Source organism: Rhinolophus sinicus, linkage group LG07 (assembly GCF_036562045.2).
Source record: "Rhinolophus sinicus isolate RSC01 linkage group LG07, ASM3656204v1, whole genome shotgun sequence".
NCBI classification, from domain to species: Eukaryota; Metazoa; Chordata; class Mammalia; order Chiroptera; family Rhinolophidae; genus Rhinolophus; species Rhinolophus sinicus.
Genome location: NC_133757.1, coordinates 81,081,264 through 81,204,932, shown reverse-complemented (window position 1 = coordinate 81,204,932; position 123,669 = coordinate 81,081,264). Strand labels below are relative to the sequence as shown.

The 123,669-nt window shown below is 52.1% G+C and overlaps 14 protein-coding genes and 1 pseudogene across 17 annotated transcripts; 8 read left to right on the top strand and 7 right to left on the bottom strand.

Annotated features, from left to right (window-relative positions):
- Positions 1-8,263: 8,263 nt before the first annotated feature.
- On the top strand, positions 8,264-10,437 carry GADD45GIP1 (GADD45G interacting protein 1). Its single transcript, XM_019746209.2, has 2 exons — positions 8,264-8,635; positions 10,076-10,437. Exons 1-2 carry the CDS (start codon positions 8,286-8,288, stop codon positions 10,392-10,394), a joined length of 669 nt encoding a protein of 222 aa, XP_019601768.1. The 5' UTR covers positions 8,264-8,285; the 3' UTR covers positions 10,395-10,437.
- Positions 10,438-10,950: 513 nt separating this feature from the next.
- On the bottom strand, positions 10,951-17,555 carry RAD23A (RAD23 homolog A, nucleotide excision repair protein). Its single transcript, XM_019746207.2, has 9 exons — positions 17,369-17,555; positions 15,854-16,015; positions 15,507-15,688; positions 15,315-15,370; positions 15,061-15,188; positions 14,709-14,787; positions 14,450-14,583; positions 11,812-11,976; positions 10,951-11,737 (listed from the first exon to the last, which is right to left on the bottom strand). Exons 1-9 carry the CDS (start codon positions 17,438-17,440, stop codon positions 11,624-11,626), a joined length of 1,092 nt encoding a protein of 363 aa, XP_019601766.1. The 5' UTR covers positions 17,441-17,555; the 3' UTR covers positions 10,951-11,623.
- A 1,627-nt stretch (positions 17,556-19,182) lies between these two features.
- CALR (calreticulin) lies at positions 19,183-23,015 on the bottom strand. The gene is made up of 9 exons (XM_019746206.2): positions 22,839-23,015; positions 22,377-22,478; positions 21,986-22,189; positions 21,468-21,562; positions 21,170-21,379; positions 20,974-21,087; positions 20,744-20,887; positions 20,055-20,147; positions 19,183-19,960 (listed from the first exon to the last, which is right to left on the bottom strand). Exons 1-9 carry the CDS (start codon positions 22,927-22,929, stop codon positions 19,757-19,759), a joined length of 1,257 nt encoding a protein of 418 aa, XP_019601765.1. The 5' UTR covers positions 22,930-23,015; the 3' UTR covers positions 19,183-19,756.
- A 2,954-nt stretch (positions 23,016-25,969) lies between these two features.
- On the top strand, positions 25,970-33,432 carry FARSA (phenylalanyl-tRNA synthetase subunit alpha). Its single transcript, XM_019746205.2, has 13 exons — positions 25,970-26,164; positions 28,126-28,263; positions 28,352-28,450; positions 28,519-28,637; positions 29,534-29,626; positions 29,716-29,844; positions 29,921-30,036; positions 31,413-31,497; positions 31,587-31,686; positions 31,781-31,949; positions 32,030-32,107; positions 32,265-32,379; positions 33,039-33,432. The coding sequence occupies exons 1-13, from the start codon at positions 26,018-26,020 to the stop codon at positions 33,163-33,165; spliced, it is 1,515 nt and encodes a 504-aa protein (XP_019601764.1). The 5' UTR covers positions 25,970-26,017; the 3' UTR covers positions 33,166-33,432.
- Positions 33,433-36,585: 3,153 nt separating this feature from the next.
- SYCE2 (synaptonemal complex central element protein 2) lies at positions 36,586-49,964 on the top strand. The gene is made up of 5 exons (XM_019746224.2): positions 36,586-36,710; positions 37,324-37,439; positions 47,295-47,505; positions 48,412-48,600; positions 49,663-49,964. The coding sequence occupies exons 1-5, from the start codon at positions 36,696-36,698 to the stop codon at positions 49,708-49,710; spliced, it is 579 nt and encodes a 192-aa protein (XP_019601783.1). The 5' UTR covers positions 36,586-36,695; the 3' UTR covers positions 49,711-49,964.
- On the bottom strand, positions 49,048-55,075 carry GCDH (glutaryl-CoA dehydrogenase). Its single transcript, XM_019746223.2, has 12 exons — positions 54,939-55,075; positions 54,721-54,850; positions 54,596-54,631; positions 54,179-54,322; positions 53,995-54,057; positions 53,549-53,719; positions 52,686-52,815; positions 52,390-52,606; positions 51,812-51,915; positions 51,429-51,554; positions 50,946-51,106; positions 49,048-49,577 (listed from the first exon to the last, which is right to left on the bottom strand). Exons 2-12 carry the CDS (start codon positions 54,809-54,811, stop codon positions 49,504-49,506), a joined length of 1,317 nt encoding a protein of 438 aa, XP_019601782.1. The 5' UTR covers positions 54,812-54,850; positions 54,939-55,075; the 3' UTR covers positions 49,048-49,503.
- KLF1 (KLF transcription factor 1) lies at positions 55,059-62,926 on the top strand. Its single transcript, XM_019746197.2, has 5 exons — positions 55,059-55,367; positions 58,608-58,755; positions 59,466-59,672; positions 60,303-61,128; positions 62,261-62,926. The coding sequence occupies exons 3-5, from the start codon at positions 59,586-59,588 to the stop codon at positions 62,434-62,436; spliced, it is 1,089 nt and encodes a 362-aa protein (XP_019601756.1). The 5' UTR covers positions 55,059-55,367; positions 58,608-58,755; positions 59,466-59,585; the 3' UTR covers positions 62,437-62,926.
- Positions 62,927-63,565: 639 nt separating this feature from the next.
- DNASE2 (deoxyribonuclease 2, lysosomal) lies at positions 63,566-66,072 on the top strand. The gene is given in 7 exon segments (XM_019746196.2): positions 63,566-63,890; positions 64,013-64,190; positions 64,289-64,361; positions 64,661-64,825; positions 64,916-65,113; positions 65,517-65,866; positions 65,868-66,072. Coding segments are annotated over 7 exon segments (1,095 nt in total). The 5' UTR covers positions 63,566-63,795; the 3' UTR covers positions 65,904-66,072.
- Positions 66,073-66,314: 242 nt separating this feature from the next.
- Positions 66,315-93,958, bottom strand: MAST1 (microtubule associated serine/threonine kinase 1). 4 transcript variants are annotated; one of them, XM_019746194.2, is made up of 27 exons: positions 93,804-93,958; positions 90,153-90,184; positions 88,100-88,188; positions 87,579-87,654; positions 85,553-85,631; positions 83,577-83,737; positions 83,353-83,428; positions 82,973-83,182; positions 80,189-80,290; positions 79,959-80,091; positions 79,811-79,878; positions 76,743-76,828; positions 76,445-76,653; positions 73,554-73,692; positions 73,310-73,442; positions 73,008-73,173; positions 72,807-72,908; positions 72,515-72,637; positions 71,921-72,030; positions 71,016-71,194; positions 70,689-70,939; positions 70,136-70,342; positions 69,750-69,979; positions 69,318-69,440; positions 69,078-69,214; positions 67,762-67,949; positions 66,315-67,664 (listed from the first exon to the last, which is right to left on the bottom strand). In XM_019746194.2, the coding sequence occupies exons 1-27, from the start codon at positions 93,840-93,842 to the stop codon at positions 66,397-66,399; spliced, it is 4,716 nt and encodes a 1,571-aa protein (XP_019601753.2). In that variant the 5' UTR covers positions 93,843-93,958; the 3' UTR covers positions 66,315-66,396. The 4 variants fall into 4 exon arrangements, with proteins under 4 accessions (XP_019601753.2, XP_074194151.1, XP_019601752.2 ...); XM_074338050.1 differs by having other exon boundaries at positions 90,153-90,181; positions 93,804-93,955; XM_019746193.2 differs by lacking the exons at positions 90,153-90,184; positions 93,804-93,958 and adding an exon at positions 89,822-90,038 and having other exon boundaries at positions 70,689-70,936.
- Positions 93,959-97,209: 3,251 nt separating this feature from the next.
- RTBDN (retbindin) lies at positions 97,210-100,088 on the top strand. The gene is made up of 5 exons (XM_019746202.2): positions 97,210-97,592; positions 98,146-98,212; positions 98,336-98,446; positions 98,966-99,062; positions 99,636-100,088. Exons 1-5 carry the CDS (start codon positions 97,424-97,426, stop codon positions 99,861-99,863), a joined length of 672 nt encoding a protein of 223 aa, XP_019601761.2. The 5' UTR covers positions 97,210-97,423; the 3' UTR covers positions 99,864-100,088.
- A 2,500-nt stretch (positions 100,089-102,588) lies between these two features.
- Positions 102,589-104,367, top strand: LOC109454913 (phosphoserine aminotransferase; annotated as a pseudogene).
- A 4,520-nt stretch (positions 104,368-108,887) lies between these two features.
- Positions 108,888-112,886, bottom strand: RNASEH2A (ribonuclease H2 subunit A). Its single transcript, XM_019746201.2, has 8 exons — positions 112,754-112,886; positions 112,472-112,543; positions 112,219-112,345; positions 112,018-112,105; positions 110,530-110,667; positions 110,342-110,429; positions 109,222-109,345; positions 108,888-109,100 (listed from the first exon to the last, which is right to left on the bottom strand). The coding sequence occupies exons 1-8, from the start codon at positions 112,878-112,880 to the stop codon at positions 108,962-108,964; spliced, it is 903 nt and encodes a 300-aa protein (XP_019601760.1). The 5' UTR covers positions 112,881-112,886; the 3' UTR covers positions 108,888-108,961.
- Positions 112,887-113,015: 129 nt separating this feature from the next.
- Positions 113,016-115,354, bottom strand: THSD8 (thrombospondin type 1 domain containing 8). The gene is made up of 3 exons (XM_074338052.1): positions 115,204-115,354; positions 113,941-114,177; positions 113,016-113,155 (listed from the first exon to the last, which is right to left on the bottom strand). The coding sequence occupies exons 1-2, from the start codon at positions 115,352-115,354 to the stop codon at positions 113,978-113,980; spliced, it is 351 nt and encodes a 116-aa protein (XP_074194153.1). The 3' UTR covers positions 113,016-113,155; positions 113,941-113,977.
- Positions 115,355-115,645: 291 nt separating this feature from the next.
- On the top strand, positions 115,646-118,381 carry PRDX2 (peroxiredoxin 2). The gene is made up of 6 exons (XM_019746203.2): positions 115,646-115,668; positions 116,131-116,242; positions 116,339-116,492; positions 117,095-117,217; positions 117,359-117,489; positions 118,058-118,381. Exons 2-6 carry the CDS (start codon positions 116,140-116,142, stop codon positions 118,141-118,143), a joined length of 597 nt encoding a protein of 198 aa, XP_019601762.1. The 5' UTR covers positions 115,646-115,668; positions 116,131-116,139; the 3' UTR covers positions 118,144-118,381.
- A 2,110-nt stretch (positions 118,382-120,491) lies between these two features.
- Positions 120,492-122,320, bottom strand: JUNB (JunB proto-oncogene, AP-1 transcription factor subunit). The gene has a single exon (XM_019746198.2). It carries the CDS (start codon positions 122,024-122,026, stop codon positions 120,983-120,985), a length of 1,044 nt encoding a protein of 347 aa, XP_019601757.1. The 5' UTR covers positions 122,027-122,320; the 3' UTR covers positions 120,492-120,982.
- Between the last annotated feature and the right edge of the window lie 1,349 nt (positions 122,321-123,669).

Genomic DNA, 123,669 nt, shown 5'->3' with positions numbered 1-123,669 from the left:
CTTGGTCCCCCAGCTCCTGCCCCCACAGTCTGTTCCCCCCACAGCAGCCAGAGGGCGCCTGTGAACACCTGAGTCCCTGCATGTCCCCCTCCACCTCACCCGGGGTAACAGCCAAATTTCTCACTGCGGCCCACCAGGACTTGCACTGTCTATTCCCATCACCTCCCCACCCTAGTTGCGCCCCACTCTCCCCTCCTCCAGCCACACGGGCCGCCTCGCTGTTTCCCCGACTCAACAAGCATAATCCCATAATACTGCACAGCTGTACAGGGCTGCGTAAGCTCTTATAGTTTCAACATGGAAAGATACCCAAGAAAAATGAAGTTAAAACATTTGCAGAACAGTGTGTCTATTATGCCCTGACCTGTTGGGAGAGGGGGATAAGAATTTACAGCTACTGTTTACTTGTATATGCATATTGAAAAGTACAGCAGGATTTTCCTGTTGGGGAGGGGCATGGAAATGGGTGGATGAGATGGCAGGGGCTTCACTTTAGAGTTTAAAAATTGTTTTAACCATGCAAAAAGAAACTTCAGAAAAGGAAAAAGCACAAATTAGAGCAATTTATACCTTTGTCCTGCTCCTTGCTTTTTTTAAATGAACTATTTTGGGCATTCAAATAAGTGTAGATAAAAAATATACCCCACCACCACTGTACTCATTACCCCAATTAAGAAATCAAAGATTACAGACATGAGAGAAACTTGCTTTTTACTTGTCCCTAACCCCTGAATTTGCCAATTATAACCCCCATGGCTGCATTCATAGTTTTACTACATATACGATGAGGTGTGATTAAAAAAATATGGTGAATGTTTAAATTTTTTAAATTTGTTATAGTAAAAGACAGATTGCCATTAATTCCCCTCAAAATACTCCCCCTGGCTTCAAACACACTTATCCCATAGTTCTCGCCATTTTCTGAAGCAGTTCTGGAAGTCCTCTTTCGTGTCTTTTTTTTTTTTTTAACTTTTATTTATTTAAGTGTGTTTTTCCAGGACCCATCAACTCCAAGTCAAGTAATTGTTTCAACCTAGTTGTGGAGGGAGCAGCTCACAGTGGCCCATGTGGGGATCGAACCAGCAACCTTGTTGTTAAGAGCACCATGCTCTAACCAACTGAGCTAACCGGCAGCCCCTCGAGAGTGTCTTTAATTGTGCTGTTGTGTTTGTCTCGATGTCCTGAATCGATTCAAAATGTTTGCCTTTCATGGTCATTTTGACTTTGGGGAAGAGCCAGAAGTCGCATGGTGCCACATCCAGTGAATAAGGTGGATGAGGATACACCGTATGTTTTTATTTGACAGAAATTGCCGTGCCAGAAGCGATGTGTGACACGGAGCCTTTTTGTTGTGATCAAAACATACGGTGAATGCTGCTTCCGAGTGCCATCCAACGGATAAGCAGAGATCTTCAATACAGGAAGTGGCACGTGGAACCTTAGTGACAGTGTGTGACAAGTTTCAACATGTTCGGTGCAGTCAGTTTGGTGTGAGCTACGTTTGAGAGGTGTGTTTTAAAGTGTGCCCTAAGTCATCCTCCATCATGACAACACTCTGTGTCACACTTCATTTCTGGTATACGGCAATTTCTGTCAAATAAAAACATTATGGTGTGTCCTCATCCACCTTATTCACTGGATCTGGCACTGTGTGACTTCTGGCTCTTCCCCAAAGTCAAAATGACCATGAAAGGTAAAAGTTTTGAATCCATTCAGGACATCGAGGCAGCCACGACAGTGCCACTACAGACACTCATGAAAGAGGACTTCCAGAACTGCTTCAGAAAGTGGCAAGAACGATGGGTAAGTGTGTTCAAAGCAAGGGGGAATATTTTGAGGGGGATTAATGGCAATGTGTCTTTTACTGTAATAAATTTTTATTTGAGCATTCACTGTATTGTTTGATCACACCTTGTATATCCATTCAGAAACGATATATAACATTGGTTTGTGTATTTTAAACTTAATATCATGGTATCATAATGTATAGATACTTTTAACTTTCATTTGTCCTCCACTTTGCAGTCCCTTCTTTTCACTGCTGAAGAATATTCCACTGCACATACATACCCCAAAGTTATTTCTCCATTATCCAAATTTTAATGATCACATTCCTACAAAGAACATTTTGGAATGTGTCTCTTTCACACCTGGCTTTTTGCACTTACTCCATCTGGCAGTTTGTTCCGTATCAGTGGTTCACATTCCTGGCTGCACATTTCTAAGTAGGGAATTGATGGCCAGACCTCGCTCCAGATAAATTGTGCTGGAATCTTTGGAGATGGGCCCCAGGCACTGGTGTTTTTAAAAAGCACCCCAGGGCTGCTGTGAACTCCTGGTCTGTATTGTTATATACAGCAGTAGGTCTCACAGGTCGGCCTGTATCAGTGTTATCTAAAGGGCTTCCACACAGAAGACCCCACCAGTAGAGAATCTGATTCTGTGATGGAGCCTGAGAACCTGCATTTCTAACAAGTTCCCAGGTGATGTTGATGCTGCTGGCCTGGGGACCACACTTTGAGAACGAACTATGAAAGTGCTTTTATTCTTTTTAACACCTGTATAGTATTCCGTCCTATGGATATTCAGGCATTTCTTTAATAAGTCCTCTATTCTTGGACATCTAGGTTATTTTCCACCTTTTGTTATAAGAAAAAAAAATCCCTAAATGGAATATGATTCAGCTATTAAAATAATAAAGTACCATATTAATTTGCTAGGGCTGCCATAATAAAGTACCCCAGACTGGGGGGGGCTTTAACAACAGAAATTTATTGTCTCACGATTCTGGAGGCTGGAAGTCCAAGATCAAGGTGTCAGAAAGGTTGGTTTCTTCTGAGGCCTCTCTCCTTGGCTTGTAGATGGCTGTCTTCTCCTTTGTGTGTGTCTGTGTCCAAATTTCCTCTTTTCCCTAATTACCTCATTTTAACTTAATTACTTCTTTAAAGACCCTATTTCTAAATATGGTCCTATTCTGAGGTACTGAGGATTACCACTTTAATACATGAATTCTGGGGGGACACAACTCAGGCTATAACAAGTACTGATACATGTTACAATATGAATGAACCTCAAAAACATGCTAAGTAAAAGAATCTAGACACAAACAGTCACATATTATATGACTCCATTTTTATGAGATGTCCAGAATAGGCAAATCCATAGAGATGGAAAGTAGATTAGTGGTTGCCAGGGGGTAAAGGGAGAGGGGAACTGGAGTGACTGCTAATGGGTACCGAGTTTCCTTTTTGGGGTGATGAAAATGCTCTAGAATTAGATAGAGGTAGGTGGTGGTTGCACTACACTGTGAATGTACTAAACGTTACTGAATTTTTCACATTAAAATGATTTAATTATATTGTTGAGTGAATTTTACCTCAATTTAAGGCCTGCCCTCAGAAGGCCTCTCCCATGACCATTTGGTACTCAGTGTGGCAGAGCCATGGCCAACAGCTGAAACTCAACCCAGGATGGTTTGACATCAGAGTGCCTACTCTTAACCTCCAGGCTGGTGTTTCTCAGGGTGGTTTCCAAATTTGCTAGTCTGGGAGAAAACTACAGTTCAGAAGTCCCACATCTAACTGCCCATCTGCCCCATTCCGGGTACTTTCTTCCTCTTTTACTTCCATGATAATTACTGGTGTGTCCCACCCACAAGACTGTGAGCTGTTCCAGGTCAGAGACCATCTCTACTTTATTTCCTGTATCTTCCAAGATCCAAGAAGTAGAAGAGGGATCCTCCGAGTTAAACCTGAATGACAAGAAAAAGCCCGCCATGTAAAAGATCCTAGGAGAAAGTTCTAGGCATGGTAACAGCAAAGCTCTAGGCATGGTAACATGCAAAGGCCCTGAGGATAGTGCAGGTGGGGTACCATACGGCCACCTGGCCCCTTCTACCTCCTAATGGGTCTTTCTATTTCTACAGGTTGACCCACTCGGTGTCTTTTCTGTTCAGCAGCTAGAGGAGAATAAATCATATCCGTCATTTCTCTGCTCAAGCCTTCCAATGGCTCACCACTGCTCTTGGAATCAAACTGGAACCCCTCACCATGGCCTATAATGCCTGCATGGCTGGCCCCTGCCTAACACTCTTCACTTCACTTCCTCCCTCAATCCGCTTCATTCACTGTATCTCAACCACACAGGCCATCTGTTCCTCAGCAAACCCTGGGGAAAAATTGTGATTTGAGCAGCCCAGAAAAACTTCCTCATGGGCACACACACAGACAGGGAGGCTCACTACAGCATCATTTCTGCAATCGAAAAAGAATTGGAAACAAATGTCCATCAAAACAGCCTGACAGAAGAATTATAGTTTATTCATACCGTGGGCAATATTGAGCAGTATTTTTCAAACTTTTTTTTTTTACCACTAAGCTCAGTAAGAAATATTTTATTTACAGGCCTTGACAGAGAGACCTTGACAATACTTTGATTGACCCCTCCCCTTGAACCCAGACAACCTTTGTGACTGGCTTGATAACAGAATACAACAGAAATGATGTCATCTGACTTCTAAGACTCAAGTCATAAAAATGTCTGCACTTTAGCTTAGCCTTGCTCACTTGGGACCCAGCTGCCATGTTGTGAGGAAGTTTAAATTGGCCCACATGGAGAGACCACTGTGTAGATAAATATTCCAGCTGATAGCCCAGCCAGCGTCAATCACGAGACATGAATGAATGAAGATATCTTCTGATGATTCTGGCGGCCAGGTGTCAAGTCGCTCAACTTTGAATTCTTCCCAGTTGGGGCTACAGATAGCATGGAATAGAGACAAGCTATCTCTGTTGTTTCCTGCCCAAATTCCTGACACACACAATCGTGAGCATAATAAAAATGGTTGTTTAGGGGAGGTTTGTTAGCATACAATTGCAACTGGAGTATTAGTATATACATACAGGTACATGTGATAGAAACAAAAGTTTTACCAAATAATACCCATACTACATGTGACACGATCATTTTTATTTTATTTTTTCCATTAAAAATTACTGCTGCACCCATGTTCATAACAGCATTATTCACAATAGCCAAAAGGTGGAAGCAACCCAAGTGTCCATCAATGGATAAATGGATAATTAAAATGTGGTGAATACATATGATGGGATATTATTCACTCTTAAAAAGGAAGGACATTCTGACACATACTACAATGTGGATAAACCTTAAGGACATTACGCTGAGTGAAATAAGCCAGCCACAAAAGGACAAATACTGTATGATTTCACTTACATGAGGTCCTTAGAGGAGTCAAATTCAGAGGCAGAAAGTAGAAAGGTGGGTGGCAGGGGCTGGGAAAGGGGAGAATGGGGAGTTAGTGTTAATGGGGACAGAGTTTCTGTTTTGTAAGATGACAAAAGTTCTGGAGATGGATGGTGGTGATGGCTGCACAACTATGTGGATGTACTTAATGCCACTGAACAATATGCTTAAAATGGTTTTAATGGTAAATTTTATGTGTATTTTGTCACAATTTTCAAAAATAATTTTTTAATTAATTTTTTTTATGAATCATTCTCCCCTAATTGTAAACCTGGAAATAAATGTTGGTTGTAACCCACTTCATTGATTTCCTGAATCAATAATGGGCCCCATGACTCACAATGTGAAAAAAGCAGCTATACAGCATGTACAATACATCTACAGGGATCCACGTGGAAACATCTAGAAAGCATGAGGTTAAGGGAGAATAACTGCAAACTAACATGTTCAGGATACCATTTATGTAACCTGTTTAAAAATATATATTGTACATTGTTTCCACAGACTCCAGATAACTAGTGAATGCATAAAGGCTGGTCCTGGAATAATAAACTAATTTCAAAATAAGTGTTACTCCTGAGGTCAGGGAGGGAAAGAGATGGCATTTGTAGATGGAGGTCTTACTGTCATTGGAGGCTGTGATAGTAGGGGTCAAGTTTTATAAAAAGGAATTCTTTTAAAAAGATCTGAAGCAATCAAACCAAAGTGTTAATATTTATTAAACCTGAATGATGACATAAGTGACTGTACTCTTTTGTCCTTGACAAATAATTTATTAACACTGTAAATAAGAATGTACAAAGCAACTCTCTAGGATACATAAGAAACTAAAACAAGTTAGAGGGGTGCTCAGACAGGGAAGGGGAGGATGAGAGACAGGTGGGAGTAAGACTGTTCACTGCAATCCTTTTTGTTGCTTGTATTTTCATTTTTAAATCGTGAAATACAATAAATCTACAGGAAAGTGCACAACCCACACAAATATGCAGTTATTAACAGCTTAAATAATTATAACTCAGATATCACGGTAGCCCCGATCAAGAAATAACATGGAATATATAGTCCATTTAGAGAAAAGCAAACAGAACAGGTTGCCCAGCTCAGTGACCTGCTACAGAGCGAACTCCCTCCCCCAATGTGACCACCACCGACATGTCCCCTCATCCCCACCATCCTGACTTCTAAAATGAAAAGAAAAAGTTTGGTCCTGTCTCTTTTGTTGCCTCCAATGTCTGTGAGACTCATCCATGTTGCTGTGAGCAGCTGTAATTTCTGCTCTTGCATGCTTGTGTGGTATTCTATCAGCTGAAACATCAAAATTTAGGTATCCTTTCTACTGTGTGGATGGACTTGAGCGAGTTGTTTCCAGCTTGGGATTGATATATATGATATATACATTACCGCTATGAACCATTTACATCCTTATACAGGCCTCCTGGCTCATTGAGCAAACTGCAATTTCTTTCTTTCCTCTCTCTCCTTTAGTGATAAAATATAAATAACATCACATTTACCATTTTAAATGTACTGTTCGAGCCAGCTGGTGGCTCAGGTGGTTGAAGCACCGCCATGCTCCTAACGCCGAGGTCAGCCATTCGATTCCCACATGGGCCAGTGAGCTGCGCCCTCTACAGCTAAGAGTGTGAACAACAGCTCTCCCTGGAGCTGGGCTGCCCTGAGCAGCCGGAGGCCAGTGTGAGTGGCCGGCAGCCATCGTGAGCGGCCGGCAGCCCAGCCAGCGAGAGCTGTCCTGAGCTTCTGTGAGCGGCCAACTGATGACCGCCCACCAACTGCCTCAGCCGGGGGGAGTGTAGGACACAGCTCCCTGGCCCATGCATAATACCAGCACGGGCCAGGGAGCTGTGTCCTACACAATTAGACTGAGAAACAACGGCTTGAATTGGAGTGGGGTGGGGGTGGGGGGGCAAGCGGAAGAAAGGGAGAAAAATAAAATAAATGTACTGTTTAGTGGCATTAAGCAAATTCATTCACAATTTTGTGCAACCATCACCACCCTCCAGCTCCAGAATTTTTTCATCATCCCAAACTGAAACTGTCCCCATTAAATATGAACTCCCCCATCCCCTTCCTCCAGCCCCTGGCACCCACCATTTTACTTTCTGTCTAAGAATTTGACTCTTCTAGGGACCTCCTGCAAATGGAATCATACAATATATTTCCTTTTGTGACTGGCTTATTTCACTAAGCATGTCTTCCAGGTTCATCCATGTGGTAGCATGAGTCAGAATTTTCCTTCCTCTTTAAACAAGGCTAAAATCCTTTCTTAAAAATAGTGTTTTAATTTCTGCACCATGATCAAATATTTTAAACATTTAAAAATATAAAACATTAAGTTAAAAAGCATAGTGTAACTAAATATTTACAATAAAATTTAAAATATCTGTACATAAATATCTTATTGCATACACAGTAAATAAATGTCTTAAGTAGATATTTAAATATTTAAAATAAACGTCTAAGTAAGGTTTTAAGTAATTACTTTAAATCAAAGTTTTAAGATATTAGAAATTACAGTAACATTAAAATCATGAAATACCTGAGAATTTTTAAAAAAAGATTAGAAATCAAGTTAAAGAGCATAAAATAAATATGCAATGTAATGAACAATATTTAAATGTTCAAAATAAAATTTAAGTATTTTAACGATCATTTTAGATTTCAAACATTTAAATTAAAATACATAATATGTAGATTGAATTTAAAATCGAAATATTTTAAATATCCAAATAATTGTTTAAAATAGTTTAAATTTAATATAAAAATCAAATGCTATTTAAATATATAAAGTTAAAATGCCATTTTAATAAATAACTGCTAAAATAAAATTTAAAGTTGTATTTGAAGATGTGTAAAAAATATATTACGACCCTCTTCTTACCCCTGCCCAGAACTGAGAGGCAACAGGGACACGCCTCATCCCGCCGGCCCCCCGTGGGAACTCCAGTACAGGCAGGGCCGTGGCCAGCCCGACTTGCCCGCGAGGACCCCGCACAGGCAAGATGGCAGCGCCCGTGGGGCAGGTTCGCAGCCTACTCGGGCTGGTGGCGACCCTGGGCCCAGGCTCCCGCGGCTACCGGGCACCGCCGCCCCCGCGCCGCTCGCCGGGGCCCTGGTGGCCGGACCCGGATGACCCACTGACCCCGCGCTGGCAGCTGAAGCCGCGATACGCGGCCAAGCAGTTCGCGCGGCACGGCGCCGCCTCCGGGGTGGCCGCCGGGTCGCTGTGGCCGTCCCCGGAACAGCTGCGCGAGCTGGAGGCCGAGGAGCGCGAATGGCACCCGAGCCTGGCGGCCATGCAGGAGTCATTGCGGGTGCAGCATATGGCCGAGGAACAGAAGCGTCAGGCCAGGTGCGTGCAGTCGGGCAGGCGCTGAGTTGTAGGTCGCGCCCTCCGCAGCCGGGTGGATGAACTGTAACCCGACGGTGCTTACTCCATCCAGCGTTTAAGGGCGGGGTGGGGGCGGGGGTGCATGCTATAGATTTACGTGCATGCACACCTAGTTGCAAAACATACTTCTGAGTTCATTTAGCCATTCAATGGCAAAACTTTACTGAGCGCCTACTGTGTGCAAGGCCTTGTACCAGGTACTGAGGACAAAGCAGGGACCAAAACAGGTCATTTCAGGTGGCGACAGAGAACCATTAGGAAGATGAAATTTGGTGAAGAGTACATGCCAGAGAGTGGCTCTGGTTTGGGACTTAACACGTTGCGTACTGCGGGGTTTAAATCCCTCGTGAAGATTCTTGTGATCCCTACGCAACGTGTTAAACTTGATGTTTAAGCAGAGACCTGAGTGACCAGCCAGCCACGAGATCTTATGGAGAGTGTTCTGGGTGGAGGGAACAGCTGGTGCAAAGGCCCTGAGGTATGAACCTGCTTTAAGTAACAGCCAGGACATCATTGTGATTAAGGAAGAGTGGAAAGTGATGGGGTCTGGAATTAAGGATAGAGGTCAGACCCAGAAGCAGGTCTAAAACATTAGCCTTGACAGAAATATGGAGGCAACACTGCGGGTATCAGGATGGTGTTACTTTCTGGAGGGAGGGGCTAGCCAAAGCAGGCAAGTTGGGGGAGCAGACCAAGTGTGTTCCTGGTGTTTAATATTCCTGTCCTCACAACAGTTCTAAAGAAGAGAGGGTCAAAGCCACCAGTCTGGAGTCACCCTGGCATTGAACAGTAGAGCTGGGATGTGAACCCGTCTTCCATCGCTGCCCCATCCCGGCTGGATAACCCTGTTATGTGACCTTAGTTCTTCCAGCTTCACCTTTCTAATCCTTAGATTAGAATCAGATTAGAATCTAATCCTTAGATTAGAATATGGGGCTGTAACTGGCACCTGCAAACTCACTCACAGGATTGGAGGGAAAAGGTCCATTTCTTGCCTTCACTCTTGTGCCTAGAATTGGGCCTGGTTGGTATACAGGTGCTTGGTAATGTCTATAGGATGGAGTGAGCTGTGGGAATGGCCCGGCATGGTGTGCAGCACTCAGAGGGCTCAGTAGACAGTTCAGTGAAATGTTGGGTTGATTTGGGGTCTGCTCCTGGGAGTTATTGGGGCTTGGCTGTCATGCTCAAGGTCGTATGTTCGTTCATCTCTCTTGCCTGTTTCTTCACTTGTCAAGGACTTCCTGACAGTGAATGGCCAAGATAAGTCTTCCCAGTTTGTCATCTCCTGGGAAGAGTTGGGAGGCAAGACGTGGGCAAAGGCTTGAGGGTGGCATGTGGGTAAATAGGTATTGCTCTGGCTGGGTATCATTGTCCTCACGGCCCACCCTCCTTCCCCTGCAGGGAGCAGCTCATTGCAGAATGCATGGCCAAGATGCCACAGATGATTGAGAACTGGCGGCGGCAGCAGCAGGAGCGCAGGGAGAAGGAGCAGGCAGACAAGGAGCGGCGGGCCCGGCTGCAGGCTGAGGCCCAGGAGCGCCTGGGCTACCACGTGGACCCGAGGAGTGCCCGCTTTCAGGAACTGCTGCAGGACCTGGAGAAGCAGCAGCGCAAGCGCCTCAAGGAGGAGAAACAAAGACAGAAGAAGGAGGCGCGAGCTGCCGCAATGGCTGCTGCTGCAGCCCAGGACCCAGCAGCCTCTGTGCCACCCAGCTCCTAAACTTTGTTCTTTCTCAATAAAACCTGCTGTCGGCCATCTCCCACCCCAGAGAGCTCTGCTCTCAACTGAGTCTTCTCTCAATGTGTCCCTCCCTGGTTCCTTCCGCAAGACCTGGGACCAGGGAATCCCCCACCCTTCCCTGCTCACTTGAGGACTCTAGGCCATGCTGACTAACTGGGGCTTCAGGGTCAGAGAATCAGGGAGGAGTGGGGTACAATGGGGAAATAATGGAGCAGATGGCAGATGAGAAGAAGGCTTCTGTTTACCAACATTAATCTCCAGTAATTAGCCAATTACCAGGGGGGAAGCATAGCCAAAACAGACCAGTGATGATGGTGGGGGCAGGGAAAAACAGCCCTTCCAAGGCCAAGCTGGAGCTGGGACCCACTGCCTGGAATGAGACAGCTTCTGAAGGGGCAGGATACACTGGGAACCCCAACGTGCAGAGGCTGACAGATACCTCTGCCTCTTGGTATTCCCAAATCGCCTGTGCCCAACTAGCCCCCAGAGCCAGACGAGCTAGAGTGGGAAGCCCCAGCAGGCACCGACCACAGGACAGGCTTTTAAAACTTTATTCACTTCAAAACCTTTATCAGAGACACGGTTCTGTTCTGGGGGGGGGGTGGGGGTGGCCTTGACCTCCAGAGCAGCTCTGATGTTACCCTTTCCCCAGGCAGGACAAACCTGGCTGCCTCCTCAGTGAAGGGATACAGGCTGGAGGCCAAGGCCAGACTGGAGGGGACCATGGACCTCTGAGTGCTCACCCCAGATGGGAAGATTTGGGCCACTCCAATGGAGGATCAAAGTTTGGGGCTCCAGGTTCCCCTCACCCCAAAAGAGGGTAGGCGGGGGGTGGGAGGGAGGTCTCGGGCTCTTCAGGGGATGGGGAAGCAAGCAGCCGCCTCTCCATCTGGCTGCAGGGAGCTGGGACAGAAGCCAAGAGGGGCCCATCTGTTGCCTCCATTTCTGCCAGCTCCTTGGAGCAGGCTGGGCTGGGCCGGGGGGTTCGGGGGACAGCTGTCTGGCCTAGGTCTTCTCAGGCCAAGATGGGAATGGGGGCCATTTCAGGAGAATACGAAGTTAGGGTGTTGTTGTTTTTTTAGGTTTTTGATTTTTTTCCACTTCTTAAATAAACATGAATATATATATATATATATATTTTTTCTTTTATAAAACTTTTGTGGAGTTGGGAGTAGGGTGGGAGCGGTGAGCAGCCTGGCCTCCCGGCATCACTCGTCATCAAAGTTCTGACTCAGGAGGAAGTTGGCAGCCAAGTTTTCGTTTTTTTCACAGGCAAAGTAGGCCTGGATCACTAGGCTCTCTGGGAAGCCCAGGGCCTTCAACTGTGGGAAGATGAGCAGGTATGAGCAGAGGGTGGGGGCCTGCCCACCAGTCACCCTTCAGCCAGTCCTCTTACCCTCTCTATAGCTTCTTTCTCCTGTGGAGTCACTTGGATGTAGTTCATCTGTGGGGCCTCCTCACCTATGGCGCCCACCTCACCCTCCACATCTGAGATGTCCGCCAGCTCCCCAGGGGGCTCGTTTAGCATCTGGATGAACTGCTCCTGGTGCCGGCTGATTTGCTGTGGGAAACAGAGCAAGGGACAGTGACCCACAGACCTTATGCCCCCTCCCCAGATGCCTATCACAGTCCTCACTTTTTCATCCACTCAGCAAATACTGCGGGTGCCAAAAAAATGTATACAAGAGGACACTTTGGGGCCGGCCTGGTGGCTCAGGCGGTTAGAGCTCCGTGCTCCTAACTCCGAAGGCTGCCGGTTCGATTCCCACATGGGCCAGTGGGCTCTCAACCACAAGGTTGCCAGTTCAATTCCTCGAGTCCCGCAAGGGATGGTGGCTCTGCCCCCTGCAACTAAGATTGAACACGGCACCTTGAGCTGAGCTGCCTCCTGGATGGCTCAGTTGTTGGTTGGAGCGTGGGCTCTCAACCACAAGGTTGCCAGTTCAATTCTTCGACTCCTGCAAGGGATGGTGGGCAGCGCCCCCTGCAACTAAAATTGAACACAGCACCTTGAGCTGAGCTGCCTCCCGGATGGCTGAGTTGGTTGGAGCATGTCCTCTCAACCACAAGGTTGCCGTTAGACTCCCGCAAGGGATGGTGGGCTGTGCCCCCTGCAACTAGCAACGGCAACTGGACCTGGAGCTGAGCTGCGCCCTCCACAACTAAGACTGAAAGAACAACAACTTGAAGCTGAACAGAACCCTCCACAACTAAGATTGAAAGGACAATTTGACCATTGTTCCCCAATAAAGTCCTGTTCCCCTTCCCCAATAAAATCTTAAAAAAAAAAAGTTTAATAAAAAAAAAAAAAAAAGAGGACACTTTGGTCAATGTTGCTCAAGCAGTAGTTCGCCGTCATCAGAAGTGTCTGGACGCTGATGGTAACCACTTTGAGCATCTCTTGTAATTGCAGAAGTCACACGTGACTTGGATTCATATTTTGTTACCAGTATATGTTGAGTATTACAATTTTAATAGTTCTTTTCCTTTCTTAAAATGTATATACATGTTTTTGGCACCCTCTGTATTTAGCGGGTGCCCATTCTGGCTAAATAGCAACACAGTATTGGACACAGGGCCTGTCCTGGTGTAGCTGAGGTTCCAGGGTGAGGAGACAGGCCGTCAACAAATAAATGGACAATTATTTACAATGTAAATACTGGTCCTAGCATATAGTAGAACATACATTGGGCTAGGAAAGACCCTCTAGGCCAGGTGGAAAGAAGTTTCCTCCAATCAGAGCAAATAGCAAGCGTGAGACCCAGGGGTAGGGATACTTTTGGCAAATTCCAAAAACAAGATCCTTGGGGCAAACCCACGTAAACAAGAGAAGAGGGCAGAAACAGAAAATGAGATCAGAGAGGAAGGCAGGGAGCAGGTCTGCTCTCTTCTAGTGCAACAGGACATCACAGTAGTCATGGGTAACTGTGTCCTTTTAAAAACGTTAACTCATATGTCTTCTAATACCTATGATCAGGGTTCTAACACAACCCAGTCTACTTTTATGTATGTCTGACAATTTTCCCATCAATGAAAAAAATACTTTTTCAGGATTCTGGCTCCTGGTGGAGAATGGACAATAGGAACGGTGCAGAAGCCGAGGCCTGCAGTGGCTACTACGCAACCAGGTGGGAGATTAGGTATCAACCATGGAGATGAAGTGCAGGGCTGGGTTAAGATGTTCTGGAAGTAGAGCAGACATGACAGGTGATGGACGACCCCAGCAGGTCTCCAGGGGAGGGTCTGTTCTGAAACCTTAGATGCCTGAACAGCACTTTCATGGAGGCGTCAAGTCAGCCATAGAACAGCATGGCATCCAGAGGTCTAGGCTAGTTACATACATTTGGGGGTCACCACAGATTGAAGGCCCCCAGGATGATACGTGGGAGGACTGAGTGCAGATAAAGAACAGAGGTACATAGCCTGGGCCGCCAACATCTGGAGGGGGTGAGCAGGAGCCAGCACAAGGGCCTGAGAAGTGGAGAGAAGCAGCAGGCGACGGGTCCTGAGCCTGGAGAGGCAGGTCACGGAGGACCCAGAGGACCCCTCTCACAACCAGCGGCCACTGCCCCTCGGCCTAGGAACCTTCAAGGGCAGGATGGGGTCTTGCTGAACATGATGGACCCAGAGCCAGCTGGAGCACAGCAGTCCTGGGCAGTGCCATGCAACCCTGTGGACATTTATGAAGCACCAGCTATATGTGGAGCCAAGCCAGTCAGAGCCACAAGATCCAGAGGGCAGAGCACAGGACCCAGAGGCTGGCGGCACATACTGCACCAGATGTTTGGCTGCTCCAAGCCTCTGGTGTTTTCTTCCATGGGGGTGATGACAACAATACCCACCCCACACAGGGTGGTTACATGAAACGGTATAGGTCATCAGGTCACAAGGAGCAGCACCGGGCTGTCACACTTTCCTAGTATAGAGGAACTCCTACATACGGCGCCGGGCCAAGCTTGCTCTTTGGAGCTGTGGTTCCCACAGGGGATGGGAGGTGGTGCCTACACTGGTTCCCTCTGCCCCCAGGACCACACCTGCAGAAGCTGCGGGTTCTCCTGGCCCAGCTGCTGGAGCAGGGCAGGCAGCAGTGCCGGGTTCTGCTGAATCACCTGTCGCATGTTCTGGAACTGGGGCTGGTCCCGCAGGAACTCCAGGGGGTTCTCTCCCACTGGCAGGTGGAAGGCATATGGTTAGACCCCAGGCTGGGCTCCCAGAAGCATGGGGTTTGGGTGGGAGAGAAGTCAGATGCCTTGACAGCAGACACCCCACATGCACACATCCCGACTCACTCACCTGCTTCTGTAGCTGGCTGCTCGGACACCTGGCTCTCCTGGACAGAGCCGTGTTCTGGCTCGGGGCTCCCAGGAATTCCCTGTCAGGACTCCTATTTAGTTCTAATGCACAGACCACCTGCTGCCTCCCTCCTGCACATTCAGCCCTGGCAGGAGACAGGTGAGGCCTTGGCCCCGCCCTCCACAGGCCCAACCCTCTGCTCACGTCCAGCCTCCTGCAGGGAGGTTTTCCTGGCTCGAACCATGACCCAAAGGCTTTTGGGGGCAGGTTTTACCTCCCTGACCACCTATCAGAGTGCTGAAGCCCACGTATTCCCTGGAAGCCTCCCTTGGAGGCAGCAGCCCCACCTCACCGTGAGTAGATACTCCACGGCTCGGTGGGGGTTGTTGTAGCTGGCTCTCAGGGCGGCCACGACCCGTTCCCGCTCATAGCCCATGGACATGATCTCTGTCAGCATCGTCTCATACTCGGAGCCCGTCACTGTGGAGGGAGCAGCAAGGCCTGGGTCACCCACAAGAGGGAAGGGCAGCTCCCAGGCCCTCCCGAACCCACACAAGGCCCGGCTGGGGCACCCAGTCACTTCTGCCACGGGGACCACCCACCCACCTAACGTGGAGGCTGCGTCTTCCTCTCGCCCGCTGCTACCTGAAGAAGGAACAGAGCTGCAAATTCAAGAGAGAGAAATCGGACCCTGGCTTCTGGCGGCTTGCCCTCCCCCCGGGTGTGTGGAACCGCATATGTGGGCACTGCAATGTGCTGGAATAGGGCCCACAATGAGGTTGCTGCTCCTTGCCTTACCCTGACACAGACTCTGGGGACGTCGTGGGGACTGATTCCTCCGATGGACTCTTGTCCTCTCTGGCTGTAGGTGAGGGATGGGACATGCCTGAGGCAGGGGCTGGCGGGAAGGATGTGGAGGATTCTGGGGCAGCAGTGGGTGATGCCTCTGGAGGTACTGACGTGCCTGGGCTGGTTTTGGCCTGTGACACCCAGAAAAAGGGAACAGGCATCAGTATCCCTATCATGCCCCAACATCCCGCCACTTCCTAGCCCCGCCCTGTTCACGACTAATCTCTCCAGGGCACACAAGCTCATCAACTTCCCAGCTAATCAACATACCCTCCCAACCAGCACACTTCACCCACCTTCGTCACCATGACAACCACAAAGTTCTTCTCATCTATGCGATAGTCCCTGATGGGGACGTCATCGCTCAGGATCTTGCCAGCATAGATGAGTTTCTGTCCAGCCACCGGGAAGGCATCACGTCCCTTCTCAGCTTCTATCTTCTCCTTTAGCACCTTCACCTGGAGGGAGGGGTACAGTCATTGCAAACCACAAGATTCTCTCTTCCCTTCTAGTTTGGTGATTGAGGGGAGAGGCTGCAAGCCCTGATGATGGAGAGACGAAGCTTCGGTCAAGCATGCTTGGTATGAGTTCATTTGATCATCCCAACATTCAACTGAGTATTTACTGAACACTTTTAATGTGCCAGATGGTGTTTCAGGCACTAAAGAAACCGCAGGGGACAAAACCAAAACTCTACTCTCATGGAGGTGACGCTCAAGTGGGAAGACAAAAAAACAAGTATATATTTCAGGTAGTGTAAAGTACAATGAAAAATAAAATAAAAGGGAGATGGGCGAGTTCCTCGTTCCACACTGCAGACAGGGGTCAGTTTTTACTGAAAACATCTAAGTTGACAGAGACGTCATAAATGTATATGCATCACACTTTTAAAGTCTCATAATTCTATGAGATAGATACCATTAGCCTCATTTCATATTTAAGAAAACGGAGGCACAGAAAGGTCCAGTAACTTCCCCAAACTCAAATAGTTGAACAGGTCAAAAAACCTGAGTGTTTTTTTTTCTACAAAAAGTGGATGTCAATGTCTCCCTCACGGAGTATTGTGCAAAAAGTATCAAATACATAGTTAAGTCGCTCACTAACGCTGGTTAGGTCCTAAGTTTCCTTTCAGCTAAAAAGGCAGAATGTTTGGGCTCTAACATGAGGAAGAACCGAATTTGAGTCCTCCGAATACTCACTGTGTTTGTGGCAAAGTTCCTTAATCCTAGGTTTCTACATCTGTAAAGTGGGGAGTCAGAGTCCCCAAATGACAAGTCTGTTTTGCAGATTTAGTAAGATAACACTAAAATGCCCAACGACTAGCAAAGAACAAACGGCCAACAAACACGGACCACTGAAACTCAGACCGTTTATTATCAGTATCACCGTTGTTGCAGTCATGAGTCCGCATCTCTAGGCCATTACTCCCAGATTCGGCCACCAACGTCCCGAGGAGACAGACGTCTGCAAAGCTGGGAACTCAGAGATCCCCGTCCGGGAGAGCGCAACCCAACCGAGAATCTGAACCTGTGGCTCCTGCGCCCCGCAAAGGCGCTGACATTGGAGTCGGGGCCTGGCAGGCGTCCCGGGATGGGGCCTCGTCCGAAGACCGCCCGTGAGCACCACCAGAGCCGCCAGGGACTAGGCCGGAGACCATCGTGGCGGGGATGGGAGGCGGTGGTTCCGGAATGTCAGGCAGGTTGGGAGAGCGCTATTCCCCCTGCCCCTCCCACCGGGATCTCGGCCCCCCCGCCCCCATCCCACCCCGCGGCACCAGTCACTCCGCCCCCGGGCTCCAGCCTGGCTCGCACCGTCTCGTCAGGCTCCATGCGGATCTTAAAGGTCTGCTGCTGCAGCGTTTTGAGCGTGATGGTGACGGCCATGGCGGGGCCCGAGCGACGGGGCAGCCCCAGGATCTTCACACAACATGCAACTCACGCCGCCGCCATCTTAGCGCCCAGCCGCGCCGCGCGCCGACAGCTTCCGGGGCAGGAGCTGCGCGCGCCGACTACTAGACTGCGTGACCTGCGCACCTCCCTCCCACCCACAACCTGGCTTTCGTGGGCATGCGCACAAGAATGCCCTCGGACCAGACGCAGAGTAAGGTCGGCTCCGGGGAAGGGGAGGGTGAATATCTCTGTGCGCGTACACTCATCACGTGATTTCCTGTCAGTGACGCCATACCCGTTTGCGGTGACGTCATACGGCCATAAAATGGCTCCGAAGTCCCCTTTCACGCCCTCATGCGTTTAATTTCATGACGTAGAACAAAAATTTTTGTGTACTTGTTATAGATATTTGTGTTTCTCTATAAAGTCTTTGTTCACGTTCCAAATGAGTTTTATTCTGGTCCACCACCCTGACAGGAACCTCATCAAGGCCCTGAGAGTGACAATTACTCAGGACTGGAAAAGATACTTGGAAGGTCACAAAAAATAAATTAAAATTCTGAAAAAAAGAGAGAAAAAAACATTTGGCTGTGGAAGCTGGAACACGGGCCATTTTGTGGACTCATTCATTCATTCCTGAACTGGGTTTTTTGGAATGATCCCTGCAGTTCAAGTTCTTGGGTCTCCCACCTCTGTGCTGCTCCCTCCCCAACCACTTGGTTCACTCCACTATACCCAGTCCGACCCCAAAAGTATTTAAGATGTTAACTTTCAAGGCCTCCTTACACTGAATACATAATTCTCTCCATAAGCTTGCCCTGGATACACCAATCCTGGAGGCTTCCCAGAGGGTTGGAGCTGGGCCACAGGACCCAGGATGGAAGCTTGAAGGGAGCCCATCCAAAAAACAGACTTCCCAAGCCTGGCACCAAGCAGGCAGTCACATCTCTGGCACACCCAACTATAACCAGGTCCTGCTGCTTCTTTCTTTACTGTGTGCCAAGCCTAGAAGCTTCCACCAGGGTAGGCCAGGCCCAATTGAACTTACCTTTCCTGCAACAAGGTCATTAGCTGCAGACCACCTACTAGACTTCAGTGGCAGCTTTATGGACCCCAAGAGTGGGCCTAGGCCAGCCTCAGCAGCCCAGACCTTCCTCTGCCACTATCTCAGCCTCTGCACCCTCCCTTGGGGTCACCTCTCCCTTCAAGAGGTTCAAATCCCAACTTGGCCACTGAAGTCCATGGGTAAGCTATATACACCTCTGAACCTATTTCCTTGATTATAAGTACACAAGGAATAGCTTTTACCACTGGCTGGCATTAAGGTTTAAAAATTATCCAATTGTTCTACGTAGTCTTGCTCCATAATAGGTGTAGAAGTACATACGATTCAGTATAAAATAGTATGAGATGGTGTCTAAGATGTAGGTTTAAATCCCTGCTCCACCTATGACTAAATTCTGGACCTGTCTTCTCATCATACTGAACTTGTATTAGAACCAAAACTCACCAGTTTGGTGCAAGGACTCAATGAGTTGATACACGGAGTATTTGTAATGGTACTTAGTTCATCTCCCACTGCTTTGTGAGGGTAACTAGGGCCTCTGTAACCTTATGGGACACCCAGCCAACACGTTAGTGGCTGAAAAATAAGCCTTACTCAAATGTCACCCCCTAAAAAAAGGGCCACTTTTGGTTCCCTGATGTCCATCCTCCCCCAGAAGGAGACACAGGAAGAAGACACAAAACTTAATTTAATAGAAATTTTGTTTGTAGTTCTTACATTCTGTATGAGCTGAGTTGGAACCCACTGCCCCACCCAGAAGTGGCCCAGTTCTGGAGGCAGGGAGAAAGGGAGGAAGTAGGGGGGGGGGTGGAGCTCGGGCCCTAGAAGCCCCATTCTTCCTCAGTGCTGGGGGTCTGGGACACCACGCTCTTTTCCTGTCCCACTCTGGGATTCAGGAAGGTGAATAGATGGAATCTTGAACCTGGGGCTTCTCCTCCACACCTCCTCATGCCCCCAGGTTGGAGGGGACTAAGGGATATGGGGAGAAAAGAGACAGAGGAAGGCGAAGGGTCAAGAAAGCTGAGGGCCAGAGGTGAGGGCTGAAGGAGAATCAGACAAAAACACCAGTTCAAAAAACAAATAACAAAAACAGGGAGAACAAAACCAAAATCCACCCCAAATCCGAACCCGCCTGGAAAAAAAAGGAAAGTTCTCCAGTCTCATAGAGACATTATTTGGCGCAGCCGGCTCTGCGGCAGGAGCGCTCAGGCCTCAGTTCAGCCCTGGAAGCGGCGGTGTGGCCCCTACAGCTCATCCTTGGACTGGCCAGCGGCAGCATCCTCCTCCTCTTCCTCTTCCTCCTTATCATCCTCTTCCTCCTCCTCGTCTTCCTTGTCGTCCTCGTCATCCTTGTCTGCCTCCTCCTCCTCCTTGCGCTTCTTGTCCTCCTCCTCCTCCTTCAGCCTCTGCTCCTCGTCCTGCTTGTCCTTCATTTGCTTTTCTGCCGCCTGCACACAGACCACACACTCAGAGCCTGGCCCCCATCTGCCAGCCCTGCCTGCCCCCCCCCCCCCCCCGCCCAGGACTGGACCCAGGTCCCACCTTTGTGACACCCCACGTCTCATTGCCGAACTCTTCAGCATATGCCTCGTCGTTGGTGATGAGGAAGTTGTCAAAGATGGTGCCAGACTTCACCTGGGAAGGGGAGGATGGATGAAGGGGTGGTCAGAGGGAACACTCCATGGTCCTGCCCTTCAGTTCCATAACCACTACACAATGCCGCAGCCTCACTTCACAGTTAAAAAACAGGCTGAGTTCAAACCCCAGCTCTGCTATTTCCCACCTACATGACGTTGAGCTGGTGACTTCTCTCTACCTCAGTTTCTTTATCTGTATAATGGGATCTCATCCTCTTGTTCAAATCTTTTTCCAGCACCTACTATTGGCAGATACTGTTCTTAGGACAGAAGGTTATTAGTGAATGAAACACAAAAATTTGGTCCCCATGCAGCTAATATTATAAGGGACTATCTAACTACCTTATAGGTTGTTGGGGGCAGTTAATGAGTTGGCTCACATAAAGGTTCCTGGGGAAGTGCCTAGCATAGTATGTAGAACCTCAAACAAGATGCTGTGAGAACGCCATAGAAACAGACCAAGAAATTCTTCAAAAAGGACAATTTTGGGGTCAGACCTACCTAGGGTTGAATCCTATCCCTGTCCCTTTCCTTCTGGGTGACCTTAAGCACTTGAGGTCCCCTAGGGATCCTCCTGTTCCCTCCATGTCTCACCTGCCAGAGGTCTAGGCCCAGCACAGCAAAGTTTTCATAGGCATAGATATTGCTATCAGGAGAATACTCAGGGTTGTCGATCTCTGGGTGGATCCAAGTGCCCTTGTAATCTGGGTTGTCAATCTGCCGGGGCTTCCACTCACCCTGCAGAAGAAGGGAACTGGAGGTGAGCAGAGGTCAGCATGCTCCCCACTGTGTACCCCCATCCTGCTCGGGAGCCCCAGGCCCACCTTGTATTCTGGGTTCTGAATCACCGGTGGTTCCCACTCTCCGTCCATCTCTTCATCCCAGTCCTCGGGCTTCTTAGCATCAGGGTCAGGGATGTGCTCAGGCTTGTCCCAATCCTGAGGGTACACGAGGAGATCAGGGTCAGCCCAGCTCTCCGCCATCTCCTCCATGGTGGGGAGCCCCTGCCCAAGCACCAACCTCAGGTTTGGAGTCTGTGGGGTCATCAATCTTGGCCCGCTCATCCCAGTCTTCAGGCTTGGAAGCATCAGGATCCTTTATCTTCTTAGGTGGCAAGAAGTCCCAATCGTCTTCCAGGGAGCCTGACTCCACCTGGCTGTTGTCAATCTTCACCTCGTAGGTATTATCCGGCCGAACGATCAGTGTATACAGGTGTGTGAATTCATCATCCTGAAGAGGGCGGGAAGTAAGTGGCCCCACCCACCAGGCTGGCCTCTGAGCCTCCCCAGGCAGCCATTTGTCACCACCCCAGGCACACCTTGCAACGGATATCCTTATTGATTAGCACATTCTTGCCCTTGTAGTTGAAGATGACATGAACCTTCTTGGTGCCCGGGCCACAGATGTCAGGGCCTAGGTGAGAAGCAGGTCCAGTTAAGGGCCAAACCCTGCCCACCACAGCCAGGCCCCCCACCATTCTTCACAAAAGGAAAACCTCTTAAACAGGTCTGTAAAGACTCAAGAGACAGGACTCAGACCCTGACTGTCTCTAAGGGCAGGGAGGTGGAGCCTTGAAAAAAAAAATTCATTCTCTAGAATACAGTACCCTCACTTGTAAAATTGGAAAATGCCTATGTAAGATCACACAAATTAACAGACTTAGACCAATAACAATGCAATAAATTGCTGCTGTGATTATCCCCTCACCTTACCCTTCAAAGAAAAGCCTATGTGTTTCCTATGCTTTCAAGACCACCTTTCACGGGATACAAGGAACCTATGGGATCTGTCTCCCTCTAACTAATCAGAGGTCAGCACCAGGGTGGGGCCCCTCACCAAACATAATGTTGTATTCAGAGTCTCCGTGCATGTCTGTCTGGTCCAAACTATCTGGAAATAGCTTCACATAGCCGCCCCCACAGTCGATGTTCTGCTCGTGTTTCACGGTGAACTGCACCACCAATGTCTGGTCCTTGTTGCTGAAGGGCTCAAATCTGGTCGACAGGGCGTAAAAGCGGGCATCCTGGCTCGTCTGCAGCCCTAGCAGGGGATGGTAGTGAGGTCACAGCTGGCCCCAACCCCCAGGGAACCCTAAGAATCAAAGATACAGACGACTCTCCCCACTTCCTCCGCCTGCCCTGCTCCTGGGGATGCCCAGGCTGTGCAGTGCCTAGTACTTCCTCCAGGAAGTCCTCCTGGATCTGATGACCTATACCCAGGCTCTTACCTTTATCTTTGTCCAGATCACCGTAGAACTTGCCGGCATTGAGGACGAATTTGCCAAAATCCGTTTTGTGTTTGGATTCAATCCAGCGGTTGGTCCACCCGTCTACGGGATCAGAGGGGAGGTCAGCGCGGCTTTGCTGATTCCGCCCAACACCACCACCAAATATCTGCCAGGAGCCACAAACTGCTGCAGGCAAAGAGATCTCCCTCCCTCTTGAGTGCCCCCATCCCAACCACTAGTTTGACACCTCCAGTGGCTTAAAAGATTCTCAGGCGAATCCTAACTCCCGACGCGGGAGGCCACTGCGCCCTCCACGTTCTCCAGGGACACGGAAAGAAGGATAGTCTGCGTCTCTTGTCCCCGGGGACCACCGTGTTGGTCCTCAGAGCAATAATTACAGGCCACAACGCAGATCTGGGCTGGGGGGCCGGTCGCATCGTCGGGGCGGCCTCGAGGCGTTACCTCCGTCTAGAAACTGCTCCTTTAAGTAGACAACGGGTTCGGCGGCAGCCAGGCCGAGAAGGCAGAGCAGCAGCGGCACAGGTAGCAGCATGGCGGGCCGAGGGGGCGGCAGAGCGCGGGCCCTTTAAGTCGTTCGTCGGACAGCACCTCTGCAGCAGGGACGGACGCTAGCTCTGGCCGCGCGGTTTTATACCCGACCGCCCCTCAAACCAACCTGGCCCTGCCTCTTGGCCCGCCCTCCACACATTTTCATTGGTCAGTGGCCACGTTTCTGCCTTCCCATTGGGCCCTCTTCGGCTCAGCATGTTCGGCTGTGCCTCGGAACACTGGGTTCCCAGATGGCCGATTTCTATTGGACGCACCGCTCGCCAATGAGGGTCGACCACGCGTTGTGGGGGACGCCCACCGGTGGGGTAGGGGCCTCCAACTCCTCAGATCAGGTCATGTGACCACTCTTCGGCCCAACCCCGCCCTCGCGCGCGTGCATTTTTCTGGATTTGGGCATTTAAAGAACCCGCGCGAGCGCAGGTGTCACTGCGCTGGACTAGGACCCTACCCCAACCTCGCCTTCTCTCATCCTCTCCGCGGGGTGTGGTGGGCAGGGTTTTCCTAGTCACTCTACCCTGCATTTGGGGAATTCTCACTACGACGCGCTGTTTCTCTCTTAGCCTTCTCCCCCCCGCCCCCGCAGGCTAAGGCTGAGGGCACCAGAGCCCAGGGGCTGGGTCCCTGGAGCTTCACTTCACCCCGGCGCCACAGCCGTGCAGTCCAGCGGAGAGAGTGCTAGCTCTCTCTTCTGTGCGGTCCCTAGTGTCTGGTAGCCTGGTGGACTGCTGCTGTATGAGCTGGGGCAAGTCACTTAGACTCTGAAGTCACAGGAGTTCCTGGGAGGCCAGGAGGAGCGACCCAGGGCAGCTGCTGCTCAGCAGAAATGCTTTCAAAGTTTTTTAAGGATGGCCTGGGACAGACGGAAGAAAACCCAGAAGGCTCAAAGATGTGACTATAGGATTTGACTCCTAGGGAGGGATAGGGTTGTTCCTTAGTTGCAGCCTCTCCTTTACCCTCCACCCCCATCCAGAAAATGAAAGGGGTCGCTGCCTTGTGGTCTCCCACAAACGGACTGGCTTTTGCAATTAAACGGCTAAACACTGAGAGGGCAGGGGGTTCCGTTAAACGGGAGGGAAAAAAAGAGACAGATGGTGGGGAAGATAAGGTCCAAGGGAGAGGGGTAGGACCCCTGAGTCTAGAGGCTTCTTCTGAAGCCAGAAACCGTTTGACTGACAGTGTGGGACACCAGCTCCCTGCCTCAAGTCTGCAGGAAAGAGGAAGGAGGGCTGGGGTTTTCCCAAACTGAGCAAACAAGCCCTAGACCTGGGAACTTAGGAGTGGCCTGCCGAAAGGGGGAAGGGAAGGAATCCTGACAAAAGACTGAGGAGGTGGTACTTCCACACTAGTGATGAGAACTCAGAAAAGGGAAGCAGGAGGAGTCTTGGAGAAGTTGGGATTCTGACCCTTGCCCCAGGCAGTATCCGGTATGGCCCAACCTGGCCCCCCTTATGAGGAGCCCCCAATCTAGGATGATCACTTCAGGCCTGTCACTGACGCTCCTGCCTTCCCTCCCTTCAACCAAGTGTCATTGACACATGGGTTTGGTGCTTCCTGCCTGAGGGTAGACTCTATGCTTGTCTTGTTCACTTTACCATCCCCTGGTGTCTCAAGCAGCACCTGGCAAATAACAGGCTTAAAACCTATTTGATCAGTGACAGAAGGAAGGACTCTTGAGGAAATTAAACAAAAATGAGGAAAGTGAAGGAACAAAAGGGATTTTGAGGAATGCATTCTGAAATTTTTTTTATCAGGACTTCACTGTAGGGTCAGGATTAGGGGATATTAGTAACCTCATTTTCTAGGCTCAAATAACAATTGTAATGGTTAAATGAGTAAATGCATACTGCTTAGAATAGTGCCTGACACACAATCCACATGCAATTTAGTATTAAATACTGCATACACGCATGGGCATTATTTCACTTAATTCTCACAATAACCTGGGCTCATATTATCTACATGCAGATGAGGAAACTGAAGCATGGGAAGATTAAGAGATTTGGCTGAGTGACATAAATGGCAGATCTGGGATTAGAATGTACTTCTGCTATCTAATGTAGTCTCCACTGACCCCATGTTACTATTGCCCATTTGAATTTCAAGGCTTACTATGAAAAAAAGGGTAAAATATTTCATTAGTAATTTTATATCAAATGTCTAACTGATAAATGGATGTATCAGAATTGGTAAGTTCTTCAAATTAATTTCACCCATTTTGTTTTTAATGTTGCTGCTAGAAAAATTTAAACTACATTAATGTCTCACATTATACGAGTATATATCTGTATGCCACCGTTGCTTTAGACCATGCATTATTGCCCTGACATTGATCTCAAAGCATGGGTAGGAGGTTGGGTGGGATCTGGGGTGTTTATAATTTCTGACTGCATCACCACCAGCTTCTTGTACAACCATAGGCAAATTCTGAGCCTTAGTTTCCACATTTGTTACATGGGGATTATACCAGTATCTACATCATAAAGTTTTGGGGAAAATGAAACAACACACCTGCAGTACTTAACACTGGACTGGGCACACGGGTTAATGTTCATACAGGTTAGATGCTACCTGGACTGTAACTATTATTAGGAGAGTCCCTTTCCTATCTATAAATAGGGATGGTCCCTATCCAACCTCCCTTTGAAAATTTAAAAGTAGCTGATATCAGTAGAATGACTATCTCTGGAGCCCACCACCCACAGCCCTTTCATAGGGTAAGAGAGAATCCCAGAAGGGTTAAGGGCTCCAAAGCCCAGAGGGGAGAAGTCCAAGGTCATACAGCCCGCTGCAGCTGGGGCTGGATGAAACTTAAAAAAAACGCCGTAATTCTATCCTTGAGGTCTTCAATTTGACTTCTCACGTCAAACAGACACCACTAGCCCAGCCAAGGTAGAGGTAAGGACTGAGTCCCTTCCACCCTTTGAGGCCAATTGACACACTCAAGATGGCGAAGCCCTGAGCCCTGAAACACAGACCACCACATTCAAGATGGCGGGACACGCTTCGGCGCCGGTTCCGGTTCCGGTGGCTCTAGCCCCGGCCGGTACACGCGGAGCGCGCTGGGAGTAGCTATGGCGGACGGTCCGGTGGCAGAGGCATTGCTGCGGCGCCTGGAGGCGGCGGATGGCGGCCTGGACAGCGCGGAACTGGCGGCCGAGCTGGGTGTGGAGCACCAGGCCCTGGTGGGCACCGTGAAGAGCCTGCAGGCGTTGGGCGAGGTGAGCCGAACCCGTGATGCCTGGCCTCCTGGCTTTGGCACCTGCAGTTCCCGTGTCAGGAGGGCCCTGACTCCAGGCCATACTGCCTCAGGCCTGGGTAGGGTTAACTGTATGTGTTCATTTCGGGGTGTGCAGGTGGGGAATCAGGAACGAGTGAGGGCCCTGGGCGCACAGACGTTCCTCCTGCAGGAAACGTCTGTTAAGGGCATGATTAACGTGGTGGTGGTTACGATGGTGGACAAAGTAGACGCGGTCGCCACTCTCACGGAGATTGCGGTCTGATAGGGGAGATAACTCAAGTGACCAGAGTGATGGAGGAAGCACAGGGAACCCAGAGGTGACAGCTGACCCAGCCATGGGGGTGAGGGAGAGTGCCCCAGAGGAGGTGACAGCTGAGTCGGATCTCTGCACTGAGGAGGAAAACCATAGCGCTTTAGGGATCCATTGGGAGTTGGGGTTCAGGTAGTGAGAAAGACCGCAGAGCCAGAATTTGCAAGGCCTTCTAGATCCCTCACAGGGATACTGGGGAGCCATGGCAGGAGCTGGAGCTAGTCAGATATGTGTGCTGCTTACATGACTTTTGGAAAGAACTGGCAGGGGGAGGATTGGAGATGAGGAACAAGGGCAGAAGCTGGCACATCCCCAAACTATAGGGCATGGTGTCTGGCTGTACGTAGGCAGCTAGAATGGAGAGGTGATTCAGGAGAGGGTATGAAATGAGATTCATGGCAAGGCAGGGGGAACACAGATGAAGCCCCGCCTTCTGACTTGGATAAGTGAAGCATGATGGAGCCACAGGAGGAGGATGCTGACGGGCCTGTGGGCCAACCAGGAGGCCAGATCCAGGAGGCAAAGACCCAGAACACAGATCTGGGCTGTTCATTCATGAAGCTCGTGTTCTGTGTCCCACTCTGTTCTCAGCTTTACTTATGATTCATTTCTTACCATAACCCTAGAATGATGGCAGTGTTATTCCTATTTGGCAGATGTGACCACTCCTGAGTACTTGGTCAGTGTCACTAGAAAGGACAGGCAAACTTGGATTTGAAATTAGGCGCTCATGGACAGCAACAACAACAAAAGAAATTAGGTGTCGGGCTGCAGAGCCCAAGGTTGTCAGTGAGGGAAAGGGATTGAAGCTATGGTGTGTGGGGTGACAGTATCTTGATCAATGTGAAATTGACGTTTGTGTAGGTCACAGAGGGTTAAATAATGGCTACTTAATGTGGTTCAGCCTAATGATGATGACAATAATAGTAGTAGTTAGAATTTACATAGTTTTTGCTGCACGTTAAGTACCATACATCCTTTCCCATGTGTTAATCCAGTTACTTCTCAAAACAACTCTCCGAGGTAGACCCTACCACACTCTGCTCTCATGGATAGGAAAACTTGATCAAGGACGTTAAGCATGAGGTCACGACGTGAGTGAGGAGTGGAGCAGAGCTGGGAATTAGAACGAACGGGGGAACTAGGACCTGTGGGCCCCACCTAGCCTTGCCCCTGTCTGCGTGACCTGAACCTGTCCTCATCGGGGAGCCTCAGGTTTCCTTGTGTAATGTGGCCCTTTGGGGCACTTCTCTGACACTTCGGACCCTGAGATGCAAATGCATAAACGTGGAGATGTCAATCCACCTGAGACCTTAAGTAAATCTTCCCCAAGTTAAAAAAAAATATCTTTCCTAGGTTCAAAAGTGATAGAAAGAATGTGTTCTCTGCCAGGTAACATCTTTAGTACTTTAATTCAGCTTGGGAGTTAGAACCATATTTATTGTTATCCCTGAGTCTAGCAAGGAAACTCAACAAGAGGAGCTCACTCAGCTCTGGAAGTGGTGCAGCTGGGATGTAAAGCTAGCTAGCTAGCTTCAGTGGTTGTGCTTTATGTTGGCCCTAGTGCTGCTGCGGCAAGGGTGTGCCTGGCTCTGAACCCTGTCCTCTCCTATGTCCTCTTTTCCCTGCAGATCATCGAGGCTGAGCTCCGCTCCACCAAGCGCTGGGAGCTTACGGTTGAGGGCGAGGAGATTGCCCGGGAAGGCAGCCATGAGGCCCGGGTGTTTCATAGCGTCCCCCCAGAGGGCCTGGCCCAAAGCGAGCTCATGGTAGGGGTTGGGAGGCGGACAGTTCCTAGGGAAGTGCTGGGGTGAAGGCAGTCCTCATGCCCCCCTCACTGCAGCCTTGTTTTCCCAGCGACTGCCCAGCGGCAAGGTGGGCTTCAGCAAGGCCATGTCCAACAAGTGGATCCGCGTGGACAAGAGCACTGCTGATGGGCCCCGGGTGTTCCGAATGGTGAGTCCCTGCGGGTAGGTGGGTGAGCCCCTGGTCCTCACGGTCCCTCATGCCCATCATTATAATAGGTGGACAGCGTGGAGGATGAGGTGCAGCGGCGGCTCCAGCTGGTCCGGGGCGGACAGGCCGAGAAGCTGGGTGAGAAGGAAAGGAGTGAGCTCAAGAAGAGGAAACTGCTGACGGAAGTGTGAGTGGCTGCCACTCCCAGGCTCACACCCATGTCACCTGTGTGGCGCTGGGATAGGGGGAGGGAAGGGAGAGCCACTCTCCCCACCTGGGCCTCAGTGCTCTCAGTTGTCTCCCAGCTTCCCTTCACACTGGTTTTCAAGCACACAGGCCAGACTCATGCCACCTCAGGGCTTTGGCACATGCTGTGCCTTCTGTCAAGAATGATCTTTCTACTGATCTTCAAGGCAGGCCCTGGCATCCAACCTCTGCTCATGTGTTGCCCTAGCTTTTCTCCCTGTGAGTTCCACAAAAGCCGTTCACTCCTAGTCTCTGTCTCTTGCTCCCCGTTTATTTCCTTCACAGCCCTAAGTACTGTCTAAAATTGATTGAACGCTGGGACCTGGACAGGCTGGGTTCTCTGCTCACAGGGCTGATGTCCCCTTTGAGTAGACACCGACTGGACGCAGGCTGCCTGATCCAAGTTCTGGCTGTGCCATTTACCAGCTCTGATCTTCCTGGGCCTCAGTTTTTCATCTATAAAATGGCCCCCCTTTCACAAGATTGTGGGGCAACTTCAGCGGAACAGAGCCTGGCACAGATGACATTTACCTAAACTTTACCTATTAGTTAAAACAAATAACAAAACTTTACCTATTATTACTTCCAGCTGTATGCTTAGTGCCTTGAACAGGCCCTGGCACATGGTAGGCTTTCAATAAGTGTTGAATGAATAACTGAATGAACACAGGACGTAGGTAGGAGGCAAATAAAAGGATTTCAGGTGACAGTAAATGTCAGGAAGGAAATAAAGCAATGTGACTTTGTGGGTGGCATTGGGGCAGCATCAGAGGGGAGATCAAGGGAAGCCTCTTAGAGGAGGTAACAGTGGTGTCCCCTCCCCTCCTCTGGCCACAGGACCCTGAAGACCTACTGGGTGAGCAAAGGCAGTGCCTTCAGCACCAGCATCTCTAAGCAGGAGGCGGAGCTGAGCCCAGAGATGATCTCCAGGTAGGGGTGGCCCCAGGGTCGGGGGTGAGGGTGGGGGTGGGGGTGGGCAGCCCCCACCAGGCCCATGTACTCTGCGTCCCCACCCACAGCGGCTCCTGGCGGGACCGGCCCTTCAAGCCCTACAATTTCTCGGCCCACGGCATCCTCCCTGACAGCGGCCACCTGCACCCCCTGCTCAAGGTCCGCACCCAGTTCCGGCAGATCTTCCTGGAGATGGGGTGAGCATGGGACCAGGGTTGGGGCCAGGCCAGCCACTGAGCACAGGCAGGACAATCAGGCCAAGTCTCCCACCAGGTTCACCGAGATGCCCACTGACAACTTCATTGAGAGCTCCTTCTGGAACTTCGATGCGCTCTTCCAGCCCCAGCAGCACCCAGCACGCGACCAGCATGACACCTTCTTCCTGAGAGGTAGGTGGGCCCCGCTGTGCCCTCAGAGGTACCAGGCACAGGCAGAACCTTTCGGTTGGTGTATCATTTCACAGAATAAAATCCATTGTCTTCAGCATGGCCAACAAGACCCCTGTGAGCTAATCACATCAACCTCTCTAATGTCCTCCGTCCACCTGCCCTCCTGCCCACCTTAGGGGCTTTGCCTGTGCTGTGCCTTCTGCCGAGAACTATCTTCTCCCACATCATCATGGTGGGCTCCAACATGCATGTGTCACCTCAGAGAGGCCACCCTGATATGCCTTTTTCCCCTTGAGTTTTAAAAGCCTCTCACCCTGTCTTCAACCTTGGTTCCCATTTCTCTTTTTTTCTTGCACTTCTTAGTACTGTCTGAAATGGAGTGGTTTTCCACAATGGTTGTCTCCCCTGCCAGTAGGCAGGCAGGTGACGCCATTAGGTGCCCATTACCTGGCTGTGAGCAACAGCATTATTGCCACCGTCATTGCTGTGGTTGTGGCACCCCAAACTTCTGAAGCACTCACTATGCACTAGTCGCTGTTCTAATCTTCCTGCCAACTATAGGAAGTCGCACTGTTAGCCCCTTTTACAAGTGAAGAAATGGGCTCAGAGAGAAAACAAGGTTTGCCCAAGGTCACACAGCTTGTAAATGGTGGAGCCCGGATTCGATGTCAGGCTTTTCAAGCACCCCAAAATTGTGTCTCTGGAAGGGCATCTTAAGAATTTACACATTCGTGCAACAAATGTTCGCTGAGGCCCTCCTATGTGCCAAGATCTCTGTTAAACACCTGGGTCACAGCCATAAACTAGACAGAAGTCCTTGCCTGGTGAGACCTGCATCCTGGTGGTGTAGCCGTGTATGAATTCCTGGGTACGCTGTAAGTGCTGTAATGCCAGGTGGTGGTAAATGCAATGGGAAAATCTGCTGTGGTGGGGAGGGGCCGTCAATTTAAAGTAAAATCTTTGCTTAAATCAAGACTGAAGGAGGTGAGGGAGGAAGCTATATCTGTGGAAGGGAAGTACAAGGCAGAAGGAATGGCCAGTGCAAAGGCCCTGAGGCTGAAACATGCTTGGTGTGCTCACAGGTCAGTTGGGAGGCGTGTGACTAGAGGGAGTAATGAGTTAGCAGTGAGAGGGATGAGAGCCGGGAGTTGACCAGGAATCACAGAGAGGACTTCGACTTTGGCTCTTTCTCCCAGTGAGATGGGAACTATGGAAGGTTCCATGCAGAGAGGGTTGTGACTGAGTTAGGTGTTCCCAGGTGCCCTATGGCTGTGATGGGCGAGAGCGGGAGCTACACCTGTCACTATTTGTCCTCTGTGCAGTGGCTGTTTGAGAAATGCTCCTTGACTAACCAGATGATGCTCTGTCCTGTCCAGATCCTGCCGAGGCTCTACAGCTCCCCATGGACTACGTCCATCGGGTCAAGCGGACGCACTCCCAGGGTGGCTACGGCTCGCAGGGGTGAGGCAGGACCAGGACTTTGGGGTGTCAGAGGGAAGGAGGTTGGGGCCCCGAGGGCATCAGCATGGACTTCGGATTTCCTCCTGAAGGTACAAATACAATTGGAAGTTGGATGAGGCCCGGAAAAATTTGCTTCGGACACATACCACAGCGGCCAGTGCCCGTGCCCTCCATCGCCTGGCCCAGAAGGTACAGCTAGGCCTGGCAGTGCGGGGGACAGGGAGGGGACTGTTATACTGACCTTCTGACCCATGCCCTGGCTTTGCCTGTCTATCACTCCCAGAAGCCCTTCACACCAGCCAAGTACTTCTCCATTGACCGTGTGTTCCGAAATGAGACCCTGGACGCCACACACCTGGCCGAGTTCCACCAGATCGAGGGTGTTGTAGCTGACCACGGCCTCACCCTGGGCCACCTCATGGGTGTCCTGCGGGAGTTCTTCACCAAGCTCGGTGAGCAGGCAGGCCGGGGCAGGCAGAGTTGGTGGGGCCTCGGCAGTATACTTGGGTCACCAGCCTTATCCTGCACCCAGGTATCACCCAGTTGCGCTTCAAGCCGGCCTACAACCCCTACACAGAGCCCAGTATGGAGGTGTTCAGCTACCACCAAGGTCAGGATGGGACCCAGTGCTGGGGTAGGAAGGGAGGTCTCAGGCTACCCTCTCTCAGCCAGGGTCCCGTTACTACCAAACCCACACCCCGCCTCCTGAGCTCACTGCCAGGCCCAGTATTACCCACATAAGCCACCCCATCCTTCTGCCCCCACAGGTTTGAAGAAGTGGGTGGAGGTTGGGAACTCCGGGCTCTTCCGCCCTGAAATGCTGCTGCCCATGGGGCTCCCCGAGAATGTGTCGGTCATTGCTTGGGGCCTCTCGCTGGAGCGGTGAGTGTCCAAACCACTTAGGGTGTCTGGCTACCTCATTCAGGTGACTTGCCAGGCGTGCAGACCTTTAGCACCATCCATCCATTCATTCATTGACAAACTTTAGTGAGCACCTGCTGTGGATTCTGTCCTATACTGTGAATAAACAGCACACATCCCTGCCTCCACAAAGCTGGCGTCCTAGTGGAGTGAGAACAATAAGGATTCAACAAGTAATACCTAGAGTGTGTCTGAGCGCAGTACCTGTTATAGAGAAAACTCAGCAGGGAGGGCTAAGGAGAGGAGGAGGTCAGGGAAGGGCTCAGAGGAGGTGACACTTTGCTCATTCACCTGAGCAAAGATGAGGTGAATGAAGGAGTAAGCTGAGAAGGTTTCTGGGGAAGGGAGTGCCAGGCAGAGGGAACTGCCAGTGCAAAGGGCCTGAGGCTGGAGTGTGCCTGCTGTGTTTGGAGTGAGGAGGCCATTATGGCTGGAGAGAGGGAGGGAGTGAGGGGGGAGATGTGGGTGGGGAGGCAATAGGACAGAGCATGCAGGGCCTTGTGGGCCATGGGGAGGACTTGGGCTTCTACTCTGTGGAAGGTGGGAGCCCTCAGAGAAGTTTTGACAGAGCAGAGCAGGACCTGACTTAGTGTTAAACTGTGTCGCCTCTCTTCCTCAAGTCCTACGATGATCAAGTACGGCATCAACAATATCCGGGAGCTGGTAGGCCACAAGGTGAACCTGCAGATGGTGTATGACAGCCCCCTGTGCCGCCTGGATGCCGGAGGGGACTTCCTGAAGACATAGGAGATCACGTGACATGGGCCGCCATGGACAGGCTACTCGCCCCGAGCCCCTGCTGCCCAACCCCTTTGCATACCTGGCCAGTGAACCCCTTGTATTTATGAGGCCTCTGTGAGGCCATCCTCCTGACCCTAGTATCTTCCGACCCACCCCAGAGTCCCAGGGTCAGGAGAGCAGGTAGCACAGTTCGTTCTGATACCTACCTATGAGGGTGGGCCCTGGGGAGCCCTGCACGTGGCTACTCGCTAATAAAGTGGGCAGTTGCCCTCATCTGGTGCCTTTCCTTAGAGGTGGAGGGGTCTTGTCGGCTTTCCCCAGGTCAGAATGCTACTGGATAGGGAACCTGGTGCTAGTGTGAAGGGTCATGGGTTGGGGGTCTTGGATTATTGGGCCTCCTGGCCAGCCTCAGCCAGATCCCCTCCCCTCCTCCAAGGACGATGAGCTCTGTCGAGCATTTACTGATCACCTACTGGTGCCAGGCCCTCTTCCAAATGAATGAAACAGACCCCTGCCCCTCTGGGAGGGACATTTTGGAGGGCAAGCAAGCTAAGCTTTTAAAAGCTGCCCCCCCCCAAAAAAAAGACTTTTTAGACCATTTTTAGGTTTACAGCAAAATTGAATGGAAGGTGGAGATTTCTCACATGACCCCTGCCCCCACCACACAGCACAGCCTCCCCCTATCAACATCCCCACTCGAGTGGTGCATTTGTTAGACTGATGAACCTACGCTGACACATCACCCATGGTCCTTAGATTACACGATGGTTAACTGTGTTGTACATCCTATGGGTTTGGACAAATGGATGATGACATCATTATGGTATCACACAGAGTATTTTCACTGCCCTGAAAGTCATCTTCAGGTATTACACCTGTTCATCCCGCCACACCCTCCCCAAACGCTGCTCTTTAAAAAAATTCTTGTAAGGATTTCAGATAAGCCCAGAATAGAGAGATGAACAAGATTAGGCTCCAGGAGACCAGCACTCCTGTTAAACAGTGGTTGGGATCTCACATTTGAGCTTCATTGCCCGTATGTTTCTGTGGAAGTATTTTAAAGCAAATTCCAGCTGCCATTGCCACTCGCCCATGTCTTAAGGGGTAGTGCATTTTTGGAAATGTAGACACTGGCACATCCAGCAAAGCTGACAGCTGAGGCCATGGGCTTCACTGGACCCAGGGCCCTGTGGGCACCAATCTCCCATGGGCACTTCAGTCATATTTTTTTCCCCCCCTGCCTTTCTTCTGCTTCCTCTCCCCACTCCTGGCTCAATCTGTTGTTTCTCAGACTAGTTGTGTAGGACACAGCTCCCTGGCCCATGCTGGTATTATGAGCCTTGCATTCCCCACCGGGCTGAGGCAACCGGTCACCAATGGTCGGTGGGCCGCTCACAGCAGCTCACGCTGGCTGCCAGCCGCTCACGGACTCATGGCAGCACACGGTAGCCCACAGCCCCGTGGCAGTTCACACCAACCTCTGGCTGCTCACTGCAGCCCAGCTCCAGTGACAGCTGTTATTCACAATCTTAGCTGTAGAGGGCGCAGCTCACTGGACCATGTGGGAATCCAACTGGTGACCTGGGCGTTAGGAGCATGGTGCTCCTACCACCTGAGTTACTGGGCCGCCCCCAGTCAAATCTTTATTTCAAGTAATTCAGTCATGCAGAAAAATCCTGATTCATGCAACAAATGCACACTTCCTAAGTGCCAGCGCTCACTGTTCATAAAATGAAGTGTCCTCATGGGCAAAGTGGACTTAGGTTCATACCGTCTGGAGCAGACATGGGGATGACACATGGGAAACATGATAAAGAAATGGAGGGGGTAAAGGCTTTACTGAAAAACAAAGGCAGCTGAGTAGGGTGGAGAATATAAAATAAAGCATAATTCAACAAACACCTGGGAATCCACCCCACGCCCTGTTCGGTAGAATCTAAACATTAACTAGAGCACTTGCTTTGGATCTTTTTAGGTCTAAGTGACCAATGGGTTTGAAGACCCTGTGGGCTTATCCTAGTTCCTTTCGCCCCCACCCTGCTGAGGTTATTATCCCTTCCTGAATTTGGCATTCATCATTCTCATGTTTTAACATTTTTACTACTTGTATGTATGATTTTCACAAGACATTTCATTTTTCGCATTTTTAAAAGTTATACAAATGGTACGCCATAAAAATCATCCTGCATCTTGTGTGTTGCTCTTATTTTGGTTCTGTATGCTTATGTTTGTGAGTGCGTGCTGGACAATAAGCCTTTGAGATTTTTCTTGGTAGATAATCCTCCAACCTTCAAATCTGATGCTATAGGAAGATGTATTTTGTTTTAACTTGTGGCTTTGCCACAAAATACTAACGTAGTTACTATTTATTAAACTCTTGGTATGTTCCAGAGGTTTTATCCCTGAAACCCTTACAATAGCCTGCTGTTTCAGATCCTATCACCTTGGTAGTAGATGAAGATGGGTTTTGAGAGTGAGTGGCAATTTTACAATCATCGTTGCAGGTAAGAGATAGAGCCCAGGATCAAATCCATATTGTCCAGAATATAGGTGTCCAGATGTGTGCCCTAGTGTGTGTGGCCCAGGACACAGCCCCTCACGGAAGGGCTGAGCAATGTGAACAGATTCCCACTGCCCCTCCACATGAACACTGTGACAGGTGTCCCAAAGAGAGCTCCCTCCACCTCCTCCCCAGTCGATGGGAATTAAATCCCAACCCTTCACCCAAACCCCCACCCTAACCTCTGCCCAACCACTGCCTCCCCCAATCCCTGCTCTCCCCAACAGACCTCCTGGCTGCTTTTCAAACACACTGAGTTTGCTCCTACCTCAGGGCCTTTGCACACATCTATTCAAATCTTTTGCCTATTTTTTAATTGGGTTGTGTGTTTTATTGACCTGCGAGAGTTCTTTGTAGATGCTGGTACAAGTTCTTAGATTTATATTGTGCAAATATTTTCTCCTTGTCTGTGGCTCCTAGTGTGCCAACAATAATGTTACTATTAAGGTGGTATTATTACCATTATTATTAAGGGATATTGGTCCAACTCTGTAAGGGCCAGACCTCACCATGCTTTCAAAGAGCTTCTAGTTTTGGAGCGCACAGGTAACTGGTTCAAGGAGGTAATTGCATAAACTTTTTCACTGGAAGCGATAAATAGTAATCAGGGAATAGCAAGGGTCAGAATCTTTTATTGGAAAGATTTCTTGAGGCAGAGCAGATGAACTGAAACGTGATGACAGCTCACGGTCCACTGGCTTGCGGATACCCACGTTGCGCCCGGGAAATTTATATAGCCTACCACGCGTGCGCAGAGACCACCCCCGCTCTACCTTCATTCCCCCCCCCCACAACCAAGCCCGCTGCGCGCGCAGCCCCAGGACAACCCAACCGCCGCTAACGCTAACGGTCGACCCCGCCCCGCTGCGCGCGCATATACCCAAAAAGAGGCGGGGCCAGGAAGCGCGCCGCGTGAGCACGTGCGTGGGGCGGCGCGTGCGCAGAGGGCGCAGGCGAGAAGGCGGGAAAAGACGGGATGGAGCGACAGGGGGTACGTGGCGCTTGTTTCCTTCGCGCGGCGGCAGGCGGACAGGAAACGGCCGCGATCTCGGGCTTTCGCGGCGTACCCGAGGCCGGCTGCTTGTCTCCTGTCCTGTTATCGGGGCCACGCCTCGCCTGTCCGGGCCCTGATTTCCTGACTGACCGACTGGGCCCTGACTGATAGGCGGACGGTGTGACTGACGCGCTGACAGCACTGCCAGAAGCACAGACTTCCACGCATGGCGCGTGGCAGGAGCAGTGTTGAGAGGAGCTCAGACATCCATACACCGCACCCGTTTCTTTCCTTCTTCTTTCTCTCTTCCCTCTTTTCCTTCCTTGAAGGACTCAAGCCCACGCATACACCAGTTAGGAGCCCAGGCACCACAGCGCCCCTCGCGGAGTCCCTGCCCTCACGGCGGCCCCTCCAAGTTACTCCGCCTCTGCCCTGCGCTCCCTCACGCCACGGCTCCGACCTCCTGGTGCCCACCCCAGCTCTGCCCAACTCTTCTGTGGGTCCCTACCATGTCGCAGTGTCCCACGGAGGTGCCCAGGACGGGAGGAGGGGATCTGGCCACTTGTCACCCTCCCTCCTTCCGTCTCTCAAGTGCTGGCTGTGCCCACAGGTGCCCATGCCACACACAGAGTGCAAGGACCAAGAGCCACAGCCGTTGGGGGAGAGCAAGGAGCAACAGCTGGGCGAGGAGAGCTGCGAAGAGGAAGCTGGTCGGGGGCTAGCTAGGTGAGGAAGCCCCCGGCCCAATGGGTCTAAACAGGCCCCTGGGTCCTTCTCTTTAACCTGTTTCTTCCCCAAGACCCTACCATTGTGTGCTCTTGGCGCATTTGTTCCAGTGCTAGTTGAGCATCTTTCATGTGCCTGGCACGGGGCTCTGTGCTGGGGACACAGCAGTGAACTTACACTCTCTAGAGGAGACATTGTAAATTCAGAAATATATAGTCGTTAGTAGATGCTAAGTGGTATGGGGGGAAAACAAGGCAAGAGTGACAAGTAGCCAATTTAGATCAGAGGAGGGTCAGGGAATGCTTCATGGAGGAGGTGACAATTGAATTATACAGATAGGGAGAACTATGCTACAGGCAGAGGAACAGCAGCTGCGAAGGCTGGGAAGGAGGACTGTGCTGGAGCAGCGTGAGTAAGAGGGAGACAGTAAGAGATACAGTCAGACAGGTAATGGGACTTGGGATATTAATTACCCATGAAAAGGTTTGGAATAGAGGGCTGATGTGAAACGACTATAGCAGGGTGTGAACTACAGTATTAAAAGGCTCCCTCTGGCTGCTGTGTAGAGAATAGTTTGTTAGGGCAGGAGTGGAAGCTGGGAAACCAGTGAGGAGGCAATTGGAATGATCTAGGTGCAAGACGATTCTGACTTGACCCATGGTGGATCTATGGAGGTGATGAGAAGTGTTTAAATTCTGGATATATATTTAAGAAGCTAGAACTGACAGAAATTGCTAATGGATTAGATATTAGAGTGAAAGAAAGAGCAGTGTCAGGGATGACAAAAAAAGATTTTGTCTTGGACATTTATTAATTCACCATATATTTATTGAGGGTTGGCTTTGGCCAGACCAGACTGGGGTACAGCAGTGAACAGAATCCCTGCTCTCTTGGAACTGACTTTCTTTCACTAGTAATATGTATGTGCTTAACGTTCCTCCATGTCTTTTCATTTCTTGATAGCTCATTTCTTTTCAGCACTGAATAATATTCCATTTTATAGATGTACCACAGTTTATTTATCCATTCACCTATTGAAGGACATCTTGGTTGCTTCCAAATTTTGGTAGTTATAAATAACGCTGCTATAAACATTCATGTGCAGGTTTTTGTGTGGACCTAAGTTTTCCACTCCTTTGGGTAAATACCAAAAAGCACGATTGCTAGATCATATGGTAAGAGTATGTTTGTTTTGTTAAAAAACTGCCAAAGATGGCTGTACCATTTTACATTCCCGTCCCAGTTACTCCACATCCTCACCAGCATTTGGTGGTGTTAGTGTTTTGGATTTTCACCATTCTAATAGGTGGTATAGTGGTATCTCATTGTTGTGTTGATTTGCAGTTTCCTGTTGAGGTATTAAGTTGGAACATTTTTTTCTATGCTTATTTGCCATCTGTATTTGTTTTTGGTGGAGTGTCTGCTCAGATCTTTTGCCCATTTTTCAATCGCGTTGTTTTCTTACTGTTGTTAGAGTTCTTTGTATATTTTAGATATCAGTCTTTTATCAGATAATGTGTTTTACAAAGATTTGCTCCCAGTCTGTGGCTCGTCTTTTCATTTTCTTAACAGTATCTTTTGTAGAGCAGAAATTATTAATTTCAATGAAGTCCAATTTATCAATTTTTTTCTTTTGGTGTTATATCTAAGAAGTCATTACGAAACCTAAAGTCGCCTAGATTTGCTTCTATGTAATTGTCTAGGAATTTTATAGTTTTGTGTTTTACATTTAAATCTATGATCCATTTGAGTTAATTATTTTGAAAGTTGTAAGGTCTGTCTAGCTTCAGTTTTTTTGCATGTGGATGTCCAATTGTTCCAGCACCATTTGTTGAAAGGACTCTTCTTTATGCATTGAATTTTCTTTGCTTCTTTGCAAAGATCAGTTATCTATATATAGATGTGTGTGGGTCTATTTCTGGGCTCTCTTCTGTTCCATTAATCTATTGTCTGTTCTTTCCCCAGTAGCTTTATAGTAAGTCTTGGAGTAGGATAGCATCAGTCTTTTGATTTTGTTCTTCTTCAGTGTTGTGTTAGCTATTCTGAGTCTGTTGCCAAGCTGACTTTCTAAAAGAGAAATAGACAATTAAAAAAAAAGAAGAATGTGGTTTCAATGGGTGGCAAGTGCTGTGAGGAAAAAAAGCAGAGTAAGAAGCAACTAGAGTGACAGGGAGTTTAGAGTAGTTGAAGAAGATCTCTAAGGAGGTCACATGAGAAGGAGCAAGCCAGGAGGCATCTGGGGACCCAAACATGCCGGCAGAGTACAAAGTCCCTGAAGTAGAAATAAGCTGGGTGTGGTCACAAAATAATAAGGAGGCCAGTGTGTCAGGCATTGTGATTGACAGCAGGGATACCCAGGTTACACCAGACAGACACTCTCATACCCTCCCGGTGCTTCCATCTGAAGGGGAGAGAGATATTGAACAAGTATTGACATGGAAGAGATCAGGAAGTTGGGAGAACATTTCCCTTATGGGCAGCCAGCCCTGATGGGGAGCCAGGGACAGCGCCCTTGAAGAAGCAATGCTGAATCAGAAGGTGAGGACGAATGGGTGCTGAGTGGGTGTGGAGTGAAAGGAGGAGCTGAGAGAAGAGTTTATGCAAAGGCCCTGTGCTTGTTCAGGGAGCTGAAGGCAGCCAGTGCGGCTGAGGCGGGAAGGCTGGAGGGCTTGGCAGGGGCCAGGTCACAGGGAGTTTCGTTGGCTATGGACTTTATCCTGAGGACTCTTTTGGTAACAGCTTTATTGAGATATAATTCAGATACTATACAATTCACCCACTTAAAATGTACAATTCAGTTGTTTTTAGTATATTCACAGAGCTGTGCAACCATCACCACAGTCAACTTGATAACATTTCATCACCCCGAAAAAAAACCTTTGTACCCCTTAACCCCCAATCCCTGCATCCTCCCCAGCCCCTGGCAACCACTACAATGCTTCCTGTCTCTATGGATTTGCCTCTGCTAGAGATTCCATATCAATGCGTCATGTAGTTGTGTGGTCCTTTGTGACTGGCTTCTTTGACTGGGCAGTGTCCTCAGGGCTCATCTCTGTTGTAACAGGTATCAGAGCTTCATCCCTCTGTATAGCTGAGTAATATTCCATATTGTAGATCTACCACATGTTATTTATCTTGTCATCAGTTGATGAGCATTTGGATCGCTTCCCCTTTTTGGCCCTTGTGAGTAATGTTGCTATGAACATCCATGTATAAGTTTTGGTGTGGACATATGTTTTCATTTCTCTTTGGTAGACACCTAGGAGGGGACATGATGGATCAGAGAAAAGACATGCTCAAGTTCCTGTTATAAAAAGACACTGGCCACTTTGTGTAGAATGGGCGGGAGGGGTCATGAGTGGATGTAGGGGGATCAGGTGGGAGGCTCCTGGGGGGGTGGCATCTAGCAGGGCAGATGGAGAGAAGCTCTGTGTGTGTGTGGGGGGTGTCATTTAGTGAGGCATGAGGAAGGGCATGCATCCAGCGTGTCTCCTGGTTTGTGTGCTCACAAAACAGTGAGAAGGCTGGCATGTCAGGTGTTGTGATTGGCAGCAGGGATACCCGGATCCTGGTATGCTGTGGTCTGCTGGGGGTGGCTCCTACCAGCTCGCAAGAGCTAGTTCTACACATCTCCTCTCAACCTGGCATTTAGCGACTTCATATTGGTAACTTGAAATTGGCTATAGTGGGAGTCTTTGCACCATGGAAATCGACAATTAGGGTTTTCTTCTCCCTCTGCCCATCCAGGGAGCCAGTTGCTAAGTGCTGACCAGCACACCACTGGCTCCCCACTTTCTGGCTTCGGATGGTTTCCAGCAGGTGGTGATTTCACTGGAGCAGGTGGTGATTTCACTGGCAGAGGCGAAAGCACAAGTCCCATTTTGCCCTTGCTGAGCGGTGGCTGGAGACATGTACATGAACATGTCTGGGATACAGTGGGACTTTCTGACACAGAACTCAGGGTGGGCCAGGGGCTCGAGATGGCATTGTGGGAGTCACTGTTTCAGTGGCAGCTGTGAGGTGAATAAGCTCATCACCTGGGGAGAGAGTGAGAGGAGGCCAGGGCCCTGAGGACTCTAGGCCAAAAGCCAGCTTCCCCTTACCTCCCAGATTCCAGGCTACAGGGTGGGATGGTTTCCAAGTGTGTGCTATCAGGTGGAGACCAGAAAAAAAGAAGGAAATGACTAAAGTTGTTGTTTGATAATATCTTCCTGCAAATAGCATGTTTAGACCTGGATCTAAATGGTGAACAAACACAATTGCAAATCATTGTGAGGCTTCAAGGAGTCCCATAAGAGCTTTGGTTGAAAAACAGATGGATGAGAACCAGCGCAGCAGACACTCAGCAACATGATTAAAATATGAACATGTTTCAGGAGAGAAAAGCAGAGAGGACCGGCTCAGCGGCTTTGATTCAGACCTTCCTCCTTGCTGGCTGTACTTCAGCAAAACCTCTTTTTGTCCACACCGGAGATTCTGTTGTGTTCTTCTTTGAATGTTTGATTAGCTTGCCTGCCCTCCAGGGACTGCTGCCTGCGGTGGTCATAAGTGCTTGGCGGATTGTTTACTTGTATATCTGTTAGAGGCCACAGAGGGAGGGCCCCACCAGCGGGCGGTGCTGGCTCACACACCTGCCAATCACAGCTTTACCTGGAGCAAACAGATGGTCTCTTCGCTTAGACCCATTCACTCTGCAGTTCCCGGGGCCCCCTGCCAGCGTGGGTCCCGGCTCGGGAACTATGTCCTAATCCTCACAGCCGAATTAGGGACTCCTTAAAAGGACAGACCGTAATAGATGAGCATGGCGATGTGTTCAAAGCCCCCACTCTGATCCCCCACCACCCGAGCTGCTGTGTTGGGCCGACTTCCATTCCCTGGCCTCCATCCAGGGTTCGGCAACAGAAGCAGGCCCAGGGAAAGGGGGAAGCCAGCCGAGAGGACACCGTGCATTTTGTTTATTAAAGTTAATTGGTGACTGCAGGCCCAGGGAAGCCTCTGATTCATTAGCATCCTGATGAATATGCAGCTGCTGAGTATTAAGAAAAATGAAATGGAGAAGAGTAAATCCCCAAAGGAGAGGCTGGAAAAAATCAAGAGGCTCGCTGCAGACATCTGATGCAGGCCTTTGTCCCACAATGAAATTTGAATGAGCCGAATTTAAATGATTTTTCACCATTTGCATAGCTGCCTAGAAGACCCATTCCAGCCTCCTCCCCGGAGCCTGAGAAAGGAGCAGCTTTGAACCGTTAGCAGCTCAAGCAGGTTGTGAGCAATTACAGAAAAAGAAGCACCTGGTACCATCATTGATTTTCATTTCAGGAACCTTACACCGCCAGGTCAACAAGGCAACTGTGGGTCCAGGAGGCTTGTGAGTAGGAATGTTACACTCAGCTCCTCTCAGGATGTAGTTAGTTCACTTAGGTATTCAGCAAACGTTGGTGATACCTTTGGTTTGAGTAGAATGCTGTCCCCCTGGCCCAAGCCTACACAATGCCCTGGAGGGAACTGACACAAATAATCGGGGAGCATTATGAACAGTAGGCAAAGGTGCCATGTGGGTGCACTAGCGGAAGCTCTGAATGTTGCCTCATAAAATTGGCAGAAAGGGAAAGTCAATTCAGACAAAGGCTGATGGGTTTGGTGAAACTGGAAGGTTCCAAATTGCTGGGAGTGGAGCATGGAAAGAGAATAAGGCTGGAAAGAGGGTGGAGGCCCAGGGCCCTGGAAGGCCGTGGGTGCTGTGCTAGGGAATTTAGACTTGATCCTGTGGCTGGGGGTGGGGGGCTCTCGAAGGCTACGGAGCAGAAGTGGGACATTAGATTGCGTTCTACGGTCACTGGGGCCCGGGTGAGAAGTAATAGGCTTGGGGTCGCAAACGGTTAGATGAAGAGATGATAGATTTGAGAGAGATTAAAGAGGGAGAAATGAGAGGGTTTCGTGACAGGATATAGTAGGACAGGGACAAGCCAAGCTCCAGGCTAACTGCTGTTTCTGGCTTGGGAACCAGGTGGCTTTTGGTGTGGGGTGGGGGCAGGGGAGGGGAGGATGAAATCAGGTTGGGGGGGAAATGATCATGCTGGTGTGCAAATGTGAAAGAGTTTGAGATGCCTCTGGGGCAGCCAAGTAGAGAGGGCCCGGAGGGAGTCGGGTATGTTGTTGGGAGCCCAGCAGAGGTGTGGGGTGGGGGTGATGAGTTGCGGAGACGTGGAAGTGTGGATGGTAATGAACACCCTCAGTAGTCATTCACTCACTTGACGCACCTTTATTACTCCTACCATGAGGGGTAGGTACGGGGATATGAAGACAAATAAGGTGAGGCCCGGTCCAGCCCCCCTGGAGTCTAGAGGAGAGGCTGAGGTGCGGGAAGTGACACTAGAGGCCGGGTGTCTGTAACCCAGCCAGGGAAGACTCTCAAACGAGGCAGGACTCAGGTAGGGAAAGAGGCTGCCAGGACATTCCCAGCTGCACGGGTGCCTTTGGGGAACAACAGGCTGTGCATCGGACAGGTAGGGGGTTGGCAGGAAAGGCCAGCAGGTAGGATGTGTGGGAGGCCTGGCTGCAAAGCAATGGCGTGAATGAGGGTGTAAAGGGAAGAGGGTGAGGCTGAGGACGGAGCCTGGGGACACGGCATGTCAGGAATGGCAGGGAAGGTGGTCAACAGCACCATCTGCTGCCAAGAGTCAAGGGCGGTGTCTTCCAGGTGTCACTGGGGACCTTGCCAGTGGCTGCTGCATTTGAGAACTGATTGCAGTGGGCTGAGAAGCGAGTGGGAGGTGAGAAAATGCGTTCAGAAAGTGTTGGCATCTCTTTCCAGAACCTTGGTGGTGATGGGGAGTAAAGAGGGAGGTGGCTGGCTGAGGGAGGCCTGGTGTTTGAGGGGAGAGGGTGTGTTGTGTTTTTTAATGCAAGAGACTCAATGTGACATACAGGGTGGCGGGGGGAGGCAAAGGACCAGACAAAGGGGGAGGCCAAATATACAAGGTGAGATACGGGGGATGGGATTGGGAGCCCAGAACAGCTTGCCTGCATACTAAGCTGGGAGTTTGGAAAAGGAAGGGCAGTGTGGATACATTTATGGGGGGCGGTAAATGGGATTATTGGCCTGCACTGTATCTGCTGGGGGAGGGGAGGCAAGTATGGGGCCAGGGATGGGAGAATTATAAAGGTTTGGGATGGCTGATGGGAGGAATGAGAGAGGTGACCAGGGCACACACAGGATGCCCAGTGGCCCTGAGGACCCCACTGAGGACGGAGAGCTGGACTCTGTAGTGACCTTGTTCAGAGGGTCGTGATTTCCTCCAGTGTCACTCAGATTCCTGAGTGTGGGAAAAGAGACATGCTGTTGTGGAGAGCCAGGGCCTGGGGTTTTGGTAGGTGGATGTGACAGAATTGAAGGGCAAAGGGGCTAAGGTGAGGCCACTAGCCAGAGACTGAAGTTATGGAGCTCCGGGTTTAGAACAGGAGGGCAGTTGGTGCTTGAGGCCTTCGGGTCGTCAAAGCAGGAGTTCCTGAACCTATGCCCCCAGCGCCATCACCATCATACAAAGTATGGCTGTCCATTTATTTCTTTATTATTGGGGAATTTATTTATTTATATTTTATTGGGGAACAGTTTCTCCAAGGCCCATAAGCTCCAAGTCATTCAATCTAGTTGTGAAGGACGCAGCTCAACAAGTCCAGTCGCCGTTTTCAATCTTTAGTTGCAGGGGATGCAGCCCACCATCCCATGCGGGAATTGAACCAGCAACCTTGTTGTTGAGAGCTTGTGCTCTAACCAACTAAGCCATCTGGCTGAGCATGGCTGTCCTTTTAGAAACACTCTGGATGCACTGTGTTCTCCACATGCATCCAGACATTACAGAAATCTGAATGTTAAAATGTCAGTGTGTCCCACATCTGGTCTGAAATCTTCTCTGCCTCCCCTCCCCTTAGAAGAGTAATTGCAGGCTCAGAGGTCATAAATTCCTTAGTAAACCTTTGTCTCACAGCAAAACATCTTTTTACAAGAATGTTCATGGAGTCTTTAGTTGGTTTGTTGTTTTCTAGCTGATATAAATTTTTGCTGTAGAAATATCTGCCTGAATTGGAGATAATTTCCCATTTTAAAATTCATTGGACACAGCGTCTTGTGTTGGAGGCAGATGAACTTGCATGGAAAGCCAGAGGAGGAATAGATCTGACGGAAGGTGTCCTTCATTTAGTCAACAAACAGTGGAGGACTTACTATGTGCTGGATGCTGGGAATGTGGAGATCAATGGGACCGAGCCCTCTGGGGAGATAGGGACGTGAGCAGTGACAGAGATGGGCACGGGGAACCTGGATGGCTTCTCACAGGAGCCAGTGGTCTGGCTAGGTCTCATGGGTGTCAGAGAGCAGGGGCAAAGGCAGAGGCAAGAGGCAATCTGGCAAGGAATACATGAGAACCTGGACATAGCCATATCCTCGGGCCTGAGCACTTTTGTGCAGATGAGAGCTCTGGCCACCCAGGCTCGCATGTGCTGGCGTTTCACCGTGCTTGTATCCTCAGCCAAAAAGAAGAGCTCAGGCAGTCAGGAAAAGCCAAGAAAAATAGTTTTGTGAACATTCAGAAAACCAAGATGTGTTTTTCTAAGTAAAGCAGTGCCTGGCTCGCGGTCATGGCGACTTTAGGGTTGGGTGTGAACTGGTATGTTTAAGAACCGCGGTGGTGGCACCTCTGAGTCTCAGCGTTGGAAGGACCTCAGAGGGTGAGGGGGAAACTAAGGACCTAAGAGGAAGCAGGACATGGGCTGTGAATCAAGCCATTTGGGTGCCACACCCAGCTCTGCCATAGAATTGGCTGGTGACCCTGAGAAAGTGATCAGGCTGAGCCAGTGCCCTCAGCTATGAAGATGATGAGCGGACAGACCCCAAAGCCTTATCGTCAGGATGCAGTGACACAGTGCCTGGCAGATGGAAAGTGCTGACAGATCAGATAAAGCAGAGAAGCAGCAAAAAAAGAAAACATAGCTTACCTTAAACATTTTATCTTAATTGAAAACACCAGTGGGTCTGCTGATCAGATTGCAACTTTTGTTTCATATGCCTTGTTTATAATGAATTACCCGCAATTCCCAGTTTTGTTGTTAAAGACAAAAACTTACAGGCCGTGTCAAGCAATCTGTATGCAGAATCCTTCTAGATTTTTATGGTTTTTGCCCCAATCTATGGTTGTCTCCCCATACTTGATTTAATAGTTTTTCTTTTATTAGACTTAACCTTTATTCATTCAGTTTAGCTTTATTAGGCGGCTGTCACTTTTTTGCCATTTCACTGGTTAACACACTATTTAATTGAATTACATCATTATAGTCCTGTGTAGTGTGGGACAAACATAACTCTTTTCTTTGTGCATTTAAAAAATCTTTTAACATAAATAACTCTTGACAGGCCACCTCATGTGGTGGGAGTTATGCGGGTACATGAGCCCCAGGTGGACTGCAGGCTTCAGGCATCACCCAGGTTTAGAAAGGGATGGAAAGGGATGCCGCAGGTTGGTGATAGGAAGATCCAACTAAGAAAGCATTTATGATATATATAAATAGTATTATTGATGCTCATTTCAAAGCAAGTTGGTGTCATAAAATGACTGTGTGCTTCAGTCAGGCAGATCTTGTTGTGGAAACTTGGACAGATTTTGTGTGTGCCTCTGGGTCTGTTTTCTCAGTTATACAATGGGGATACCGTCCCTGCCTCTCAGGGTGGGTGTGTGAATGAAATAAGCAAGCGTTACCCACAGGAGACACACAATACTTGTTCTCCTCCCACCATCAAGCTGATTCAGATAGCTCTTCTGGGCAGAGTTTGGCACTGATCTTGGTTTCCTGTACTTTCAGAAGTCAGGTTTCTAGCCCCTCTATAGCCACCTCCAGTGCCAACCGCCAGCTGATGGTGTTGGAAGGGAAGTCAGGACCCTACTTTTCCTCTCTGGACTCGAGCATTGAGATCCTGAAGAAGAGGGCCCAGGAGCTGATTGAAAACATCAACGAGAGCAGGCAGAAGGACCACGCACTCATGACCAACTTCAGGGACAGCCTGAAGACCAAGGTGACAGATCCACACATGCACACACCCGCACTGTTCAAAGGGGGTGGGGTGTCCATAGGTAAAAGGTGAAAGGGGAGGAAATGAAACCTGGTGAGCGTGTTATGTTCCCAGCATGATGCCAGGCCATTTGCATATAGTACCTCATTTCACCTTAATCCTGTAGAGATTGGACGCACTTTATAGATGGGAAAAGTAAGGTTTAGAAATAATTTGCCTGAGTGAGAGTCAGAATGAGGGACCAAGGCACATCTGCCTTGACTGCCCAGCGCCCTTATTTCATACTAGGGCTAATGGCTATGGGAGTAGATTTGAGGCACAGCCTGCGTTAACGCAGCCATTTATCCTCCAAAGTCAAATAGTTTATGATGGGAAAGTAGGGGTCCCTCAACATGTCCGGGGCTTATGTCTAACAAAGCCTGATGTTATATTCAGGTCCAACGTTAATGGTTGTTCCTGATGCTTCTTCACAATGCACAACTGTGAGTGGAACATCTGTTGATGACAGGCTGACCATTTTTGTCCCCCCGCCACCCCTCCCCTCCCTACCAGTATACACCCTGGTACAGCATAGGAAATAGAGAAGTAGAGAAAAGTATAACATAGCAGAAAAAAACATAAAAACATTCCTATGATCCTGCCACCCCGAAGCCCCTTTGCTGCTTGTGTTTTTCTAGTCTCTGTTATATACTCACTTCCTAACCTGGTGGAACCCGTACTATATATATAATTTTGCAATCTTACCTTTAAAAAAAGCTTTCTTTTTAATCTAGGCAGTTTCACCCCCAATCACTGGAATTGTTTTTACCATTTTAATGTGATAAACTGCAGAAATCTTAGCCACTTAGAATACAAGTCTTGTGATGCCTCTGGTTCGATTGTCCAAGAACATGTCTCATTGTTTAAAAGGTTTCGGATCTGACAGAGAAGCTAGAGGAGAGGATGTATCAGCTTTATAATCACCACAACAAGATCATTCAGGACAAGCTTCAAGAGTTCAGTCAGAAAATGGCAAACATCAGCCATTTGGAAACAGAGCTCAAACAAGTGTGCCACACCGTGGAGACCGTGTACAAAGACCTGTGCGTCCAGCCGGAGGTAAGACTAACCCCTGCAGGGCTCGCTGCCTGAGGAGAGTTGTAGGGGCTAACAAGAAAGGAAATGTCCACAGAAACTAAGGATGTGACGAACACAGAAAACCACTAGGGGCTCCTGCCATCACTCTTGTGGCCCCGTGCTCCCCTGTAACGTGGTATGTTGGAGCTGAGAAGCTGGCCCGTTGTTATTTCCCACCGCTGTGTGGCCAGCTCTGTGGTGACAGAAAGGACAAAGTCCCCTCCGCCCACAGCCCTGAGCCCGGGGCAATGCCTAATGAGTTTACTGATTACAGCAGAGCCAAAGACGCAGACATCGGCCAGGTCACTGGGGATGGGAGGAAACTCCCGCCACATCTGATCACCTCACTGCCCCCAAATGTATTTGTTTTTCCTGTGACTGAAAGGACTTCTCAGGTAGTTCCAAGTAAATGTAACCCAACACTATGGGTCAGACATGCAGACTCTTTATTATTCTCTCTTCCCCCCTTTATTCTGCCCCAACTTCCAGCATAAGGCACTTATCCCCCAGATGGGAGGGTCAGAGGGCACACAGGGAACTCTTGCTGTGTGTGTGGGGTTTACTCGGTAAGACACCAGGTCTGTGGGTCTCACAGAGGTTGCTTCTGTGTCACTGTCCTTCCCTCTCCCTGCTCTGTCAAGAGAAGCTCCTGTTCCAAGGTAAGTGGAACCTGTTTCCATCTGAGAAAGTCGGTACAGAGTTCCACCTTCTTTTTAAGGAGCTCATCTGAGTGACTTCAGAAGGGAAATTTTGATATTGAAAAATCAGTCTCTCACCTCCCACCATAAAAACTGGCTCTACCTGCCACCTTTCTGAGTAAGCTCAGCTCCCAGCAGCTCCCCAGGAGGGGGCTCGGGACCCTCTGGGCTCCGGAACGACGTGTGCTCACTTGCCGGTGGTGAACGCCTGGATCCCTGTGATCGCCCTCCCGAGGATCAGAGCATGAATGTCGTGAGTGCCTGGACAGGATAGGCACACAGTCAGTTTGGATTCTTAACAGTTCACAACTTCCCTTTAAAGACAATCTTCATGTCCCCTCCCCAGGCTACTACTTTGGAAGAAGAACAGACCCACAAAGATGGCGAATGCTGACAGCTTCTGGGAGAGTCACCTCTTAGTGACATCCACCAAGAGAAGGCTCAGAGGCCACCATTCCGGCCACACTGAGAAAATTGTTTTTCAGTTCTGTAATGCATCTTGGAAAAAAAAAAAAAAAAGCTCCTTATGCTAGACCCAAAAGGCCGCAAGTCCAGCCACCACCATGGGTACAGCTTTGGTGACCCCCCACATGTGGCAAATTCACCCCACCCCAGCCCTGCATAGTTCATTAAATGTTTGATTTTCAATCCAGCTGTGCTTCCTTCCCATGGAGTTAGAGACCTCTGATGGACTCTAGAAACACATCAGTCCCTTTCTCACCCACAGGAGGTAAAGGAAAGCAAACATCACATAATCACTTGTCCCAGCTGAGGCTACCCGCTTCCTGAAGCCGTCACCCACATCCCACAGGGCAGAAGACAGAGGTTACTCCCTTTTATGGAACAAAATAATTCTGATTGCTTTCTAAAGTGCATACCTGACACTGTCCCTCCCCTTAGCCCCTTACCTTCTAAAACAATCTGAAGGTCCCCCTTGCTTAGCCTTGGGGTCGTTCCTGTCCCTGTGTCCCCCACCCCTCCCTTTTGCAGTTTGTAGAATGTCCCATTCAGAATAGCATTCAGAAGCTCTTTCACTGTCTCTGCCCAGGAAGCTCTTGCACCTGCCTCAAGGCCTAACTCCATTCCATTTTCCTCCTAAGAGACAAGCACCTGCCCCTCTATTTCTGCCTGGCTCACACTGGATTGTCCTTTCCCCCCCTTTTTAATTAACTTTTTCCATAACTGTCTTCCTGTGAGGCCAGGGGTTCTGGGCCCCATGCGAGTCACAACTAGTTGCCAGGCTCAAACACCAGTCTGCAAATGGTTTACCGTTTTTCTCTTAACATAACATGGAGTGGCGATGCTTGTGTGTACTCACTCCCTTGCATCAGCAGCTCACTGGGCATCGTGCCCCACTCGGGCTGCCCCAGGAGGCTGTCAGCAGGCTTGGTAACACCCCTCCCCCGAGCATCTGAAGGAAAGGCTGAAGAACGCCTCACCTCCTCGGCCCCAGTGTGAGCCATTCCAGAGGAGGGGTATAGGGTGGGACCTGTCCCAGGTCACACTGCCAGTGGGGACAGCCGGGAGGAGGGCTCCAGTCTGCTGGCTCCACCCCTCCTCCCTGTCCCTCTTCCCCAAACAGTGAGGCCAACTGACCCTCCCCCATTCTCCAAAGGATTCAGCTCCCACCTTCATAGGTGTTCACGGCCTCCAGATTCATGGCGTGCCTGATCACGTGATACTCATCAGAAATCCCATTCCCTCCCAGCATGTCTCGGGCCTGGCGGGCGACGTCTAGGGCCTTCCCACAGTTATTCCTCTTTAGCAGGGAGACCATTTCTGGGGTGGCCCTGGGAATGGCACAGACATATAACAAGCGCTGATTACAAAGAACTAACCCCGCTCCAGGCATCCAGGAACCCCGACACGCTGGGCAAACCAACCAGGGGAGGACTCCCTGCATTAGTCATAGCAGGAGACACCGAGTTCCCAAGAAGGGACAAGCCGGCAGGCCCTGGCCCGTCAAGGCCAAGAGGGAGAAAAGGGATGGGTCGCCAGGGGCCACCAGCAGGAAGGACCTTTCATCCCAGGGCCAGCCACCACCATGCCCAGGAGAAGCCTGGGGTCCTACCACAGCTGCCCTCCTCTTCCTCCCCCCACAAGCAGCCCTACTTGTCCTGATCCTTCAGGCGGCCAAGCTGCAGGCAGGCGTGAAGGCCCAGCGTGATCTCGGTGAGCATATCCGCCAGCTTCTTCTGAATCAGCTGGTTCCTGGCCAGCGGGACACCAAACTGGATCCTAGGCAGGCAAGGTTAGGGAAAGTTCAAGAGCAGATGCCCACCGGCCCAGGAAGCCTTCCCAGGCTGCCTCAGGCCCCACTGAGCTCACCAAGGCCCTATCATTGACTCAGCCTGTCACTGCTCAGAAGGACTTCCCTGGTCATTTCACAGAGCAGGGAACTTAGGTCTGGTGGGTGGGGTCCAGGGAGCCGCCAGTGAGGTAAAAGATGGAATGCGAGCCCGCCCGCAAGAGCTCTCAAGGTAGCCTCTGCTCACCTGTCCAGGGTATACTGCCGGGCTGTGTGCAAACAGAACTCAGCGGCTCCAAGCACGCCCCAGGCGATGCCATACCGGGCATTGTTTAGGCAGCCGAAGGGACCCTGTAAGATTGAGAGGGGGCCTCAGTCCCACCCAAGAGGAACTGAGAGGGTCTGTGCAGAACCAACTCTGCAGAAGGGGGACACCCCCTTCCTCAAGACATTCAAAGAGTCAGGGAGGCTGTTTCAATCACACAAGGCCCTGGTACCGAAGCTCATGTACAACAGGCCTTGCTCAGTGCAAGCTCACTCTTGGTTTGCACACAGGTCCACCCATCCTAGGATCTGGATTGGCTGCTCAAATCTAGGGCCTGACATAAGGAGACAGGAAGATGTGCATGTGCCAAAGGATTACGCTGGTTCAGGCCCATACGTGTCCTGGGCAGAGCCATTGTGAACAAGATAGTCACCAAAAAGGGGCAGTACACAGGGACTATGTCTGTCTGGTCTCTAGCTGGGACCCCAGCACAGGGCCTGCCCAAGAAAGGTAAACCAGCATGTGACCTGATATCAGTTCCCAAGATGGCTTCTGCTCACCGCCAGCCCAGAAGCCTTGGGCAGCACGTTCTCCTCTGGCACCTCCACACTGTCCATGACAATCATGCCCGTGGCTGAGGCCCGCAGAGAGAACTTGCCCTCGATCTTGGGGGCTGAGAGGCCCCGCATCCCCTTCTCCAGCAGGAAGCCCCGAATGCACTTATCTTCACACTGAGCCCACACTACAAACAGGTCGGCCACAGGCGAGTTGGTGATCCTGGGGATGGGACAGGCAGTGAGTCTGGCCGCTGCCCCTCTGCCCTTGCCCACCCACGCGAGGCACCCAGGCCCCTCACCAGGTCTTGGCCCCATTGAGGGTGTAGGTCCTGCTGGATGGGTTATGGCGGGCTCTGGTCTCCATGCTGCCAGGATCACTCCCGTGATTGGGCTCTGTGAGCCCAAAGCAGCCCAGGAGCTCCCCTTTGGCTGTACGCACAAGACATTGTTAAAAGGCTCCCTGACCCCATTCATGCCCTCAACTGAAAAGTGTCAGCCTCTCAACCAAGCCAGGCTAAGGCAGATCTGGCGCCACCCTCATGGCACTTCCAGGTGCTGGTGGAGGGACAAGTCCCGGCCCCCTCACCCTCCACCCCTGGGCCATAGTCATTATGCCATGAAGGGGTGGGGCCTCACAGGAGTCAGGAAGAAGTCAGCTAAACTGTCTTGAAGGGGAGTGAAAAGGGTTAAGCAAGAAGAGAAGCCCTGGCAGTGGGAAAAGGACATGCAAAGGCCCAGTGGTACATTTAGAGAATTCCAAGTAGCTAAGTCTGACTGGGGCAGAGCAGTCAAGAGAGTGGCCACAGATGAGGTTGAAAGGTCACCAGAGGCCTGCTCACGTGGGACCTCACGAACCCAGTCAAGAAATGAAGATTTTAAATGTTGGTCTAGGATCGGGGCGACAGAAAGCAAATGAAGAGGGAGATAGGGAGATGATGGTGGTAAAAAAGGGCCAGAGAGAGAGTCAAAAGAGACCTAGGAGGGGATGGTCAGGATCAGATGTGGGAGTGAGGCTCAGGCTCTGGCAAGGGATTCAGGTGGCCCCTGGTGCTATCCTTGAGGTGGGAACAGAAGGCAGGCTCAGGGGACAGCCCCACCCGAGTCCCAGACCACTGGGGGACTGTCTTCTACCAGGGTCCCCTGGCAGCAGGCAGCTGCTCACCCAGCAGGGGAAGGTACTTCTTCTGCTGCTCCTCGCTGCCATATGCGTAGATGGGGTGCATGACAAGGGAGGACTGGACACTCATCGCTGACCTGTAGCCGCTGTCCACGCGCTCCAGCTCCCGGGCCAGGAGCCCATAAGCCACTGATGAGACTCCAGCACAGCCATACCCTGGTGAGGGAGGTGCGGAGGGGAGATAGGGCAATGGGGGCCAAAACCGACCCAGCGGGGACCAGTGACTCCTGAGGCCCAAGAAACAAAGATAGAAAGGGGTGCCCAAGGAGGGGGCGTCCAGCTGACTCTATCTTGAAGATGTATTTGTTTCATCCCCAGTCAGAGGGACAAAAGCCTTGCTTTGCAGCCTGGGAAACCCAAACTCAGGGAAAGGAAGGGGCTTTCCAGCTCACAGCTGGGGCTGCAGAACGTGGAGAGAAACTTGACCCTACCTTTGATCGTGGGGCCCAAAACACCGAGTTCTCCCATCTCTGAGATGATCTCCCTGTGAAAAACTGCAAAGGGACAGAGGCCCAAGTTCAGGGCCAGCCCTGGCCCACTGGAGCCCCCACCTCAGCGACTGAGGAGGCAGAGGTGCTGTGTATGGTGGAGGTGCCCACCAGCCCGCCTGGGCACCTTCGTTGCGATTGGCCAGCAGAATGCGGGGCATGAGCCGTTCCTGGCAGTAGGTGCGGAAAGTGTCCCTGATGAGGATCTCATCTGTTGTCAGCTGCTCCTCCAGGACCAGCGGATCCCTCCAGTCAAACACTGGACGCAAGGCTGGGAGAGGGAGCAGGGACTCGACTCCGCCCAGCCCAATCGACCCCCGCACCCTCCTCTCCCAGAATCCTCCACTCCAATCCAGTTCCAGGATGACATGGGCTGCAAACAAAACTGGCAAGGTGGCCCTTGTTCGGGAAACCCACTGCCTCAGCGCATTCGGCCCTGGCCTCTCCGCCCCGGAAGCCCTCGGACTCTGGGACAAAGCCCACCCGGGGCAGACAGACAGTGGGGCAAGGGCCGCAGAAGCACGGCGTGACGAGAGGTCCTTACACTTGGCCGGTCGGCTCTGTGTCTTTCCGCCCTTCTCTGCAAACACAGGACGAGAAAATAAACCCGAGAAAGTCCCCGAGCCTCCAGTTCCACCCTCCCCATCCTACCCCCGACCCAGCACTGACCGGTCTGCGCCGCTGCCGAGCCCCAAGCGCGCAGGAAGCGCAGGCGGTGTCCGCCGCTCAGCAGCCGCAAGGAGACGCCTCTCAGAGCCATGAGGGCAGAGGTCCGGCGAGCGCAGCAGCCACGCCCGACCTGGAGGCGCGGAAGCATCAGAATGGAGCGGCACCCACCCGCAGCCAATGGCCCATTGCGCCCCTCGCCCCTTTTCGTCAGTCCCTACCAGGCGCCCCTCGGCTTCCCGCACAGGCCACAAAGCACCAGATGATGGCTTTTGACCTCGGGCGGAATGGGAGGGGCGGAGGCGGAAAGGAACTTCTCATTGGTTCGTCCTGGGACCTGACTCCAACACGGCTCGGGATTTTAAAAAGGCAATGGCAGGTTTTTGGATGAAAGCGGGCGCGCCCAGGCGTAGGCACGTTAGCTCCTTTAAGAAGGAGGACAGGAAAAGGGCAGAGGCGAGTGCGCCTACCCGATTGGCCCGCTGTATTCCGGCTCTGATTGGCCCAAAGAGGGGGCTCGGCCCACTCTTGGTTGGTCAGTTGCTGGAGACGTGTGCAAAGGGATTCTGGAATTAAACGAGGAAGCTAAGGCAGGAGGAAAATAAGTCCTGGAACTCAGGAGGCCAGACCTCGAGGTCTCCTCTAATGGGGTACTGTGTGTGTGAAGAGGAATTGGGCTCTAGAGGGCGACCTCAACCCAACCTGTCGGCTAGTCTGTCCCAGGAAGCACTGCAGCCGCGAGTGACTGTGTGACTTGGCGTGATTCCGAGTGCTATGTGATTCTGTGCATCTGTGTGTGTGATTGTGCTTGAGTGACTGTGTATCTGTATGTAGTGGGACTGACTATGCCTGGGCTGTTGACTGGGTGGTTTTGTGCCTGTGTAACTGTGGCTGGTTTTGAATGTCTGTGTGGCTGAATGTCTTTGTGGTTTCTTGTCTGTGATTGGAAGCTTGTGTAATTGTACTCTGTGTGGTACTGTGTGTATGACTCTGTGTTTTGGTGGTTTTCTCTCTAGGTGTGGCTGTTATCTTTGTGGTAATATTACTGGATATTTGTGTATGTGATTGTGTGTATCTATATGTGTCAATATGGTTTGGTCTATGTGCAGTTGTGTGTGATTGTGTGCCTGACTGTAACACATGCCTGAGTGAGTGGCTTTGCTCACCTAGGTCACTTTTAAGAGCATTTATGTGGTGTGCATTTGTCTGGGTGCATCATGCTTGACCATCTCTTTATCTGAAAGACACAGATCTACCATGACTGACCCATTCTCAGTGGGGAAAAGTAAGGCCCAGAAAGCAATACAGACTTGCTCAAGGTCACAGTGGGCCAGGTGCAGAGCAGCGACCAGGACCAGGATCGAAGCCTCCTGATTCCCAGGACAGGCCCCTGCCCACTCTGGAATACTTCTTTCCACACTGACACTCTGGATAGTTGTGTGTGTAGTGTGCTGTGCCTCACATTGTGACTGAGTGTGATAGCAGTAACTGTGGGATTGTGTCTGAATGTGATTACTGGCCTGTGAGTTCCCAAATGCCTGGGACCTGGATGTCCCTGGACTCTCCCACTTTCTAGGCCCTTTTTTGCCCTTAATATCCAAATAAAATGGTTTGAACCCTCTACCTCACACAGTATGGAGTCCATCACCACCTTGAAATGTCTGGGATTCTGCATAACTCATATTCTTCTGGACACCTTCCTCCTCCTGGAGCCTGTGGCCTCTCTCCTACTCCTTCCATTTCCCCAAAGCTCCCTGCCCTGGAGCTGTTGTGGGTGCTGCAGTTCTCTATGCTCAGGGGGTGTCAGAGGGTGATGACAGCATACACACTAGGAAACCCAAATCAAAGCTCCGGCCTGGCTGCCCTGTGAAATCCATCATTCCTACTGCCACATCATCCCAGCGGTCTTCTCTCCCAGCCAAATGCCTCTCTCTGGACACTTATCCTCTTGCTTCAGAGCCAAACATACCTGTTTAGTGCTTTACCCTAAACCAAGGAAATCTCTCCCCAAGAGAGAGACTGCTTTCCTCTCCAGGAAACCAGCCATTTTGCTTTATTTGAAGTGAAATTCACATAACATAAAATGAGCCATTTAAAATGTACAACTCAGTGGCAGTTAGTACATTCACAATGTTGTGCAACCACCTCCTCGATCCAGTCCCAGAACATTTCCATCACCCCCCAAAGGAGACCTTGTACCCATTAGCAGTCACTCCCCATTCCCTCCGTCCCCCAACCCATGGAAATCACTAACCTTTTTGCCTCTATGGCTTTGCCTATTCTGGATATTTCATATAAATAGAATCATATGTGACTTTTGTGACTGGCTTCTTTCACTTAGCATGTTTTTGAAGTTCATCCACGTTGTAATACATATTAGAACTTCATTCCTTTTTATGGCTGAGTAATAATATTCCATTGTGTGGATGGACTGTTTTGTTTATCCATTCATCTGATAATGGACATTTGGGTTGACTTCACCTATTGGCGATTGTGAGTAATGCTGCTGTGAACATGCATGTGCAAGTATTTGTTCGAGTCCCTGCTTTCCATTCTCTTGGGTAAATACCTAGGAGTGGAATTGCTGGATCATATGGTAACTCTATGTTTAACTTTGTGAAGAATCATCAAACCATTTTCCATGGTAGCTGCACCATTTTATATTCTGATCATCAGTGTACTAGGGTTCCAATTTTCCCACATCCTTGTCAACAAATGTTATTTTTTTTGCTTATAGCCATCCTGGTAGGTTTGTTGAGCTGGCTTTTGGTTTTTTTTTTAAGGTTTTATTGGGGAAGGGGAACAGGACTTTATTGGGGGAACAGTATGTACTTCCAGGACTTTTCCAACTCAAGTTGTTGTCCTTTCAATCTTAATTGTGGAGGGCGCAGCTCAGCTCCAGGTCCAGTTGCTGTTGCTAGTTGCAGGGGGCACAGCCCATCATCCACTGCGGGAGTCCAAGGGCAACCTTGTGGTTGAGAGCCCGCACTCCAACCAACTGAGCCATCTGGCACTAGCCCATATGGGAATCGAACCTGCAGCCTTCAGTGTTAGGAGCACGGAGCCACTGGGCTGGCCCTGTTGAGCTGGCTGTTACATGCTTTTTTGCACAGAATTTTTTGTCTTTTTTGTGTGATGCATTTGTGGTGCACCAACTCTATGTATCTGTGGTGATTTGTCTATGTTTGGGCGAGATTCTGTGCCTTTCCCTATCAGGCTGTCTAATTCCATGTTGGTATGTTGTCTATGTTTGACTGAGTGCGCCCCCTATGGTTGGACATTGATAGCTGTGCAAACGTCTGACTAAATAATTATATACTGACAGCGACAGGTGGCATGACTACGAAAGGTTGTAGGCTTTACATGGTGCTGTGTGTGATTGCGTCTGTGTCTGTGTTAGCTGTATACATCATTGTGTGATTGTGAATGGTTGTGTGCAGCCGGGTTTTATGCTTTTGTGTCTTAGGCACATCTGTGTTTGACAGGGTTGTGTGACTGCATTTTCTATAGTTTTGTAACAACATATCTAGGAATCTCCATGTGTGTTTGGTTGTAGCTAAACCATGTCAGTATTATTGTGTGATTGTGTGTGATTGGATAACTGTGTGTGATTTTGTCAGCACATGTCTATGTGATTATGAATTCTATGTCGGAGACATTGTGTGACTACATGGTATAACCAAATGGTATATGGTTGTTTTCCTGCCCGGGAATTGTGTTTCTGTGCCTGGTCTATGTGATGCACCAGTACAGAATTATTATATGTGTGGGACTACATGGTCTGTATGGCTGAGGGACCAGGAATTTATGTCACTATGTAATTGTATATTGTGTGTTTCTGACGATGAACTGTGTATCTGTGATGTGTGTCCATGTTGCCCCCACCCCAGTGGAGGTCCCTGGTGCAGCACCTTGGATCCTGCCCCCATGTGGTCCAGAAACCAGGCAGCAGCAAGACCCCCAGGGCAAGGGTTGATTCGAGTCTCCTGCAAGCCAGCTACTTCTTGTGGTCCCACCCAATGGTCCTCTCCCATCCAGGTGAGGGGATCAACTCCCCCTCCCCAGCCCTCATCACACTGCAGATGTAGTGTTGCCAGCCTCAACCTCCACACAGCCCTACTCCCTACAGTGCCCCCCCCAGAGGGTGTGGCTCCATGGTAGACAGTGGCAGCTAATTGGCAGGGGCTCCCCTGCCACTGGTCTCAGACCCTGAGAGTTCACAACCCAGGAAATTTCAAGCCAAGCTAATGTGAAGCCCCAGCCCCCAGCCCTGCCACTCGTCAGGGACAGAGCTTTGGCTGTTCTGGGCCCCCACCTGATAGCAGCCTCCAACGTCTGGGGTGTCTGATAATGCTTGTCCTGGCAGGGAGTTTGTGCCAAGTCCCGCCATCAGCATCGTTGCTTCTGTTTTTGGGGGAGGGGAGGGCTGCAAGGCCTCCGTGAAGGGAAAGGGGGTCTCAAAGCCCCTCCCCAGAATCCCCATTCTGCCTGTCACCCCTTTTACAGGAAGGTAATTGAGAACAGGCCCCCAAGACTCTCCTTCTTTGGGGATGCAGTACCTTACTTTATCCAATGCCTAAACCCCCAAACCTGAGCCCCCAGCCCCCAAACATCTGACTGAGCTTTGGATACAGGTCAGTCTTTAAAGCTCTGCCCCAAATAGGCCAAGGTAAGTTCTGTTCCCCAGAAACAGTGACCATCCCCACCCCTCCACCCCCATCCCCCCCGCCTTGCCTGACCCTTATCAGGGGCTGCAGCCAATCATCTGAGGGCAGAGAGGAGCCCTCCAAGCGGCCATCGGAGCCTCAGAGCCCACGAGGCCACCGAGGGAGAGGTGGTCTGAGGGCTAGGGTGGGCACCAGCCAGCCATGGCTGCAGCTGAGACCACCTTGCCTTCCATCAGTACACTGACTGCCCTAGGCCCCTTCCCGGACACACAGGAAGACTTCCTCAAGGTGAGGTCATGCAGGATCTAGGTGGCTGGCTGGGGTCCTAGGCTACGGTCATAGAATTTAGGGGTCTGGTCTGCATTTTGCCCTGGAATCCAGAGACCTGGCCTTGGCTGGGGGTCCTCAGCCCAGTCCAAGGGTCTGAAGTGGTCTAAAGGCTTATTTTTGAAGCTTAGAGCTGAACACTTTGGGGGTCTAGGCTCAGTGAGACAACCCCAGATATCAGGGAAAAAGAGCAAAGGTGTCTAGGTGACACCCAGGAATTAATCTTGGGAATTAATCTTCTTGGCATACTGGGAAGCAGTGGGAAATTCTGGGGGGAAACTGAGGCAAGGCTGGGCCACCCCAGCCTTGCATTCTTGGCTCTGCCACCCCTTCCCCCATGCCTGAGTGCAGCTCCAGATAATGTATGTCTTATCTCCCGTTGCCAGCCAGACGCGATGGACCTCTGTCCCCGAAGCTGGAGGGGGGACAGGGGCAGTGTGAGGGAGTGGGACAGACATCACAGACAAGCACGCAAGACCCCTTTCCAGAGCCTCTGGCCAGCGTGCTCCCATCAGGGCATCAGGACCCTCCGTCTCGGAGGAGGGTACCCTGGTGACCCCTGAAGCCTTACGCTGCGGCTCCTTCCCTTAGTGGTGGCGCTCTGAGGAGGTGCAGGACTTGGGGCCGGGTCCCCCAGACCCCATCGGGCCGCCCCTCTATGTGAAGGCAGAGTTGGAGGATGTGCCTGGGGAGGACGAAGAGGACAAGAGGGACGCGACCACTGCCTGGGACCTGGATCTCTTCCTCACCAACCTGCCATGCGCAGAGCCGGGCGGTGCGCCCCAGACCTGCGCTCTGGCGCCCGGCGAGTGTCCGGGGGTGCAATACCCACCGCCGCCCGAGACTCTGGGCGCGTACACGGGTGGCCCAGGGCTGGTGGCTGGGCACTTGGGTCCCGAGGAGCACCCGGGCTGGGCGCGCCCGGCCCCACGAGCCCCAGCCCCTGACGCCTTCGTGATCCCAGCCCTGGTCCCGGCCCACGAGCCCAAGGCGCTGCCACTGCAGCCGGGGTACCTTGGGCCGGGTGCAGGCTCCTCCAGCAGCTACTTCCCGCGGACCGGGCTTTCAATGCCTGCGGCGCCGGGCGCCCCCTATGGGCTGCTGTCCGGGTACCCCGCGCTGTACCCGGCGCCACAGTACCAAGGGCACTTCCAGCTCTTCCGCGGACTTCCCACGCCTGCGCCTGGCCCCACCGCGTCCCCCTCCTTCCTGAGTTGTCTGGGACCCGGAACGACGAGCGCGGGACTCGGTGGAAACGCAGGAGACCCAGGAGAGACTGCGGAGGCCGCGCCATCCAAGCGCAGCCGGCGCTCCTGGGCACGCAAAAGGCAGGCGGCGCACACGTGCACGTATCCGGGCTGCGGCAAGAGCTACACCAAGAGCTCGCACCTGAAGGCTCATCTACGCACGCACACTGGTGAGGCAACAGGGCTAGAGGCGGGGACTCCGGAGCCGAGCGTGGCCTGGGATCCCGCAACCAAGAGCATGGGTCTGGGCAGAGGGAGCTGGGAACGAGCATGGACCCTCCCGAGCTGGGAGGGCTAGAGGACTGAGTAGCAGTGGTGCGAGAGGCGGGTTGGGAAAGAGGGAGGACCTGAAAAACCTGAGGAGCGTTTCAGAGAACAGACGGTTAAGACCTGGGCCAGGGTTGAGGAGCAGAAAGCCTGGCGAGCAGCGTAGGGTACCGGGCCAGATGAGGGACTGAGGGGAGGGGCCAAGCTTGGAATGCCAGGGGCGGGGCCAAAGACACTGGGTTCAGGTTTGTGGCAAGCGGATTCTGGGCTCAGGGGCCGAACTAGGAGTAAAAAGTGTTAGGTTGGCATGGAGGAGGAGCCAGAGTGTAGGGGGCGTGGCTGGGGCTCAGGGGGTGAGATACAGGGGCAGAGTCAGTTTCAGTGCCCAGAGAACAGAGGAGTAGGGTCTCAAGGACCCTGAAGACAGAGAGGGGGGCCGTGGAATAGAGGCGGGGAGGAGAAAGGGTGAGGCCTATGCTTAAGGATCCGAATAAAGGGTGGTGCCAGGTGTACAGACCTGTCCAGGGACTCAGGAGAAGGTCCAGGCCTAGCAGGGGGACAGCATAATAACTGCGGACAGGGCCTGGAACACCAGGTGGGTTTCGAGGCTCAAGGGTCAAAGCCAGAGGCAGGGTAGGGCAGCAGCTGAAGGGTCCCCTGGTGCAAAGGAGAGGCTGGACCACCGGGGGCAGGATCAAAGGGTGAGGGTGGGACGACTTTAGGACGCTGGAGCGGGGTACCAGAGCACAGGAAGTGGGACCAGTGGTGTAGGGGATGCAATTTGGGTCCAGGAGGTGAGAATAAGCATGGGTCTAAATGCAGGTACAGAAAAAGAGTTGGGGTCGCAGAGGGCCAGACTTTGGTGCACTCCCCTGAGAGTGGGCGCCTCCTTAAATTGCATTCACACCCTAGGCGCCTCACTTGCCTTACCCTAGTCCAGTCCTAGGCTGAACAAAAGGAGTGCGGCCAGATGCAGTGGCGGTCAGGGAGCTGTGTGGGACAGGCAATGGCGCTGACAACTTCCTCACCTTCCAGGGGAGAAGCCTTATGCCTGCACGTGGGAAGGCTGCGGCTGGAGATTCGCACGCTCCGACGAGCTGACCCGCCACTACCGAAAACACACCGGACAGCGCCCCTTCCGCTGCCAGCTCTGCCCGCGCGCTTTTTCGCGCTCGGATCACCTGGCCTTGCACATGAAGCGTCACCTTTGAGCCCCTCCCCAGCACTTGGACCTTCCCAGGGACGGAACAAGAATGGAGCCACGCAGGGTGGTTTTCCCTCGAATGGACCCTCTCCCAGTCTCGTGGCCCCACAGATCCACGAAAGATCAAGGGCTGGCCTATAGACAGACCTGGGGGAGCCTCCAACGGAAGCTCTTACATGTCCTTAGGCACAGGGAGCCACAGAGACTTCCTACAGACGCAGACCCAAAGAAACAGAGCCCCAAATAAATGGACTCAGATGGACACTCAGACACTGGGACAGGAGACAGACCCTCAGAAAGCTGGACCCTCTGACCAGCTCACAGGAGGCCCTGGACAGCGGGAGGGGTTGTGGGGTGAAGCTTCTCAGAGACCCTGGGTCTAGAAGGGGTCTTCACACCTTGACTTCTGAAGCTCTGCATAGAGGCTGGCATCTGCTGTGAATGGTTATGGGTCCTGTAAAACTGCCCTCCTAGATAAAGCTTCGGTGTTGGCCTGACTTTGTGAGTTTTAGGTGCTGGAAGATGGGAGGAAGCTGTACCTCCAGAGGTGATATTGGGGGGCCATACACACCCTCACACCCTTATCTCCTAAACTTCAGCGACTCCCGTCGGGTACTGCAGGCCTTATGGCCCCTTCTCCCCCGCACCCAACCTAAGATCAGGCTACATCCTTCTAGTCTCCTGCCTTGAACCTCAGGGACATTCACAGGGACCGTCTCCCTCCATTTAAGAGCCCTCAGCCCGGCCCCAGAGCCCCAGCACCCTTCACCCTGCCACGATTCACAGTGACCCCTTGGCTAGCTCAGGGGGGCCCCAGGAAAACATAATGAAAAGGGGGAGGAGCAGGAGCACAAACTCCTCTTAAGAGATCAAAAGTCAGAAGACTTGACTTCGGGCTGTAAGGCAGGAAATAAAAAAAAAATCCAATTTGCATATGACCCAGAAGCCGAAGTTGGAACGGGTGCCGGCGGGAGAGTGGATTGGAGGTAGCCGGAATTCAAAGACACAGAGGCGGGGCCTAGTGGAGGGGCCTGAGCGGTGATTGGCTAAAAGCAGAGTCCGCGGCAGGACACGGGACGAACCAGAGGGTGGAGTCTATCAAGGGTCGTCTGCTGGAAACTAGAAGCGGCCTCTGGCTGGCCGGGTTGGGGCGGGGCCTGTGGGGAGTGACAGTTCGAAAGGAAGCCTCGCCCTGGGAGAATGTAATGCTTTTTTAAAACTCTGCGTCGCCTCTCGGGGTGGAGTTTTCGTCTTCCTCCTGTCATGTCCCCGGGTTCCAGGATTTTGGGGAAATGAAAGTCACCAGGGGCCCATCTCGTGATCCGGCGCCCCGCGGTGTCAACACAGATTCCTCGACCTCAGCCCCATGGCTGCGCTGAGCCCGCTGCTCCTAGCCGCGCTGCTGTGGCTCCCTGCAGGGGCCGTGACCTGCTACGGGGACTCGGGGCAGCCTGTGGACTGGTGAGTGCACCGGCGCCGACCATTACCCCCGGGGCCCGATTGAGGATTGCTGAGCTCTTGGGTGAAGCCTGGGGCTCCTTCTCTTCCCATTTTTCCATTTCTATCCATTCCCCAACCTCCAGGTTTGTCGTTTACAAGCTGCCGGCCCACAGCGGGTCCGGGGTCGAGGCGCAGGCGGGGCTGCGGTACAAGTACTTGGATGAGGGCTCAGGGGGCTGGCGTGAAGGCGCGGGGCCCATCGACAGTTTGATGGGGGCCGTGGGCCGCAGCCTGCAGCCGCTGTACCGAAACACCAGCCAGGTGAAGGGGCACAGGGCAGAACCTGGGTTGGGACTATAGGGAGGGTTCGGCCTGGGACGAGGGGGAGAACTTTACGTCGCTCGATGTATCTCGCTTAGCTCGCCTACCTACTGTACAATGACCAGCCGCCTAAAGGAACTGAGGATTCTTCCAGCCGGGGGCACACGAAGGGTGAGGCCCGGACTGGGGGCGGGCAAGGGCTGTGGTTTCCTTATGCATTTCCCTCAACTAACCCCTGACTGCAGGGGCGGGAGGGAGCTGTTCTGTCAGACCGTGGGCATCTGTTTCCTCATCTTATATTAACATTCCTTTCTCCGGACTGTAACATTGGTCGGCTATGGAAACAGTTGAGTAGTAGTCCTGACATGCCCACACCTTCTCTAGGCTCCCTGCAAATGAAGGGTATTCTTGATTGCACATGTGCTTGTTGGGATGCTGACCAGTCCCCTGATCCCTGTCTTCTGGTTCAGGCGTGCTGCTCCTGGACCAAAGAGAGGGCTTCTGGCTGGTCCACAGCGTTCCAGGCTTCCCTCCAGCTGCTTCCCATGGTAACTACAGCTGGCCTCATCCTGCCCAAACCTATGGGCAGACGCTGCTCTGCATGTCTTTTCCTCTCGAGCAGTTCTCAAAGATTGGTGAGTGGGGACAGGGAAGCAGAGTGAGTACCTGATTCCCAGGCCAGCATGTGGAGCACTCCCTCATTTTCTCCACCTCTTGCCCTCCAGGTAAACAGCTGAGCTACACCTACCCCCTGGTGTATGACCACAAGCTGGAAGGGACCTTTGCCCAGAAATTCCCCGAACTGGAGGAGGTGGTCAAGGGCCACCATGTTCATGACAGACCCTGGAACAGCAGTGTAACACTCACGTCAAAGGCAGGGGCTAACTTCCAGAGCTTTGCCAAATTTGGAAAGTTTGGAGATGGTGAGCCTGAGGTTGAGGGTTGAAGTACTCTTTTTCTGCAGAGGTGGTGTCAGATGTGTCCATGGCTGAGGACAGGTCAGAGATAAGGACTGGGACTCGGGGAGCCAGAAGTACATGAGAGGTAGACAACCAATAGACCTGGACTCAACTATTGGTTTCTGGTTGTGTGTGCATGATTTAACTGGACTCTCAGTTTACCCATCTGAAAAATGGGGGTACTGAGATCTACTTTAAAGGATTGTGAATGAAGTGATACATATACAGCATTTAATAAGGGCTTATTGGTCTTAATGTTGTTATTCCCCGGGGTTGCCAGGAAACTGAGCTCAGAGAGGGTCAGTGGCCTCAGGAATTCCTAGCAGTAACCCTGAGCCTGCCTATGCCCTCTTCCCATCCTCCACAGACCTGTACTCTGGCTGGTTGGCGGAAGCCCTTGGCACAAACCTGCAGGTCCAGTTCTGGCAACACTCTGGTGGCATCCTGTCATCCGACTGCTCCAAGGTCTGGCAAGTGCTGGACGTGACCCAGATAGCCTTCCCTGGGTCAGCTGGTCCCACCGTCAATACCACAGATGATCACTCCAAGTGGTGTGTGGCCCCAGAAGGGCCCTGGGCCTGTGTAGGTGACATGAATCGGAACTGCGGAGAAAAGTACCGAGGTGGGGGCACAGTGTGTGCCCGGCTGCCTGCCCTCTGGAAGGCCTTCCAGCCTCTGGTAAAGTCATGGGAGCCCTGTGATAAGGTGAACAGACCTTGTCTCCAGGAAGCCCAGCAGAGAGTATAAGAGCTAAGGCTCACAAGCCAGTTTTGACTTCAGTTTAAATCCCAGTTTAGTCTCTTTCTAATTGTGTGACCTTAATTATGTGCCTTAACCTCTCTGTGACTCAGTCTACTCATCTGCAAAATGGGAACCATAACACCTGATAGGATTGTTATGAGAAATAAAAGGAAACTGGTGGATGGGACTGTTAACCTTCCTACAGGTGGGTACTAGAACTCAGAACAGTATTACAGCTCCCTGAGGATCTGGGGGCAGCTGGCTGGTAGGTGAGACACCTACTGGGACCAAAAGGAAGGATCCATATAAGACTCACCTCCCTATTCCATGGTAACCAGGACTGGAATTCTGCCCCTCAACAAGTACACACACAACAGGGCAGAAACCTTGCCTTGCTGGGGAGGAGGGGCAAGCCCCAGAAAGCTCATGTAGCTCGAGGTACTTTATTTATATGTGTACATATGTATACAAGCGGCTGTACAGTGGAGGGCCAGCGGCCCCCTCAGCTATGGGCCTGGGGGTGTGGGGCAGGGTGCCTCTTTTTTCGTCAGGCCTGTTGGGGGTACAGCTTCAGCAGGGCACCGGGAAGTCAGCCCCACCTCAGCCTTGGTGGCTGAGACCAAGCAAGAAGCTGGTGGGGCTGGGGATGCTATGCTGCTGGGTGCATTCTTTGCATTCTTCGTTGGGGCTAGAGAGGGGGTCTGGGGTTCTGGGGAGAGCTTGGGGGAGGTGGGCTTGGAGCGAGGCCCACTCAGCGTGGTCCGCTCCTCTACCACCTCCAGTACCCAGCGCTCCCGGCCTCGGGGGGCCTCAGGTGCGGGAGGAGCCAGGGGCATGGATACCTGCAACCCCTTAGAGTCTGAGCCCGGAGGCTGGGGCACTTCGGTTTTGGCCCCAGGCCGCACAGGCTCTACGACAATGGGCACCAAGGGAGTGCCTGCCTCGCCGGAGCTACTGCGCCGGCCTGTCTCGTGTTCCTGTACTGGGCTCAGTGTGGCCTTGGCCACGGCCCTGGCTGCCCCGCCCACTCCATCTTCAGTCTGCACGCTCTGCTGCCGCGTGCCGCTGGCGTCCCGCTCCAGAGTCCGGCTCCCGGGAGTCGTCGCGCGGGGCGGGGTGCAGGCCTCCGCACTGCCCGGGGACTCCTCTTTACTGGATGCAGCCGGCGGCCTGGGGGCGCCCTCGGGCAGCAGTGGGTCCGCGCCCAGGCTCAGAGGCGATTCCTGCCGGCCCAAGCGGCGGACGGCGACCTGCCGGGGCGTGCCAGGCCCCTCGACAGGGGGCGTCTCGCCATCGGACTCAGCGAGGCTATGCAGCGCCAGCTCGCCGTGGAAGTCCTTGCGGAAGTCCGGATGGCCCACCTCGAGGCTGTGTTTGCGCAGCGCGCCCTTCTTGTCGGCGCCCAGCGAGGCTCCCAGCTTCTCCGCCGACTGCACGCGTTTGAGGAGTGGCGAGCGCGGTGGCTCGGCACTCTTGGGGCGCGGGCGCACCACCGGCGGCGACGAGTGCAGCTTGGCCGGGAAGCTCTGTGTCGTATGCGAACTGCCCACCGTGTGGCCGGGCAGCGGCGGCGGCGATGCCTGTGTTGGGGACGGCGTGTGGGCCAGCGGTGACAGCGGGATGTTGCCGGCCGACTTGCAGCGCGCAGAGCGGTACTGGCGGTGCAGCTTCGGCGACAAGCCGTGAAGCGTGCTGGGCCGAATATGGTGAGACGCCGACGAAGCTGGCGAGTTGGGTGTGCTCGAGGCCGGCGAGCTGCTCTGGGACGAGGCCCCTGCGGGTGGGCAAGAGAGGGTGTTGAGCACGGCAAGCACCGCCAGGGGACCTGTCCGACCACCCCTCGCTCAGCCCCGCGCAGGCACAGAGCGTACCTAGATAGGCGGAGTCTGGTGTAGAGCGGTAGCTGTGCGTGGGCGAGCGCGCGGGTAGCCCATGGGTGGGTGAGCCAGGTAGGCTGTCGCTGGAGGACAGCGAGCGGTTCAGAGACGACAGTGAGCGGCTAGTGTGCAGCAGGTTCGACTGCTTCGTGATTTTGCGGAAGAGGGAGCTGCGCTTCTTGCTGGGGGACAAGGAGGGGGCCATTTACCCTAGATTAGACTCCAAAATTCCCAGGTCCTCCCACAATGGCTCCTGGGACTGCCCAACCCTCTGCAGCTACAAGGGTGGAAAGAAGTTCACCTGACTTACTTCTGCCTGGCTCCTCACTCAAATCTCCACTCACGACTAGTGCAGGCCAAACCCCCTAATCAAAACAGACCACTCTCCTGGCCCCACCCACCTCCCATAGCTCCTCCTACCTATAAGGGAGAAATTATTTCAATTGGCCTAGTCTTGCCTGGTATGCTCATTCCAGACAGAAATCCCTCTCCTAGCCCTTCCGAGTCATCTAAACACATCCAACAGGGAAAGACCACTAACTCAATGGCATCCTTTCTAATCCAGATCTTCTGGCCCTGCCCACCTGCCCGCGACACTCTCACAATACTTTTCTTACAGCCCAGGAACCTGGCACAGCTTCCTTTACTGGCTTCTTCCGCTTTCCCACCCCACCCCCCTTCTCTGTCCTCTTGGTTTTGCTCTTTACTTGGTGGCCCAAACCTTTCCTTCTCCTGTCCTCATCTGTGCCCCTCCCACTTTGTCCCCCCCACATCTTCTCCCCCCCTTCTGCCTCCCCCCCACCAAGCTGTTGTTTCTCAATCTAGTTGTGTAGGACACAGCTCCCTGGCCCATGCTGGTGTTATAAGCCTTGTACTCCCCCCAGCCCCGGGCTGAGGCAGTCAGTCGCCATCGGTTGGCAGCTCACAGCAGCTCTCGCCATCTGCCGGCCACTCAGGATGGCTGCCCGCCACTCATGGCTGGCCACCATCCACTCATGGTAGCCCACGGCAGATCACGATGGTTGCCGGCCACTCACGGCGGCACAAAGTAGCCCACGGCAGCACACAGCAGTCCATGGCAGCTCATGCCAATTTCCGGCTGCTCATGGCAGTCCAGCTCCAGGGAGAGCTGTTGTTCACAATCTTAGCTGTAGAGGGTGCAGCTCACTGGCCCATGTGGGAATCAAACTGGTGACTTCAGGGTTAGGAGCACGGTGCTCCAACTGCCTGAGCCACCTGGCCAGCCCCGCACTTTTTCAAAAAAATAAACGGGAGTGCTCCCACTGCCTGCTATGTATAGCCCCACGCACCTCTCCTGGCCCTCCTTAGCTGAGGGCCTCTTGTTCCTCCGAGCCATTTTGGCCTTGTAGCTGCTGCGCCTTGCTGGGCCGATGCGGATGGAGGTATTTTCGAAGGGCGTTGTGGTCACTGCCACTTTGTTGCCACTCTGGGGGAAAGGGGACAGCTCTGCTGGAGGCTGTTCAGGCAGCTTCTGCTCCCAGGATTTCCCCTCCACCCTTTTCCCTGTGGGGTTCCGCCCTTGCACTCACCTTAAGGATCAGCTCCACGACCTCAGGATGCACCATGCCATGCACAGGCTCCCCATTCACATGGGTGATGAGGTCCCCCGCACAGAGCCCTGCCTCCTGAGCTGGGCCCCCCTCCTCCACGTGCTGGGGATGGAGCACCACACGGGCAGGGTTAACAGGATGGGTAACGAGGAAGCTCCCTAAGCTTATGTGCCAGACACCCAGCTCTGCATGTACTGTAATCCTCATAACACCTTATGAAATAATTATTCTCCCCAGTTTACAAATGAAGAAACAGAAGCTCAGAGGGAGAAGGGACATTGTGGGTCACAGCGGGGTCCAATCCAGGCTGCCTGGCTCCAGAGTATGAGCTGTCCCTTATCCTTGGGCGAGGGACGCTTCTTTCCTCCCACCCACCACTGTGGAACACAGACGCCACCCATGAGTGCTCACCCAGACAATGTGGTGGACACTGTACACATCCGAGTCACCCATGTAGACGCGGATGGCACGCAGTGTGAAGCCATACTTCTTGCCTGAGCGTTGTATGGTGATGGGGGAACGGAGCCCACTGACAGCGGGTGAGTAGTCCCGGCTGGGTGAGGAGTCCCGTGAGGACGGGTTTGAGGAGAGAGATCGTGGGGACATGGGGCTGGCCAGTGGTGAGCTTCCATGGGGATCCACTGCAGACACAGAATCATGGTCAGAAGTCAGGGCCTGAAGACACAGCTCTCCCCGTATCTGCTCCTCCCACTTCCCAGGGAAAATGCAGTGTTTTCTTTGGCTTGTTCCAACATAAATGTGGGCAGCCCCACCCGACAGGTGGGGCCCAGCATCACCTGCAGGAATCATGACAGACAAGGCAGTGGCCGAGGCTGACTTGATGACTTTGCCCCCTGTTCGAGAAGGCCGCTTCTCTACCGTGGGATCCCCTGACAGCTGCTGGTGCCGTGCCCGGCGAAGAACCAGGTCATTGGTGGCCCTTTGCCCTGATGGGTCCCCATCCTTCGAAGTTGGGCAGAGGTCACCTGGGCGTGGTCGGTCAGCTGCAACAGAGCAGGTGGGTTAGGAGTCAGTCCAAGGTTACACACTTCTTGCATGCTGTTCCCTCTGCCTGGAATGCTTTTCCTACTTCTGGTCCGTGTTGGAATGTGAGTTTCATGAGAGCAGGTAACACACATCTAGACCAGCTCCTGATACAGAGAAGTACTCAGATACGTTTGTTGACTGACCAAACATGGAATATGGAATATGAGTGTTCCTCATGTTGATGAGAACCCTGATTGGCGTGTGAAGAGTACACAAGATCTTCCATAAACAGTACCAGGCCCATTGAATGCTCACTACATGACGACTGGGGAACTGGGGAAGGATGCAGAAGCGGGCACTCACTGGCCTCGGGGTCCCCGGCGCTGGCGATGCCATCCCCTTGAGCTACCTCTTTGGGGACCCGAGCATCCAGCGAGCCTGGGGGATCAGAGCTGGGCCCAGGAGGCCTGCGCAGCCGGGACTCATCCTCATCCTCTTGGGGGGCGTTGAAGCGGCTGGGCTCCAGCAGCGCCGAGAAACGGCGGCGCGCACCCAACGGAGGACTGGCCTCTCCCTCCAGGAAGCTGGCCTCTGATGCTGAGAAGCGCTTGCTGCTGGAAGGGGACGTGGTCAGAGGCAACACGCCCCTTCGGTCCCGCCCCGCCCCACCCCAGCCCTGCCTCTGCTCACATCTCTGGGGAGCCCCCTCTCCAGGTCTTCTCACGCAGGGTCAGGCCGCCCAGGCCTTCTCGCTTGCCGGCCACCTTCTCCTCTGGGCCCTTTGCGCTCGGTTCCCGCTTGCTGCCCCCTGTTGCCGCCACGGGGGTCTTGGGCTCATGCTGCGACAGCTGCTCCATACTGCTATACACCTGCAAGTTGGGGGGGAGGGGCGAGGAACAAGGTCCTGCCTTTGCTCCCAAACCAATTGGCTTCCCGCTACAGGACCCGCCCAAGCCATTCTCCGCCCCCCAAGGCTGCGCCCTTCCCAATTCTGGTTCGTTCCCCCAACTACCTACAATTCTTCAGTTCAGACTCCATCCACAGAGCTAGGCCCTGCCCTATTCTAGACCATGCCCCGCCCATACCTTGAAGAATTTGCTCTCCTTCCAGCCCCACCTTCCCAGGCCCCACCCAAACATGTGTACCCCAGGATAGGACCTGCACCCCACTACATAGTGCTCCTAGAAGCAAAACCTTGTGCACCCTTGCCTCCCCAACTGCTCATCCTCTCCACCCTAAAGGTCTTGACCCCGCTTCATGTACACCTAGCTCCGCCCACCGTGGGTTCTCATTTCCACAACTGTCCAGATTCTTGTTAGATTCCACCCAATTGCAAAGGCCCGTCCCATACACCCCATGCTGCCTTCCCCACCAGGCCTCATCATTCCCAGAACCCCGCCCCCGCAGTAACTTCACCAGCCTACCACCTCGGGCCAGTTTCCCCCAGCCTCCTCAGCCCCGCCCACTCAGGGTCAGCTCCATTCCCTTCCTCAACCCTGCTGAAAGACAAAGACCCGCCCTTGCCCGGGCTCTGTCCCCTCATCTGGCTGGCTCTCCCTGGGTCTTGCCCCACCCCTAGCCCACCCTGGGCCCACCTTGCTGAAGCGTGGGGAGCAGGAGGAGAACTGGCGTATCTCCACAGGCTCCTCCTCTGTCGTGTCATCCTCATCATAGGAGTTCACGTGGTGATACCTGTCTGAGCGGGCTGGGGATGGAGGGTGGACTATGACCATGGGCCATAGACATCCTCATATCACACCTCTTCAGGAGCCAGGTCCTGGTTCAAGCCAGGCCCCATTCTCAGAACTGATTGAGTCCCTGCTGAACTCGGAGGCTCCAGCTAGCCCTGCCTCCATACCAGGAGAGCCCACCTATGGCACCCTCCACCCTGGTTCCACCTCAGGCCAGCCCCTGCCCCTGCCTCATTCTGGGTCCTACCATCACCCCCTCACCCAGGCCCAGGCCCAACTCTAGAACTCACTGCTGTTCAGGCCCCACCTCTACCCCATCCTCCCTTCTTACCAACTTCTCAGACTGAGCCCTGCCCCTATGCTGGGTCACACCGGAGAAGCCCATGCCCCCACCACAACCTCAGTGCTCTTCTCTGTCTGGGAGGCTCCTCTCCTACCCAGCCAGGTCCCAGCCCAGGCCTTGCCTGAGGGCCCCTCCCACAGCCTGTCCCTGCTCACTGTCGAAGTAGCTGGTGTCATCCTCAGACTCCAGATGGGGGATGAACTCGGCCTTCTGCCTCAACAGCCCTGTCCAGTCCAGGTCTCGAAAGAAACTGTGCTGCTTCACCTCAAAGGCACCACCTGGGGAAGGAGGGGTGTAGAGGGGCAGGGAGGGAATTCTAGCAACAGCTGACAGCCAGCTCAGCTGCGCAGCTCACCACCTGTCTTCCACCCCAGGGCCATAGCACTTGGAGCCGTACTCTGCCATGGTCCCCAAGCCCTCAGCTTCTCTGTGCAGCTGACCCCTTACCTGCCCCAAGGCGGACCAGCGGGTTGGTCTGCAGGAGGCTGGATATCAGGAGCTGGGCATCTGTGGGTAGAGCCTCATCCCCCTCAGGCCACAGGATGTCATCTGCAGAGCAAGACCAGACTGGGGGTCACTTTTGGAGTCCAGGAGACCCTGGGCTGGCCCATGTCCCCATATCCCCACACGCCCAACACAGGCACGCACCACTGATGACCTGTCCAAATAGTTCTTCAGGTGTGTCTCCAAAGAAGGGCACACAGCCCACCAGGAACTCGTAGAGAATGATGCCCATGGCCCACCAGTCCACCGGCTTGCCATAGCCCTGGCGCAGGATGACCTCGGGTGCGATGTACTCTGGGGTCCCACACACCTGGGGGCAGGCCATCAGCCTGCGCCCTGGCCACAGGAGGGGCCTCGAGGGGGAGCCATGCCTCCCACCAGGCCCTGGGCCCCAAAGTCCTGCTGGGTAACTCCCCCCGCGGTGATCCCCTTGCCCGCACACACACCTGTTTGTCCAGGAACTCCCGGGCATCTTTCTCGATGTGGCCTTCGTACAGATTCGTGGTGAGGCTCATGAGCCCCATTTTGGAGAGGCCGAAATCTGTGAGCTTGATGTGGCCCATGGAGGTGATAAGAAGGCTGCAAACACGAGCCAGAAGGAGGTGATGCCCACACACTTCCCTTCTGGCTCTTCCACACCAGGGCCTCCCCGGGGGCAGGAAGTAGGTGATGGGGAAGGTCAAGTCTCACTTGTCAGGCTTGAGGTCGCGGTGCACAATGCCATAGTTGTGCAAGTATTCGAGCGCTAACACTGTCTCAGCGAAGTACATGCGGGCCATCTCCACCGGCAGTGCTCCGATGTTCTTCAGCAGAGTGGCACAGTCGCCGCCTGTGGGTGAAGAAGGAGGCCCACATGAAGAGGAAGACACCCCCACCCCAGAGCTGAACACTCGACATGCACCACAAGTTCTCACCTCACGTTGCCCCCATTTGATAGCTAAGAAAAACTGAGGCACAGAGCAGGGCCTCCCTCTCCCCAGATCACACAGGGAGTGCCCTCTACCAGGATTCTCTAGTCCTCTTAGCCATCCTCCAAAGTTGGTTTGATCTGAGACTCACAGAGGTTGGGTCACGCAGGGAGGTGATGGTGGAGGTGAGGTTTGGTAGGTACCAAAGGCTGCCTGCTTGCCAAGTGAGTCTGGAAGCACTGCCCTTGATCTCCTGGAGTCTGAACTTGAAGGTCCGGGGCCTTAAACTGTAGATTTCTGGCCCACACCTGATTTGCTGTGATCAGCATTCACATTTTAGGCTCCCCCAATATCTATCCTCCTTTTTCTCACAAAGACCAGATTTGCTTCCAAGTGCAGGGGCTGGATCAGCATGTAATCCAACTTGCTCTAGTGAGTCAGCCCTCAAACTGTTTGCCCTTTTTTCACGGAGATTGTTAAGCTAGTAGGATGTAAGTGGGATATGCTGGATGGCAACCTTGCCATATCAGCCTATCTAAAGGGAAGTCCACACATGGGAGAACAGAACCAAAAAATGGAGATTCCTGATGATATGGTTTGAGCACCTGGATACAGACATTTATGAAAGTGACACGGATGTTTTGATCATAGTACGAGTCAATAAATGTCTTTTTCTTTTGTTTGAGTCAGAAAACTGATGAATCGGATTCTCTGAGGTAGAGCCTACATCTGGCCACAACCCTAAGTAATCCTGACACACACATACACTGAGCACAAGGCTGGGTTGACTTCCAAGTAAGACTTTGAGGCTGGGCCATGTTCACCCACTGTGTGCTCAACCCATCAGAGATCCCAATTCTGCCCACTTCTCTCCTCCTCCGAATGACTTTGGACTCAGGTAGTTGCCTCCATCTTAGTCTCCCTTTTCTGCCCTCTGCACAGCAGCTAATCAAATACTCTTAAAACATGTTGGACCATGTCAAACCTGCTTAAAACCCTCCAGTGGCTGCCTGCTGCACTTGGCATGAAATCCAATGCCATTCCGGATTCTGCAAGACCTTACATGCTTAACCCCCTCCCCTCTCCATCTTCATCTACCCACAACCCTCCCTCTCACTCACTCACTTGACTCCAGCTCCATTGGCCTCTCTGCTTCTCTTCCAAATCAGATGCCTTCTCACTTAATAGACTTTGTGCTTGGGGTTCCCTCTTCCAAATATAGTGCAGGCCTCAGAGAGGCACCTGCCTCCCTTTATCCACATGGCCTCCTTGACCTTGAGGTCCTCATTGCCATCCTCACTATATGTAACCACCTAATTGCCTTTGGCTTGTTTTGCTTGTTTACTGTCTGTCTACCCAGACCAGAATATAACCTCCATAGGGGAGAGGTGTGTCTGTCTAGCTCCCACGGTGCCACCAGCACCTAGCACAGCACGTGGCATGAGGGAGACAATGAAGGGACATCTGTTGAATGAATAGATGGTTAACAAAGACTTGGGGGCAGCATAGCTTTAGTCCCATGAGATCACATGTGTGTCTTAATAACCATAGTATGTGTGTGTTTGGGCAATGAATACATTAATATTTGGGTGAATATAAATATGGATAGATGGGTAAATGGATGAAAAATATATATATTGGTGGCTGGCTGGATGGTAAATGGATGGGTGGATAAACTGATGGATGAATTGTAGGTGAATGGGTGGAGATAGCGAGATAATATGAGATGGCTGCTAGAATGGAGGTTTGGATGAATGAATAAAAATACAGATAGTAAATGGATATATGAATGGATAGGTGGATCACTGATAAACAAATAGATAAATAGGTATTGGTGAATGGATGGATGGATGGATGGTAAGTAGGTAGGTGAACAAATAGATGAATGAATGAATGAATGGTTAGATATATAAAAATATGAATGGATGAAGAAGGCCCAAGATGGCAAATTAAGTAAACGCTCTGCCTACTGTATCCCAGGATCAAACCAAATTACAAATAAATTATAGAACAATCAACCTCAAGAACCATCTGAAGACTAGCTGAACAGAACCCTATAACTAAGGATATAAAGAAGAGGCCACATCAAGGCTGGGGGAAAAAATGAACGGATGAAAAATAGATTTGCAACAGAGTGAACACTAATATAAACTATGACTTCAGTTAATAATAATAAAAAATATTGGTACAATTATAACAAATTATAACACACATACCACACTAATGCGAGATGTAAATACTAGGGAAACTGGAGTAAAGGGTGTATGTGGGCATGCAATGTAGTTCCCAGTCAGTTTTTCTGTAAACCTAAAACTGCTCTAAAAAATAAAGTCTATTAATTTTTAAAAAATAGGTGTATAATGAATAAATACGTGTATGGATGGAAAAAGAGATGGATTAACAAATTAATAGATGGAAGGAAGGAAGGATGAATGGATGGATGGATAGGTAATTGGATGGATGTATCTATATTGAATGAAATGAAAACAGATAAAGTAATTGATGGCTGGATAGAAATAAGTAGGTGGAGTGGATGACCAATGACTGGATGGATAAAAAGGTGGATGGAGATACAGGTGGATAGTCAATATGGTGGCTGCTCAGGCAGGCCACCCAGCAGCTCTGACCAGCGTGCATCCCCCCATCTTCCCTACAGCCCTGCAGACACCACACCTTCCACATATTCCATGACCATGCAGAGGTGGCGCCGGGTCTCAAAGGAGCAGAACATGCTGACCACAAAGGGGTTCTCGGCGAAGGTAAGAATGTCGCGCTCCACGAAAGCCTGCTGGATCTGGTTGCGCAAGATCAGGTTCTGCTTGTTGATCTTTTTCATCGCGAAGCGCTGCCTCGTGTCCCGATGCCGCACCAGATAGACGGCGCTGCAGGGGGAGAGAGCGAGGACAGGCCATCACCTCCGAGACACCCGGTCTTCGCCACCCTCCCCCCGCTAGAGCCCCGGGTGGCTCACCCGTAGGCACCATTGCTTATGAGTTTGATGGTATCAAAGTCATTCTCTCCAGGTGGCTTCTTAGCCTTGGTGGTGCTACTGCGGCCCTGCAGGGGAAAGATGGAGACCCTCACCATCATCACGATAAGATTGGGACTCTTGTCATTCCATTTTACCCCTGGGGAACCTGAGACACGGAGGTGGGTGGATCATTCATCCAAGTACCACAGTGAGGGAGTAACAAAATCCCTCAGGACTTGTCACATATTAAAATTACCCAAGATACCAAAAAAATCCAAAAGACTGACACACTCTGTGGGCAAAGCTGTGGGGAAATAGGTACTTTTACACCTTGATGTTGGGAGTGTAAATTGGTACAACTCCCATGGAAGGTACTTCGGTGTATATCAGAATTACAAATGTATGTTCCCTTTGATCCAGCATTTTCACTTTTGAATTAATGCTACAGATAGGCTTGCACGTGTGAAAACGACATATGTACTATCTTGCTCATTGTAAGACTGGAAACAATTGACATGTTCATCTACAGGAAATTGGTTAAATAAATATATGAGGGGCATCTGTATAAAGGACTATTGTGCCACTGTTAAAAAGAATGAGGAATCTGTCAGTATATTGATTCAGAAAGTTTTCCCAAGTATTTTATTAAGTGGAAAAGCAAGCAAGCAATAATATGTACTGTATGCTTTTTGTAAATAAAAGTGGCAAAACAGAACTACGTAATCATTTTTTGGGGGGATGCTCAGCAGCACATATATTAATAATATCTGATGAGGATATAAAGCAGTGGAGGACAAGAGTGGATGTAAGATTATTCACTGTTGGGCCGGCCTGGTGGCTCAGGCGGTTAGAGCTCCGTGCTCCTAACTCCGAAGGCTGCCAGTTCGATTCCCACATGGGCCAGTGGGCTCTCAACCACAAGGTTGCCAGTTCAATCCCTCAAGTCCCACAAGGGATGGTGGGCTCTGCCCCCTGCAACTAAGATTGAACACGGCACCTTGAGCTGAGCTGCTGCTGAGCTCCTGGATGGCTCAGTTGGTTGGAGCATGTCCTCTCAACCACAAGGTTGCCGGTTCAACTCCCGCAAGGGATGGTGGGCTGTACCCCCTAGCAACGGCAACTGGACCTGGAGCTGAGCTGCGCCCTCCACAACTAAGACTGAAAGAACAACAACTTGAAGCTGAACAGAACCCTCCACAACTAAGATTGAAAGGACAACAACTTGACTTGGAGAAAAGTCCTGGAAGTGCACACTGTTCCCCAATAAAGTCCTGTTCCCCTTCCCCAATAAAATCTTAAAAAAGAAAAAAAAAAGATTATTCACTATATACCCTTTTTTGAAAATTATTTTTATTTTTGTTAGGGACAAAAAGATTTATTACATAAACATTACACAAAAGATCTATGAGATAAAAAAAAAATATTGAACTTTTTTTTTTTTTTTTTTTTTTTTAAAAGGAGGGCACAGCTCACAGTGGCCCATGCAGGGATCGAACCAGCAACCTTGGTCTTATTAGCACTGTGTGCTAACCAACTGAGCTAACCGGTCACTCCAAATATTGAACTTTTATGCTCCTAAGAATGTAGCCTAAAAATGTCTGACACAAAAATAGACAGAATTAAAGGGAGAAATTGCTCAAAACAAGGATTTAACATATATCACTCAAAAACTATTAGATCAATCAGGCAAAAAAAAAATGAATAGGGAGATGGAAGATTTGAATCACTCAATTAATAAGTTTGATTGAATGGAATTACGCAGAATCCTACAAACAACAATTAAAGATAAATACCTTTTTAGAGTTTTAGACTTTTGAGTGATGTCATTCCATTACCTATTCAAAAAATTAAACAAATGGCACGGATAGTGAGATATATATCTATATATATATAAAAGATGTGTGTGAATTCATAGATACAATTTGAAACAAAGGTTATAAACTCAAATGCCTTCAGAGGCCAGGAAGGCCAGGTGGGGTCCATGGGTGACTGGGGGCAGGTAACTGATATCATAGGGCAGGCACCACTCAGTGCCAGCTGGTTCCACCAAAGTGTTGTCAGAACTTCCGATTTTTTCAAAAGAAGGCCCAAACCCAGAGTTTGAGGCAAATTCTTCTAATTTCTATATTTTGCTTCAAATTTTTGAAAAATACTAGACAGTTCAGAGGAAATACACTTGTGGCCATTATGGCAGGTAGTTTCCATTAGACACGTGTAACATCTTCCAAAGTATGGTTGGCCTGGGGGCGGGATTATGGCAATTTTTACTATACTGAACTCTTAACACAAAGAGACACTCAACTCACTCAAAACCCCATGCAGCGTTCCTCAATAAATTAAACATAGAACTATCGTATCACCCAACAATTCCACTCCTAGGCATATACCTAAAAAAATTGAAACAGTTGTTCAAATATTTGTACACAAATGTTCGTAGCAGCACTATTCACACAATAGACAAAAGATGGGAAAAACCCAAGTGTCCATCAGTGGATAATGGATAAACAAATATGGTATCTACATACAATGGAATATTATTCAGCCATAAAAAGATATGAAGCACTGACTCAAGCTACAACGTGGATGAACCTTGAAAACATTACACCGGAGACACAAAAGGCCACAGAGTGAAGAATTCTATGTATATGAAATGTCCAGAAAAGGAAAATCCATAGAGACAGAAAGCAGATAAGTTGTTGCCAGAGGCTGGGTGAGGGCGGAACGGGGAGTAACTGCCTAATGGGTAAAGCTTCCTTTTGGGGTGATGAAAATGTTCCAGAACTGGACAGAGGTGGTGGCTGCACAACACTGTGAATGTACTAAATATCACTGAATTGTTCATTTTAAAATGGTTAAAATGGTACATTTTTATGTTACGTGTCTTTTACCATGAAAAGAAAAATGTCTATGGAGGAAGGGCTAGTATTAATCCGTTTTACAAGTGGGGAAACTGAGGCTCAGAGTAGGGACCAAGAGATCTACCCAGCTTAAGGGCAGAGAGCTAGGAGGTAAGCCCCCGCTTGTTGGGCCAGAACCAGAGTGCTGACTGCTGAGCCACCTGGCCTTACCTCAGAGAGGTCGTCCTGCTCTGGCGTGTTGGAGCCGCCACTGTCCTGTTCCTCCAGGCGCACCACGTCTGGGAAGAGACGGAGAGTGAGTGGAGGCTGCGGTCCTGGCAGGTTCACCCCCCAGCTCCCTGTGCCCACCAGCCGGCACCTGGAAAAGGGTCCCGGGTGAGGCCCAGCTGACGAATGATGTAACGAGGAATGTCTGTCTTGACAAGGTGACCCTCCTTGGCGTGGCCCTCGGCTGCCTCCAACAAGTGGTAGAACTCCTCCGGGTTGAATTCCTGAGTCAGAGCAGGGGCAAACTCAGGGTGGGCTCCAAGGGCCAAACACCCCCATGCCCCATCCCGCTAGCCCCCCACCCCCACCCAACCCCCTCACCAAGCACTCCAGCAGCCTCGCAGGGCGTGAGATGATAATGAGCAGTTTCTTCACCAACTGGGTGACGAAGGCCACCTCCAAGCTCTCAGAACGTTCATAGGCCTGGGAAGGGGGACACAGTGGTAGTGGGGTTCACAGGCGCCATGCCTCAGCCAGGCCCCTCTCCCAACCCCATCGGCTACACACCTCTGCTTTTGTCCCATTTTACAGTGAGAAAACTGAGGCCCTTCACTTATTGAATTGATCTTCAAAACAACCCTATAATCTGAGCCAAGTTAGAAACCCTCTGCCTGACAGGCTCTCCCCTCGGATCCCTGAGTGACTCCCTTCTTTTCCTCCTTCAGATTGCTGCTCAGTTGTCAGTTCTTCACGGAGGCCTGCCTTGAGCTCCCCACCCCAATCTAAAATCACACCCCACCTCCTGGCAGGACCCTCAATCACCATTACCCTACTCTACTTCTTTTCCAATCACACGAATCCCCTTCAGACATCTCATATATTAATTTACCTATCATACTCATCAGGGTGAGACTGGGATGAGGCAAAGAGGCACTCACCATGACACCAAAACCCTCACTCTTCGAGATTGCTAATATTTTAATGCAATATTTGAAAAAAATCGAAATGAATGCAAAAAATCCATGATAAGCAAAAGAGCAAAATTTAAATGACAGTATCCAACAAGGGCTGTGACCAGGCATATTGGAGCTTGAAGCGAAAGGAAAAGTGAGTGGGTGGCCAGTTGGCTCAGTTGGTTAGAGCGCAGTGCTCATAACACTATGGTCGCCGGTTCGATGCCCACATGGGCCAGTGAGCTGCGCCCTCCACAACATTTTCTCCACAACTAGATTGAAAATGACTTCACTTGGAGCTGATGGGTCCTGGAAAAACACACTGTTCCCCAATAAAAATTTTAAAAAGGAAAAGTGAGTGACAATCTATGTGTTTTTAAAATCATTAATCTATGTTTCTTTTTAAATCATTAATGGTTTTAATAAAAATATTATTATTGATGTTTGTTTCCATTAAAACCAGGAAAGTAAAGGTATAACAAATTATGGTTTAATTATAAAGAAAATATTTAACTTAAAATAATGTTAAGTTTTAATACATCTACTTTTCAATATTTTCAATAATTATTTTAAGGTTCTGGGGGGGGAATTAATTACTTGCCTCACCTTAGTCTCAGCCCTGATACTTGTTGTTTATCTTCTGTTTCTTCCTGCTGGAATGTCAGCTCCCTGAGGGCAGGAACTTTATTTCCAGTTGATTCTCTAGCTTCTAGGCCAGTCTGAACAATAGGTGCTTAATAAATATTTGTGGCATTAATGAATGAGCGAACCCCTTTTATAGCAGGACGACTGAGACACAGAGAGGTTAAGTGACTCAGCAAAGGCTGCACAGTAAATAAGTGATAAACTGGATATGAATCTCGGCTGTTTGGAGTCTGTGCTCTTGACTCCTATAGACCTAGTGACAGAATCCAGACTCAAAACAGATCTGATGCCAAAGCATGTAACGACACTAATATGCTGTCCTTCAGGTCTGGGCGGAAGGCCTGGAGCTCAGAGGCCCATATTCTGGTCCTTGTGCCCTTATCCAATCTCATCTCCTCAAGACAATACAGTCATTTTGGCTTCTGTGCTCCTGGAATTTCCTAGACTGCCTTCTCATCTCAGAGACTTTGCATGTGCTTCCCCCCCCCTCCCGCTCTTCTCGTAGCTGCTACCTTCTCGTTATTCTTTTTTTCCCCCCCTTCTTCTGCCTCAGAGGCAGAGGCGGCCGGTCACTGGTCGTTGGTGGGCTGCTCACAGCAGCTCACCTCTGTTCACCCCGACCTCCGGCTGCTAAGGCAGCCCAGCTCCAGGGAGAGCCGTTGTTCACAATCTTAGCTGTAGAGGGCGCAGCTCACTGGCCCATCGTACTGGCGTCCTCCGCATTAGGAGGAGAACAGCGCTCCAACCATCGGAGCCACCAGGATGGCCCATCTTCTCATTATTCTTGTCCTAATTTCAATATCACCTTACAGGAAAGCCTCCTGGACCTTACAAGGGAGGCCCTAACACTCCATCTGGTCACCCTGTTCTATTTGCTACACAGCTTTAAGCATCAGCTGAAATTATCGACTTCTTTGGTTTGTTTGTGGGAGATGACTGTTTCCTGCCCATCTCCCACAGTGGAATATCAGCCCTAGCAAGGCAGAAATATTTCTCTGGTTTATTCACTGCTGTTCCCAATGCCCCAGCACACAGTAGGTGTTCAATAAATGCTATTCATTATTGTTGACTTGAATAGGGGCATTATCTTGTTTACTTTCATTTATTCATCCCTTCATCCATGCATTTAATCAACATTTATGACCACCTACTGCGTCCTGGGCACCGTGGAAACAACAGTGAACAAACAGGCAATCTCACGACCTACCTGCAGGACTGACATTCAAGTAGGTGACACAAGAAGTAAGATAAGAAAAAAATACACATTATGACATGATGCTGAGTACTAAGGAGAAATCTAAAGAGACAGCACATGGTGAGCAGAGTTTGACATTTTAAATAGGGGAGTGTCTAGGAGGCCAAACTAAGAAGGTGACATTTGAGTAAAGATCTGAGGGTAGTTAAATTCCTGCCTCCTCCATCTGGCCTAGAGCAGGGACCATGTCCTTCTCTTCTACCCCTGAATCCTCAGCTCCACACCAGCGCCTAGATGTGGGGTGAAGGAAGGCATGGGCCTGACTTTGGAGGTGCAGAGTTTGGGATAGGGCCGGTGTCCCCATGCACTCACATCCTGCAGCAACTTCTCCAGGTTCTCCTGAAGTTCGTAGAAGTAGACGGTGGTGATGAGGCCGTCGCGGGACTTGGTCAAGCAGTCCCGCGCCAGCTCGATGATCTGGTGATGGATGAAGCTGAGCACGCCGTCGGCCAGCGGCAGCACGCTGTCAGGTTCGTAGGCGCGAGCGAAGTCGCGCAGCTTCTCCTCCATCTGCGCGGTGGCCTGCGGGAGCGACGGAGGCAGGTCGAGGGTGACGGCACCGGGCAGAGCCCAAAGGCGGTGGCCGCCAGGAATCTGTGCTGCGATCTCCGTCCACCAGGGGGCGCGCGGAGCTAAGGCGAGCAAGGACTCCGCTGGAGGGCCTCCCCACAGCCTCCCCCGCCCCGCCTCACCTTCGGGAACCTCTCCTTGTAGACGTGGTTCATCATCACTATCTCGTTGTCGTAGGAGGAGGGGGAGCGCCCGGGGCTGCGGGGAAAGAAGCCCATCCTATCCAGCAGCCGCCTCCAAAATGCCTCCCCCCATCATGGTGCAAGCCATTTATTCACTGGGACGGGGGTCTCGCAGTACACAAGCCCCCAGACCGCCAGCTTGTAGTTGGAGGATGCCGGCCCACCTGAGGCTCCGCGAGCGTGGCCGCACAGCCGGGGAACGGCGGCCACCATCCTCGTCCGTAATGCTCTCGGTGCTGCCGAAGTGTTTGGAGAGGAAGTGGAGCTCATCCACGGTGGGCTGGTAGGGCAGCTGGTGCAGGCGCTCTTGGGAGGAGCAGGAAGACTGGGGGAAGGGGCGAGGTCGGGGTCAGAGCCACCGCCGTCCCCCCATTGCTCAGGATCCTGTGCTGGGACTCCCGGGGCTGATGGGCCACTGGTAAGACCCGTATTAGGACCTGATGATGATCCTGGGGTCCCATGGCCCAGGTTGGGACTCTTGGCGACACGGGGACAGGGACAGACATGGATGAGAATAGTGACACAGAGAGATGTGACTAGAGGGTACCTGTTAAAAACCTGAGTCAAGTCACATCCCTTCTCTGTTCAGAACCCACCACGGCTCCCACCTTACTCAGGATGAACGCCAACATTCTCCTCAGCCCACAAGGTCCCACACCAACATCTGGCCCTGTCTCTCTGTCATCACCTCCTCCCACTCTCCCCATCACTTGCTCTACTCCAGCTGCAGAAATGTAGCCTTCTTGATAGACCGTGAACAAGCCAGGCACACTCCTGCCTCAGGGCCTTTGAACTAACTGTCCCCTCTGCCTGCAGCACATCTACTTGGATCACTCCTCCTCTCTCAAGTCTTTGCTTAAATGTCACCTCTCAAGGAGGCCTCCTCTGAACAAACACCCAAAACTTCCTATCCTCGCCCTATCTTCTTTCCTCTTGGTGTATTTATCTCCTGACTTATTACTTCTTTATTATTTATTTGTTATTGCTGTCTGCTCTAGGGCAGGGAATTGGCTCTGCTTGGTCCCTGGTCAGGGCCTGGCATGCAATGCAGTTGGGGAAAACACAGAACCACAGACATCAGTGGAGAGACACAAGGATATCCACTTGATTCTGTAGGCAGAATGTTCTTTCTTTTTAAACATAACATCACTCACTCTCCTGCTTAAAACTCCCATCCCATCAGTATCTACAAAACAATTTTAAATGCACATAATCTATGACCAGCAGAAGCACAATTTCAAGTAGTTCACATTGAAATTTTAATACAATTTAATATAAAGCCAAAAAGCCTTTCTAGGGCTTACCCCTACATTTAGAATAAAATCCACCTTCCTGCCCTGGCTCATAGGCCCCAGTATGATCAAGGTCACTGCCTGTCTCATCTCAACTCCTTTACTTTCAACCCAAAGTTCCAGTCACACAAGGCTATTTTCAATTTCCCCAGTATGGCAAGTTGCTGTGCCTCCCTTCCTCCCTTCTTTCACCTGCCAAACTCCTGCTGATCCATTGTCTTGGCTTCAATTGTACCTCTTCCAGGAAGAGGTGGAATTGACTCTCTGCGCAGCTGAGTCAGTTGCCTCCTGAGTTATCACCTCCCCTATGTTATTCCCATCACAGTTCCAATCCCCCATGTTGTAAATGCCTTCCTGTTGTCTCTCCCCATGAGGGCTTTGTGAATCCGTGGACCCCATTCAGCTTGTAGAGCCCACCCAGCCCATGACAGTCATGTGATGAATGTCTGCTGAACATACCAATGGATGCATGAGTGAACCAGAGACACAGGTAGAAAAGGGGGCAGATGGAGAGAGAGCCCTTGGGTATAGCAGTGGGTGAGCAAATGGACACAGGGTGAAGGGTCGGGCCTGGCCCTGGCCAGCTGCAGACACTTGGGCAAGTGGCTTAACGTCTGTAAAATAAGTCAGTGATGAATAGGCTCTACAAGAAGATATGTTGAGGGTGGAGAACAGGGCTGGTGGAGGGGGAAACTGCAACTCACTAATAGATACACAGGTGACACCCTTGGAGGACAAGAGAAACCCAAAGCATTCACTAGGGCCAGCCCCATCCTGGCCTGGTGTGGGCCTTCAAAGTTGGAGGGTCCCCTGCCGTTCCCACCCACCCACCTGCCTACCACACTCACCGAGACAGTGGAGCTGGGCGTGTTGGTGCCATATCCAGATGAAGGGAGCGAAGCCAGAGACCAACGGCGTCCATCCGCCCTGGAACCCAGTCAAGATGCTTAGAGGCCACCAGGTCTCACCAGTACCCCCAATTCTCAGGATGTTAGAGAAGCCACTGACCACAGCCAGGGCAGGGGGTAGGGGAGTATATCTGTGATTCATGAAGGCCCTCTAAGTGAAGGATGTAAAGTGGAAGACTTCCAGGCAGGTACCAGTCTCTCTTCTGTTGCTTCCCATGATCCTCCTCTCCTGCCATACTCAGGCCACACTAGCCCCCAGCATGGACCCCAAGGAGGACCATAAAAGCCCACTCATGGAAGTCATCCTAGAGGACCCCAAAAATCAACCCCTACAGAACCTCCCATGAGAAAGCTCTCAGAGGCAGATCCCTTGGGTCTTCTCAGAGAAGAAAGGCCCCTCCCTCAAACACACACACACTGACACATGCTATCACATTGGTACACTCACATTGACACGGACACAGTCACTCTAGTGTTAGTATGACAAGTGTAGTCAAGTTCACGCAGTGACAGTCACATATTCACACAATTCCCCAACAGACACTCATACACTGTCCCATACATGGACCCAAATATCACACTTTCCCACGCTAACACACAACTGCACTTACAAAAGCAGACATCTATTCACATATAGACACAGACACTTACAAAGACCCAGTTCTCACACTCTGATACACACACACACACACAGTACACTTTCACATTCACATACATTCAAGACACCTTCACACATTCAGTCACACATTCAAACTCTCACATAGCTACATACTCATTCACACTCCCACACAGACTACACATTCACGTGGAGAAACACATGGAGGTGCAGGCTCCCTCACACATCCACACACATTTACAACCCTACAGATACACATTCACACTCACAACTTTCACATTTGCACACTGATGCACACCCCAGGGGCACGTATAGGCACAGGCTGCTTCACATATTCACAATCTCACAAGCTTATACTCACACACATTGGCACACAGATTGCAGTCACATGGACACACACTCCCATCACTGGACCCCTGCCTCATTCCTCCCTCCAGACAGTGCCCTTGCTCAGCCCACCTGCCTCCCAGCTCACCCTCCGTGCAGGCAACCACGTTAGGCCTAATCTTGGAGCCCTTTTTTGGGTCCCTATTGCCCTCAGCTGAATTCCAGATGAAAGGAGCCTCCCACCACTCTATTCAGGGTGCTGTGCTCTGTCACCACAGTCCCTTGTGACTCCCACACCACAGACTCCACCAGCCTTTGCAGTGATCCTGGTTCTCTGGCCTGCTACCCAAATTCAACTCTGAGGATAGAGGGAATGTCATTCGCCCTGTATGCTCAGCTTCCAGAACACATGTGTTCAGACAATGCTGTTAGAATGAGTAAAGTTCAAAGAAAAAGAGATCTGCCCAAACAGCCTGGTGACTCCCAGAAGTTTCTCCCAAAAACATTCAATAAATTTCTCTGTCTCCCCCCCACCCCCGTCTCATCAAAGGTCCCCAGAAAATTCATTTAGGGACACTCGAGAAACCCGCAGAGAAACCCCCGCGAGGGAAATCTTAGATTCCTCCTCTTGAGTCCTCGATAAATAGTCCTAGGCGCCCTCCCCCACATCGAGGACCAAGAGTACCTCGATGGGCACCACGCAGTCTGCGCTTGCGCACCTCATCTCCGCTCCCCCATCCTGTTGCTATGGAAACGTCCGGCCTGGCGTGCCAGGCGCGAGACTGAGACCCGGGGCCCAGAGCGCACGCGCTTTCGCTACTAGGCCAAAGAAGCTCCGCCCTTTCCCCCCGATTCCGGAGAGGGGGCTGGCCCCGCCTTCTTATAGGCCCCGCCCATAAGGCTGGTTCCCACTCGGACCTTGGGGCACTCTGTGGGTCCCTCAGTCCCTGGCTCAGCTGCAATTAGGACGGGGACAGATGGGAGCCCATTTGGGGCTCTGGGGCTCTTCGGACAGGGACTCACCTTCGGGAGGAGGCAAACGAGAAGTGGGCGGGGGTGTTGGGGGAGAAGTTGCGGGGGCTATCCAGAGGACTGCTACCTGTGGCAGAAAGAGGGGGATCTTTAGGCCTGTGCTGAGTGGCAATCCCATCAGGCCTCCGCGGGTTGCAAACAGCAACCCGTCCCCTTTAGTCCCACCGAGTGAGTGGGCCACTCCCGCTTCGCTGTGGTCCCGCCTTCCTAAGATGTTTTGGTTACCGAGTCAGCCCAGTTCCTACAGGCCGATTCTGCCTTCCTCTGGGATGGACCCGCCGCTCAGGTATAGCTCCTTTTCGATATGCCCCATCTCCTTTTCGATATGGCTCCGCCCACCAACACCAGCTTTCCTCCGGACTGACCACGCCCATACAGTAAGACCCTGCCCCTTGTCCAATCCGGGCTCTCCTCTCTGTCCAGACTCAGCCCACCCGTCCTGCGGCGTAGACACACTCCTCGCCTGTGGCCACGCCTCCTCTAGTCTGGTCCACACCCACCATCTGTCTCACCCAGGTGTCCAGGCAGTGGGGAGTGGGGTCGCGGCAGCGTGGGCGAAGTGCTGGTCAGGATGAGACTTTTCCGGTTACTGGTGCGGCAGCTGCGGGGAAGGAGAGGCAAGTGGGCCCGGTTGGGCCGCAGACCAGGAAGTTGGTGAGCCCAACCGGCTGCCCTCCAATCTCAGATCCTCGCTTACTCCCAACCGTGTGTGCAGGGAAATGCCCACAGAAAACTGCCCAAAGGACTTGGCAATGAAGGACTCGGCAGGACTATGTATGAGAGGGGATGCGCGTGGGATGTGTAAGTGCAAAACTCCTGGTGCGGACCATGTATAACCATGTAGGACACAGTGTCAATCATGGAGTGTTAATCATGTGGTCTATGTGACACTATTGGAGATACTGAGTGTCTACGTGTCTAGGTCTGTGCGTGACATTTGCTGTGTGTATCCACGTGTGGCACCCAGTGTGTGAGTTCAGCATCCTAGTGTGACAGTCCTTTTGTTTATCTTGTGTGACACAATCTGTGCCTTGGTGTGTCTATGTGACACAGTGTGTAATGCCACTTGGGGATGACTAGATGTCCCACTGTGTGCTAACTTCTGCATGATGTGTGATTTCTGCTCCATGTGTTTATGTATTTATACGGCATTCTAAGTCTGTGTGAGATACTGCCCTTGTGTCTGTGTGTGACATTCATCATGTGGGTCCACAAGTGGCATCTCCTGTGTAAATTTAACACCCTGTGACACTGGGCATGTCTAAGCATGCCACCACGTGTGACATTCCCTGGATGAGTCTTGCTTGTGATAATGTGTGATACTGTGTGTCTTTCATTCTCTGCAAGATTCCCTGTGTCTGTTTATTCTGGCATCCGTGTGACACAGCATGCGACATCCTTAGGTGATATCATATGTTGTAACATTGGATGCATGGATGTTTTTGCCACACATGTTTCTTTGTGCATCTTGGGTGGCATAATTGTGTGTGTCACCATGCATGTGAAATCTTACTGGGTGTACACAACAGTGTGCCTGTAGGTTTACTTGTTAGTATGTGATGCTGAGGGTGTCCCTGTGTGTCTGTGCATATCTCTGACCTATGAACACTGTATGGCTGAGTATGCGTGGTGCCTCTGAGGTGTATCTGGGCCACTAGGGCTGTTGTGTATGTGTGTGTGACATCATGTCCTACGTGATACGGTGTGTCACAATTTTCCATACTGTGTTGGGGGGGAGTTTGTGTTATGATTAAAGTACCCCCCTTCTTCTGCCCTTCAGAATCCCAGCTTCCGAAGAGGGAGCTCCCAGCCCCTCCATTCCCCTCACCCCCACCGCAGTGACTGAGCATATTAGCGCGGCCAGAGCACGCGGCATGGGGGTGGGGGGAGGCCAGGCTGCGGCTATTGTTCTGAGGGTGCCAAGCCCCCCACGCTCCCCTTCTTCCCTTACCCCCTCCGAGCTGCCAGAGCCCGCAGCAACAGAAGACAAAGGCGCCGCACCCCCACACACAGCCGGAGAAGCCCCCTCCCCCCCGTGGAGGTCATCTCCCGCGTGCCCCCCAGCTTCGGCCCACACTGCCCCCCATTCAGCCCATCCCTGTCAGCTTGGGCACCTCTGGCGCAGCTGGACTGGGTGCAGCATCCCGGGCCCCGCCCTGCGGCAGCGGCCGGAGGGACAGCTTTGGCGGGAGGGCCAGGTCAGGGTCTGATGGATAGGGGGCGGGGGGTTCTACCTCTTGGTGCGGCGGAACATACTGCCGCCAGGAAAGGAGGGCATCGAGAAATTGGAAAGCGCGGTCCAGAGAGAGTCAGACATGACCCAGCGGCGGCGACATGGTGGCAGGTGCGGCAGCGGCGGCGGCGCGGCGAGAGAGCGCGCTGGGCGGAGGCTGGAGCCGCAGCGGGCAGGGGAGGACGGGGGAGGGGAGGGCCTTGCGCGCCGCCTCCCGGGAGGGGGCGCTGCTGGGTACCAGCTCGCCAGGCCCCGCCCGCGCCCGCGCCTGGAGCCTCAACCCGCGCGGGAGAAGGGGCGCCCAGCCCTGCGCATCTCTCCCCAAGGCTCACCTGCTGCTTTTCCGGGGCAGGGGCAAATCCTTCTGGAAGGCAAAGGAACAAAAAGATAGAGGTCAGCATGGGCCAGCAGCTGCTGCCGGAAAGCCTTCTCAGCCCCCTGGAGGTGCAGAAGTTGGGTGGGATAGGCCCCTCATCAGCATGTCACCTGCACCCTTGGACATGCGTTAAGGGCTGTGGGGGAGGCTACCAAAGTGATTCCTCCCCCGACCCCCAGAGACCAGCACAGGGCCCAACAAAGGATTCCTGAGTTGGCATCTCAATATGTTTGTGCAAGTAGAATAGGAGTCTTGATTTGAAAAGTATTTCTTGAACACCTGTGCTAGGGCATATGCCAGGCCCTGTGCTAGGCACTGGGGACATAGCAGTGAATGAGACAAAAATTCCTGTCCTTTTGGTACTAGCATTTAGAGGAGGGAAGCAGACAATAAACAAGATTAATGTAGAGGTGAATTAGATCATTTTAGACAGCAATAAGCGTCGTGAATAAAATTAAGCAAGGTGATGTGATGGAAAGTGGATAGGAGGGGGACGTCATGGTCCGAGGGGGCTGATTTGGGAAGGTAACTTTTAAGATGGTTGCTGAAAAATAAGAGGCAGCCATGGGAGGATCTGTGGAGAGAATATCCCAGGTAGAGGAAACTTCAAAGGCCTGGAGGCAGGAATGAACTTGGCATGCTCAACTATGAAAGTTTGAATGAATGGATGAATGACTCCTCCACACCCCAACAGTTCTACCACACTACTAGCCAGATCCACAAAGCTGGGGGTGGGGATAGTTAGGGTGGCTCAAAACTGAGATTTGAATTGGGAATCAGGTGGTGGCTAGGTGGTTTTTTTTTATAATGACAGTGATAATAATTGGTAGCTATTAACTTTCTGTCCACATCAGAAGATGGTCGTGTTCTGCTTGTCAAGCACACAGGAAGTCACTACAGCGACCAGAAATTACGGAGTTCTAAACCCTTTTCTAAGAGGAATGGGGAGAGGGGGTGCCACCTTCCAGCCAGTTCTGTGTCCACAGGCTGATGTGAATAAAGGGGATTAGGTAGGGCTGCAAGATTTGGGTAAAGGTTTCAAAAGCCCTTTGGTTGGGGACTCTAACCAGGGGAAAATTAGGAATGTTCTAGATCCTCTTTACTAAAGCAGAAAGCCTTGGGTTCAAATCCCAGCTTTGCCTCTTATAACTTGGCAAATGACCTTCAAATAGTCTGTGCCTCCTTGAGGATTCTGTGAGATGATGCAGGTGCCTAGCCCCTTAGCGTGATGCCTAGCATACAGTTAGTGCTCAATAAATATTAGACCATAGGAACTGGAGTTGTTGGGGATAGACGCACTGTATGACAAAAGATAGGCCAAAGGGACCTCCCACTCCCTTGTACGGAGGACAGACGTATAGTTGGGGTCAAAGAGCACACTGTCCGAGTTGGCAGCCTTGCCGTCCGGAGCCACGAGTGACCGAAAATCCATACCAGGTTTTCCCCCTGTCTTTGCAAGATCAGCTTGAATGAGCCGCATCTTGGACCAGCCTGTGGGGCTGTGCGACCGCAACGGCCCAAGCGAAATCAAGACCTGGATTTTCCGGCCACGGAGCCCAGGACTCCAGACCACGTTACGCTCGGCCTTCGAAGGTGAGCCCTTGGGGAACCTTTAAGCCCCTCCCAGAGAAGTCCGCAAACCTAGCCCCATCCGCTAGCGCCCCTAAGCATTCTAAGGTCGAACAAAAGAGCAAACTGGAGCGGTAGAGGATTTGGATTTTTGGCATCAGTTTAAACAGACTCCACCTCCAACCCCAGCTGCAGAGCTGCTCTGCCAAGTGGATCCTGCTTCTCCCCAGGATTAATGGACAGTACTGTGGACTGGGCATTCGAACTGAGGATGCTGCTCAGATATACATCCCAACTACACACAGGAAACTCCCGGACGAAGCTTCTCACTAGTGTGTGAGGTTGTATCCAAGCAGCGAAGTGGTTAAACCTGCCAGAGGGAAAAGGTAGGGGCAGGACCCCGGCGGGGGTAGTCTGGAGTAGTAGTTGCCTGGGGAAAGTAGGGAGGATGAGTAGGAGGATACCATGTAGGGGGCGGGGCCTTGCGGGAGACAGAAATTCCGCGTGGCGCTGAGCCAATGGGAATCGGCTCCAGACCAGCGAGTGGGGACACACCCCCATGCCGGCCCCGCCCTTTTCCTCCTTGTTCCAGGGGACCCGACGGCGCGTACCCAGTCAGCCTGCTTCAACACTTGCTCTGGCTTTGCCGCAGCTCCCTCCCTTTTCTCAGAACCCTTTCTCCTCACCCAGCCCTGGAATGAGGAGAGAATCCAAGGAAGACCTGAAGAGCCCAAGGCTCCTAGATGGGGCCATCTGGGCTCTGTTTGAAAGCAAATTAGCTTTCCAACACAAGCCTGGGCTCCAGCATCATCTAGATTCCTGAGAAGTCTTTCCTGCCATCTGACCCCAGTTCCCCACCCCCCCACCCCCACCCCCCGCTGCAGTGACTGATCAGCTGACCTTAGTCTCCAACCTCAGGGATGGTGGGTTAGAGGAGTCCAGAAATGGACAAGGCCCTGGATGAGGGTTTGAATCCGCCCCCTTCTTTTCCCAAGCTCCAGGCCTGGGATGTAGCCTGAGTCTGGGCCCACATTAGGCTTTATCTAAACTCCTCAGATTACTTAGCAGGGCGCTGAGCTCCAAAATGGCTCAGAAGGACCAGACCCCAGACAGGTCTTGGAGTGGAACTGATCAGTTTCCCCTTTGGGGTCAGTTTGGAGACAAGACCCAACCCCCGTATTAGCCCTTAGAAGCGCACACCAAAGACAGGAGAAGAGGACCTTTCTCAGCTTGAGAATCCCCACCCATTTTGGAAGTGGGAGTTCTTAACGTCTGGATTTGTCCACGTCTTCCTACACTCCACAACAATCCTCAGTGTCCCACTCTGCGCAGTGGACTCACGCCTCCCGCGCGTGTGCAGCCTGGAGACCAGCATCTTCTAAGGCTGCAAGGAGCTAAAAATCGCTCCCGCCCACCCACAAGCTGCGCTGGACTTGAGGATCACGCAGGGGTGGGGGTGTGTGTAGTGGAGGGGGGTGGAATGAAGAGTGAGAAGGGAGGTTGTCTAGGTGCCTGTCCAATTAGGTCAGTAGGAAGAATCCTAGTGGCTGGGCAGGTGCATGGAGGTCGCAGGGGGTCCCCACATCTCCGAAAGTGGCTCCTGAGGTGATGAGGGGCGAGGCTGCCGCACAAACATGTTTACGGCTGCAGCGGCGCCAGCGGCCCCATGGGGTGCGAACCCCGGGGCAATAACTTTGCTCTGCGCCCCCTCACCCCCAGCTTGGCGAGGCGCCAGTGAGATGACTTCTGGCCCGGCCCCCTGCCCTCTGGTGGGCCAGGCGCCACGCAGCCTATCTTCGAAGGGGAGCGCTCGGCTGCACCTCCCCTGTCAGCTCCCTGGATCCCCCGGCAGCGCCTGAGGGGCGGGGTCCCCAGCGCGGCAGGACGCGCGGCCACAGCGTTCCCTGCGGGTAGTGTCCCGAGGCCGTGGGAGGGGGCTCGGAAGCAGATACTGGTGCAAGTTCTCCCGCCCCCAGCCGGGCCTTGCCCCAGGGCGCCGACCCCTTCCCCTCCACCCGGGGCCGGAGCCACCGCGTACCTGCAGCCTCCGGCGGCGGATCAGGCCCGAGTCGTCCATGGCGGCGGCAGCGCCTTCGGCCCGGAGAAGGGAGGAGGGAGGCGGCGGCGGCGGCAGCGGCGGGAGGAGGGAGGGAGAAGCCGCGGGGACCGCCGCGGCGGCGGCGGCGGCGGCGGCGGCGGCGGCGGGGAGGGGTGAGCGGGGGCGGAGCGAAGTGGGGCGGGCCCCACACCGTCACTGCGTCTGGGCGCCCGAGCCGGGTCTCCGCCAAAGCTGTCCGCGCTGGGGGCGGGGTTGTAGGGGGGGTTGGTGACAGGCGGGGGAAGGAGCCTCCAGATAACCCTGAGAGAGCCAAGCTACCTAAAGAACCCTATAAGGAGAGACCTCAGGAGAGAGAAGTCCCCAACCCAAGAAACACCCCAAGACAGCGACATTCTCACTGACATATATTTCCTATGCGATCACATACACACACACAGACACACACACGCCCTCCAGCGAACCCCTCAGGGAGACACATTCCCACAGGGACACAGTCTCCACAGGGAAGCGTTCTTCAATCAGGAACTCTCCCCTCACCCTGAAAATCATTGCTAAGACAGATGGTCTCGGAGAGATGACGCCTCCTCTCAAAAGACCCTCTCCCCCAGTAAGAGACATTTCTGCAGAGAAAAATCTCCACAGGTGACATTTCATATGGGGAGCCTGGTGAGGATACCCCCAATGAAAGAACCCCTAAAAGCCATGTTCTTTGTGGAAAATTATCCTCACCCATGAGACCCCCACATCCCATTCTTACAGAGTGACATTTTCACCGAGGAGACCCGTCTTCACGGGAAATGCCCCCACAAAAAATTTACATTCATACACCGCCTCCTCTCCCTCTTCAGGGAACCCTGCAGCCCCTCCAGTGACCCCCTCCCTCATCGTCAGGATTAAGAAGCCAGGCCAGGCCGGGCTGTATTTATAGAAGCGATTAGCTTGTCCTTGGGGAGGGGGGCAGCTGAAGCTATTTTCAACACCCCATCCTCCGGCACTGTTTCTACAGCTGAGGCCAAACTGACCATGCTTCCCAGAGTTGGAGTGGAAAGCGTCAGAGATCTCCCCACTCCAAGTCTAGGCATTGGGGGGGGCAGGGTGGGGAAGGCGCTGTCCAAGGGTTCCAGCCTATAAGTGGCCCGAGGGCCCTGAAGGGCGCGGTCTCTGTACAGGAATGACCCCTGCTTGCCAACCAGGCTGACATAGAGGTCTATGCCCTCGTGTTCCCCGAGCGCTTGTCTCATCTCTGCTTTTTGCCTGTGTTATCTGTCTATTTCTCTCTGTCTCTGTTGGTCGGCATGTTTGTGTTGCCGTCTCCTTGAGTCTGTTGCTCACACTTCTCTGTCCAAGGCCCGGACTCCGCTGGTGTCTGCCTTTTTCGCCCCCGCGGGCCACCGCGGGAGCTCTCCGTGGTGCTGATCTCGTGCGCTCCTGTCCGCAGTACTGAAATCCGTGCATAGGGTCGGGGACCAAGGTCAGGGGAGGGAAAGGGCTAGTCGGAGGCACAGCCCAGAGGCTGGATAGATCTGACCTACGAGCACCCTGGACTACCCCAAATGTGCTGGGGGATGGCTAGGTCCAATAGGTCTTGATTGCTGACACTTCCAGGACATCAATGTGTGCCCACAGGGGGCACCAGAGACAGTGCTTCCTGATTTGTTAATTTACTCGACTTGTATTGAGCACCTACTGCGTGCAAATTAGTGTTTTGGGATCTAGGAGTACAGCAGTAAAGCAGACAGACAAAAACTCTGCAGTAGCCTCAGAAGGAAGGGAGAGAGATTTGCAGTAGTGGTCATCACTCACATAAGCACATATGCCCACTCTGTGAGCACAGGAGCACACACACACATACACATACACTCTGCCAACATACACACAAACGTGAACATACCAACACACATTCAGCAAACATAGACTCATATACTCATATCCACATACTTTGCAAACACATACTCCATAAACACACACACACACACACACACACACACATATACCCATAAATTCACACTCTGCAAACACATACTCAGAAAATGCAGACATATACACACTCAGCAAGTGCAGACACACACAATCAACACATACTAACACTCAACAAACACAAGCACACACACATAGTCCTAAAACCAAAGGAAGCTCGGCTACACATAGACAAACTCTCACCCAACATACAGACACATTATCCTTCCAAACAACACATGGATGCACTTGTGTATACCTACTGCTGGAGTGTTTTTCTCGTCAGACTCTCCCAACTAGAATGTCAGCTCTATGAGGATTGAGATTTTCATGTCTTGATCACTACTGCTTCCCCAGAATCTGACATATAGCAGGTGCTCAATAAATGGTGAATGAAGGGATGAATTGATGTAATGTTCCCAGTGGACACATTCCCAGAAACTACAGAGGAACACAAACACACATACACATTTCAGATGCAGACACACCCTCTCCACACATGACAACACCCCCTTGCTCACTCATGGTCAACATTCATGGTCAATCTTTATCCACTGATCCAACATTTTCAAAGGATACCCATCCTATCCTGATCCTACATGTCCTCCCCTACATTTATTATCTTACTCTTACTCAACTGGACACACTTGGCTTGGGACACATACAGTCCTCCTTATCCAGATTTTGAACACAAACACACATACACACAACCACACAACCAAGAGACAAATATAAACACATACACACTCAACATAAACACACACACACGTAGAGCCACACAAACACACCCTCATTCGACACCCCCCACACATATAGATCCATAACCTCAACATAAAGGCAAACACGAGAGTGTATACACACTGGTCCCAAGTCTTCAAGCCTTTGGTTAGCTGGAGCAGGGGGTGGAGCGGTGGGAAACCCCTCCTCTGTGTCAAACCACGCCCCTTTCAGCTGCCACCGTTTCCTGTACTTAACCTTGAGGTGTCTCAGTAGCACCCTAGAACGCAATCCTGCTGACAGGTAAGGGGTGGCCCAAGGGGGCAAAAGAGGGGAGAGAATTGTCTTGTCTCTACAAACTCCAGTTTCCTCTTCCCTGGGGATTTTTGACTCCAGCAGCTGAACCAGCATCCTGACACAACCAAGCTTGGCTCCAAAGGCCCAGCCCTGGGTGGCAGCCCCTAAGCCGATTGTAGACTGAGAGAAGGTGACCATGAGAGGGGCCAGCAGGGATCGAGAGGGAGGAAGGAGACTGGGCAGAAGATAGGGAGGAATTACTGGACAGAAAAGGGACACCAAAAGAGTTGGGGACATCCCCTTAGTTCTGAGCATGGAGGGGGTTGCCTAACGGCTGACTGGGTGGGAGACCCTGATGGGTGTGAAGGGAGAATGGTACCAAGGGCATCTGGGCCTGAAGAGATAGAGGGGACAAGAGTCTGATGGAGGAGCTCCTGGGTCAGAGACAGGCCTTGGTGGCCCCCTGGGAGTTGAAGGTCTTTGGCCATTGCCTCCTCATCAACTGCCCATTCTCTGCTCTGCCTGGCACTGTCTCCTGGGTGTGCACCAAGAGAGTACTACTCTGAGCTCCCAGAAAAGTACGGCCGAACTTCACCCCATATCCCAGTTGACTCATATCACAGGTGGATATGGCCTCCAGGGGCCTCACTCAACCCAGAGGCCTGGCTTGGGCCCTGCAACTGACCCTGGCATGGATCCTGCTAGCAGCCTGTGGAGGGAGCCGCCCACACCCACTTAGGTCCCAGAGACACTATAGCCTGGCAGAGAACCTGGGCACAGGCCAGCTACACCTGGCAGGTGAGTACTCCGGACCCTGACTAACTCACAACACCCAGGAACCCCCACTGCACCATAGCAATACCAGAATTTCCTTATGACAGAGGCTTAGAGCAGCCTGGGCTAGTGCTGAAGAATGGTGGTTAAAGAGAATAGACTCTAAAGTCAGACTGCCTGGGTTCAAATCCCAACTCTGCCATTTTGTAGCTGTGTGACCCTGGGCAAGTCACTTAACCTCTCTGAGTCTCATGTGGGCCATTAAAAAGGGGGAGAAATAATAAACCTACCTCATAGGGATGTTGTAAAGTTGTTGTGAGAGCATGTAAGCATTTGAGAAGTTATACCACTACCAGGGACAAAAAAATAATTATCTGATTATGATAAATAATTGTTATTACTTGAAGCTGCATTTGTATTTCAAGCGAAGTGTCTCTAAGTTTTATGTGTGGGAGGAATGATATAATGGGTCTCCTCTATTCAGGGGACCCCCAGGCTTTGGTTCCCCAACCATACCTGAGGATTCAAGACCCCAACTCAAAGTAGTTCTCTTCTCCATGGCCCTGTTGTCCTTCAGAGATGGACACACCAGAGGCATCCGACCCTGGAATCCTCCCAGAACGCTGTGGGCAGCCGAGCCCCGGGTAAGTACAGCACCCCCCCCCCACCCCAGCGTTTCCTTGTGATCTTTACTTCAGTTGCCCCAGCCAGATGCCAGAGCCCCTGAGCATCTTGACCCAACCAGGCCGGTCCCTCCCGATATTCAGGTGCGAATCCTTCTTGGAACACCTCCAAGTTGCCCTCCGAGGTCGCTTCCATTTCCTACTATTGGGTCTACGCCAGACACAGCCGCTCTGCGCGGAGCTCTGCGATGCCTGGTAGGAGTGGCGGGGTGTGAAGGGCGTGGCTTATGTTTTAGGCGGGGCCGAGGACGGGATCTGAGGCTGCTGGTCCTAGTGTTTGAAGTGGCGTGACCTGCCTCCAACACGGCCAAGGTCTAATGGCTGAGGTCTAGTGTTTAGAAGCTACACAGAAAGTGGCGGGGCCTGTGGAAGCCTCCAGTATGGAGGCATGGCCTTCCATGTCGTTTTAAAAGGAGTGGGGCTTCTTGATTGAAAAGAAAAGCAAAAAGTGTTGAGAATGTAAGGGGCTGGCCTGGAATAGATGGTTTGTAGTCTGCTGGGATGAGGCCAGCTGTAACAGGGCCCTGGGTATGTGTGGAGAATATGGGGCAGAGTGAAATCTGGAGGATGGTGTTTATAGAGGCGTGGTCCTAAGAGGAGGGACCTGGATCTGGGGAAGGGACAGACACGGGAAGGATCCGTGGAGACCTGGAATCCCACTGGAACGCGACTGCAGAGCCTTTACGCATCTTCTTCTCTCCACACCAATCCAAGGTTTGCCACCTGCGAAAGCGATATCACCTGCGGCCCAACATGGCTTCCACTCCTTGAAAAGAGGAATTGCTGCCCTGGCTGCAATACCTATGGGCAGGTAAGCATGGGACAGAGGTTGTGGGGAAGAGGCTGAGACCTCCCCTTACTATGTGCTGTCTTAACCCACCTAAGCGCCAGAGTCTGGACTGTCACTCACTCCCAAGACTCCCGCTCCCACCCTTTGCCCTTCTGCAGCCCAACTTCCATAGTGGAATACATACGCCAGTAGCCTCTCTAAGGCCCACTGAATCCGAATTTGCCCTCCCAAAGGACTGTCCCTGTCGTAGGCTCATCTACAGTCCCCCCTGAAAGACCCAGAGGCCCGAGTCACCTTCCCCAAGGCCCAGCCTTAATCTGGCCCCCCCAGTAGGAACTACTCTCCCTCCACAAGGCCCCGCCCCTACTATAGCCCCTCCCCTAGAATCCTGGGAACACCCAGAGGTGGGAAATGCCCGCCCCAGGACCTCGCCCCGCCCTCGCCCAGGCCCCTACGCTCAAACGAACTCCCTCCCGGCCTTTCGCTTCCGAAGGCCGAGATCCACAACACGCCCTCCGCCAGCCCCCAGACGACCGCGCCCCCAAGGTGTCTGCACTCCGCTCACTCGGGTCCTAACTCCAACCCTTCTCCCAGACCTTCGCTGACGGGTTGGACCTTTGCCGCTCGGTTCTGGGCTACGGGCTGTGGGTGGCCGTTCCTGGCGCTGGTCACTGCCTCAACATTTCCATCTCTGTGCGTCCGCATCCCAGACACGGACGGAGGTCTCGGGAAACCACCTTCCCGCACTCCCGCCACCCTCGGACCTGGATCCTGGACGCTGCAGGGAGCGGGAGTGGCAGTGGAAGCGGCAGCGTCCCCTAGGGGGCGCCTGGCCTTGGCTGGGAGAGACGTCTCTTTCCTCGCATCCCCTCCCTGCCCCTCTAGACACCTAGAGCGCCACCCCCTCCCTCTGCCTTCCAGTTTCTAGAGCCCTGTCCCTCCTCCCTGGGGCTCCAGAGATTCGCTCCTTTCCAGATTATTCGAGCAATAATCCAACGCAAGCTCATTTCCTCCTCTCCGCCCTGAATAAAGTTGCCAGCTAGAGCACATGATGTGGCTGCTTATTGGGGAAACAGGTGGGAAGGATAATTTCCAGAAAGTGATGGGTGTCTCATTTCTAATCCTCAGGTCCTAGAGTTAGCGACTAAGGCAAAGGATTGGACTCAGATTCAGGATTTGGGTTGTAAGCACTACTCCTAATCCTTCTCATCCACAAGCCCTAGGAGAGCCTTGGTTTTTTCACCTGGAAAACAGGGCAAGGTCCCTTTTAGTTCAATAGAGCAAGATTGGTGGACGCCTCCTATGTCAAGGCACTGTGCTAAAGTAGATCATGTTCATTCCCTGACCTCAGGGAAAATGGAATGACATAAGAGAAGTATCTCATTGAGAGAGTAGCAACCAGGCCTCTTTTGGCTGCAAGAGACAATTGGGTTCAAAATGCATTTAGCCAAGACAGTGCTAAGCTTCAGAAATGGCTGTATCTAGGTGTTTAAATGATGCTGGGAATGTATATCTTTTTCTCACAGTAGCAAAGATGGAACAGAAATTCCATGATTCCCATAGGTAAATGGGCCTATTTCTCTGTCAAACCAGCAAAAGTTCCAGGGCTGGCTCTCACTGATCCAGCCTCGTCATGAGCCCATCACCAAACCAATCATTGTGCCCAGGGGAATGCTCTGCTTTCACTGGCCTGATGTAGGTTATGGGCTTTTGCCTGAAGGCCCATGGTAGCATCAGTTCCATCTGAACCACAGGGACTGAGGATGGAAGAGGAGTGGTCCCCCCAAAGAAAAGTCAGGTGCTGGAACCAGAAGGGAGAGGGGTACTGGGCAGGGAATGAAAATATATTGACTATGGATACTGGTGGTTAGGACCCTGACTCTGGAGTACATCCACCTGGGTTCACATCCCAGTTCTACAATTTACTCATGCTGTAACTTTGGGCATATTGCCCAGCCCTCTGAGTCTCAGTTTCTTCATCTGTAAAATGGGAATTATAATTGTTCTCATAGGATTGTTGGGAGAATTAAATGAGTTCATGCCAGTTGTTCTGGCTATGCACTGCTGTGTAATAACTCCAAACGCCGTGGTGTAAAACAATCATTATTAGCTTTCATGGTTCTGGGGTTTCCCTGGGCTCATCTGGGTTCTTGTTCAGGGTGTCTAATGCAGTTGCAGACAGAGGCTGGGGGTGGAGTCACCTTAAAGCTTCCTCACTCACCCATCTGTCTGGTGGTTCGTGCTGGCTTTTGCCTTGAACTTCAGCTGGGGCTATTGGCCAGAATAGCTACACATGGCCTCTCCCTGTGGCTTGAGCTTCCTGACAGTATAGTAGCTAGATTCCCAGGGCAAATTTCCCAAGAAAGAGAACCAGGTGACAGTTGTCTCACCTTTGACAACCAAGACTTGGAAGTCACAGTGTCACCTGCTTTCTAGTCACTAAGGTGAGTAACTAAAGCCAGCTCATACTCAAGGAGAGGCATCCTAGATTCTACCTCCTAATGACAGCGATGTCGAATAAAACACTTGGAAAGTGCTTGGTACATAATTAACACTTAATAAATGTTGATGTCATCCATTATCGTTGTTGATGATGTTATATTCTGTGTTACTGGTGATAAGGATAAGTAGGCATTCAAAGAAGAAAAGTGACAGAAGCCTTGGAAGGATCTCCGGGCAAATGACCAAGCTGTGGGGGAAGGACATTTCAAACAGGAGGCCTGGAGATTTCAGGTTCTAGTCAGCGAGCCTGGAACAGAGTGTAGGAACGGGGGTCAGATCATGGAAGGCCTTGAACCCCAGGCAAAGGCAACTTCGACCTGATGATGAGGGCCAGGTTTACACAGGGGAAAATCCATCAGACTGACACTTACCTGCCAGTTACAAGCAGGACACAGGAGGGTGAGACCGGAGGGGAGGCGCATCAGTGAGGATCTTGGGACAGCAACCGGAAGATGGGCAGAGGGAGATAATAACACACAGTGCTGTCCCAAGGAGAGCAGGAGTGATTGTTTGATTGTTTCAGAACCTTAAGAAGCACAGGTTGGCTGGCCCAGTGGCTCAGTTGGTTGGAGCGCGTCCTCTCAACCTCAAGGTTGCCGGTTCGACTCTGTGGTGTAAAACAATCATTATTAGCTTTCATGGTTCTGGGGTTTCCCTGGGCTTATCTGGGTTCTTGCTCAGATGGTGGGCTGCGCCCCCTGCAACTGGCAATGGCAACTGGACCTGGAGCTGAGCTGCACACAACTAAGACTGAAAGGACAGCTTGACTTGGAGAAAAGGCCTGGAAGTACACACTGTTTCCCAATAAAGTCCTGTTCCCCTTCCCCAATAAAACCTTTTTTTTAAAAAAAAGGAAGCACGGGTTGTTGTCAACCTCATTTTAAACCAGATCCTGGGGACCTTCACATATCTGCTGTGGGGCCCTGAGGTGAGCTTGATACTGCTGGTCTGGGGAGCCCGCTTTGAGGAGCTATGGATCTGAAGACTTCTGTTAAAGGTAACATTTGCGACTTTCCGGCTGACTTGCCATCCGCACCCTGGCACCATGGACACCCCGAGGCAGGTGGTCAACTTCAAACCCGGGGCCTGCCAAGCTGCCGTGCTCGGTATTGTTAGAGAGCCAAAAAGAATTATTAGCCTACAAAAGTGTTGGGATTAGTGTTCTTGAAATGAACCACAGGTGTAGGGACAGAGCCCCAGAGAGTAGTTTACAGGCTCTCGGCCTCACGTGAAGGGGTACTGGCTCGGGTGGTGAATGGCCTTTGGCTGTGGCTGATTGGCCGTTGGCTGTGGCCGGTTAGCCAAGTGGCCGCTGGTATAACTGCTGCGACTACGGAGGACTGCCGAGGATTGCCGAGGAGGAGCCGAGCAGAGCGGAAGAGGAGAGCTGAGAGGGAGGAACAGAGGAGAGAGTGGAGAAGAGTCGTCGGTCGGTCGGTTGGCGGAAAAGCGGATGGCAGGTCGGCGTCCGGTGGGCCCAGCCTCCAGTGATACCGTGGTAGTATGGCTCCCCTACCTATGGCTCCATGGGTGTTCCTTGTTGGCCTCACCATATCCTGCGTTCTTATGTGGGGAGCGGGACCAGAGACCCCGCAGGCCGCCCCGCATGACAAATGGCGCAGCGAGCAGGGTCTCCCGCACGACAACAGGTCATCATATTTTGCTAAGATTCTTAACACAGAGAATCTTGTGCAGCAACTGCTAGCGGATCCAGAAAACTACAGGGTGATTTTAGTTCAAGGAGGTGGGTCTGGCCAGTGCAGTGCTGTCCCCTTAAACCTGATTGGCCTGCAAGCAGGAAGGTGTGCCGACTGCATGGTGACAGGAGCTTGGTCAGCTAAAGCAGCAGAAGCCAAGGAGTTTGGCACTGCGAATATCGTCCACCCTACACTCGGGAGGTACACGGGAACGCCTCCTATGTGTATTAGTGCGCCAATGAGACCGTGCGCGGCATGGAGTTTGACTTTATCCCTGATGTTGGGGGAGCAGCGCTGGTTTGCGACATGTCCGCAAACTTCCCATCCAAGCCAGTGGATGTTTCCAAGTTCCGTGTGATTTTTGCTGGTGCGCAGAAGAACGTTGGCTCTGCAGGGGTCACACTGGTCATCATCCGCGATGACCTGCTAGGGTTCGCCCTCAGAGAGCGCCCCACCATCCTAGAGGACAAAATGCAGGCCGGCAACAGCTCCTTGTACTACACACCTCCCTGCTTCAGCATCTACGTGGTGTGCTTGGTTCTGGAATGGGCTAAGAACAACGGCGGGGCAGCAGCCATGGAGAAGCTTAGCTCCAGCAAATCGCAAATGATTTATGATATTACTGATAATTCTCAAGGATTCTATGTATGTCCAGTGGAGCCCCAGAATAGAAGCAAGATGAATATTCCACTCTGCATTGGCAATGCCAAAGGAGACGATGCTTTAGGAAAAACGTTTCTCGAGAAAGCTCTTGAGCTCAATATGATTTCCTTGAAAGGGCCTAGGTCTGTGGGAGGCATCCAGGCCTCTCTGTATAATGCCGTCAAAATCCAGGATATTCAGGAGCTGGCTACCTTCATAAAGAACTTTTTGGAGATGCATCACCTATGAACACATCCTACCCAATATATACTTTGCCCTTGAACAAAGTACAAAATTTAAAGTAACTTAGCAATGGCTTCAAAAACTTAAACGTGGTATTTTTCTCAAAGGAACATGTTTATTATAGATTTCCCCCCCTCAAATAACAGCAAAATATCCACAGCTCTGCAAAGCTGGTGGGACTTAATTTTGACTTGAACTGGAAGCACTTAAAATACCTTCCTTTAGCTTTTCTAGCAATTCCAGCTTATGTTGTCTTTGCTGCTACTTTTTCTGGCTAGATCTCAGTATTCAAACTTGCCTGTGGACTTAATTATACAAAGTGAAGTTAATTGTTTTTGGAAATGCACAGATACACAGCATGGAGGGTGGGTGGGGTCCACTAGGTGCTGAATCTTTTTTTTCTTTTTCTTTTCTATGTGCTGAATCTTAATCCTTTCTAAAATGACATCAGGGGGGGTCTCCTGGGTTCCTCAGCTGTAATTCAGGTCAACATTGACCCGTAGTATTTAGCAGTTCCAGGCTGAAGGGCAAACTAGAGATCTTTCTTTACACTGTTGTTCTCATAAAGAGATAGAAGTGACAAACCATGTTTATTTAGCAAGGTCTTTTTAATAACAAGTAGTTTATATCTCTATGCATTTATATTTCTGCTAATGCGGTTCTCAGTGGTATATGTAGAGACTTTGAGAATTTGCTAGAATCCTTGACCTTGTACATTATAGCACCATATTTTCAACAGCTGTGTCTCTTCCCTTCCTCCTCCCTTTTTAAGCTCCATAAGATTTAGAAGTTCCCCAATTTAATTTTCCTTTCAGTGACTAAAAGAGAAGGTTGGTTGGTTGGTTCTTTATATTTTAGTTATTCTAATCTCTAGTTAAACTAAAAATCTCTGTTAAACTCCCTTATCGTTTATTCATTTAAGAGTTGTTATAGTGTTTTGTTTTAAAGTTTATTGGGGTGACAATTGTTAGTAAAGTTACATAGATTTCAGGTGTACGGTTCTGCATCTCATTATAGTGTTTGATCAGAGTGATGCTGTGAGTTCTGGAATATCCTTGCTGAAGAGTCTTTCCCCTATTGCTTATCAGTTGTCAGTATTTTATGTTGAATACATGATGGACATTAAAGTCCTAAAGTCACTGAAAAAAAAAAAAGTAACCCTTGTGAGTTACAGTTTTAGGGTGCCCGCTAGTTTCCACCTGGAGCCAGCTGTGAGACAAGGGGGGACAGTTTCTCCTCATCTTGCCCAGGCAAATTACCTCAGCAGTCAGAAACGCCTATTATTTAAAGACAAACTGTAATTCTAATAATTCTGAGGGAAAAACGCAAGTCTGAGATGTTACAAATTTACAGCATAGAAGAGGACAGGGCAAAATTATAAATGAAATCAGGCTCAATGTTTTGGAACTACAATCGTCGTAGGCCGAGGCTTGAATAGAATGTGTCCCTTGGTGGGGGGAATAGGGAGGCTGCAGCTCTTCCTTGGTCTCAGGGTATCTGCATTTGCTGTTCCCACTGCCTGGAACCCCCTTCACCCTCTTGTTATCTGTTCCACCCTCCACCCTTCAGATCTCGGCCAGTTGGCTTCTCAGGCTCTGAGATCCAGACCAGACCCAGCCTCCCCATCATGCATTTTCAGGTTCTCTGGACCTCAGTGGGTGCTCAATGAGAGGTCTGGGATCCTTCTAGCTGATTAGTGCTGGCTTCCCACTGTCCAGCACAGAAACTGCATGGAGAGGAGGTGCTCTGTTATGGGCTGAACCACACTCCCCCAAACTCATACCGTGTTTCCCCCAAAATAAGACCTAGCCAGACAATCAGCTGTAATGCGTCTTTTGGAGCAAAAATTAATATTAAGACCCGGTCTTATTTTACTATAAGACCGGGTCTTATAATAGAATAGAATAGAATGGAATAGAATAATATTAATATAATACAATATAATATAATACCGGGTCTTATATTACTTTTTGTTCCAAAAGATGCATTAGAGCTGTGTGGGCACAGAGTCCCAGAGAGCAATTTCCAGGCTCTCGGCCTCACGTGGAAATGTGCTGGCTCAGGTAGTAGATGGCCATCAGCTGTGACTAGTTGGCCATCAGCCGTAACCAGTTAGCCATTAGCCACTGATATAACTGTCATGGTTAAACTAGCAAGCAAGGATTGCAGATTGCAGAGGCGAACTGCAGCTAGCAAGTGAGGTTGGTTGGCAGAGAAGCGGACGGCGGGTTGCAGATCGTGTGTGTCCTGCTTCCTGTGTCTCCAATCCAGCCGCCAGAGAGACTACAGTGGTGTGACTCCCCTATCTATGGCTCCGTGGGTGTTCCTTTTTGGCCTCACCATGTCCTGCGTTCTTATGTGGGGAGCGGGAATAGAGATGCTGCATGACTCCCTGCATGACAAGCTGATTGTCCGGCTAGGTCTTATTTTCGGAGAAAAAACGATAACTTGAGTCCTAACCCCCAGGACTTCTCAGCATGTGACTGTATTTGGAGATAGACCTTTAAAGAGGTAATTAAGGTTAAATGAGGTTAAATGGGTGGGCTCTTATCCAACATGAGTGGCGTCCTTATAAGAAGGGGAGATTCAGACACAGTCACACAAAGGGAAGACCCTGGGAGGACAGTGAATGTGGCCATCTACAAGCTAAGGAGAGAGGCCTCAGAAGAAATCAAATCTGCTTCATTTTGGACTTCTAGCCTCTAGAACTGTGAGAAAATAAATTTCTATAGTTTAAGCCACCCAGTCTGTGGTACTTTGTTATGGCAGCCAGAGCCAACTAATACAGGCTCCATAAATAATACTCCCACAATGCCCTGGGATTCTGCCATCAGAGCATTTATTTAAAAAGAAAGAGCCATCTTTTTTCTTCTTTTCCATTAAAATCCCACTATTCAAGGTGGGGTTCAAGGGTTGGGAAGGATGGGCCTCTGCCCAGCTCAAGGTATCAATTCTTGACTCTTTACCCCAAATACTCCACTCCTTTTGCCAGGGATTGCCTTGGGCATGGACATGTGTCCTATTTCTAGCCAGGAAGGGCAGCTGCTGGGAGATAAAACTTTGCAGGTTATGATGTGATGCCTGGAGCTATGGCAGCCATCTAGAGACCATGAGAGGCAAAACACCAAAGATGGCAAAATGGAAGATGGGTTAAAAAAAAGGAAAAAGTGTTTTTTAAGTTGTTTAGCCACCTGACTTCCAAACTTCCATGGAATGAAATAAATCTGTCCTGTCGCTGTCAGGACAGATTCACTTACATTGCTGGCAGGAGTGCCATTGGGTACAAGCCACCACAGAAGGGAATTTCAAAATAGCTCTTCTCCAAATTACAAACACATATCTTCTCTAACCCAGCAAGCCCAACTCTGGGGATTTCGCCTAGAAATCTGTGCACAAGACATGATGGCACATCCTGATTGTTCCCTGCTGTACAGGTTTAATAGCAAGCTGAGCAACAGCTCAGCATATATTAAGAGGCATCAAATAGGGTCACCGGATGGTTCAGTTGGTTAGAGGGAGAGCTCTCAGCAACAAGGTTGCCAGTTCAATTCCCACATGGGATGGTGGGCTGCGCCCCCTGCAACTAAAGATTGAAAACGAAGACTGGACTTGGAGCTGAGCCCTCCACAAAATTGGACAATGACTTGGAGCTGTTGGGTCCTGGTGAACCACACTGTTCTCCAATAAAAAAATTTTAAAAAATAGAGGCATTAAATAAACTATGGGACAGTCATGCCACGGAGGGCTCTTTATACTTGATCTTAGCCAAAAGGCCGAGAAGCAATGGGGAGGGCTCTTTAGCTATGAAAGTAATAAGGAAAGTCTTTAGATACCCATTTGGAATTACCTTCGATATTATGTGGCACAAAGAGTAATGTACACTATCTAGGGTATAGTTTGCTTCCATTTGTGTAAAAGAAACTTTAGGAAAGAATGTATCTGTGCATATGTTTGTAACATGAGCTATCTCTGGAAGGACCTAGAAGGCACCTGCTATGGTCTGAATGTTTGTCTCCCTAAAATTCCTATGTTGAAATTCTAACCCCCCAAAGATATTAGGAGGTGGGCCTTTGGGAAGTCATTAGGTTATGAGTCTGGAGCCTCCAAGAATGAGATTAGTGCCCTTATAAAAGGGACCCCACAGAGATCCCTCACCCCTTCTACCATGTGAGGACACAGTGAGAAGTCAGCAATCTGTGACCCAGAAGATAGCCCTCACCGGAACATGACCATGCTGACACCTGACCTTGGACTTCTAGCCACCAGAACTGTAATAAATGTGTTTATAAACCACCCAGTCCGCGATTTTATTTTTTTAAATTGGGGATTGTTGGGGAACAGTGTGTTTTTCCAGGACCCATCAGCTCTAAGTCGTTGTCCTCCCATAGTTGTGGAGGGCTCAGCTCAGCGCCAAGTCCAGTCGCCATTTTCAATCTAGTTGCAGGGTGCGCACACCACCATCCAACTGAACTGGCAACCTTGTTGAGAGCTCGCACTCTAACCAACTGAGCCATCCAGCTGCACCCAAGTCTGCGATATTTTGTTACTGCAGCCCAAACAGACTGAGATACCCAGGTAAGCCCATCAGTGAGCTGGAGGCAGGGTGCTTCTCAATGTGCTCCTTCCTAATCTGTATCATACGAATATATATTTTAAAATAAAATCAACCAGTGCCCTTCTTGTTTAGGTTGCAAAAGTCACTAGCTGGGTCTAGCCACAGTGCACACCCCAATTCCCTCAACCCCAAGTATAACCCCCACGCTTGGCTTTAAGTAATTTTAATCACAAACTGTGGGGAAGGGGAGAGGCCGGAAAAGCGGGGGTTCAGGCTGGCTCCTAGAGAGTGGTGGCCGACTCCAGGCTCCGCTCCTGGAAGTACCGGTGAGGGAGGCGGGGGCGGGTTCGGTGGCCTTCATTGAAATAGGATGTGATCTTCCCAAGTCCCACCTGATCTTCCTCTGTTGGAGAGTCCTCCCTGTGGGCAAGAGGTGGTGTCACTGACCACCTTGGGGTGGGGCGAGGCTGGCAGCTCTCCCAAGCTGGGCTGAGCCCTGGCCTCTTTCCCTCCTTCCTCACAGCACCTCCCGGATACCCACCAAGTAACGACTTCCGCCTCCTTCTCCAGGATGCTCTGGGCCGTGCGCCAACTAAACCGGACAAACTGAGGAAAGCCAAAGATGGGCTCCACATGCTTTCTCAACCACGCTTTTGTCTTGGGATCTGGTGTGGGGGGGGAAGGTACGCAAAGGTCATGGCCCCTGAGCCCTGCCCTGCCATAAAGTCCTAGCTCCTCAGCCTGGCATGTGAGACCCAATCACCTCATCTTAGGCCTCCTCTTGAGTACCTGAGGCACCTCCTAGTATTTGAGACATCTCCCTGCCTCAGGACCTTGCACAGGCAGTTCCCCCTTCAACTCTTCACCAACAGTTGCTCAAGGTGCAGTTTAAAGAGACCACCTGAGACATCTCCCTTGTCCACCAAGAACAATAGTCATTAAACCAGCATTTGTGGACCATCAGGTTAATGCCCATCTCCCCCCATGTAACCGTAAGCTCAGCAGGGACAGGGGGGTCCTTGTTTGTCTTGCTCACAGCTATATCCTCAGGCTTGGCCCTGCATGGCATGTACCAGATACTCAGTAAGCACTGAATGTTGCCCAAACTGTTTTTGGCCTGAACCTGGTTTCCTCATTGTGGCTTCACCTAAGTTCTAATCACAGATTTACTGTGTCACCCAACCCACCTGCAAGTTCCTTCCTGGGCCTCAGAAGGACCAGAAGGTTCCTTGAACCCAGCCACTGAGTCTTCAAATCTGCCCTTGTGTGTGTTGGGAGGGCACAATCATCGCCACTTCAGATAAGGAAACTGAGCCTCATGATGGGAAGAAAATGATGGATTTAAGCTACGGGCAGTGGAGACAAGCCAGTGCCCCTCACCATGCTCCTTTCCCCTTAACAAATGGACGATGCCCACTGTGGGTCTCAGTCCTTCACTGGGGCTCCAGAGAGACATAGGGAGGGCGGGACCCTGCCAGCTGGAATACAACTCTCCCATACAATAGCCATGAGCAAGGGGCCTCCAGTCTGGGCTTCAGCCTCTTCTGCTATGGGCTGAGCGGAACGACTCTCAGGCCTGCCCTATCTGTGTTATCACATCACCAGTATCGCTGTCTCAGGACAGCTCCCAAGGCAGCGCCTACTGCCATCTATCTGCTCACCATTGGGGTAGCCGGAGCCATAATCAATGTCCAGGTCTTGCAGTTTTTCCACAAACTGCCAGTTCTTCACGGCCTGGTCACGGGCCACCTGTGGGAAAGACAAGTACTTATGGTCTCCCTCTTAGGGCCACACCTGCTCCTTACCTAGAGGGATGCTGGGAGTCAGACATGGACAGCAAGGGGCTGACCTTGGCACAGATGCTGGCAGCACTGACCACGGGGTAGAGGGCATCTGCCTTGGCCTTGACCGTCACCTCAATGTCGGGAAAGCATTGCTGCAGCCGCTTCTGATATGTCTCTGGTAGCCCCACGGTGTCCACGAATACCTGCAGCAGTGACAGAAATGTATTCAACAAACATCGGAAAAACAACTGTGCAAATGATCCAGTCTCACAGCCTTTGCACTTGCTGTTCCCACTTCCTGGAATACTCTTCTCTCAGTTTGTCCCTACACTGCATATTTCTCAGGGGGTTCAGCCCAAACATCACCTCCCAAAGACACTTTCCCTGATCAAGCTGCACCCATTCTACCCATTATTGAGCACCTACTGTATGTCATGGGCTACACTAGATGCCAGGAACATGGCAGTGAACACATCAGACAAAAATCCGTGTTCTCCTGGAGTGGAACACCCTGGCGAAGGCCACAGACAAGAAACAGGGTAAATAATAATGGATAGGGGAGAATCAGAAAACGTTATCATTTTAAACAAGGGGGGTTTGGGAAGGTTCAGGAAAGGTCATTCTGAGGTGGTGACATTTGAATACAGTACGGCAAGAGATGAAGGAACCAGACATTTGGAGGTCTGGAAAGGCATTCTACGCAGAGGAAACAGCCAGTGCAAAGGCCCTGAGCTGGGACCATTTCCAGTATGTTACACAGCAGTAGGGAGGCCCCATGGCTAGGTCAGGGAAGTTAGCAGGGAAAGTGATCTCCATAGCAGTTATTGTTCTCAGAAATCACCTTTATTTGCTTACCAGCTTACCATCTGTCTCCCCTGACATGGCCATGAACCTGTGAGACCAGAGCCCTTGACAGTCTGCTCTAGTACTGCATTGCCAGCTCCACATTCCAGTCCTGGACCTCAGCCACCTCCTCAGCAAGGCCTCCCTTGTTCCATTCCCTTTTTCAAGTGTATTTGCCTTTGTCATTCTCTCAAAACAGCTCGTTCTTTGCCTCAGAACACTCCATGCCATGCCAACTTATATTTCTCTATTGTAATTTAATCTCATTCTCCTCCCTTTGGGTGTGAGTTTTCCTTATTTAATTATCACTGTGATCAGAAAATTAAATGTTGAAATTTACATTTCAAAAAGATGACTATCTGCTGCTGCTGTGTTGGGAGCAGATGGTAGGGGAGGGGGCTGGAGGTGGGGGGACCAGAGAAGAGGATGAGGCAGGTGTCCAGGAGGGGAGGGTGCCCCGGGCTAGGGCAGGTAAACAGATGTGTGATTTGTTCTGGACACTGAGCCTTTAGGATACAGAGAGGTGGGGTGGACTACTATGGTCCTTAGTGGGGCATACTTTTGGGGTAGGAAAAGCAGTAGGAAGTCAACAGTAGCAACAAATATTCCTGAGGTACTACAGATATGTCTGATGGTGAATCGCCCGCTGCACTCATACCTCCACTTTATCCCAAGGTGATTAAATGGGGGCAACCCAACAGTTAGCTCACCTGAGCGACTTTCACACCCTGGTCCAACGCATACTGCACCAGCCCAGCTGCTGTATCGTGGGACAGGGAGTTCAGGTTGTATTTGACCCTGCAGTGGGAGACAGAGCCCAGTCAACCCGGTTCCAGCCACTGATCCCTGCCAGCCCATGCTGGCTGCCCCTCCACCATTCCCCCCCCCCCCCCCCCCCCGGGATCCCTCACCGCCCAAGCATGCTGGTAGAGATGAGGTTCGGAGAAAGCACGTCCAGTGCCCAGCCCACAAAGTCTCCGTCCTCCTCCATTTTCGCAAAGAGCCTGTCCCGCTCGCTCTCCGACAGAGTCTTTGAGTCTGGGAGATGGGTTGGGAGAGAAGGAGTGGCTGGTTCTCCCAACTCCTGCTCTCTCTCTCCAGTTTGCTCACCCGCCCCTGCACATTTCCAGGAACACCCTTCTCAGACGTACACATCAGGCTCACCTGCTACTTTCAGGGCCTCCAGATCTGTCAGACGCGACAGGGGGCAATAACAGATGGCGTAGACCATGGGGCCTGGGGGAAGTGGGATCCAACCAGTGAGCCCGTGAAAGCCGCCTTCCATGTTTCATCATCACCGCTTTTTCCGGTGCCATCACCAATGCCATGGCCACCACCACTATCACCACCCCCACCCCGGATCCGGTACAAATCCCGGCTCCCATTCCTGGGCAATTTGCATCCCCCTTATCATATGCTTCCCCCACCCCGGCCCTGGAGGCGCACCCAGCACAGGGCCCCGGCCCGCTTCATCGACGCCCAGGGCGCAGGGCGCCTTGCGGCACACCGCGGGCACAGGCGAGTTCAGGCGACAGCGGCCCGTATTGTCTCTCTCCAGCTCGCTGAGATCCATGCCACTTCGGCTGCCGCCACCAGCCACAGAAATGAGGTCTGCAGGCGCAGCTTAGGCGCGCGTTTTTCGTGAACTCCTCGGTGGCTCCGCTCCCGGCCAATCGGAGCATAGAACACGCCCCCAACGCTCCCGCCGCCGTTTACGTTTACGGAGCCGACGCCGTTGCCGTGCGGCTTTCTGGGAATTGTAGTTCTCGAGGCCCACTGCCTAGCTCAAAGTTTGGGTAACGGGGTGGGCGGGGTCGCTTTCGAAGCTCCGCTCCGGGGTTTCTGGAGCTGGTGAGAGGAAAGGAAAATAAACGAGGCACTGAGGCGGGCCTTTGAGGACCCGCCCAGTCAGGGCCTAGAAGGTGAAACACCATTACACTCCCAGAATTCAATGGTTCGCATCACTGGGTCCCCGTCCCCTACCTGGACTCTAGAGGCCATTTGCACCCGCGATCCCTGACACTCCACATAGTCTAAGCACCCTGGACTAGGTATCTCTGATCCCACTGCGCTCAAGCCTTCGGAGATGGGATCCCCCCAACTCCCTCTCAGTACCTCAACCGCATCTCCACCGCCCCGCCTCTTCCTATCCTCTCTCTCATTCCGGCTAAGCCTCCCCTTCCTTCCAACCGAGGTCTGAGATCTCAAGACCTCAACAGACTCCTGCTCAGTCTTTGTCCACTACGCAGACTTATTCTCCCCATCTCTGGGTTCATGTCCTACCCCCACCCCGCCCTTCTCGTTCTCTCCCCGCATCTTATTCCCTGGTCTCAGCGGGACTCATGTCCTCTGCCTGTGGGTCCCTGGCCTTCACCAAGCTCATGCCCCTTCCTCAGGGTCACAGCTCCTCCATCTCCGTTTCCCCCTCCCCGTACCCCACCATCTTTCTTCCTTTTTCCTCGGATATCAGCCGTGCTCACATCTCCGGGCTCAGCTCTCTCCTCCCCACACCACCCTCAAGCCCCAGGCTTAGGACCCCAGTTCTTCCTTCCAGGTGCCCACCTCCTACGCGCCCCCCCCCCCCACAGCCCTTTCTATCTTCCCGCCCACCCAGAGGACTTGCCAGCCCGCACCGGTCCCGACTCCTCTGCGCCCGTCTGTCACCCGGGCTCAGGGCCTCCAGTCGCAGTCGATGGGCTTGCAAGAGGAACAATCCCGTTGCCCGCAGGGCCGCACTTGCACCAGGTTCTCGCGGTCCATGAACACCGGGCCCGGCGCCGTGCCCAGCACCTCTCGGCTGCGCTCCTGCTTGCCCAGGTCGCAAAGACAGAGCCACTTTCCCCACGGGCCAAGGAGTGAGTCTTCCACGTCTAGGGATGGAGGGCCAGGTGGTGGTGGGGAACCTACCCGCCAAGCTCTCCTCTAAGAGGGGAGGAAGATCAAGACACTACCGTAACAGCAACAGCTCATGTTTGCAGGGCTGTGCCTCTGCGCCAGGCACCCTGCCATAGATGATCTAATTGAATCTGCTCATTAGTCCCAGGTTGTGACACTGAGACGTAGAAAGAGCAAGGCACCATTCCGAGCTCACGCATCTGGTGAGTGGCCCAGAGGAACTGCAAACTGACACGTCCCACCTATGACAGCCTACCAAGTTGGGGCTGTGGTACAACACCCTTGGTGCCCACTATCCGAAGCTGACTCTTGTCTTCCGAGATCATGAGCCTGTCCAGTGGCCACAGTGCCACCTGACCAGCAGTTCTGTCAAGTGGTAAATTAAATGACATAATTGGCACAATAAAGGTACTTAAAGCCCCTGACGCTGTGTTAGTAGTAGAACAAAAACGAGTGTGATCACTTTTAAAAGCAGCTACAACTTATTGCGCACTTAACCACACACCCTTTACAGGGTTCTTTTACCGACTTCTCCCTAAACCCCTATGAGACAGGTCCCAACTCATCAAGCCTCCGTCACACAAAACTCCCTGGCTCACTCTTCCCCCTGAATCTTTGCATTTTTCGCTTTTCTTGTCATGCCAGCTGTTGGTTACCTATCTTCTTAAGCCGGGCCTTCTCTGACTTCAGAAATTGACCTGCCCTCTTCTTTAAGCAGCTTGCATGGAGAGAGGACGTGAGCAGGACCCAAGCAGACACGTCCATAAACTCATGGGTAGGTGGTAGGAAGGGCGGAGATGGAAAAACCATGTAAGCTGCTTAAAGGCAGTCTCTATTTCAATTTACAGATGAGAAAACTGAGCCTCAGAGAAAAGTGACCAGACCAGTGCGAAGGTGGGCGGAGATTTGAAGTCCACGGAAGAGGGTCTGTTTGCAGCCAGCTGGCAAAATGGAGCGATTGGGCACCCTTCCGCGCCGTCACACCCGCGAACTGCAGTTACCTTTTCTCTGATGCTGCAGCTGCAGTTGCTCCCAGGTGTCGCCTTTGCCCCCTTCGCCGAAATAATGGTAATCGGGGGAGACTTGGGCAGGAGTCACCAGCAGCAGGAGCATCAGAGGCGGCAGTAGCAGAGCCTCTGGGCTTCCGGCCATGCGGAACTCCAACTGCCCCCCGGCGCGCTCCGGGGCTGAGCCCGGCGCGGGGTCCCCGTGGGCGGGCGCAGTGGTCGCCACCCGCGGCTGAGCCTCTCCCCCAGCGGTCGGCAGGCGCGTGGGCCCGGCCGGCTCCTCTCCTCCACCCCTGCAGTGGCAGTGGATCCGACCGCTCTGCTAGTCTACCACCCCCCCGCCCTGCGCGTCATGGTTCCGGCCACGCATAAAAGGCTCCGCGGCTCTGAGCGCACTTGGTGCTGAGAAGCTGAGTCTGCGTGTCCGCTGCTCTTTGTGTCCCGCCCTTCCCCACGCAGGTAGGGACACCTAGAACGCACCCAGCTGGGGGGAGCCCTTTGGAGCCGCTTCGGCCCTCTTCAAACTTCAGCGCTGGCCACCTTTGTTTTCCACCCGCTGTGGTGGCCGCCTTTGTCCTTGGTGGGGGAAACCGAGGCCAGAGCCTTGGAGTGCAGGCCGCATGGCCAGGATCCCCGCTCCCTGCTCGCTGGGGCTCCTCGGGGCCGTGGGCCAGCGCCACCGCGCTCGGCGACAAGCTAATGGGGGCCCCGCGGCTGCGGCCTGGCGTCTCTCGCTGGCCGGAGGGGCGGGTCTCCGCGGTCTCAAGGCCGCTCAGAACGGGTACCAGGGAGGGTGCGGGGCAGTGCCGCTGCCTCAGCCAATCTGACTCAGTCATCGGGCCCAGGACGCAACATGACCTTGGGAAGTGAGACAAAGGGTCTTCCCGGGCGCTCTGACCGCGCCGGGGGTGGGGGTCTCAGCTTTCAGTCATGGCCGCCGGTAACGCGCACATTGGAAAGCCCGCCCCGGACTTCCAGGCCACCGCCGTAGTGGAGGGCGCCTTCAAGGAGGTGAAGCTTTCCGACTACAGAGGTGAGGGCGACCTGGAGGGGGCCCAGACTGGGGCGGCGCCCTGGCACTCGAGGCGATGGGCCTTCACTCCTCGTCTATTCCTGCCCTCTTCCTCAGGGAAATACGTGGTCCTCTTTTTCTACCCGTTGGACTTCACTTTTGTGTGCCCTACGGAGATCATCGCTTTCAGCGAACATGCTGAGGACTTCCGAAAGCTGGGCTGCGAGGTGCTGGGGGTCTCTGTGGACTCGCAGTTCACCCACCTGGCTTGGTATTAGCGGGAACCAGCAGGGAGGGAGGGTGCAGCCAAGCCTACACCTGTATAGGGTCGGACCTGTGTGTTCTAGTGGCCATTGCTCAACCTATGCGCCTCCCTTTCTCATCTTTAAAATAAAGGAAAAATGACGCCCAGGTCCTGAACCATGATGACGGTAATTAGCATTTGGAAACTAGTTGCTTGGTGCAGAGTTGCAAATGCTTTTTATCTCACTTTGAGCAAAGCAGCCTCCCTCCCAAGAACTAGCTCAAGAAGGTGGCAACTCCAGTTCAAGGGAGTCAAGGGCTGGGCCCCAGCACACAGCTAGAGAAGAGGATGGGGACTCTGCCTCAAGATGCGTGAGGCTGCAGCACGTGTGAATCCACTTTGCTAGAACAGGCGCATTGGCTTAGCCTTCCCAGCTGTGGGAAACAGCCCCTGCACCCACTTCAGGGTGGGGTGGGTGGGACTCCCAGGGCCTTGCTCTAAAGCCCCTTATCTCTTGTCTCCAGTACTCCCTCTCCAGCTCTTATCACACCCCAGGCCCACAGAGTGAGAACCCTGCTGTGCCAGGCATCCCAGCCTGAGGTCCCAGCCCTGTTTCCTCTACCCCCCAGGATTAACACCCCCCGGAAAGAGGGAGGCTTGGGCCCCCTGAACATCCCCCTCCTGGCCGATGTAACCAGAAACTTGTCCCACGATTATGGTGTGTTGAAGAAAGATGAAGGCATCGCCTACAGGTACCATGGGGTCCTCAGGGAACACCTCCCATGCTCAGGGTGAGGGGACCACTCTTAGGCGATGCCCTCCCTACCCCCAGCCCTGTGGCTGGCAGAGAGATGATGCTCCCAGCTCCTCACAGTGAACACTGATATCTTTAGGGGCCTCTTTATCATCGATGGCAAGGGTATCCTTCGCCAGATCACCATTAATGATTTGCCTGTGGGGCGCTCCGTGGATGAAGCTCTGAGGCTGGTCCAGGCCTTCCAGTACACAGATGAACACGGGGAAGGTGAGTGGGCACACATTCACAGTGGTTCATACGTGAGTAGATACACAGCCCCTCTTTCTGTCACTTATGCGGACATTCACTGCCTGCTCTATCACCTGGGTGACATGGATGTGAGGACCCTAAAGAAGATTCAGCTTAGGGCCTTGTCTGCAGGAAGTTTCTCATCTGGTGGGAGAGATAACCCGAATATAAGGATGGAGTGCTGGGAGGTAATAAAGATCTATAGAGAAGATATTTGAGAAGGTTTGTGCCACAGCAGGCTTGAATAATGTTAGTTGCATCAGAGTACCTTCTCAGATGGAGGACACAGCTTGACCAGTCTCTCAAAGTCCAGTAGGGCTAGGGCTGAGGGAGAAAGATGGGGCTAAAAAGAAATAAAAATATCAGCCACAAAATCCTGCACCTGGGCTTGGGGGCTTCTGTCGATATGTGGCGTGGTGTTGGGTCTGGACCACTTGGCTGTGGGCTTTTTCTTCTGCAATTTGGGTTCTTGCTTTGCCTCTCACTACTTCCCTACCTTGAATATGGGGCTGTAGCATCACCTGTGCATTCTTGTGTCTTCCCACAGTCTGTCCCGCTGGCTGGAAGCCAGGCAGTGACACAATCAAACCCAACGTATATGACAGCAAGGAATACTTCTCCAAACACAACTAGGCTGGCAGACGGGTGCCAAGCTTGGGCTCTTGGTCCCCACCTGTGCCCCTACCTGGGTGCCCTGTGCTGGCCCTGGAAAGGCCAGACCTGCCCCTTCACGTTCCAGTCAATGATCCTGGAAGGCTAGGCCACGGCCGTCTCGTATTCCTAGCTGAGTGGTGAATGGTGAACCCCTCCCTAGAGCCCACCTAGTGAGGCACAGGCCTAGAGGTGACCAATAAAGTATTAGGGACAAATATGAGTCTGTTGGTGTGTTCTGATGTTTCCCCTCTTCCCCTTTCCTCCAGGCTCTGGCCTTGGGAAACTAACACTGTAGTTACTTATCTTCACCACAAGGTGACAGTCTTACCTCATGCTCACCAGTCAACTCATGGTCATTGCTCACGCCTTGGCCTGAGAGCAGTTGTGGAGGGTGGGGGTGACTTTTGCCCCTTGCTGGGAGCAAGTCCCACGATACCCTAAAGGAACCTGGCTTTGCAGGGCAGTACCCATCCCTTGCCATTGGCCATGCTGGGTTCAAATGCCATTTAAGAATTGTGATCCTTCTTGGCTTTCATCAGGAAAATGGGAATAAAAACAACCAACCCAGATCACCATGCACGTTAAGACAGAAAGTGTGTGAGACTCAGGGCCCAGTGAATAGTTACTACGATGGTTCCTGGGCCTGGAAGAAGAGTCCAGTCTTATGGGAAAGAGGGTGGGGACTCAGTTGTGAGAGCAGAACCAAGAGTGGGAGTTTAAGCTTTATGCACAGTAGGCAAGCTCTGCCCCACCGCAAGTTGGAAAGGTGATGGTTAGGCTGGGAGGCAGGTGTCAGGAGCAAGGTAATATTTCCAGGAGTGTAGTCTGATGCTGTGTGTGTCCAGGCAAGTGGCTTTGCCACTCAGACCTCATTTCCTTCCACAGAATAGGACTGACATGTTCATTTAATACATAGAACCATTATTAATATTGTTATCCAGCCTAATACCCTCCAAGGTCACTCATCTCAGCTTTGGAATTTTATCTACACTCCTCCCCAAGTCCCTGTGTGTGGTCTTCCCTTATTTTATTTCCATCCTCCTGGTTTACTCCATTCCAGACACACTAGCTTCTTACTGTTCTTGAACAGGCTGATCTTGTTCTGGCCACAGGAACTTTGCATGTGGTATTCTCTGCCCAGAATGCTGTTACCCAGGATTTTCTCAAAACCCGGCTTCTTCAAATCTGATCTCATTAAAGGTCCACCTTCCAATCCATTCTCCAAAGCAGCTCATCTCCCCTGCCTCATCACTACCACTTTGACTTGTGTTTTCTCTTCCTAGAACTTACTAAACCATCTCCAAATCGTTTCCTTGTTTATTATCTGTCTCCTGTGGTCCAGACTGTGTCTCCAGGGCCGTATTGTTCAGAAGTTTATAAATGAATTAATGAAGTGTCTGTTCTGCCTACCCCGCCCCTTTGGCCTGGTTTCCCCGCCTGTGTTTTTCTCGGCTGTTATGGGGGCTTCCAGCTCCGAGGCCAGCTTGACCCTTTTGCAGCGCACCAGCTGCCCTCATACCCATCCCAGCTGCGGGGGAGGGAGCCCCGAGCGAGGGCGGCGGCTGCGCCGGGCGGCCTGAGCAGCCGCCCCGGCAGGACCAGACCTGGCAGTCACCCCGCTCCCTGCCTGGCACCGTGAAGGAAACTGGCAGACGGGCACCGCCCTTCCTGGCGGTGGTGAGGGGGACCGCGGCAGCACGGACAAGCGGAATACAGCAACCCCCCGCCCGGGTCAGGTCAGACAGCGTGGGTGCGGCGGGGCCTGGGTGCCAGCTAGAAAGGGGAGGCTCTGGGGTGGCTCCCGGGACCCAAGAGCGCGGCCCGCCCACCGTGGACGCTCTGGACTCAGGCCTGGGGCTTTCCGGGCCCAAGCAGCCACCCGCCTGGGAAAATCCCGGCCTCCTTCCGGGCGCCGCGGCCTTGCCGGGCAGAGCGGGGGAGGGGATTCCCGGAATCTGCCCGGAGACCGCCGTCGCGTCACTGGGCAGAATCGGCCCATATATGGGCAGCGCTTCCGCTGCGTCAGCGGGGAAAGCCCCGGCGCGCGCCAGTGGACGGGGCTGCGCCTGCGCACTGCACGTCTCGCCCCAGGCATCCTGCCCCCAGGTCCTGCGAGGCTGGGCCCGGTCCGCGCCCTGGACTTTCCAGCCCCCGGGATCAGGGTACGCGAGGAGGGTTGGACACCCGGGCTGGGACTGCGAAATGCCTGGGCAGAGCTGGAGAAGGGACACAAATACCGGAGCGAGCCACAAACAGCAGTGGGGTGTGGGCAGCTCAACACTCTCCTCCCTCCGCCCGCCCGGCTTCGAAAAAAGAGACAACAGAAATTAATAAAGAATCTTTTTTTTTTTACTTAAATAGATTCAATAAAAAGTCAGAACGCACACACACACACAAACACATTTTAAAATAAACTCTAGAGATTGAGTGCGTGTTTCTTTTCCACAGTACGGTGCAGGGGGGAGGGCAGGGGGCGGGGCCCCTCCCTTGAGTCCTCACAGGCTTGAGTACCGGGCGGCGGGGCCAGCTCCGCCGCGATCGCCCCCTCCTCCCCTCCCTGTTAAATACACAAATATATTATATTCAATATGAATCGAGTCTGTTTCCAGCAGAAAAAAAAAATACAAAAAAACGCGGAAGGGGGGCTTGTAAACGTCGAGGTGGAAGGACTGGGCGCAGAGCCGGCGGGCAGGAGTCCAGTGTGGTTTTCGCCGCCCCCATGCCCCGGGGCAAGTGCCCACCGCCTGCCCCCTCGCCCCTTGGGAGGCGTGCGCCCAGCCGTCCAGGCTGGGGGAATGTCCGTACGGGGAAGGGGTGCTCAGAAGGCGTGTCCCTTGACCCCGAGCAGCAGCTGGCAGCCGTTGCTAACATGGGTCATGACCTTCTGTTTGAGCTGGGCCACCTGCTCCCGGAGGAGGCCGGCAGTGCTGGAGAGCCCTGCGTTCTCCGCCTTGAGTGTCTTCACCTTGTCCTCTAGGCGCGCGATGCGCTCCAGCTTCCGCTTCCGGCACTTGGTGGCCGCCAGCCGGTTCCGCAGCCGCTTGCGCTCCACTTTGATGCGCTCCTGGTCTTCCATGTTGATGGGGGAAACTGGCGGCGTGGCGTCGCGGCTGCGCGCCTCAGGCACGGTCTGAGGTTCCTCCTTGAAGGTGGAGGCGCCTCGGCCAAGGCCCAGCTGTGCCGGGTGGCCGCCAGCAAAGGGCGGCGCGTGTGGGAGGTAGCTGATGGTGGCCGTCGGGTATGAGCTCCCGGTCCCGACGGCAGCCCCGGCGCCTCCGGAGGGCGCAGAGGCTGGGGAATAGCTGCTGAGGTTGGTGTAGACAGGAGGCGGCTCCGGGCCGGCGTAGACACCCCCGGGCCCCGCCGGGGGGCCCCCGCTGGCGCCCAGGGACACATTGGGGGGTGTCACGTGGTTCATCTTGTGCAGGTCGTCCAGGGCTTTGACAAAGCCGTCGGCGAAGCCCTCCTGTTCCTCGGTGACGCCGCCCCCCGCTCCCCCCGCACCTCCACCGCTGCCACCCCCTCGGGGGTAAAAGTACTGTCCCGGAGGCGTGGGCGTCGTCGTGATCACGCCGTTGCTATTAGGGACGATCAGGCGCTCTAGCTCCGATGAGGCGAGCTTGAGCGACGCGCCGGTGTCCGAGCCCTGGCCGGAAAAGTAGCTGCCACCACCGCTGCCCTCTGGGCCGGGGCCCCGCGCCCCGGGCGCTTTCAGACTTCGGTAGGGGTCGGCAAGGTTGAGCGCCAGGGTGGGTTTCAGGAGTTTGTAGTCGTGTAGAGAGAGTCCGCCCGGGGCCCGGCCGTATCCCGCCGCTGCGTATGAGTCGTCGTGGTAGAAGGGCTGTTCCATTTTAGTGCACATCCGGGCGGCCCGGGCGGTTTGGGGGGGTCCCTGCGGGGCCGCCCCGGGCCTCGCTGCTGCGAGCGGTGCTCTGTCCGCGGCGGTGGCTGGACTGACTGTCTGGACGCGCGGCCCTAGGTGCCGGCACCCGCCAGGAGAGGCCACCCGGCCGCCTTGCGCGGAAGCTCTGTGCGGCTTCTCCAGCCCCTCTGCCCCTCTCTGGCGCGCTCGCTTTCTCCGTGTCGCTTACCCCTGCTCCCCGTTCCCTGCTGGCTCAGATGCTGGCCTGCCGCGCTCAAGGTACCGGCCGCTCAGCCAGAGCCACACGCTTTTATACCAAGAGTACCAGCTGCGGAAGTGAGCTCCGATTGGCCGTCGCGCGAGCCGGGCCCCCGCGCCCCCCTCCTCGAGCGTGGGGAAGGGGAGGAGGCGGCTCGCGTCACTGTCAGGAAGCGCGTGTCCTTGTAAACAGCGGCCACGGGCTGGGTGGCTTGGCTATGCTGTAGGGGGAGGGGCTCAGGGGACCCCGGGACGCGCGAGGAAGGGGGTGCTGGGGCGGTCCGAGGCACACGGGGAGGGGCTCCAGGGTGGGTGATGATACCCCTGAAGTAGGCGATGAGGGGCATGAGGAACTGGTACAGAGCAAGTGTGTGTGTGTGTGTGTGTTTGGGGAGCGGGGTGTCCCATGTTGTACATAGAAGGGCCTGAAGGACCCGGAGTATCCGAAAGGAGTTGGAAAGCTGAGAATACGCTGGGAGATCCCATAAAAGAGAGACGGAAGGGTTAAGCCTGGGGAGGGGTAAAGAGAGGCCTGACACAGGAATTGTGTGGGGGTCCCAAGTACCAGGGGTTGAGGGACTGGGATTTTCATGGGAGCGACTGAACCCAGGAAAATTGGGGAGGAGGAGAAATGAAAAGGGTACACCGGGAGAGGCTTGAGGACACATTGTGCAAGAAATGAGTAGGGGTCCTGGAGTCCATGGGAGAGACAGAAGGTCCCCCATAAATGGGAAGGGGGGGACACTGGGGGAATCTAGATATGCAGTGAGTGAGGGTCCTGGGGTACACTGAGTCAGAGAAAATATGTGGGGTACAAAAGGGGGACAGTCACAGTTGGGGGTCACGAGTCATCTGCAAAGCCCTGATGAAGTAGAATTAGGGTCGGAACACACTTTCAGAGCTGAGCTGCCAATGACAGAGGGTCCCCGGTTAAGACAGAGGAAAGGCGGGGTCTTTGAGGATCCTGGGGACTTGGGCTGCTGGATCTTCCATGATTGGCGCCCCCTCTTTTGGGTGACTTCTAGGCTGAGGTCTTTGTATACTCTGTCCCCATCCCAAAGCCTTTCCCCAGTGACCGTGGGCTTGACGGACACCGTGTCGGCTCCTGGTGCTTGGACCCAGCCCCACGGCCTGGGCGCGGTCACCCAACCCCACTCCTTCCTTAGAAAAGGCCTGGGAAGAGCTCCGCGGCAGGAAATGTGGCAACAGCCCTGGGGAACGGAGCCCAGCCCGGCCTCCGTCACTCAGATCCTACTGGACCGTGCGCCCCGCCCTAGGTCCGGCGGGGTTCTGCGCCTCGGATGAGGAACCTGGGAGCGCGACCACTGCTGAGGCCTGGGTGCGCCGAACACGCCCAGCTGCAGAGGCCTCCAGTCACTGTTCCC

Coding starts and splice junctions, on each gene's coding strand:
- PRDX2 (XM_019746203.2), top strand. CDS start 116,140: ATGGCCGCCGGTAACGCGCACATTGGAAAGCCCGCCCCGGACTTCCAG. Junction 116,493..117,094: donor CAGTTCACCCACCTGGCTTG/GTATTAGCGGGA, acceptor TCTACCCCCCAG/GATTAACACCCCCCGGAAAG. Junction 117,490..118,057: donor CACAGATGAACACGGGGAAG/GTGAGTGGGCAC, acceptor GTCTTCCCACAG/TCTGTCCCGCTGGCTGGAAG.
- RTBDN (XM_019746202.2), top strand. CDS start 97,424: ATGGCCTCCAGGGGCCTCACTCAACCCAGAGGCCTGGCTTGGGCCCTG. Junction 98,213..98,335: donor TGTGGGCAGCCGAGCCCCGG/GTAAGTACAGCA, acceptor CCCGATATTCAG/GTGCGAATCCTTCTTGGAAC. Junction 99,063..99,635: donor GCTGCAATACCTATGGGCAG/GTAAGCATGGGA, acceptor CCCTTCTCCCAG/ACCTTCGCTGACGGGTTGGA.
- CALR (XM_019746206.2), bottom strand. CDS start 22,929: ATGCTGCTACCTGTGCCGCTGCTGCTCTGCCTTCTCGGCCTGGCTGCC. Junction 22,190..22,376: donor TGATCTGGACAAAGATAAAG/GTAAGAGCCTGG, acceptor ATCCCCTGCTAG/GGCTGCAGACGAGCCAGGAT. Junction 21,088..21,169: donor CCACAGACTCCAAACCTGAG/GTTGGTGCTTGG, acceptor GTGTACCCTCAG/GATTGGGACAAGCCTGAGCA.
- RAD23A (XM_019746207.2), bottom strand. CDS start 17,440: ATGGCCGTCACCATCACGCTCAAAACGCTGCAGCAGCAGACCTTTAAG. Junction 15,189..15,314: donor AGACGCAGCCTCCACGTTAG/GTGGGTGGGTGG, acceptor CTCCCTCCACAG/TGACGGGCTCCGAGTATGAG. Junction 14,788..15,060: donor CCGTGGAGTATCTACTCACG/GTGAGGTGGGGC, acceptor GAGTCCTGACAG/GGAATTCCTGGGAGCCCCGA.
- GADD45GIP1 (XM_019746209.2), top strand. CDS start 8,286: ATGGCAGCGCCCGTGGGGCAGGTTCGCAGCCTACTCGGGCTGGTGGCG. Junction 8,636..10,075: donor GAACAGAAGCGTCAGGCCAG/GTGCGTGCAGTC, acceptor CTTCCCCTGCAG/GGAGCAGCTCATTGCAGAAT.
- RNASEH2A (XM_019746201.2), bottom strand. CDS start 112,880: ATGGATCTCAGCGAGCTGGAGAGAGACAATACGGGCCGCTGTCGCCTG. Junction 110,668..112,017: donor AGGGTGTGAAAGTCGCTCAG/GTGAGCTAACTG, acceptor TCACTGCTGCAG/GTATTCGTGGACACCGTGGG. Junction 109,101..109,221: donor GAGGCGGAAGTCGTTACTTG/GTGGGTATCCGG, acceptor TCTTGCCCACAG/GGAGGACTCTCCAACAGAGG.
- SYCE2 (XM_019746224.2), top strand. Junction 37,440..47,294: donor GCTGGTCGGGGGCTAGCTAG/GTGAGGAAGCCC, acceptor CTGTACTTTCAG/AAGTCAGGTTTCTAGCCCCT. Junction 47,506..48,411: donor GGGACAGCCTGAAGACCAAG/GTGACAGATCCA, acceptor ATTGTTTAAAAG/GTTTCGGATCTGACAGAGAA.
- THSD8 (XM_074338052.1), bottom strand. CDS start 115,354: ATGGCCGGAAGCCCAGAGGCTCTGCTACTGCCGCCTCTGATGCTCCTG. Junction 114,178..115,203: donor GCTGCAGCATCAGAGAAAAG/GTAACTGCAGTT, acceptor CTCCATCCCTAG/ACGTGGAAGACTCACTCCTT.
- MAST1 (XM_019746192.2), bottom strand. CDS start 89,904: ATGTCTGACTCTCTCTGGACCGCGCTTTCCAATTTCTCGATGCCCTCC. Junction 72,031..72,514: donor TGACACCAGCTACTTCGACA/GTGAGCAGGGAC, acceptor CTCCATCCCCAG/CCCGCTCAGACAGGTATCAC. Junction 69,980..70,135: donor GTCTGTCATGATTCCTGCAG/GTGATGCTGGGC, acceptor CTGTGTCTGCAG/TGGATCCCCATGGAAGCTCA.
- FARSA (XM_019746205.2), top strand. CDS start 26,018: ATGGCGGACGGTCCGGTGGCAGAGGCATTGCTGCGGCGCCTGGAGGCG. Junction 28,264..28,351: donor TGGCCCAAAGCGAGCTCATG/GTAGGGGTTGGG, acceptor TTGTTTTCCCAG/CGACTGCCCAGCGGCAAGGT. Junction 31,498..31,586: donor GGTGGCTACGGCTCGCAGGG/GTGAGGCAGGAC, acceptor TTCCTCCTGAAG/GTACAAATACAATTGGAAGT.
- KLF1 (XM_019746197.2), top strand. CDS start 59,586: ATGGCTGCAGCTGAGACCACCTTGCCTTCCATCAGTACACTGACTGCC. Junction 59,673..60,302: donor CACAGGAAGACTTCCTCAAG/GTGAGGTCATGC, acceptor TCCTTCCCTTAG/TGGTGGCGCTCTGAGGAGGT. Junction 61,129..62,260: donor TCATCTACGCACGCACACTG/GTGAGGCAACAG, acceptor CTCACCTTCCAG/GGGAGAAGCCTTATGCCTGC.
- GCDH (XM_019746223.2), bottom strand. CDS start 54,811: ATGGCTCTGAGAGGCGTCTCCTTGCGGCTGCTGAGCGGCGGACACCGC. Junction 52,816..53,548: donor GAAGTACCTTCCCCTGCTGG/GTGAGCAGCTGC, acceptor TTGTGCGTACAG/CCAAAGGGGAGCTCCTGGGC. Junction 52,607..52,685: donor CTCAATGGGGCCAAGACCTG/GTGAGGGGCCTG, acceptor TCCCATCCCCAG/GATCACCAACTCGCCTGTGG.
- JUNB (XM_019746198.2), bottom strand. CDS start 122,026: ATGTGCACTAAAATGGAACAGCCCTTCTACCACGACGACTCATACGCA.